The following is a 136,771-nucleotide window of genomic DNA, read 5'->3' as shown; positions in this document are numbered from 1 at the left end:
ATCATCACAGCAAGCTCCAGGGCAGCTGGGCTACATAAAGAAACCCTGCCTTGGTTGGGTAGTGGTGGCACGTGATTTTAATCCCAGAACTTGGGAGACAGAAGCAGGTGGATCTTTGTGAGTTTAAGGCCAGTCTGGTCTACAAAACAAGTTCCAGGACAGCCAGGGCTATATACATGGGGCTGCTTGTTCGTCCTTGCCGCCTGGCTAGCTTAGCCCCAAAATAACCACACAGAAACTGTATTAATTAAATCACTGCTTGGCCCATTAGTTCTAGCTTCTTATTGGCTAATTCTTACATCTTAATTTAACTCATTTCTATTAATCTGTGTATCACCACGTAGCAGTGGCTTACCAGGTAAAATTCCCAGCGTCTGTCTCTGGTGGATCCATGGCGTCTCTCTGACTCTTTTTTTCTTCCTCCCAGAATTCATTTCTGTCTTCTCCGCCTACCTAAGTTCTGCCCTATTAGGCCAAGGCAGTTTCTTTATTCATTAACCAATACAAGCAACACACAGAGGGAACTCCCACATCACCTCCCCCTTTCTGTTTAAATAAAAAGGAAGGTTTTAACTTTAACATAGTAAAATTACATATAACTGGCATCAAGCAAGAATTACAGTTACAATATTTCTATTTACTTTATCTTTTATCATAACTAAGGAAAACTATAACTATCTATCTATTCTTCAACTCCATCAAAGACTCCAGAAGGATATAATATTACTTAAGTAAACAGGAAGTGCATGGTAAGCAACTTCCAAAACTCTAGAATTGACAGAGACGTCTCGCTGCCTGGACAGTCACCCAAAGTTCTTTTATACCATTGGGGCATCCATTTTCAACCTACAGGCCCATAGTATCCAGAAGACTTTTCCGTGAAACAGGAAATTTCAAAGACAGTTCAGTCACTTTTTTCTGTGTCCTGCAGAATGTCTCACAGACTCTTTCATGAAGCAGGAACCCTGAAGGACCATCTCACCTTTAGGCAAGTTCAGCAGTCATCTCTCTGTGGGTACTGCATGTCCAGTGAAGCAGTCCAAGTAAGAAGCTTCTTGCCCAAGTGGCTAAGGAGCCTCTTTGATCCATCTTCCTCTTGAAGTAACTGGTGCTGCCAGGAGCAGATATGTCTCACTGTCATGAAAAGTCTTAAGTTATTAAACATTTTAAATGCCATATTCTGTAGTCTTTGAAAGGTTTGAAGAATGCATATCCATCTGAAATATATCTCTATACATCTAGAAAATCTAAATAACATGAATACAAGCTTAACTATTATAGATGACTATTTATTAACCTATATTTCTTTTTTTAAATAACGTATTTATTTTTACTCTTTTTTTTAAAGTTTATTAAAATATAAAAGTTTCCATTTTCACCCCTCCTCCCAACACCCTCCCACTCCCCCCACTCCCTCTCCTCTTCCCTCTCCATCCCTAAGAGCAGTCCGGGTTTCCTGCCCTGTGGGTAGTTCAAGTTCCTCCCCGCTCCCTCCAGGTCCAGGAAGGTGAGTATCCAAACAGACTGGATCCCCAAAAATCCAGAATATGCAGAGGAAACAAATCCCAGAGTCATTGTCAATGGCTTTTTAGAAAGACTTCGGGTCAGCCACATTCAGGGAATCCAGCCTCCTCCAGAGAATCTGGTTGGATCAAGCGCTCCTTCAGTCTCAGTCAACTGGCCTTGGTGAACTCTCATTAGATCAGTCCCCTTGTATCAGTGGGTGATCGCTCCCCTTGCGGTTCTGATTTCTTTTTTCATGTTCTTCCTCCTTCTGCTCCTCCTTTGGACCTTGGGGGGCTCAGTCCGGTGCTCCAATGTGGGTCTCCATCTGCATCGCCCTCCATCGCCGGATGAAGGTTCCCTCTGGTCTTGCCCTCCCTGCTCACGTTCTTCTTCCTTCTGCTTCTCGCTTGGACCTAGGGAGTTAAGTCCAGTGTTCCAACGTGGGTCCCCGTCTCTATCTCCATCCATTGCCAGATGAAGGATCTCTCTGAGAAGAGCTCCTCCTATTTTTACTCTTATGTGCATTGGTGTACATGTATGTCTTATGAGGGTGTCAGATCTTGGAATTACAGACAGTTGTGAACTGCCATGTGGGTGCTGGGAATTGAACTTGGGACATCTAGGAGAACAGCCAGTTCTCTTAACCACTGAGCCATCTCTCCAGTCCCTAACCTTTATTTCTTAATTATACATTACATTTTTTAAATGCACTATACAAACACAATACCTTAATCAAGATCAGAAATACATATACATATAACAAAATTGACCTTAAATTTGTTTTGTTTTGTCTTGTTTTTCTTTTTTTTAATTTTTATTTTTCCATTCAATTATTTACACTTTCTTCCCTCCTCTCAATCCCCTGCCACTGCCCCACACCCCCTTCTCCCTCTCCTGCCCTGATTGAGAGAGGGCCAGGAATCCTGTCCTGTGAGAAGTCCAAGGCCCTCTCCCCTACATCCAGGCCTAGGGAGTAAATTTGTTTTTTTAATTGATATTTATTCTTTTTTTAAAAGATTTATTTATTTATTTTATGTACACAGTGTTCAGCTTCCATGTGTCCCTGCAGGCCAGAAGAGGGCACCAGATCTCATTACAGATGGTTGTGAGCCACCCTGTGGTTGCTGGGAACTCAGGACCTCCTGAAGAACAGTCAGTGCTCTTAACCTCTGAGCCATCTCTCCAGCCCCTTAATTGATATTTATTGAGCTCTACATTTTTCTCTGCTCCCCTCCCTGCCTCTCCCCTCCACCCTTCAAACCTCCCCCCTTTAGACTTCCCCCAATGCTTCCCCATGCTCCCAATTTACTCAGGAGATCTTGTCTTTTTCTACTTTCTACTTCCCATGTAGATTAGATCTATGTAAGTCTCTCTTAGTGTCCTCATTGTTGTCTAAATTCTCTGGGATTGTGGTTTGTAGGCTGGCTTTCTTTGCTTCGTGTTTAAAAACCACCTATGAGTGAGTGCATGTGATAATTGTCTTTCTGTGTCTGAGTTACCTCACTCAAAATAATGTTTTCTAGCTCCATCCATTTTCCTGCAAAATTCAAGCTGTCATTATTTTTTTTTCTGCTGTGTAGTAATCCATTGTGTAAATGTACCACATTTTTCTAATCTATTCTTCGATCGAGGGGCATTTAGGTTGTTTCCAGGTTCTGGCTATGACAAACAAAGCTGCTATGAACATAGGTGAGCACATGTCCTTGTGGCACGATTGAGCATCCTTTGGATATATACCCAAAAGTGGTATTGCTGGGTCTTGAGGAAGGTTGTTCCCTAATTTTCTGAGAAATCGCCACACTGACATCCAAAGGGGTTGTACCAGCTTGCATTTCCACCAGCAATGCAGAAGTGTTCCCTTTCCCCCACAACCTCTCCAGCATACGTTGTCATCAGTGTTTTTGATCTTAGCCATTCTTACAGGTGTAAGATGAAATCTCAGAGTTGTTTTGATTTGCATTTCTCTGATGACTAAGAATGTTGAACATTTCCTTAAGTGCTTTTCAGCCATTTTAGATTCCTCTGTGGAGAGTTCTCTGTTTATTGACCTTAAATTTGTATCAATAAGCCAAGATCCATACCAATGCAAATCTCTATAGAATATCCCCCTTTAAATGTAAAAGAACATTTATAAACAATATTTGGGAATATGGGCATAGTTTTGTCCATAATGCTTCCTGCTGATTGGGGGCGCTGTTAATCAGGTCTTTATGGTATATCCTGTGTGCTAGGTTCATCTCAGTCAATAGTTGGGCAAAGTAAATTTTTGAGGGTGTTCACAGTGACTTTTCAGGGGGGTGTGGTCTATCAAAACCATATTTGTCTGGAAGTATTCCACAGATTCTCATCTTTTGTGGAAACAAAAGAAAAACCTCTTTTTCAATGCAACATATTCTTAGACTCAAATTTTGGAATCAAGATACATTTAGAACATATATTCTGGTTTAGCTTAGCAGCCCATGAAATGTCTCTCTGTACTTAGCTCCTTCACAGTCAAAAAATTAAAAGAAAACACAATATACATAATCCAGATTCTCTGTGAATTTTCCCATTTTTATGTGTCTTATTTTTCTTTACTCCTTTTAATCTGTGACTATCTGTACTCTGTCTCTTTAAAGACTTTACCCTTAGCTGTGTAGTGGTGGCACATGCCTTTAATCCCAGCACTCGGGAGGCAGAGGCTCCTCTATGAACTCTATGAGTTCGAGGTCAGCCTGGGCTACAAGAGCTAGTTCCAGTACAGGCTTCAAAGCTACAAAGAAACCCTGTCTTGAAAAACAAAACAAAGCAGAAACAAAAAAAGACTTTACCCTTTAAAAAAAAAAGCATTAAGTTTATTTTATGACTCTGTATACTCTTTTTCTTCTTTCTCCCAAGTCTAAGTACATTTTTCCTATACTATGACCCATTTAGAGTTCTTTTATGTCTGAATCTGTCCTATTGTGAATCTGTAATTCTTTACTGTCCAGGAATACTTCTTACAATGCTAAGCGCTTCTTAAAACTTAAGGTGCATCACTGCTAGGTGTAATATGGCAGTGCCTGCTTGCCCCACCCAGCATGGCGGAGCTGCTTGCACCTCTGAGCCATGTGCACTACCCCACTTCTAGGCACTTAGCCGGTGCATGCCACCATCAAGCAAACTTCAGCAGTCTGCTCACAAACCCCACTCAAATGCTCCTTCTCCTAAAGAGCCGGAGGTCACACTGACAGCATTGCCCAGAAAGCCTACATTTCAAAACAGTGTGGTTTTTTTTTCTGCTGCTGCTGAGTCAGGAAAACCTCTCTTAAAGGAGCTGTGACAAGCTGTCAACAAACAGCAAGAAACTGTGTTAAACTCTGTGGTTTTTTTTCTTCTAGGATTCCTTTTTAACCTTTCTCAGGTTTTACGTGGAGTTAGTTTACCACGTTGGAGCGCCAGTTGTTTCAAGGAGCTGCTTGTTCATCCTGGCCACTTGGCTAGCTTAGCCCTGAAATAACCACACAGAAACTTATTAATTAAATCACTGCTTGGTCCATTAGCTCTAACTTCTTATTGGCTAATTCTTACATTTTTAACATACAGAGAAACCCTGTCTTGAAAAACAAACAAACAAACAAACAAAAAAGAAAAAGAAAAAAAAAGACAGGTAGGGGCTAGTGAGATGGTTCAGTGGTAAAGGCACCTCAGCCAACCCTGGTAACCTGATTTTGGTTACGAGGACCCATATAAAGGAAGGAACAAACTGAGGCTGACCTCTGACCTCCATACATGTGCTGTTGGATGCATGCATCCATACACATAAATACATAAAAAATGTGATAAATCTAATGAAACTGTAATAGAAAACAAAAACAAAACACTCACACAGAAGTACAATTTCATGATTAGATGGGCTAGTGGAGCATATACCAAAATCTAGAAAAAGAACTAAATAAGGAGAATTTGGTGGATATTAAGGATATCATTTTAAAAACAAGCTGGGATCAGGCACAGTGGACTCCTGCACCCGGTAAGTGGATCTTTGAGTTCAAGGCCAGCTTGGTCTACAAACTGAGTCCCAGGACAGCCAGGGCTACATAGAGAAACTCTGTGTTGAAAAAACGAAACAAAGACAAAACCCCAGCAAGTTAGGGAACATGTATATATATGTTTTAATTTATTTTTGTTTACATGTATATGTGCGAGTGTATGTAGAACTTCCACAAGTCAGGCAAAAACTGTACCTCTGAGCTACACATATGTGTGTTTCTAAAAGAAATGAAAACATATATACACACACTCAATTACAGAAGCATCATTCACGAAAGCAAAGGAGAAACATCCCAAGTGTCCAGCCACGTGCCAGCAGAATGTGGTCCCTATGTACCGTATGGTATTATTCAGCTTACACAGGAACATCTGTGAGGGAAATGGAGAATGGACAGTGAATATAGGACTGGTAGGACAAGAAGAACCTTAATGTTCCCGAGCACAAGAGAGCTATAGTGGCTGTGGTTGTTTGTGTACTTGTGTGGTTTGGTTTGGTTTTCATTATTCTAAGTTGAGGCTTAAAAGCACTTACTGCTTCTATAGAGGACCTGGTTTTGGTTCCCAGCACCCACATGGTGGTTCACAACATCTGTGACTCCAGTTCCAAGGACCCATTGCCCTCTCCTAACCTCCACAGGAATGCACATTTTGTACATATACACATGCAGATAAAAATGCTCACACACATAAAATAAGCAAACCTAATATATATATATATATATATTGGTTTTTCAAGAGTTTCACTGTGTAGTCCTGGCTGTTCTGAAACTCACTCTGTAGACCAGACTGACCTTGAACTCAGAGATCTACCTGCTTCTGCCTCCCAAGTACTGGGATTAAAGGTATGTGTCACCACCACTTAGTTCTAAAATTTTTAAAATTATTAATAATTTGAGATGAAGAATCTCACTATGTATCTTCAGATGGCGTGGAACATGCTATGTGGACAGACCTGGCTGACCTCATATTCACAGAGGTCCAGTTGCCTCTGCCCCATTGTGCTAGCATTAAAGAAACTTAGCACCAAACCAGCTATCTTATTTTTTATTGGCTCATTTGAACAAAGTAGTGAATTTCATTGTGACATTTTTATTCATGCATGTAACACACTTTAATTCTTTTCCTGCTCTTTATTACCCTATTTTCCCCCTTCCCTCTGGTCCTTAGCCTCTCTCATATCTTGTTCACTAATTCATTTATTTACTTTTAAAAATTAATTTATTCATTTCATGTGCGTCAGTGTTTTGCCTACATGTATGTATGATGATGGAAGTTACAAAATAATCCCACATTAGTTCATATTTACAAATAATAAACATTATTTATTTAGGGGAGAATCACAGATCACTGTCCTAGATCACAGTCCTCTGCACGAATGGGGAACAGAGTCTAGCAGCCGGAAGCAAGAGCTGAAAGCAAGAGAACAAGCGCACACGCTTTACAGCTGCATTTATAGTATAAGAGACCCCACCCAAGTGGGCTGGTATCTTAAAGGCTATTGGCTGATGGAGCTCCCACAGCATATGTGTGTCTGTGTGAGGGTGTTAGACCCTCTGGAACTGGAGTTATAGACAGTTGTGAGCTGCCATGTGGGTGCTGGGAGTTGAACTCAGGCCTTCTGGAAGAACAGTCAGTGTTCTTATCTGCTAAGCCATCTCTCCAACCCTTCCTTGAGGTAATTACAGGGTCTTACTATGTAGCTCTAGCCAGACTAGAGCTTGCTATATAGATCATCTTTCCAATAATTCCAACTCTTGGAATTATTTTAAGATATGCTTTTTTGTGATTTTTATCAGGAAATGTTTGATTAGTATATCTGTTTTACATACATATACATCAGAGCAGCATCTCCTTACTGTTTTTTTTTTTGAGAAGCTTTAAGAATCCCTGCTTTAGGTAGGTACAAAGTGAGTTCCAGTACAGTCAGGGAAACCCTGAGAAACCCTGTCTCAAAAAAAACAAAAACAAAACCATATATATATGTGTGTGTGTGTGTGTGTGTGTGTATGTGTGTATGTAAAAGAAAGAAAAAAGAAAAAAAAGAATTCCTTTAATATGTGGCCTCTGGGACATATGAAAGAACTCTGTCTTATGAGGCTGCTCAAACCTCTAATCTCAGTGCTCAGGAGGCTGAGACAGGAGGATTACTTAGTTCATGACCAGCCTACATCAAACCTCAAACACACACACATGCATATCCATTTGCAAGAAGATAATAACTTTAAATATTTTTTATTAAATTTAATTATGTGTATGTGTGTGCTTGTGTACACTTGAGTGAAGGTGCCCTCAGAGATCAGAGGCATTGGATCCACCTTCAAGAGTTACAAGCAATTATGAGCCACCCAGTGTAGGTGCTGGAAATCCAGTTTGGTTCTCCTGAAAGACTAGCAAGTGCTCTTAACTACCAAGCTATTTCTCCAGCCCCCCCGCCCCGCTCCTAATATTTTCTTTAGTTAAAACAAAGCAGGTTGAACTCACATATCCACCGTGAAAACAAAAAAACAATATCCTGGGACTGGAGAGATGACTTAGTGGTTAAGAGCACCGTCTGCTCTTCCAGAGGTCATGAGTTCAGTTTTCAGCAACCATATGGTGGGTCACAACCATCTGCAATGAGATCTGGCGGGCATGCAGGCAGAATGTTATATATATAATAAATAAATCTCTTTTTTTAAAACAAATATTTATTTATTTATTTATTTATTTATTTATTTATTTATTTATTATGTATACAATATTCTGTCTACATGTGTACCTACAGACCAGAAGAGGGCACCAGACCTCATTACAGATGGTTGTGAGCCACCATGTGGTTGCTGGGAATTGAACTCAGGATTTTTGGAAGAGCAGGCAATGCTCTTAACCACTGAGCCATCTCTCCAGCCCCATAATAAATAAATCTTAAAAAAAAAAAAGATGGAAGAGAGGGGCCAGACGGTGGTGGCACACATCTTTAATCCCAGCACTCAGGAGGCAGATGCAGTGGATCTCTGTGAGTTCGAGGCCAGCCAGGGTTACAGAGCTAGTTCCAGGACAGCTAGGGCTGTTACACACAGAAATCCTGTCTCGAAAAACAAAAAACAACAATAACAAAGATGAAAGAGAGGTAATGCCACATGGAAGAGAGGTAATGCCACATGGCAGATCATAGATGAATACAAATGGGTTAATTTAAGTTATAAGAACTAGTTGAGACAAGCCTAAGCTAAAGACCAAGCTTTCATAATAGTAAGTCTGTCATTGTTTGGGAGCTGGCAGTAGAGAGAAAGACTTGCTACAGTGAGTAGATGCACTTTCCTGATGACCTGGACTCTTGGCTAGCTGAGAGTTGATTGGCCGGCATTACTCTGACCTCACACACAGGTGTCACAAGTGCTATTCGTTATACTGTGCTGCTTTTGTTAATGCTGGTAGCTTTACCACAGCAGAGTTAGCTATCCCAGTCACCAGGGTGTGACTGCACTTTCTTCCTTACCTCATACCTAGCTCCTTGTTTGTAAGGCTGCCTGAGGTGGTCGCCTCGGGTGGGATCTTCTGGTCAGAAGCCATCTTCATGTTTTATCTGTTACAAGTAGCTGCATTAAGCCGAGCAGCGGCACCCCGCACCTTTAATCCCAGCACTCAGGAGGCAGGGACAAGGGGATCTCTGTGAGTTCGAGGCCAGCCTGAACTATAACTCCAGTTCCACGGCAGTCAGGGCTACACAGAGAAATCCTGCCTCAAGAAACAATAAACAAACAAAACCAAAGAGCTGCATGAGCTGCAAGGGTATATGGAAGGACAAGAGTGTCTTACATAGGTTCCTAAGCACTTTGTGGTGGGGAGGGACAGCAGCCCTGCTGTCACTGGCCAGAGCCTTGACCTTGCATGGTCTTCCTCAGTGCTCCTAGTGCTGCCACTTAAGTCCTAACCTTCATTCCAGCTCCAGCTTCTGCCCTCTCTGCTGTCTGTCTGTCTGTCTGTCTGTCTGAGCAACTGCCCTTCACTGTGGCCTTTCCCCTCACTACCTACAGAGAGCTAGTGCCTTTCTCACTAGAACTGGAGAGGCTGAGGCAAAAGGATAACAAGTTCAAGACCAGGCTGAGGCTTCATAGGGAAGTCCTGCCTCAACACAAGGATTTCTTATTTTTCTTTGATCGCTGAGACAGGTTCTTTTTGTTTTGTTTTGTTTTGTTTTTCAAGACAGGGTTTCTCTGTAGCTTTGAAGCCTGTCCTGGAACTTGCTCGGTAGACTCACGGAGATCTGCCTGCCTGTGCCTCCCGAGTGCTGGGATTAAAGGCATGTGCCACCAGCGCTCAGCTGTTGATCAGTGTTTTATCAAAGCACCAGAAAGCAAACTAGAGCAATCCTCTCACCTCCTGATAGCTAAGATTACAGGTGTTGCAGCCACACTCAACTCTGCGGAGTCTTTAACAATAAATTTTGAGTAGATTATATATTTACATATAAATGTATAACTTATATTTATATGATAAGAAACACAGAAGCTATAAAAGAATACCAGCACATTTAACTGTACAAGAATGTTGGGATGGTGTAGCTTGGTGGTGGAAGGCATGCTTAGGATACACTAAATTCTGAGTTTAATCCTTAGTTCAAAACATTGAAACTCTGTATGGTAGGTGGGGATCCTGGTGTATGCTGGAAACTCAGGGGACTGAGGCAGGGGGATTACAGGTTTGAAGCCAACCTAAGTGATTCCGGTGACACTTTGTCAATAAAAAAAGAAAACACATAACAACAAAACTTGTTGCACAGTAAAAAAAATAGACAAAAGTTGAAAGCCAGATGATACTGTTGAGAAAATATTTGTAAATCATTTCATAGAAAAAAAGTTAATGTTGACACAAAATCTATAGCTCTGTAAGAAAAGTATGAACAGCTTAAAATCATGTAATTTTATAGGCACTTCAGATAAGTGGAGTTAAGAGAACTGTGAAACATGTAGCAGGCTTTCTTGGACATGAAGACTTATTGTTAATTATGAATGCTCAGCCTTAGCTTAGACTTGTTTCTAGCTAGCTTTTTCCCTTTAACTTAATCCACCCCTTTCTATTACTATATGCACTACCCCAGGACTGTTTACCTTGTCTATGAGCTGTCCATCCTGCTTTCACACTTCATCCGTGTCTGGTTGGCTGGGCCCCGGCTGGCTCCCCTTTTCTTTCTGCCCAGCAGCCCCGTCTACTCCTCCTCTGCCTAGGTATTGGCCATTCTACTTTTTATTCGACTACTCACTCAGGTGCCTTAGGCAGGCAAGGTGAAACAGCAACATATCTCTACATAGTTAAACAAATGCAGCATCAAAGCAACACATCTTACATAATAAACAGATGCAACACATCTTTACATAGTTAAACAAATATTCTATTCCACAACAAACACGTGAAGAAACCTCATAACATCCACCATACAAGAAATGAAAATTGTGTTTAGTTAATATGTTTTTGCTTTGTTTTGTTTTTTGTTTCTTTGAGGCAGGGTTTCTCTATGTAGCTTTGGTTATCCTGGAACTCACTCTGTAAACCAGGCTGGCCTCAAACTCAGAGATCCACCTGCCTCTGCCTTCTGAGTGCTGGGATTAAAAGTGTGCGCCACCATTGCCCAGCATTATGCTTATTTATTTTTAAGGTTTCTTTTTACATATGTGTATGTCTGTATCTGGGTGTGTATATGATGTGTGTGCAGATGCCTGAGGAAGCCAGGAGAGGGCGCTGAACCTTCTGGTGGTGGAGTTAGAAATTGTGAGCTGCTGCATAGGGAGTGAGAACCCAGCCTGGATCTGGCAGGAGAGCAGCAGACACTCCATACCACTGAGCCAGCTCTCCAGCCCCAACATAATAACAATGCCTAAAAAGTTTCATAGCATATAGGAGATGTTTGCTGGGTGGGAGGAAAACTTGGTAGCACACTCCTGGGTAGTTAAAATCACAAGCATCACAAGCACCTTTGGGCTTAGGATTTGTTTTTCCAGTACCAGGGTTGAATCTGGCCCATTGGTACCAGACAGGCACTCTATTAATGAATTATATCACCAGCCTCTCAAGCTATTTTATGTTTTCAGTTTGCTATATTGGGTTCCATTGGATTTCCCAGGCTGACCTTTGATTCACTCTGCAGTCTAGACAGCCTTCCACTTGTGATTCTCCGCCTCCCACCTGGCCCAGCTCTGTCTATGGTTTGATTTTTTTTAGATTTATTTATTTATTTATTATGTATACAATATTCTGCTTCCATGTATGCCCGCACGCCAGAGGAGGGCGCCAGATCTCATTACAGATGGTTGTGGTGGTTGCTGGAAATCGAACTCAGGACCTCTGGAAGCCAGTGCTCTTAACCGCTGAGCCATCTCTCCAGCCCCTGGTTTGATTTTCTTTTTCTTTCTTTTCTTTTCTCTTTTTGGTTTTCTCAGACAGGGTTTCTCTGTGTAGCCCTGGCTGTCCTGGAACTCACTCTGTAGACCGGGCTGGACTCAAACTTAGAGAGATACACCTGTCTTTGCTGCCAGAGTGCTGGAATTAAAGGTATGTTCATTGTGCCTGGCTTTGACCTAGGATTTTCATATTTAGAAATTCATCCTACATATTTGCATATAGGTAAAATTGGAAGCTGTAGAATATTCTTTGTAGCTTTGTTTAGGTTGGTGAAAGGTTAACAGACTGTCTACAGTGGCTTGATTAAAGCATGTTACAGCCATAGCAGGATACTATACAATCATAAAAATGTGGGCTTTGGACCCTACATATAATGGAACAATCTTCAAATTATGTTAAATGGAAAAACTAAATGCAGAACAGAACAGTATATATAGATTGCTTGCATTAGGACAAAAGGTTAAAACGTATGTCTGGAAGGAGGCACAGGCACGGGGGTTATCAGTTGTTGGAAATGTGGCATCTGGGATGCAAGAAGAGACACTCTCTTTTGACCTGTATGCCCTTCTGAAGTTCTGGAACTCTGAGCACAAATTTATATATTAATTTGTTTTGGAGACAAAGTCTCCCTGTGTGGTCTGGCTGGCATCAGACTCATTCATGGCAATCTTTCTTCCTGAGACTCTTGGGTATTAGGATTACAGCTATGTGCCACTATGCCAGCAAACAATTTCTGAGGTGATGGGGCCTCAAAGCCTTGAACACACTAGTCACACACTACCACTGAGCTATTTCCAGCCCTAAGTTACTTTTATTCTGTCTTATGTTGAGACAGAGTGCCACTATGTAGCCCTGACTCTCCCAGCCTCCCAGTTAGGGATAAGAAGCCTGCACCACCACACCAGTTCCTAAGTAACTTTTGAAAAATAAAAGCGCAAGACTGAATAGCTGGTTTAGCTTGTAAACTGTGTGCTGCGGAGCCTGACAGCCTATGTTTAACCCCTGGTACCAACATGGTGGAAGGAGAAAATCAATTTCCCACAAGTGTCTTCTGACCTACCCTGCCCCCAAACACAATAAATAAATTGTAAGAAGAAATAAAATAAATGACATTTCCTTAATAATCTCTATTTCTATAACTGAAAAAAAAATTTTTTTTTGAGACAGGGTTTCTCTGTGCAGCTCTGGCTGTCCTGGAACTAGCTCTGTAGACCAGGCTGGCCTCGAACTCACAGAGATCCACCTGCCTCTGCCTCCTGACAACTATTTTTTTTCCCTTAAAGGCAGGTTCTTGACTGGGCTGTGGTAGTGTAAGCCTTTAATCCTAGCACTTGGGAGGCAGAGGCAGGAGGATCTCTGTGAGTTCGAGGCCAGCCTGGTCTGTAAGAGCTAGTTCCAGGACAGGCACTAAAGCTACAGAGAAACCCTGTTTCAAAAAAAAAAAAAGACAGGATCTCACTACGCAGCCTTGGACAGCCTGGAACTCAGATGAGATCCTCCTGCCTTTTCCTCTTGAAAAGGTTAAAGATCGGCGCCACCACTCTCCAGTACGTATATATTTATTTATTCTGAGTCTCACTTAGAATACTCTTCACTGAGCACCACTGTTCTGATCTTTCTTTATTCAGAAATTTCCTGGCCTGGTGCTTTGTATTTGGGTAGGGAAAACTACACAGATGAAACAGATACCATTTAAAACAGGTAGGTGCCATGGCATAGACTTGTAATCTCAGAATTCAGTAGACCAGTCTGAACTGTAAGTGAGACCATGTTTGAACGAAGAAATGGGTCCAGTGACATGACTCACCAGGACATGCTGCCAAGTTTGATGACCTGTCAATCGCCGAACATGGTGGAAGGAAAGAAAAGCTTGTAAGTGGTCCTTCGATGACCACATGTCATAATGCAATTTTTAAAACAAACAGGATAGCTGGGCATGGTGACACATGCCTTTAGTCCCAGCACTCAGAAGGCAGAGGCAGGAGAATCTCTGTGAGTTTGAAGCCAGTTTGGTCCACATAAGCGACTTCCAGGACTGCCAGAGCTATTATACAGAGAAACCCTGTCTAAAACCCCATAAGATAATACTTTTATTATTTATTTGTGTCCTAGAAGAGAGCTTCAGATCCCTGGAGCTGTGGTTGTAGGTGGTTTTTCTATCACTATTCTGAGTGCTGGGAGCAGAACTGCTCTGGAGGAGCAGTGAGCACCATTTCTCCAGCCACAAGGTGTGACTTCCATGTGCGTATGTTACCTTTTCCTACAAAATGACTTGACAAAGAAATACCATTAGAGCTGGGCAGTGGTGACACATCTTTTAATAATCTTAGCACTCGGGAGGCAGAGGCAGGAGGATCTCTGTGAGTTTGAGGCCAACCTGGTCTACAGAGCAAATTCCAGGCCAGGCTCCAAAGCTACATGGAGAAACCCTGTCTCAAGAAACCAAAACAGAAAAAAAAAGCAGAAAAATGCCGATTTTAGTCTCCAATGTTGTGAGCACAAGCACAAAATCCAACCTAACCTTCCTGAATGTAGAAAAAAAGTTAAGAGATGAAATCAAAACAAACCAAAAAAGACTCCATTCACCGGGTGGTGGTGCCACAGGCCTTCCATACCAGCAGCACTCAGAAAGTTTGAGGCCAGCTCTGGTCTACAGAGTGAAGGGTCCAAGAATAAGAATATAAAAATGTAGATTCCAGAAATAGGAATGTAGAAATAAAGAAATATAAAGTTGTATAAAGAAATATAAAGCCTAGGAGAATGAGAACACACTGTCAACAGCTTTCTCAGTAGCTTAGGGATTAACTATTAACAGTGGGTTATTTCGCTTTACAACCCATAGCTCTATTTACAAGGCCAAAGCATTTCTCTGCAAACTGAGAGCTAGCCTACGGATATGAGCTGAGAAAACTTTTAGGAAATAGATATATGACCTCTGGGTTATGCATTATCCCTGCTATGTGAAACTGGCAGCATCAAAGGGGAGAGCACAGGGCTTCAGTAAACATCACCTGGAAGGACCAAGGAAGACAATAGATTAAGTACAACACTAGTTTATCTGAAAAACTCTGTTAATGAATATTGTAAAGTAATGCAATCTATATCTGAGTTTTACCTTGAGATTGTAAAAATTCCTTTGTTCCGACCTAATGCTTGGTGCCCCTACTATAAAAAGGTGGGTTCAGAAACCGGCCTTTGCCACAGTCTGACAAAATCCATCTCTGGCTGTGGTCTCAGCTAGCTGCTAAACTTTTTGTGCCTCATGGAGATTTTTTATTTTACTTTTAAATTTTTTTCCTGGATTCTGGTTTCTGGAATAAAATTTGCTTCTGGCTTATTGGAATTAGATGGTCTGTCCCCATCTTTGCATGACCCCCCGGGACCTAACGCAGAGTGAGTTCCAGGACAGCCAAGGCATGTTACATGGAGAAACTCTGTCTCAAAGCAAACAAACAAAGACTCCATCAAAACATTGCTCTTAGCTTAGGTTTGCCCAAATATATCAATAATATGTCAATATATCAAATGCTATCAGCATTCATAAGAGTACAGCATATAACAGCAAGAAATTGGAAACAATCTAAAAGTTGATGAGAGCTGTATTGAGGGGACAAAGTCCCAGAAATTAATTATTGGCTTCTCAAGGTTTGACTCACAAGGATGGAAGGAGTTCATGAATCAGTGTGGGGATAAATAATCCAGCCCCCTTTCACCCCAGACTCTAAACCCAGGAGTCCTGTGAAGAGAAAGAAAATAGTGGAGCAAGCTTTTATTAAAGTGTGATCTCTGTGTCACCTACAGCAGAACACTGAAGGAGCTCTTTAGGACTGGACCTTGGACTGGGCCGTGGTGTGCATGCCTTTATCCCAGCCCACGGAGGCAGAGACAGGTAGAGCTCTGTGACTTCCAGGTCAGCCTGGACTACAGACAGAGTTCCAGGACAGCCAGGGCAAAAAAAAAAAAAAAAAAAAAAAAAAACAACACAGAGAAAACAACAACAACAAAAAACCCCAACAACAACAGACATAAACGTTGGGCTCACTGCCCTCCTGCATATTTTTTTATTTTTGTTCTTTGAGAGTTTTGTTTCTGTTAACTCTTTTTTTAAAAAAAAAAACTATTTTTATGTGTATGGAAGTTTTGCCTGCTTGTATGCCTGTGCACAGTGGAGTCCAGAGGGCCCAGAAATGGTGAGATCCCCTAGGACTGGAATTACAGATGGCTGCCAGCTGCCATGTGGGAAACTGCACCAGGGTTTTCTGGAGCAGCAGTAACTAGTCTGAGCCATCATTTCTGCAGGCCCCAGGCTTTGGCTGGTTTTGAGACAGTATCGTCTTCACGCTCCAGCTCCGCCAGCCGTCACCTTCCAAGTGCAGGGATTATAAACATGTTCCACTAAGCCTAAAATGAGCTTCAGGGCCTGGACCTAGCAGTTCTGCCACCAATCCCCAGAAGCAGGCCAACGTGGGAAGCAAGCATCTCGGGCTCACAGATACCGTGTGTGCTTTTCTTCAGCTCATCATTCAGAGTCTCAGTCCTACCTGTTTGCAGAAAACAGTCTCGACACATTTCCAGGTGAACTCAGTTATTCCGCCAGAGCCTCCTCCCACCCCCCAGCATTGATCTAAATTTAGAATTTAACACCACAGCCGAGGTGGGCTGGGCTGGGCTGTGCAGTGACAGTCCCCTCTCTAAGATGAATCCTACTGGGTTCATCTGACACCATGGCTGTCAGTCCTTTCCACTGTTCACATGTGCCTTCACTCTGCTGTGCTGTCCCCAGAGTCCCCTGGGAAGACAACTTTCCCAGCGATATGCCGAGGCCTAACCTCCCCAGCTTTGTCTGTGACTCTTGTCTCTCCCATATCCTCTGCCCTCTGCATTTGGCTAAACCCGGATCTGAGATTTTACTGTTTCCCTTCTAGTTCAGGCCGAGTACTGGGCTGTGTGTGGGCTCTTCTTACAGTTACTCTTTTCCCACCCTCAAGGATGTCTCCTATTCAGACACTAAAGCAATTGAACTTGAAATAATGGAATTTGGCATCTTTTTGTTCTGTGATTAAAGTAGAGTGGTCTCGGGGACAGAAAACAAGAGCCTCACAGCTGATCTGAGACCCCCACCAAAGTGGCTCCTTTCAGGAGCTCAGCCTAAACAAAGATCAAGCTCATGGCTTCTCCTGAGAGAGGAAGGCAGCCAAGAGCGATTCCTGCACCCAGCACGCACTCCTCTACTAATTCACCTCCCCCAGACAGCTGGGAAATAACACCTCTCACGACAGAACCGGTCCTGGGGCGTCTGCTGGGAGGGGGTGGGGCACTGCAGCAGGAGGATCTCATACTCTGGAGGCCTTGGGAAGCCTCAGGAGTGGGAGGAAGGAAGCCAGAGCCTGCCTGCCTGTCTCTGAGATTAAGGCTCTCTTAGGGATGTAATGAGTATTCCCAGCCCAGAGCCACTAGTCCTCCCCTAAAATGCCTCCTGCACCCTGGCAGCTTGCTAAATAGACAGCTGGCTCCCTGGCCGGTCTCTAGATGCAGGATGGGCGTGGGTACAGCTGCTGTGGCAGTTCAATGTACTTAAAAGGCAGCAGTCAGGGATGGACCAGGTCTAAGTTAATCTCCTATTGTGTTATCTAGATCAAGCCATTTAACAAATATTTATTGAGTGTCTACACGTGTGACGTATTTAGGGCCCTGCCAAGGTCATGTCTGTGAGGCTAATCTGCAGGTGAAGCAGTGCCTACAACATATGCACTGCAGGTGCCACACTCCTGCCCACTGTCCTTTTTCAGCTCAGCCCTATGCTAGAATCAAAGCTGGGGCTGGACCGTTGACCCATGGCCGGGACCAGCCTGCAGTTACCATGTGGCAAACCAACATCAGTCAGCTTTGCCCCTTCCTGGAGTCTTTAAGATTGTCTAATCTTTGTGGGATCTGCTCCAGCTTTGACTGCCAGCCACACCTGGTCTGAACTTACTTTATCTTTGAGGAGGGGCGGCTTTTCACAGCCCTTTGTGTGTGTTTGTGTGTGTGTGTGTGTGTGTGTGTGTACTGGGGTGTCTTCTGTTACTCCTTTTGCTCATACCCAAATCAGAGGCCCCAGACCTCCCTTCAGACATTCAGTTGCAGGGTGAGGTCAGGTCTCACAATTGCCCTCCACCCCAGCGTCAGGATTCCAGTTATCAGTATTGTCCTGGCACCTGCCTTGGTTGCTTCCACCCTCAACCCTTTCCAGGAGCCGGGCGGGTCACCAGGTATTGGGACCAGGTTGTAGGGTGAGACCTTAGGCTGTATGAGGTAAGGACCGGTGCATCAGCTTCAAGGATGAGGGAGGATGCAGTTTAGTGGTGAGGTGTGGGTCTCGGTTGTGGGTGCCAAAGGAGGCAGGTGGCAGACGCCTTGGGCACAGCGGTGATTTGCGAGCCAGGTTCACCACTAGGGCCCACAGACCCAGCTAGACGACCCCGGGCCCTGCAGCGCCCCGCCCCCGCGGTCCGCTAGCGACGTGTCGCCTGCCGCGCCCCGCCCCCGCCGCAGTGCCCGGATGCGGGTGACGTGCGGCCGCCATCTTCCAGTCCCGGGCAGCCAGCGCCAGTCGGAGCCAGCGCGAGCCTCCGCCGCCGCCGCCGCCGCCGCCGCCATCACTGCCTCTGCCAAGTCCTCTGCCCGCTGCCCCCGCCATGTAAGTCGGGCGCCCGCCACTCGCCACCCGCGACGTTCTGCCCCGCGCGGGCCGCCACCCCGAGGAGTGGGCCGGGAAACACGGGGGTCCCGCCCGCGCCTCTCACGCGGTGGACCAGGCTGGTGCCCATGACTGCACCTGGACGGCCGGAACCGGTCCCAGGCGGTCTGGCCCTGGTGATGGTCGCGGAAGGGAGCAGACCCGGCGTCCACCCGCCCCGTCCCAGCCACCATGGCTGTCAGTCATTTCAGGTCGACCCCGAGCATCATCTCTGAGGTCGCTTTCATTTAACATACGGGGAAATTGAGGCACGAGGAGGGTCTCTCAAGGTCACGCAGCTCAACCGCAGCGGGACCGTAGAGTGACTGGGTTTCCTAGGGGGTGGCTTTTCCTCGCGCGAGGGAAGACTGGAGGGGACTATGGATGGACAGGTGGATGGGTGGAGCCCCGGCCGCGGGGCCCGAGGCTTCAGGCCCTGAATCTTAATCCGTTTCTCCTCCTTAGGTCGGCCACCGCTGCCACCGTCCCGCCTGCCGCCCCGGCCGGCGAGGGTGGCCCCCCTGCACCCCCTCCAAATCTTACCAGTAATAGGAGACTGCAGCAGACCCAGGCCCAAGTGGATGAGGTGAGAGTGTGTGTGTGTGTGTGTGTGTGTGTGTGTGTGTGTGTGTGAAAGGTGCAAGATGATGGGGTTAGCAAATAGGTGTGGGAGCCCATTTTGGCTTGAAGGTGATGACAGTTTACGCTTGTGGGTTTTGGGTCAGAGACCCACCGTGTCCCATCTCTGTTACCCTGTCAGCATGCACTTGAAGGGTTATGGGGTGTTAATCAGTTGTGCTAGGCTGGGGTGTGCCAGCTGGGGCAGGTATGCTCTGGTCATAGGCTGATCCATAGATAGAGGATGTTGCTGTGGCATCTGAAGTGTATGGCTGCAGCATGCCCCTGATGTGTGCTCCTTGCATGTTCCCAGGTGTGATAGGCATGTTCTATGTATGTCCTTGGCATGTTAGCCTGGAAACATCGGGTGCATGTTCCATGTGTGGCACAATGGGCACATGTTCAAGAAGTGCCCTCCTTGAGGCGTGCCTTGGCACACCCCCTGCCTCGTGGACCCCTCCCCCAGGTGGTGGATATCATGAGGGTGAATGTGGACAAGGTCCTGGAGCGGGACCAGAAGCTATCGGAGCTGGATGATCGTGCAGATGCCCTCCAGGCAGGGGCCTCCCAGTTTGAAACAAGTGCAGCCAAGCTCAAGCGCAAATACTGGTGGAAAAACCTCAAGGTAAGGGGGCAGGAGATGGGGACCGGTAGGAGGGCCGGTGGGTGGCTGAGGGCGGCACCGGTCGTCTCATTGACCCTCCCTCTCACTCCTAGATGATGATAATCTTGGGAGTGATTTGCGCCATCATCCTCATCATCATCATCGGTGAGTGGGGCAGGAGTGGCCAAGGCCCTTTCCCCGGAGAGGTACAGGTTTTCCCTGTGGATTCTGGGTTTTGAAGGTCATTAGCCTAGTTTTTACTCTTCAGTGAAAACACATTTTGCTGCTATTGGCAGTTCCGATTCATCTAGAGCCAAAAAACTCGGCTGTTGTATAGCCTTACTTTGCCTGGTTCTGGGTAATTTCTGTTAAGATTTTGAAGATAATTCTACTGGGTGGGTCCCTGGTGCTCCACTGAGAACCCTTTGGGTCTAAGAGAGCCCAATCTGGGGATCCTAGAACTGGGGAGTAGAAGACAGTGAGGGTTGAGGGGCTCGGGTGCGACCAGGAAACCAAGTATTCCACTCCTTGATGCCCAGTGGATTAAAGGTTCTGTGACCCTTTGTCCTATTATGGAGTTTACAAACTCTTAATACCCACTTGTCAAGTTCCCTTTGTTATATTGGTGAAGAAACTGAGGCTCAGAGAGGGGAAGGGTTGCCAGCCAGCTGGGGGAGTGGGGAGGTTTGGAACAGGGCCAGGCCTGACACACTGCTTTCTTTCTCTTTCTACCCCTCTCCCTCGTCCTCCTCTCGCCCTCTCTCCACAGTTTACTTCAGCACTTAAATCCCTGAGGAGTCTGCCCTGCCTAAGAAGGGCCTCTCTCCCACCCCCAGCCGTTCCTCCACCTCTCAGCCATATCTTTCAGCCCCCCTCCCTTGGATCCGTGTGTGTGTGTCCGTGTGTGTGCCCCCTGTAAATAGCCAGCTGTTATTTATACATATATAATATTATATATATTTGGTCTGTTTGTAGTTTTATTACTAGAAGATTTTTTCCGGTTGTCCTTAACACCCCTTCCTGAGGTTCCCCTCACCTCTCTCTCTCATCCTCTGTCCCTTTCCTCTTTTCCTGATAGCCCCAAGTCCCCTCATTTGCATCTGCTATGCAATAGCCCCGCTCCTCCTTCCCTTGGATTTAACTGGCCCTTCCCTAGCTTCCCTGTATAATTCCTGACCCTCCCAAAACAAAAAGCAAACTCCACAGAAACAAACAAACAAAAACTCCCACCTGTCCAGGCTTCCCTAGGTTGCATCTTTGTATCCCTTGGAAGGCTCTGAGACTGGTCCCGCTTGGTCCTAAGAATTCCAAGGTTTTCTGGGAGCTTCCAACATATTAATTAGCATATCATTTACATACCAACATTTTTTTGTGTTTCCTTCCTTTTTGTTCCATCACTCTTCTCTGTGTTTTTTTTTTCCTTTCTGAAGAGTTTGTCTCCATTGGTCCTCTTATCACACTTCATTTGCACGACATTACCTGCAGGTGGTGGGGAGCCTAGGCTTTTGGGGAACCAGGCTGCTCTGGGCCCCAGAATTGCCCCTCCCAGCCCCTCTAGTCTAGTTTACCTCCCTTACCCCATTTCCCAAACCTCTTGTACCCTTCTCTTCCCCCCCCCCCCCCCAGCTGGTGTGTGTCTTGGAGTTCAGTGTGTTATGATGGACCAATAATTCTGCCACTTGGGGTCTCTCCCTACATTCCTGCTCCCCAGTTTTCATGTGGGGCACTCAACTGACATTCCCAGGGGGTCTCCCTCCCTCCCATCTGCCTGATCTGCCTCCTCCTCCCACCAGGAGAATTGGGGGCTGACCACAATCTGATTCCTTGAGGAGGGGTGGCTCCGGTGTGTGTGTCATCACTGCCTTGGGGAGGAGTAGGACAAACTAGAATCCCCCCAATTCCTGCCTGAAATCTCTGGCCTCTTCCTTGCTAGAGGTTGGACTGAAAACTTTCCTCCCCAATCTGAGGGGGGGTGTTGCCCCCCCATCACTGCCCAGCTCCTTTGACTGCCCCCCTGTATTCAGGGTGGGGGTACTAGTCACTGCCAATATGTGTATGGGACTTGCTGGATGGTGGGGATCCTCACCTTTCTTCAGGGCTGTTAAGCCCAGAGAGAGAGGGGGAGAGAGAGAAAGAGAGAGAGTGCAAGCTATTCCCTTTTTGGATGAAATGATAGAAGGATCTAGTCTTTTAAAATGGCACAGTTTTAGGGGTCTGAGGATACAGCCCCTTAACCTACCACGGCGGGGGGGGGGCGGTTGTCCCCAAACTCTTCCCCCACACACACCAGGTTTTCTATGTGGAGGGGAACCAAGGAGATCTAAACTGTGGTGTGAAAGGGTAGGAGAGATGCTGGGGGTGGGGGTGCTTGTGTTCTAGACCCCCAGTATTATCCCAGTGTCCCCTGCCTTCCTTCTTCCCCTACCCCATGCCCCCAATTCTGTGGCGCATCCAGATTGTGAAAATGTACAATAAACGTGTAATGAGTAACCAGGTGGTGTCTACAGTCTTTTTCTTAACCAGGATTAAGAGTATTGGATCTTCAGGTATAATGGAATGGGGTGGAAAAGATTCATTGGGAGGAGCTGGCCTGTTGCTGGAGGCCATGACCCCATTTGGACCCTTGCAAAGTGTGATTCCCGAAGTGGCCATGTGGGGCACTAGGACATGAGAATCACCAAGGAACCTGGTGTGTCTAAGCCAGGTGAACTCTACAGCCTGAGGTTCCCAGCTCCCCACTCCCTGGCCTGGAGTATACTGCTACCATTGAATTCCTGGCTATCCTCTCCTGGGCTGCTCTGTGGGGGCATTTCGTCCCCTTTCCAGCTCAGCGCCAGACATCCAGATGAATGCTTGACAGATCAGCTTGATGAGACAAAGCCAACTGTGGTATAAAGCTGGCTATAGATAGCATATTACCCTTGCACTTTGTTCTGTGATTGTCACTTTAGCCCCTTTCTTGAACTCTTCAAAGCTCTGTAAGTATCCCTGCCCCCATATACACACTTCAGGAGCATCACTGAGATGTAGCTGTGTAGGAAAGAGGCAGTGTTTCCCTCTGTGTTCAGGGCATAAGGGACTAGTCACTGCCAGTGTGTGTGGTACTTGCTGGATGTTGGTGATCCTTACCTGTCCAGGGCAGTTGAACCTAGAGAGAAGTAAGTATAAGAACCACTAGAGGGCCAGGTGTGGTGTGCCTTTAATCAAGCATGCGGCCAGCCTAGTCTACATAGCAAGATCCTGCCTAAATAAAAATAACTTTTTGGGGGAGCGGGGAGACAGGGTGTCACTAAGTAGCTCTCACTGCCCTGGAACTCATTATGTAGAGCAGGCGGCCTCGAGATCCAAGTGCCTCTCTGTCTCTTTCGTGCTGGGATTAAAGGTGTGTGCCACCTCACCTTGCCAAGAAATAAGAACTATTAGAGGCATTATTAAAAATAGATTTTTCAGGCCCTTACATTGGAGATTATTTCAGAGGGTCTAAGGTGCCCAGGTGTCTTGTATTTAGCAATACTTTATCCTAACTTCCTTTATGGAGAGTTTAAATATATTAGACTTTTTGCATTTTAATCCCTGAAATTACTTATAGGTTTAAGCTTTCCATAGGCTAGCGACATACCTTCACGGTGTCAGAGCTTTTCATCAACATGTTAACATGGGAATTTTGATTGATTATGTAACCCCTGCATCTCGTCTCTTGTGAGGTTATGAGGAGTGAGCCGGCCTTGGCAAGAAGTGTCTGGCACAGAAAACAGATAGGAGGCGTTTGTCATTTTCACCATCATCGTTATGCACTTAAAGACTTAAGCTTTGGTGGATAATCAGAGACACAAAACTCGGGCACCAAGAGTCAGGGTCTCTTTACTAAGTATCCCCACTACGCCATAGCCTATCACATCTACGCCTGCGTAAAAGTCGCTCGGTACGCCTGCGCAGACTCCACAGTCTTGGGTAAGTGTCGTCAAGGAAAATCCCCAGCTCCTCGGTAAACAAGTGGCCGCGTGAGCCGGCCTGCACGTGTTCCCTACATCTCCGAGACCTCAGCCTATGAGAAAGTTTTTAGGGCAGGGCTGGCATCTGCGTCACTGATTTAGGTAGGGCGGGGTTGTTTCCACAACCAATAAAAGTCTTAGAAGTGGGTGAGGGGTGTTGCTTCCGGTCAGATGTCCAATCAACGCGCTGGGTCGCCCCCCTCCCTCACGTGGCCTTGTCACTACCGGTTGTCAAGTTATCCAATGGCAAGGTGACTGCGCCCTGAAGTGCCAATGGTGGCTTTGCAAGGGCTTGTCGGCTGCACGCGGAGCGGGGCATGGGTTGGTGCCTCTAAGCCAATAAGCTTGGGAGGCGTGACAGAATGGGCAGAGGGAGGGCCTTGAGGAGCCTGTGGAGTAGCTACCCAACGTCCCCAGTAGTGAAGAAATTTGGATTATGTATGTGTGCTGTCGAAACTGTAAGTAGCCCCCTACTCCGGGGCGGTCGAAGTGGGTTTTTTTGGTTTGTTTTTGTTCTTCCTGTGGAGATGTGCTCGGCCAAAAGGGGTGTCGATGGCGTGGTGTGTGTGTGGGATAGTGCAAAGGCGTGTTCGCTGCAGTAGGCGTGTTTGATGATGGTTGTGGGCTGCAAACTCAGCTCCAGGGGACCGTCAGTGGGCGGTACCAGTGTCTCACCTCTCCAGGGTCCCCGGACCCCACTGCCTAGCATGGAAAGCTCAGAAACCCTCAACCTCCCGAGGGAGCTGAGGCGCCTGCCATAGGAAGCCTGAGAGCTGTTTAAGGTTGGGTAGGCTCCGCTTGGAAGAGTAGGGAGTCGGAGCCTGGAGAAAGGCCCTGGCAGGGCAAGTGGGAACGTGGGGTGGTGACCCGAGAAAGGTTGCTGTGCCGATTTGTGTGACTCGGAGACTGTCGCATCACGACTCCGGGTTACTGTTTCATGCGGAAAGGACAGCGTCGGGGTCTCAGAGACCTGCTTGCAAACAGAAATGGGCTAGCAGTTTGTTGGTTTTTGAAAGAAGATAGGGTACAGAGTTTCTGTATCACCGGCTTGCCCACTCCTCTCGAACTGTTGGAGGTGAGGAGGCAACAAAAAAGCTACTCTGGTGTCTAGGCAGTCAGGCCTGGGGGAGGTGGGAGAGGGAGGAAGTGAGGTTCCTAGGAAAGCTCTGTAGCTGGAGACTTCTCGAATGATCTCTGCTTTTGAGCATTGAAAAAAATGAACCGCGGTGGTGTGTGTGGAGTACAAACAATGCCGTGAGATCAGGCTGAGAGGGAAGAGGGAACTGGATGCAGCTTGTGTTCTAGGCACCAAACTTAGAAGTAGGGGACTATTTGAGAGGTCCTGGCTTGACAGTGCTGGAATGCAGAGTAGAGGCTCGCTAACTTCACAGGGGCCCTGAGGGTGGGAAGTCAGAAGGCCAAGCCATCATCAGAGCCTGAACCTCAGGCTCCATTATTAGGAAACTGAGAACATTTTATGAAGCAGAAAATTAGGCAAGTGTAGTACCTCCTAAGTCTGAGCTGTCCCTCTGAAATGAGGGTGATATCTACGGCCAGTTGTTCTGGGGCTTAAAAAAGAACAGTATATGTACTTAGTCTAACGTTTGGGTCATTTAAAACAAAAGTATAAGATAACAAAACGATAGTAATAGGGATTTATGTGAATGTTGTGGCTCGGAATAACTCATCTTCTGTTTTTCTGCAAGTTTTGATGACTCCTCTTTTCCCTCTTCCTGACTTTTCTGGGCTGCAGGCAGCAGCCCAAATTCCATCATTCCTCCCCTGTATTCCTCTCCCAAGATCTGGGCTCCAGACAGAGGCTACTCGCTCTGTCCCAGTTTGACTTCCTCATCCTAAATCCAGCTCTCCCGACCCCCTCCCACCTATGCTGTGTTGTAATAGTAGCTAGAAATTCCGCCTCTGAAAGGGGCCCCTCTGGAAAGGAGCAAAGGTGCGTGTTCCCTCGCTGAACCTGGGCCTCCGATTTACCCGCGGTGACTGTTTGGTACCTGGCCAGCAGCTGTGTACAGTTTGGTGACAGGGAAAAGCCAAGGCCAGGAACTGTAAGAGCCAGCTGGGAGCCCACCAACACAAGTCTCGACTAGAGAGTCAGGCATGTGGTCAGGGAAGGGGGACCCCTTCCTTCTTCCTAACCGTCTCTCCAGGAATCCCTGGCTTTTGTATGGGACGGCTGTCGTTGGGTTGGGGGAGGCGCCAAGTCTGAGTGCATGTCCTGGGCCACCAGCCAAGAGAACACGATGTTCCCTAGTGCGCTGGCCGCCGCCCTCTGGGGCTGGCTCCCTCCCAAACCGCTGCCTCTCCAGTCTCCCTGGCCCACATTCCCCCGGTTGCCTTGCCCCGCCTCCTTCCTCCGCTTTGACGTCAGCACTGTCTCCCGCCCCCTCTTCTCCATTGACGGCAGCAGAGCCTGGTTACTGTGGGGACGGTGAGACCTGACAACCTAGGCCTTGGAATCAGGTGGGGGCTGTTGGAGTGCTGAACCCTTTTGTCTGTGTAAATGGCAGATACGGAGGTGGGCGAGCAGTGGCTGTTTGGGTCCGAGGAGTCACACCTGAATCCTTGAGAGCTGTAGAGGGAGGCAGAGTCTGAAAACAAAAAAAGAGAGAACAGGGTTACACACAGTACCTCGAGGGGGCAGGAAAGCAGGATCATTTTCAGGAAGAGGAAGCTGAGGAGTCAGGCACACTTGTCTTTTGTTTTCCGTTTTCCTGCGTCTGTCTTTCTGGGTTGTTTTATAACACTTCTGTGTCCCAGCTTTTCTACAGATCCCTGCCCCTCCGCCTCCTCTAAGGGAAACACTATTGTTAAGGAAAGCTTTAGCCACGTGACAGCGAGGGGCGTGCACTTACAGCTGATTATGTCAGAAGACTGCTTGGAGGCCTCTTCACCTGCCACCTACGTTTCCAGGGAACCCTGAGAGGAACTACTCAGCCCAGGTCTGGGTAGAGGGGACGTGTCACTGCTGCTGGCCGGGACCCAGGCTGGCTCGTTACTCCTCTTCCAGCCAAGCCCCTGCTCTCTTTAGGAGTCAGCGCACCGCTTTTCTTTTTTAAATTGTATTTTGCTGCCTCCTCTCCTCGCGAGGCTCCCTCTCTCTTACCTATCCTTGATGGAAAGAAAGTCGTCATGTTTACCGACAGTCTCCTGGGTGTCGAGTCCTGACACTAGACTGACTTCCGTTACTGCTGAGCGTACAGTAAGTGACATGGATGGGCTTGCTGCTCGAACCTTAGCTTGCTTTTTCTAAACAGCAGGGATATAAAGTCCTTGCCACCCCACCTTTTTCTGTTTAGGGCCTCAGCTGCCTTCTCTGCTGCCCCCTTTGCAGTTCTGGTTTCCTGGCCCCCACTTTTGGGGCAGCCCTGAATGTGGGTGGCTGCATCCTCTGCAGAGAGGCAGTGCTAGTCACCAAGTAGGCTGCCTGGAGACCTTTTCTCTGATTGGCCATCGAGGCACCTGCTTTTGTTTCCTTTCACAGTAGCCATTGGCTCTCGCTGCCCTCTCTATTATCTGTATCCTCCCATCACCCACTCACCCCTTAATGACACGTGGACCCACAATTGCCCTTCTCCCAGGATCTGAAGTGTCAGATCAAGGGATTAGATTCTTTGAGACAAGGTTGGGGAGAAGCCAGGAAATACCAGTCTATGTTTTTCTCTCTCCCACTCCCCATGGGTAGCGGATATTTTATTCAACTGGCTCCAGGACAGGTGTCTTGTTCTGCAAGGCTGGTCTGTTCCAGAAGTAGGTTTCTCTTGAACACCCACTGGGACCCAGACATTTTCCCTGAAAAGGAGTAGCTTCCCTCCCTTCACTTCCCCTTCGTTATTTACTGTGCGAGGCATCCTGAGCCCATTGGCTGACTGAGCGCTGTCTGAGGCCCTTCAGCCCAGCACCAGCACCCAAGTCCACGTGCAAGGATGTGTGTGACACAGCCCTGACCTCAGTGGGAGCCAGTAGCCAATCAAGTGCCAGGGAGAGATCCTTAGCCAACTGGGGGCGGGGCCTGCGGCTCTTCGGGCAGAAGGCCAATGAGGGGCAGGGCCTGGCATTATGCAACCCGCCTCCCAGCCTCTCGGAGCTTCTCGCTTGCAAGCTGAAACCGCAGGCGGCTGGAGGGCGCTCGAACGGCCAGGTAGGGATCTCTGCTGCAGTCCTAGGGCTAGTCTTTGTCCCGGAGCTTCGTTAGCTACCCCTTCTTCCAATGTGATGGGTCATTTTCAGCTCTGACGCTTGGACAACAAATCAGTAATCCGCCTTTCTTGTCCCTATCCACCCCTTCCCCGCCCCTGGGGCCCTAGGTGTTCAACCCTTCCCGGGTTGCCTGCGTTTCTTTCTCGCTCACCTTAGCCTCCTGCTCTGCGTCTCTATCGCAGTCATCCTAAGCCCAACAACAAACCTTTAACGAACGTGGCCCCTTACCCTTTCTTGTCACTCGGGGGGGGGGGGAGTCCTCGGATTTACTCTGGCACAAAGACCCCTTTAGGTTTTTGCTCTCTGCCTTCCTCCCTCCAATTCCTGGCCCCATGCCGGTCGTGATGTCAGCCGCTTCATGCTGGAACATCCTGTTCCCAGTGCTATTGCTAGTTCTTGCTGTTGGCCACAGCCTCCCCTTTTCTCCTGGTGCCTGGAAAATACTTGGGATGGGGGTGTGGTTAGGGAGTAGAGGAAAGAGCTATATGTTGGTTGTTATGTGTCCCCTACCTAAGACGGCGGTAGCATTAACTAGAAAAGTAGGGAACTGGAGAAGATGCCTGGGTTCTTGCCTATGCCAAGTGGTAACTCCAGTCCTCATGTTCGGAAGTGGGCAGGGGCCCAAGAAAGAAAAGCAGTGTCTTGATCAGAGTGATGGATCAAGGCAAGAGCTAGAATGGGGGCGTTTCCACAGAGTAGAGGCCGTGTATTTCTCCCTGGGGAGGCTAGGACCTGCTCCTGGAGTCCCTATAGCTCATCTTTTCACAGGGCTCCTGGGGTCCTTGGGCCCTGGAAATTTGTTAAGATGGGTGACCCCGGGTCTTTGCAAGCCAGTATGAGGGTGGTTTGGCCAGTGTGGGAGTGGGTCAGTTTTCCACTTCCACAGCAAAAGGGGGTGGGGGAAGGGGCGCTCCTGCCCTCCTGTGGTCCCTCCAGCAACCGCTGAGCTCAGCGGCTGACGTCGGTTTCCCAGGCGACCGTGGCTGTGGCGGAAGCGCGTGGTGGGGCCAGGCACATCGACGCGCATGTGCAGCGGGGGTGGCACCGCCCCCGGATAAAATTAGCCCGGAAGCCTAAATATAGGAGGCCATCAGCTCACCCCCTGCTCTGAGAGGCCTCAGAGTCCCAGACCAAGTGGGGACCTGATGAGAATTTGGGGATAGGAAACCTGCAAGCTTTGCCCCACAGTCATTGTTCTAGTTAATTGTTCAGGTTCTACCCACTCTACACTGGCAGAGGGCGGAAGAGAAGGCCTAAGAGAGCTACCTTCCTACCTGTGGTATCCTAAGGGGAACGGGAAACAGAATTTAGCTTTCTTTCTAGTGCAAGCTCCAGGCCTGAGTCCCATCAGTGAGGGGCAGAGGAAGGACTGCCTGTAGCCAGCTGGTGCTCAGCTTTGCTAAACCTTCCTTTTTGGTTTCTTTTTCTAGGTGCTGTGATTAAATTAGTAAGCCCTCAGAGACAAGCATCCTACCTCCCTTATCCAGGCCTCAAAAGCCTCATTGTGCACCCGTGGTGGCCTCTTCACCTTCCCTGTCTCGTCCTCCGCTGCATGGCCCAGACATGAGTGGTCCCCTAGAAGGGGCTGATGGGGGAGGAGACCCCGGGCCCGGAGAACCTTTTTGTCCTGGAGGAGTTCCATCGCCTGGGGCCTCCCAGCACCGGCCTTGTCCAGGGCCCAGCCTGGCGGATGACACTGATGCAAACAGCAATGGCTCAAGTGGCAATGAATCCAATGGACACGAGTCCAGGGGTGCGTCTCAGCGGAGTTCTCATAGCTCCTCTTCCGGCAATGGCAAGGACTCAGCCCTGCTGGAGACCACTGAGAGCAGCAAGAGGTGTGTGCGTGTGTGCGCGCGCGCGCGAGTCTAGCAATGCTACTTCAGAGTCTAGCAGTGCTAGCACGGTGCTGTTGATCACATGGCCCTCACCGTGGACTGTTGCTTCTTTTCTAGTACAAACTCCCAGAGCCCATCCCCACCAAGCAGTTCCATTGCCTATAGCCTCCTGAGTGCGAGCTCGGAGCAGGACAACCCGTCTACCAGTGGCTGCAGGTGTGTGGTGTGAGTGCTGTGGGAGATGCCAGGGGATCGGGGCTGGACTCTGGGGCTAATGTCTTTACCCCTTCGTTCCTTGTGGGCCTTGTAGCAGTGAACAGTCTGCTCGAGCCAGGACCCAGAAGGAACTCATGACCGCACTTCGGGAGCTCAAACTTCGACTGCCACCAGAACGTCGGGGCAAGGGCCGCTCTGGGACCCTGGCCACATTGCAGTATGCCTTGGCATGTGTCAAGCAGGTTCAGGGTGAGTGGAGCTTCCTGACAGGGTGTGGCCGGGGCATGGACTATTGTAAGTTCCATTCTCCTTACTGAAGATGGATGAATACCCTTGTCCTACAGCTAACCAGGAGTATTATCAGCAGTGGAGCCTGGAGGAGGGTGAGCCTTGTGCCATGGACATGTCTACTTATACCCTGGAGGAACTGGAGCATATCACATCTGAATACACTCTTCGAAACCAAGTCAGTTGCAGCTTGGGTCCTCTGTTCTCACACACCCTCATCCCCATTCCTACGGCTTCTAAATCTCCTCTTCACCTTGGTCTCCTAGGATACCTTCTCTGTGGCCGTGTCCTTCCTGACAGGCCGGATTGTCTATATTTCGGAGCAGGCAGCTGTCCTGCTGCGTTGCAAGCGGGATGTGTTTCGGGGTGCCCGCTTCTCGGAGCTCCTAGCTCCCCAGGATGTGGGTGTCTTCTATGGCTCTACTACCCCATCTCGACTGCCCACTTGGGGCACCGGGACCTCTACAGGTAAAGTGCCCTTATGCTGTTCAGAGGACGGAACAGCTCCTGAAGCTGTTGCTAGGAGCAGCCTGAACCTAGGCTTTCATTTCCTGGGCTCTCCTCAGCCCAGGAAAGGGATGGCACTGTGCTTAGGTCATTCTCATCTGCTCTAGGTTCAGGCCTCAAAGACTTCACCCAGGAAAAGTCTGTCTTCTGCCGAATCAGGTAGGTAGGGGGATTAGGAGCAGGCCTTCTCTGCTATTCATCTCTGTTAACTCTGTGATGAACAAGGGAGTGGGTGCCTTTCCACCGAAAACCTCTAACCTTCATCTTTCCCTCGCCAGAGGCGGTCCTGACCGGGATCCAGGACCTCGGTACCAGCCGTTCCGCCTCACCCCATATGTGACCAAGATTCGGGTCTCAGATGGAGCCCCTGCACAGCCATGCTGCCTACTCATTGCGGAGCGCATCCACTCTGGCTATGAAGGTGGTTAGGCTAGGACCCTGGCCCCGGGAAGATGGGAGGATGGTTTTCCCTCCAGGATGGGGTGAAGTTAAGATGAGAGTCTGGGAGGTACGAGTGGGGTCCTTAGGCTTTAGGAAGTGTTGTCAGGAAGAGAGGTCAGGCCGTGCTGAGGTAGGGTAGGATGAAATCACTGAGCTGTGACAGGTGAACAACGTCAGTGATTCTCAGTGTCATCTCTGGTGTGAATCACCAGATGACTCAGGCTCTCTGTGGGCCATCGAGCCAGGTCTGAGCTGAGAGGAGGAATGCCGGGCAGCCAGACCCTCGGCAGAGAGGAGGGCTGAGCAGCTAGCCCTCTGTGAATGAAACCTCCATGTTTTATGCTGCAGCTCCCCGGATTCCTCCCGACAAGAGAGTTTTCACCACACGACACACACCCAGCTGCCTCTTCCAGGATGTAGATGAAAGGTAAGGTAAAGACATGGAGGAAGGTGGGTAACCAGGGCCAACCCACGGTCTGACAGCTCCTCTCATTGCAGAGCTGCACCACTGCTGGGCTACCTGCCCCAGGATCTCCTGGGGGCTCCAGTGCTCCTCTTTCTGCATCCTGAGGACCGACCCCTCATGCTGGCCATTCATAAGAAGAGTGAGTTCTTCTCGTCTTGCTCTCCTGCCCTGCTTGTCCCCAGGGTTTCTTAACTGCCCTTGCAGTGGTGTAACTCAGTGCGTTGGTCTCTGGCGTGTCTACATGTGCCTCTCTCTCCACCTTACTTTATTCCCTCTCCCACCCACTAACACCACTTTTTTTTTCCCGCTCCCACAGTTCTACAGCTGGCAGGCCAGCCCTTTGACCACTCTCCTATTCGCTTCTGTGCTCGGAATGGGGAATATGTCACCATGGACACCAGCTGGGCCGGCTTTGTACACCCCTGGAGTCGCAAGGTGGCTTTCGTGTTGGGCCGCCATAAAGTACGCACGTAAGTGTGCTATATCTCTGAGCTAGCACTGGGGATGGGACAGGATCAAGGAAAGGACTGTATTCACCCTTACCATCCTGCAGGGCACCCCTGAATGAGGACGTCTTCACTCCCCCAGCCCCCACCCCGGCTCTGTCCCTGGACTCTGATATACAGGAGCTCTCGGAGCAGATCCATCGACTGCTGTTGCAGGTGAGAGTTGAGGAAGGCCTCAAGAGTGAAGTGGTCAGGGGGCAGGATGTAGACATCTAACCAACTATCTTTCTCCTTGCTGCAGCCTGTGCACAGCTCCAGCCCCACAGGACTCTGTGGAGTTGGCCCTCTGATGTCCCCCGGTCCTCTCCATAGCCCTGGCTCCTCCAGTGATAGCAATGGGGGTGATGCTGAGGGGCCTGGGCCTCCTGCTCCAGTGAGTAGCCTTCTCCCATGTCACCTTTCTCATGGTCCGCTCTCTTGGGACATTGCCTGTTCCTCATGCTACCATTGCCTAGGCTCCCGGGTGGTCTTACTGATACTTGGGCCCCTGGCACTGTCACCCCAATGCTGCCCAGTGCTCTGCTGTCCCATAGGTGACGTTCCAGCAGATCTGTAAGGATGTGCATCTGGTGAAGCACCAGGGACAACAGCTCTTCATTGAGTCCCGGGCCAAGCCTCCTCCTCGGCCCCGCCTCCTTGGTAAGTTGGTAACATCGTAGAGCAGCAGGGATGAGGATTAAAGCCTCAGGTTCCCCTTACCTTCATTCCTAACCCATTTGCCTTTTCTTCTCCTTGTCCCTGCTACAGGTACACTGAAGGCCAAAGTCCTTCCCTGCCAGTCCCCAAACCCTGAACTGGAGGTGGCCCCTGTTCCCGACCAAGCCCCACTAGCCTTGGCCCCTGAGGAGCCGGAGAGGAAGGAAGCCTCCAGCTGTTCCTACCAGCAGATCAATTGCCTGGACAGCATCCTCAGGTAAGACTGCCAATCACCTTCTCTCTCAGGCTTTCTTTCCTGCCCTAGGCCCTGCTCTTAGACTCTTTGCTTTGTCCACCCCAGGTATTTGGAGAGCTGCAACATTCCCAGCACAACAAAGCGTAAATGTGCCTCCTCCTCTTCCTGCACTGCCTCCTCTGCCTCTGATGACGACAAGCAGAGGGCCGGTCCAGTTCCTGTGGGGGCCAAGAAAGGTAAAGACACAGTGCATGCCTGGCTCCCATTGCCCTTGCAGTCCTGGTAATCCTGGGCCTTTACACCTCTGCCTTGGAGGCTCCTACCTGCTCTTCCCAGCCCTATCCTGCCTCCTGATCTCTAGGTTCCTCCCTCTAGCCAATCCTTCCCTACTCTTCCCTGGGATTCCCTCTCCGGACCTTCCAAGGGATAGGGTGGGTAACCAGTGCCATCTCTCCGCACAGATCCGACGTCAGCAGTGCTGTCTGGGGAGGGGGCCACTCCTCGAAAGGAGCCAGTGGTGGGAGGCACCCTGAGCCCGCTCGCCCTGGCCAATAAGGCAGAGAGCGTGGTGTCTGTCACCAGTCAGTGTAGCTTCAGCTCCACCATCGTCCATGTGGGAGACAAGAAGCCCCCGGAGTCGGGTATGGGCATGGAGTGAGAGGTAGTGACTGGGCCCCACTTGATCCCTCTCTTTCCTCCCTGCCTTTCTCTCCCTTCCCCCAGTGGAGAGAAGGAGGCCACTTTAGCTCCTCCTTAACCTCTGATGCTTGCTCCCCACCCCTACCCCATTCTTCTTCCTGTGTTCTTACTGTCAGTTGAACCATAAAAGCAGGATATAAGGGGAGGGGGACCAACACTGAGATGCTGACCATAGAGGATCTAAAGCAAGGAATATGAAGACTCTTTGGGATCTTTGAGTAGACCTTTAACGTGTGAAAAGCAAGATATGGGCTTCCCTAGGCAGAGGTGTCATCCCAGGGGTTCCTGCAGGGTCTTGGCCCTGGCTGGGGACTGAGCATCCTCTTTTCTCCTGGGATAGTTTTGCTCTTGGCAGGGAGGTTGTAGTGTGGACGTGCTGACCTCTGAGATGTTTCTCACCACTTTTTTCCCATCTCTCCTTCCTTAGACATCACTGTGATGGAGGACCTGCCTGTCCTAGCCCCTGGCCCAACCCCTAGCCCAGCCCCCAGCCCCACAGTAGCTCCTGACCCAGCCCCAGATGCTTATCGCCCAGTGGGTCTGACCAAGGCCGTGCTGTCCCTGCACACACAAAAGGAAGAGCAAGCCTTCCTCAGCCGCTTCAGAGACCTTGGCAGGCTTCGTGGACTTGACAACTCTTCTGTGGCGCCCTCCACCCCTGGCGAGCGAGGTAGCCACCTTGGCCTTCCTTGAGATGCTTTTTACACAGCCCGCCTAGGGCCAGGTGCTTAGGGTGGTCATGTGGTGGTGAGAGAGATGTTTCTGCCCTGGGACCCAGGCTGATGGAGTCTGCACCCTCAGGACACTGTTTAGATGCCTAGAATAGCTTCTTCCTGCTAGGCTAGGCTTCCTAAGGAGGGAAGCTTGGGGGGCTGGCATTGAGATGAGCAGGTGAAAGTGCTCAGTTCCAGGTAAGCTCCTCGAGTCCTAGCCTGGGAACGGGCAGAGACTGGGCCACTCTCTGATGGAGTTGGACTTCCAGATGGAAAGTAGCCCGTCTAGGTACCTGCAGGAGACCTTTGCAGGCAGCTGCAGGACATAGAACTGAGGCCCGGCCTATTCTGCCCACCACATCGCGCCATTGTGAGTTAGGCAGAGCACAGCTTCAGCTGGCAGGACAAGTGTCCAGGCTGTCCCAGCCTGAGGGGTTTTGGCAGAAGTGCTGAAGTCACCTGCCTATTCATCCATGGACCCCACTCTGCTTTCTCTTACCCGCCAGTGTGCCTCTGTTTTGCACACCCCCAGCTTGACCCTCATGTAACCTTGTCCTTCCCTGGCTGCTTTCACAGTAAACCCCCGTCCCCTGGCTCCTGTTCCTCATCCCTGAAACTTCCCTACTTCCGAGCTTCTGGTTTGTTTTTTTGCGTGCAGGCTGAGCAGCTCTTTCGGCCCTTTGCCTGTCTTCTTCTCAGTGTGTTAGGGCAGTGGAGGGGCAGGCTCCTTGCTAACCCTGGTCTTTCCCCACAGGCTGCCACCATGGCCCCATGCCCCCTGGTCGCCGACACCACTGCAGATCTAAAGCAAAACGTTCTCGTCACCACCAGACACCCCAGCCTGAAACTCCTTGCTATGTCTCCCATCCTTCCCCTGTGCCCTCTTCTGGACCCTGGCCACCTCCACCAACCACTACCCCCTTCCCAGCAGTGGTCCAGCCCTACCCACTCCCAATGTTCTCCCCTCGAGGGGGTCCCCAACCTCTTCCCCCTGCCCCCACATCTGTGCCCCCTGCTACTTTCCCTTCTCCCTTGGTGACTCCAATGGTGGCCTTGGTGCTCCCTAACTATCTATTCCCTGCCCCACCTAGCTATCCATATGGGATATCCCAGGTCCCTGCTGAGGGGCTACCTACTCCTTCCCACTCGCCTTCTCCATCCCTGCCCCCACTGGCCCCTAGCCCCCCACACCGTCCAGACTCCCCACTGTTCAACTCAAGATGCAGTTCCCCACTTCAGCTCAATCTGCTGCAGCTTGAGGAGTCCCCCCGCACTGAGGGGGGTGCTGCTGCAGGGGGCCCTGGAAGCAGTGCTGGGCCCCTCCCTCCCAGTGAGGAGGCTGCTGAGCCAGAGGCCAGACTGGTGAGCAACAAGTCCCTCTTCCCCCTCTTCCAGTGCCCTCAGCCCTTGGCCCTCTTCTGCCTGGGTCAGTTCTCAGCTTCCTGGAATTGCTGTGGGTGGGAGGTCCAAGCGGAGTTTGTGAGTGGAGCAGAAATCAGCTGCCTCCTCTGGGAAGGGACGGTTCTGTCCATCAGTGCACATTCTGAGAGTGTATCTGCCTCTTGGAAAGGGTCTGCATTATGTTCCCTGCGAGTCCTCAGCTCTCTCCTCTCAGCTTGGCCCTGTGTCATGGAGCAAGGAGCAAAGATCTGTTGGGTTGGGTGTGTCTCCTCTGGTTCCCCTCAGCAGTAAAAGCAGTTGAGAAGCCACAGCGTTGACTCCTTGCTGCCTTCCTGTCCTCCACTCCCCTCTGTCTCTAGGTAACTGAGTCCTCCAATCAGGATGCACTTTCGGGCTCCAGCGACCTGCTGGAGCTACTACTACAAGAAGATTCCCGCTCTGGCACAGGCTCTGCAGCCTCGGGCTCCCTGGGCTCTGGCTTAGGCTCTGGGTCTGGTTCAGGATCCCACGAAGGGGGGAGCACCTCAGCCAGCATTACTCGTGAGTGCTCATCCTCCAGGACTTCCCAGAGTAGGACAGAGATGGGGAGGTGGGAAGCTAAGCCCCAGTTTGACCTTATTTGTTAAAACCAGTGGGCTGGGCACAATGGGCCTTAGAGGGTGGCCCGGTGAAGCCTCTCAGGGTGGTTGTGTTAGCCAGACCGGCTCCATTGACCTTCCCCACCCCTCCACAGGCAGCAGTCAGAGCAGCCACACAAGCAAGTACTTCGGCAGTATTGACTCTTCAGAGGCTGAGGCCGGTGCTGCTCAGGTCAGGACTGAGCCTGGGGACCAGGTCATCAAGTATGTGCTCCAGGATCCCATCTGGCTGCTCATGGCCAATGCTGACCAGCACGTCATGATGACTTACCAGGTGCCCTCCAGGTGAGCTTTAGTGGCCTCATCATCGTCTTCCCTTTCAGAGCAGCGGAGAGACTAGCCTCCCTGCACAACCCAGATATCTGAGGTTCTTTCTGGGGCGGGTCTGACCTGGAGGTGCCCGTCGTGGCATAAGCCCTTGTCCTTTGGGGCCCATCAGTAGTTGAGAGTAGCTTTCCTGGTATTGAAATCTTACTTGCCTTCAGGGAAGGCACAGAAGACAGTGGGTTAAGGAATTGTGGTTGAAAATGACTGGCAATGTCGTGGGTCTTGACTTTGGATCCTAGCCTCTACCATCCTCACACAGGGACACGGCCTCTGTGCTGAAGCAAGACCGGGAGAGGCTCCGGGCCATGCAGAAGCAACAGCCACGGTTCTCAGAGGATCAGCGGCGGGAACTGGGTGCTGTGCACTCCTGGGTCCGGAAGGGCCAGCTGCCTCGAGCCCTTGATGTCATGGTGAGAGAAGTCTGGGAAGCCAGGAAGAGACTAGGGTGGAAGAAACTGAGCTCAGGTTCAAGGGATAGAGGAATAAAGTCTGATCCCAGTGTCTTTGGATCATTAATTCTGAAGGATGCTAATCCCCTAAATCTATTGTTGGATTATGTAATGTTAAACCACATTACCTCATGAGTTTTTCCAGAACTTCTCTGGCCCCTAGTATACCATCCCATAGTAGTGGGGAGCACTTTTTTAAAAAATTTCAGATTTCTGTATATGAATGTTTTTGTCTGCATATATGTGTGCCTGGTCCTGTGTCCATGGAGGTCAGAAGAGGGAGCTCTGGAACTGGAGTTAAGGATGGTTTGGTCACCATGTGGGTACTGATACCTGAAGCTGGGCTCTCCAGCCCCTTCACTGGAGGATTTTCCAACCTTGTTAGCCTTTAGCTACACGTGTGGACTGGTTTCTTGGGAGATTATTTTGGGACTCAGGGTTAGGTTAAGGTTGGGATGCTGGGCTTGCCAAATCCCACTGAGGAGCCTGCTTAACTCATGTCCTGCTTTCCCTCTAAGGCTTGTGTGGACTGCGGTAGCAGCGTTCAGGATCCTGGCCATTCTGATGACCCACTCTTCTCAGAACTGGATGGATTGGGGCTGGAGCCCATGGAGGAGGGTGGAGGCGAGGGTGGGGGTGGTGGTGGTGATGGTGGTGGTGGTGGTGAGGAGGAGGCCCAGACCCAAACTGGGGCTAAGGGCTCAAGCTCTCAGGACTCTGCCATGGAGGAAGAAGAACAAGGTGGGAACTCATCCAGTCCAGCTTTACCTGCAGAAGAAAACGGCACCAGCTAGACTCATTTTGGGGGTCACAGCAGTCTATGAGAGGCTTCCTTTTCAACCATGTTGGGGTTCTTAGAACTCAAGATATGGCTGGACCAACCAATAGGAAACTGCCCCAGCTTCTCCCCACACAGGGGGCAGGACCCCCACTACCAGTCCAGGACCCAGGGGCTGCCTCTGGCCTCTTAGCAGAGAGCGGAAGTTTTCAGCCCAGTTTGGAGGATCGTCCGTCCCCACCCTGCTGAAGAGACCTTCCCTCATCCAGTTCAGGTGGCTGACAAGCTGCTGAATGGGCCTCTTCAAATCTCAGCTGAGCCTGAGTCCCAGTCAGAGGGTCGGGGCCGCACTTATTTATTGGGGGAGACAGCTCACTCTCCTACCTCATCTCAAGATGGGAGGAGGGGAGCCTGGGGTCCGTGTAGGACCCAGGGGTTTTGAACCCCTAGCTGCTCCAGGGTAGGGGAGGTTGGTGGACCATGGAGTCCCTGGTGCTGCCCCTCAGGTGGGACCCAGGTGTTCTCAGCTCTACCCTCTACCAATGGCATTTGTGTTTTTGATATTGTGTCTGTTTTTTTTTTTTTTTTAAATACAAAATGAAAAACCAAAAACCCAAGACTTTGTGGAATGAAGTCGGGAGTTTGGGTGAGGGGAGGATTGTCCCTACCACCAGCAAGGTTGCAATAGGTGGGTTAATGAACCCTATTCCTTTTCCTCCACATTCCTGGCAGCAAAAGGCTTTGCTCACATAATAGAACTACACTCTACCATTACCTTAGTTAGCATGGTTATCCTGAGATGCAGAGAAACAAGAAGAATGTGGTTAAGGTCTCAGGCAAGCTCCAGTCATAGGTACTGTGGCAGAAGCACGTGGAAGCGCTGGGAAACCCGTGGTAGTTTAGCTGACTTCTTTAGCCTCACGTCAACACACCAGCGAAAATAGTTCTTGCAGCTGGTCAGTTTGGTTCGCTAAGACACCAGAGCTTTCACTCCAGCAAGGAAGGAGCCTGAGTGGGTTGAAACAACAGAGGTCCAGTTCAGATATTTGGACTTCACGTTTCCCTGCCCACCTCGCGTCAGTAACAGCTGATCCTAGAAGCGCCAAACATACCCGTTGGCGCCGTGGCTTAGCTGGTTAAAGCGCCTGTCTAGTAAACAGGAGATCCTGGGTTCGAATCCCAGCGGTGCCTGACTTGCATGGGACATGGTATATTATTGCCGAATTATTGACATCTGCCGCGAAGGAGTTTTCTTCTCCACCTAGACCCTTCTTAGGGCCAGCTTTCTGAGATTCCGTAGCCGCCAACCTCGCGGGAACTGGTTTTACCGGGTTTCACTGCGGCTCCAAGCGGACTGCGTCTGCCATTCAAGCCAGGGCGCACGCGCACAGCTGCTTTTACAAAACTGCCCAGCCCGCCGTGGGTGGGATGGGGTGGAGTCTAAGCCTTGATAGGCAGCTATAGCTCCTGCCAGGCCGTGGCCGCACGCGGCTGTGATGGCCGAGTGGTTAAGGCGTTGGACTCGAAATCCAATGGGGTTTCCCCGCGCAGGTTCGAATCCTGCTCACAGCGTTGTCAGTTTTGGTATTAGGTGTTGCTGCTTTGGTTAGCGGAAAACAGTTCGTTTTCTAGTTCTTACTTTGTAGACGCACTCACTGGGATTCGGCCACCTGGGATCAGCTCGCTAGCGCCCCCGTGCGAAGTTGAAACTACCGTGGACTCAATTCCAAACCACAAAGAATAACAGCTCCACTCAAAATCTACTCAACCTTTTCCTCTACTTTTCGGCTGTGCCACCCGAAACCACGAATCTCCCATTCGCCTCGCCTTCAAATCTGTTTTTCATTTTTGAGATTGTAATTTAATTTCATTTCTCGTTTCCCTTTCCTTCCCTCCCTTCAAAACCTCCTGTATACTCTTCCCTGCTCTCCTTCAGATTCATGACCTTATTTTTCTAATTGTTATTGCATGCATATAGATATATGTATATACACATATATTCCCAAATATAGCCTGTTCGGTTCGTCTAATGCTATCTGTATATGTTTTCAGGGCTGTCGGCTTTGCATTGGACAACCAGTTCGTACACACTTTCCTGGGGTGGGGCCTCCTTTCCTCTCCCAACTTTTCTCGGTTGTCTACAGCTTTGTGTAGAGCCGAGGCTCTGTTTTCTGACTCACTGGGAAGACAATTTCCCATGGGCAGCTGCAGCTGCATGCCCTTACCGCCACCCCGCCTCCTCTCCCTGACGACTACAGAAGAACGCTTCCACTGAACTATGGCCAACCTCCACTGCTAGATTTTCCATCCCTCTGACCCTCGTTGCTCTGTTTTCCATGCCATCAAAATTTCCCTTTCGAATGTATTGCTCTCATCAGCTTCCAGCGTGGTGATTCTGTCCCGAAGAACAAAAATATCTGCTGTGTGTCCTTGAAAAGTTCTTGTATTGGCAACTTAATCCCTAGATATCTAATTTGATGGAAGGTAGGGTCTTCAGGACATTATTCACACTAGAGGATGTCATATGAGCTGAGCCCCCGCGACGACTACAGCTTTCTAAGACGCAACTCCAATAAGTTTCCTTGTTCTGTCACATCGTATGATTCCCTCCGTCAACAAGCAAGCCCTCACTAGACATGCTGGCTCCTTGTTCTTGGGCTTCCCAGCTTCCAGACTACTGAGCTAGACAGACCTCTATCCTTTCCTGACTGCCTAGACTACAGTGGTCTAAGTCAACTGGGGAAAAGGCCAAAAACCAGTAAGACACTGTCTGGACCCTATGCTGTTCTCCAGTTACCATTTCCTTCCTTGTTCCTCTGTGTAACAATAAGTGATCTCACCGTTTCTACCTTCCAGTGCTCCTTTGAACCCCCTCCGACCATGTATATACCCTTCTCACCATCATAGCCGCCCTGTGTTAAGGTTACAGATAGCCATTACATTGCTAAATGGACAGGAGCAGGCCCTTAGAGCCTCTTCACTACCTTCCAGCTTCCGACACCCTTCTGATGTCCCTTCTGTTCCATTAGCAGCTCGTTCACAGACTCCCTTTCTGGATCTTAAGTGTTAGGGGAGTCACAAGGCTCAGTCTTCCAGCGGCCTCTCGCCTCTGTGCTTTCTGCTGAGGCATCTCTGGTATCTCATCATCATCATCATTATCATCATCATCATCATCAATACCCTGGCAATGCTTCAGCATGCATGGGCTGCCCATTTACGGTAGTTCTCCAGTATTCTGAGCAGTCCTAGATGCTTGTATTGTTGTCATACCCAAGGCTCCACAGCCTTCCTTTATGCTGTCTAACCACTGTCTTTTGGATCCTCCTCTTCACTTTATCCCATGCGCTCCTCCAAGGAGTGCTGTCTTCAGTTCAAAGGAGGGAACTATTTCAGACGTCAAGAGGCAGATAGGGACAGCGAGGGCTGCATTCCAGGCCCTAGGAAAGGTTTGGTCAGCAGGAGACACAACGACAACAAAATTACAAGGACATGAGACACTTGTCTCTAGCTGCCTTCTTTACAGCTCTGAAACCTGGACAATGAAACGCTCCTCAGAACAGCAGCGGAATGTGTTCGAGATGGCGTGTCCCAGGAGGAGTCTAGGCGTCACACAAAGAGACGGGCTGAGCAATGGTGACATTGAGAAGCATCTCCATCTACAGAAGGAAGTAAACTGCAGGGTACAGGATACGGCAAGGGCGCCGGAGACACTTTGGCCATGTTACGAGACTCTCTGGTCTAGTACCTTTAAAAGCCAGATAATACTCCAGGTGGCCTCTTGTTTCCATCTCCAGGGCTGACTGTTCCCCATCTACACTCGACTGTCTAGCAGGGATACACTGTTCCCTAAAGCTGCTTCACCTGTGCTCTTCTCAATTTGGTCGATAAGATTTCTATTTCTCTAGTTGATTACACTTAAGACCCTTGGGATCCCCTTGGGTCTTTTTTTTTTTCTAACATTCCATATTGATCAATCAGCTGTTTCTTTTTCTAATATGCAAGGCTTAGCTAAGGGTCCCTGAATTCACTATTACATCCTCATCCAGACTTGTCTCTTCCCTGCCATCTATTACCTAAATTACCTCCTAGTGTCCAGTCTCTGGCATTCTGAGGAGGCACTTTCTGAGGCAACTCCCATTACCATTCCACTAACTACCATTCTTGTGACAATGGTTCTCTTCCCGGATACTCTTTTGGTGGAAGGTGGGGGAAGAGAGGGTTGAAACAAAGTAGCTCAGGATGGCCTCAGATTCAATACACTTACTATGTAGCCCAGGTTGGTCTTGAAATTCAGCAATTCTTCTACCTCAGCTTCCAAAGTGTTGGGATTACACGTATGAGCTACTATACCTGCCCTTCCCTTCCCCTCCCCAACAAAGGGGAGGGAGTGGAGGTTGGCACACATCTGTAATTTTCCACTCTCAGAAGGATCTCTCCAGTTTGAGACAGGCTTGGGCTACATAGTGAGAGTCTGTTTCAGAGTGCAGCAAAATACTAAGCAGCTAACCAAATGCATACAGGCTACAGATCAGTAGAGTAGATTTGCCTTGTATGAAAAAGGGCTGGGAAAAAAAGATAAAAAAAATTAAAAAAAAAAAAAAGAAAAAGGGCTGGGGAACTGGGGGGGCTGGAGGGATAGCTCAGTGGTTAAGACCACTGGTTATCCTTTCAGAAGGACCCTGGTTCAATTCCCAGTACCCACATGGCAGCTCACAACTGTCTGTAATTCCATTTCTAGGGGACACAACCCCTATGGTAAAACACCAGTGTGCATAAAATAAAAATAAGTGAATTTAAAAAAATGCATAAACTTTAAAAAAGAAAAAGGGCTGGGGGTCTGATGCTCAAATCCAGAAAAAAAAATAAATCATGACTCCGATTCCACCAATCTTCCAACCTCTCGAGCCTTCCAATGGGCAGTGTCAATATAAACTCATGGTTTCACTGTATGGAGAAACAGAAGCGAATTATCACATAGACAATTTTCTAGCTCTTTCTCTTATGAGGATTTCTCAGCTCTGTTCTTCTTGATGGAAAGAAACAGTCAAGAGGTATAGACATCTTGAGCAAAGTTTATTTAGCAAAGGTAAGCACAGTGAACATTCCAGAGAAAGATGGGAGGGGCTGCTGAGGCAGAGTGCAGCCCCATGGATTCCATGCTGTGGATTTGAAAGAAAACACGAATATTTAGGAGGTGAGTGGCATTTTCATAGAGGAAGGTCATCCTTTCCGCCTTCAAATAATGATGAACCAATTCTTCCATGAGTCTCACTAAAAGGTGTGTGTGTGTGTGTGTGTGTGTGTGTGTGTGTGTGTGTGTCAAATCCACAAGGCATGATATTCTAAGAACCTCAGCCCTTTTAGGATGCAGACCCTTCTTAACTGTATCTGTGTGGCAGAAGGCGCTGCTGCCTCCGTTTCAGATGTAGTAGGAACCCTACTGCAGTTTCAGGGATGTCTAACCGCAGAGGGGCCTCTGATTATCAGCAGATGCTGGGGTCAAGAAGCAGCTGCAGTTTCCTGGATGACTTCCTGTCGCGTTTCTTACTTCCCAACTGTCATTTCCCTCCAGTGAGCCTAGAAGCAAAGACACACTAGTAGGCACCAGCAAGAAAACAGACAGAAACCTAGATCTCAGCCTATAGATGCCATTCTCTGCTCACATGAGCCAAGGCTCTTCCTGGGGTATTCACAGTGGGCTTGAGGAGCTGCCAGACACTGTAGAACACTTTGCTACGCCAGACGGGGAGAAAGCATTCAAAGCACCAGCCGAAAGGTAAGAAGACAGCAGGTGAGGCATTGTACTCAACTGAACTACCAATGGCTCAGTCGAGGATACAGGACAGGGGACGGAGCTCACGTGAAAGGGAGCCGATCCCAAGCACCTCGTAAAACTGGGTAAAGGTGCATGTTTTTAAATCCCACTGCTTGGGAGGTGGAGGCAAGAGAATAACAAGTTCAATGTCATTAGAGGCCACGTGAGACCCTGCCTCAAACAAATAAATGAATAAAATTGATTATTGTTAAATTATTATTTTGTTTGTTCTTTTTGAGTCTTGGGTCTTGCTGTCCTGGAATTTACTGTGTAGAACAGGCTGGCCTTGAATTCACAGAAATCTGCCTGCCTCTGCCTCCTGAGTGCTGGGATTAAGTTGTGTGCCACCACAATCAACTCTGAACAAATGATTGTAATGGAGTATATAGTTCAATATTTCAATGGACAAAATAAGAGTCAAAAGTTTCTAACCAACATAAATAGATGGGATTACAGAACAAAACCTTTTTTCTTTCTCTTTCTTTTTCTTCTGAAAGTATGGTCTCCTGTAGCCCAGGCTGGTCTCAGACTCCTCATGTAGTTGGGGAAGACTTTGAATTTCTGATTCTCCTGCCTCAAGCGCTAGGAAAGGAGTACGGGGCCGTCTTGTCCTGGTACTCCATTTTTCCAGGATGAGACTGCAGAATCCCAGTTCTCACCCTCTCCTCCCTTTCTCCGCTTTTCCTCCAGGGTACTTACTGCCTGCCAATAGTAACGCCCACGGACTGTCGTGTCCCTTCTCCCCTCCCCGCCCTCCCCCCGCCCCCCCACCCCGCAAGAACAGAAGCGGGTAAGGACAGAGCTGACTATGTTCGGAGCTGTCTGTGAGGGGCCCCGAACAGAGCAGGTAGGATAAACGTGCAGGGCCTGAAGAAATGGCAGGCGGGGTTCACATTTTATAGCTGGGGTCTTTAAAGTTTATGATATTCTTTCCTGTTGAGACCCTTCCTCGAAATAGACAACAAAAAAGAAAAGAAAGGAAGAAAAGGGCTCTTTCCTATTTTATCTGAGTCTGTGATTCCCGTTTGGTTTTGAATCACAGAACAAGACGCCAGGAATCTGGACCACAGGGGTTTGCTTTAGGAGCCTAGAACTCTCTCTCCCCTGTGTTCCTGCTTTGGCTTGGAGGCCGAGTTTTCCTCCTTTCAGCCCTGAAGCCCTAGGGAGACAGCGGTCTAGGAACTCCGCTACTCAGGACCCAGGACATCCTAACAAGCACACTTTCCCTCAGAAGGACGAAAGGGCAAGGACAAGAGTCTGGGAACCCAGGCCTGGGGAGACGTCGCAGTGGGGGAGGGGAAGTTAAGCACAGCACCAGCTGTACCAGTCTTTCTTCCGGCCTCTGCATCCTTCCAGGCCCATCATGTGGCCCTGCACTGCCCTCCTCTGAACCTCAGCCTGGTTCACCATACGGAGGGTGCAGTGAGACATAGATACCTGTACATGTGACAGGACACAGCCATGACACGCCTGGACACAGGCTCTTTCTGAAACAGAGGCTTATGATCTTCATAGAGACCCCCCCCGCCCCCACACACAACAAAGGTACACTAGGGACATCTTCACAGGCCACATCACAGGCCTCACCTGCACCAGAGCAGTCAAATTACTCATTCAATTAGTCTCACTGGAAGGTAACCTTAGGTTGTTGTTGTTGTGTGTCATGTGCCCCCCCCCTCCCCCCATAGGGTATCTCTGTAGCTTTGGAGCCTGTTCTGGCTCTTGTAGACCAGGCTGGTCTTGAACTCACAGAGAACCGCCTGCCTCTTCCCAAGTGCTGGGATTAAAGGCGTGTATATCCCTAGATTCTATTTTTGGGTTCCTCAATTTCGTTAGCATCATGGTGAAGCAACTTATGCATTTGAAGTTCTCAAACAGGCCTTCAGCAGGCTGAGAAAGCCTATTTTCTTAAACCCATAGGTTTATTTTTCTACTCTTCGAAATGAGCGTTTCACACGCTTCTCATCAAATGGCCTGTAGCACTTCTGATGCCCATGGGAATAACAGGAATTTGGGGTAGGGTCGGAGATGGGTGGGTTGATGCCAGCGTGGGGAGGGGGTGGAGAATGGGCCTCAGTAGCAGGGAAGACCCCTTTCCTATCGAGAGGTGGGAAGATGCAGGGTACGGCTTAGGAAAGTGGGGCTACACTTTCTTAAAAGAACATTTGCTCAAGCTAGGATGTCAGCTCCAAAGTGGTCTTGTTGCCAAAGCTGGTCTTGAATTCTCCATTGCACTTAATCCCCAAGACCCTCCAAGGCTTCCGAAATCCTGTGAAATGGGCTCTGTTATCTTAATCCCACTTTATATCCTCCACTCCCCAGTTCTCTGTTCTAGGTTCTTTCTTTAGATCTCCAACAAATCTCTTTTCAACAGGAGGGCTGGAACTCGTGGGTGACCACACTGAGGTATTATCACCGCCGTGAGGCTGCCTCTGGCCACTTTAACTAAACTAGAATGTCACTGTCACGTCGCTGTACTTTCCCTTACAACCACGGGAAGTTATCCTAGTCTATTTTCTGCCTTCTTGGTTGTTTCCTGTCCCCACACGGCCAATAATGCACGTTTCGGGAAAGCTCAGGGCTAATGTAACCTCAAATCCTTACAATAGTGGGCACACAGCAGGCAGACACAGATCTACGATTGAGCCGGCAAATGTACCTCTTGGGCTCGCAGTGATGACAAGATTGTTTACTTTTCTCCTAGGGCCACGGCCCCAGCTTGGAACTGAGAAGGGAGTGTTGTCACTGACACAATCCAAGATGAGACCCATCAGGCTGAAAGAGACAGGAGAGGAAGGCTTAAACCGGAATTCAGACTGTGAGAACCTGAGAAGGCCGGGAGGAGGGGCGCGGAGGGCGGCGGCGCGCTCGGGAGGGGAGCGGAAAAGGAGTGCGGGGCGTCAGGGCCCCCGGGTTGCTCACAAGTGGCTTTGGCAGGTGGCGGTGCCGGGTCCCGCCCTCCCCGGGCGCGGCGCGTGCGGGATCAAAGCTGCCGGCCAGGGGCGGGCCCGGGAGCTGCGGGGAACCGGGGGTGAGAGCGTGGGAGCGCAGGGTCCCTGCAGGCGACAGGGACCAGGAAAGAGGACTAGACAGCCCAGAGAGGTGCAGAGAGGGAGCAGCAGAGGGACGCGAGACTCAGAAGCCGAAAAGACCACCCTAGACCCGGAGAACCCCAGCAGAAGTCGCCTAGAGATCTAAAAAAAAGAAAAAAAAAATCAGAGCGAGATGGAGTCGCTGAGACCCGAAAGACCAGAAGGCTGACATGCCCAGGTCCTTGGACCTGGGGAAAAGGCGGTTCAGAGCAGAAAATGCGAGGGAGAGAGAGGAGAGGGAAAGAAAGATCAGGAAGACTTGGCCCTCCCCTGCCGAGGGCGGAGAGGACCCCTGGGCAGGGATCCCAGCTGTGTGTCCTTTCTCTGGGTTGCGGATGGTAGGACGTGGGTGTGTGTGTTTCGGGCAGCCTGAACCTCCCTGGCTTGAGGTGGGGGAGGTATGAGGATCTGCGGAGTCAGGGACCAGTTCCGGAGCTTCCAGGGCGGCCGCGGAAACAGTTCACTTTTGGTTGAAATGTTTAAGAAAAAGAGTCGCTTGCTTGAATTGGCGCCTCATCAATTTCATTTTCTCCTGGTTCGAAAGGAAAAAAAAAAAAAAACTTGCTTATGCATTGGCCGGGAATCGAACCCGGGCCTCCCGCGTGGCAGGCGAGAATTCTACCACTGAACCACCAATGCAGACAGATGAACTGGTCATAATGAATGTATCTGAACTGATCCGAGGCGGAGCTAGCCATGCTCAAACCTCTGCGTGTGGAAAGGGTTTGTAAAGAATAGTTAAGGTGGGTGGAGCGCCGGGCCATTCTTTCTTTCCCTTGGATCCGGCCACCGGGCCATAAAGTCATTCCATATGGCCAGGGGCGGCCCCACACCCGGGTGCAAACTGCCCCGGCCCTCGAGCCTCACGTGCAGGTGAGAAAAACTCAACCCCAATCCTGGTTCCCAAGGAGGGGGGCGGCGGGGCCTGCTGTGGCCACACATCTGTGCTCCCATTTGGCTGAAGTAGGGAAGGTGGGATGTACTGGGGGCCCTAATCCCAAATGGGAGCCCCCTTCTCAAGTCTGGGCCCCTCCCGTTCTGCGTTTGGCAAGGCAGCCTCTGCCAGAAAAATCGCTCAGGTTGGGGAGGGCCTCTGGAAGGAGGCTCCACTTACACTCCACTACTACCTTCTGGCCCGGTTTGTAGCCCCTGTCTTTATGGTGTCCTTTCCCCATGTGTTCTTGTCATGCTAAATTTCGGTTTTACCTCCCCAGGCACTTCGTCCTGGAGTCTCTAAGGGTTGACACATCCTTCCGTCGAGGGCCATGCTATTGGTTTGAGGTGGGTGCGGATCCCTTTTTGTAACCTTTTGCAAATCTCACATTTTCCTGCTCCCCTACAGTCACTAGACGCCTCCAGAGGCAAGTAACTCCGGTGCGCTTGTGGTGAGGTTTTCCCCGTTAGCCATACTCCTAAATTTAGTTTTAAACCAAATACTTGTAAATGGAAAGATTTCTTCACTCCTACTTATACTTTAAAAAGACTTTATACTTGCTTTTTCTAGAAGTTTCCTTTGCCCCCCTCTCCGTCCCCCACCTTAGTCCAGCCATCCTCAAGGAAATCTGTTTTCGGGGCACACGCTTCAGTTATAGCCGCTTGATGGCAGATTCTGCGTTCACTAGGTCTGCAGGGGTAAGCAGCGGAGTGACTGTGGGAACTGAGCAGAAGAGAGGTACATGGTGAGCGTTCCCACAGCTAGCCAATAGAATCCCGCAGACCTGCTCCTAGCCTCTAGGGGTTGCTCCTTCTGCCCAAAGCTGAAGAGCACTAACATTTATTTCAATGTTGGTGAGGCTATAGTGAACCTCCAAGAAATCTGCTCTTCTAGGAGATCTCCAAATTTCATGTCTAAGCGAGTTGTGTCCCAATTCACTTAAACTCCCCCTAATATTCCCCTCCCTTCAGTTGAGTCCCGCCTTCTTATACAGCCTTAAACCAGCTTGTGGCCCCTTCCTTCCCTTGCTCCCACACTTGGGGCCAGTTCCTCTCCTTCCCCTCCCCCTCTAGTCCCCGCCTTTCCGGGAGCCTCGTGCCGGGGTCTTGGCCCTAGGCATCCAGGAGCAGAAGGGGGCGGGTCTGGGTCCTATCCCTCCTACCCTGCTGAGGCAGGATATAAAGATCTAGGGACCACGCGTTGCGTCCACCGCAGGGTCCGGAGGCGCAATGGTCACTCGGGATCGAGCTGAGAATAGGGACGGCCCCAAGGTGAGAGGTGGGAAGGGAGGGAGCAAGGACCCCCTGTTTTGGCCAGAGGACTTAAAGGTCCTAACACTGTGGGTTAGGGGTGAGGATGGAGACGCAGGACTGGAAGGACAGAGATGCTCGTGAGACCCAAAGAACCTGTATGAAGAGGACAGGGTCAGAGCCGAATTTGCGTGGGTGGCGGAAGTCGAGGTCTAGCGGTTTATGTTATTGTGGGCTGCGGCTTGTGGCCTGGAGAGCTCTGGAGAGTGCCAGAATTTGGGCACCGTGGTCTAGTCTAGCGCTCGGGGCTGGGGGGGGGGGGGCTGAGTCAGGTGGATTACCGCAAGTTCGAGGCCGTGGAGTGAGCCCTACAAACACATAGCAAGCAAAGGAAACAAAACAACATATAAGTTAGAAGACAGAGCCCGTGGAGCAGGGCGGGGGACAAAAAGAGGAGAGGATGTGGACGCTGTCCGTCAGTAAGCGGCTGTGAACCGCATCTGATTTACAGAGAAGACTTTTGGGTTCCAGAGGTGCGAGGCCGGGTGAGAGATTTTAGGAGAACCAGTGGCGACTTCTAGGCGACTGCCTCGAGGAGGTGTGGTCGTGCTCTATGTCTCCCTTCCACTCTGGGCCACTTACTCTGATTCGTACCGTGAGGGTGGGGCAAAGAACATCCCCAAAGTTCTTCGCTAATACTCTGAGACCACGCAAGATAGAGATGTAGAGAGAAGAGAGAGTCACAGACGGAGACAAGAGGAGGAAGCAGAACTCAGAAGGAGCAGGGAGCGGGGAGAAGAGGGGGCGAGCCACTGAAATTCACCAACCCTGGGTCGCTGGGAAAGAGGCAGTGAGAGTGGACGAATGGATCAGCCCTAGGCAGTCAGGGGTTGGGGGTGGGGGAAAGAGACGCCGGGGGCTTTCCCAGTGGCAGGATCGGACGCTCGCGTAGCGGCGCTGAGTCTCGGTCCGGTCGGTCCGCTCTCCTTTTCCCGCTGGTCACAGATGCTGAAGCCGTTGGTGGAGAAGCGGCGCCGGGACCGCATCAACCGCAGCCTGGAAGAGCTGCGGCTTCTACTGCTGGAGAGGACCAGGGACCAGGTCAGTTCCACCGCCGATCCCAGGCCCTTTAGTGTGTCCCAGGGCTTTCCACTGGGGTGGGGACATAAGCTGGAGTGGTGACCCTGGTTCTAAGGCGTCCTGACCCAAGCCTGGCCTTTGAAATCCCATCCCACACCCCATCTCGCTCTCAGAATTCGATCTTCGCCACCTTGCGGGTCTGTAAGTTTCCTGTCTGGCTCTGTAAACTGAGCTTCCAGCGTGCCTCAGTTTCCCCCATTGGGTTTCTAAATGTCCTCATCTACCTCCTGCCCCCGGAGCAGCCAGCTTCAGTTCTGCGGTGGTTTTCACCATCCGAGTTGCTGTTTCCTACACACTCCTCACAAGTTGGGAAATGGTTCCACTCCCTCAGGTTGGACAGTCTCGTCTCAGGGTGGGACAGGGACCTTTGTTGGTCACCTCCACATTCGGTTGCGAGTCATGGGGGCACCCGCAGCTCCCGTATCCGCCCCTCCCTTCTTCCCCCAGCCACTTTCCCCCTCTCTCCCCACCCCTTTCTGTCTCTGCGCCCCGCCTCCCTCCGTCTGTAGAACCTCCGGAACCCGAAGCTGGAGAAAGCGGAGATTCTGGAGTTCGCCGTGGGCTACTTGAGGGAGCGAAGCCGGGTGGAGCCCCCGGGTACAGCGCGGGAGTTGGGGCAGCGGAGGGCGGGAGGGTGGGTGCGAGCCGGGAAGGCTCGGGCTGGGGAAGGGGCGGGCTCCGCGGTGGATGGGGGCTTGGGGGAGCGGCCGGCTGTGCTCCGAGGCGAGGTTAATGACACCTGCGCGTGTCTGTCTCTGTGTCTCTCTCGTTCCCCTCCTCTACACGTCCATCTGGTCTCCCGTCTCTGTCTGTGCGCCCGTCTGACCTCGGGATCTCTGCGCCCCGCCCCTTCCCTCTCCCCCATTGGGCCCCTGCCCTGCCCGCCTGTCCTCCCGCCGGCTGCACCAGGGGCTCCCCGGTCCCCAGGCCAGGACGCCGAGGCGCTCGCCAGCTGCTACTTGTCCGGTTTCCGCGAGTGCCTGCTTCGCTTGGCGGCCTTTGCGCACGACGCCAGCCCGGCCGCCCGCTCCCAGCTTTTCTCCGCGCTGCACGGCTACCGGCGCCCCAAACCACCCAGGCCAGAGGCCGTAGATCCAGGGCTCCCAGCGCCGCGCCCACCGCTGGACCCTGCTGCACCCACCCTTGGCCCCGCGCTGCACCAGCGCCCCCAAGTGCACCAGGGAGCCCCTAGTCCCCGCTGCGCTTGGTCCCCATCCCACTGCTCCCCTCACGCCGGGGATTCCGGCGCGCCGGCGCCCCTCACCGGACTGCTGCCGCCGCCGCCGCCGCCTTACAGACAAGACGGGGCGCCCAAGGCCCCGCCACTCCCACCGCCCGCCTTTTGGAGACCTTGGCCCTGAGCTTTGGGGGGGCTGGGGCGGGGGTTGGAGGTGGGGTAGAGACTCCAGCCAGAGGGCAGGAGAGGGATCCGGGCGAGGAGGGCAGCGGGGCGCGCGGGCTCAGCGCGCGGGTGAGATGTGGTTTATATTAGAGTATCTATATAAATATATATTTTCCTGTCCCTTTTCCCTGCCCCGCTACCCTGTGTGTAGGATTGTACCCTCTCTCCCCCGGCCCAGTCCCTTCCCGAGTCCCTAGTGCATGGAATAAAATGGTTATTAAATCCCGGTGTGTCCCCTAGCCAGGGGCCTGCCTCTATATCGGCGTCACGCCCTACCCTTCTCCCACCTTTAGGCCTGCTCTCCACGGCCCAAGCCGTTGGGGGGCAGACAGGTAAGTAAGGAGTTGAGCGACAGACAGAGGTTGAGACTGGACTTGAAAATAAAGTGGGTGTTTTGTTTTTTAATGAAAGCCAAGAGAAGATAAATAAAACCATAAAACCGACTCTGGTGGGATTCGAACCCACAACCTTTGAATTGCTTTTTCGTCACTAGAAGTCCAATGCGCTATCCATTGCGCCACAGAGCCACCTGGCGGGCGGCGCCTTCTTCCAGCATACGGAGACTAGCATAGAGAACAAGGCTAGCGCGGGAGAATGTGCACAAAGATTGGGCGGAGCGTCAGAATAGCTGGAGAAGGGCTCAGAGGCCGGCGGGAGGAGATGTAGCCCACGCGTGAGCTAGGCGGGCATGAGGGTGGACGCCGGTGCAAGGAGCAGGGAGGGACAGTCACGGGATGTGAGCTCGCCAGCAGGGCACAGTTCAGGTTGCTCCTTGCGCTACCGAGCGCAGACTTCCGCGGTTCCCAGGCTTGATCCCACTAAATAAACGTGCTTTGTCGTAAGTCTCTGTGTCTCGTGGTTCGTTTGTTTAGCCTCTTTACTAAGTCGTTCAGGGTCCCTGTGGCTCCTCATTCCGGTTTTGAAATACACAGCAAAAGAATTTCGGGTCACTTCCCGGTTGTGAGGCGTGCACAGCTGTCCTACTCTCTTAGGAAGACGACGGGGAAACGCACTTTTCGTGCGGGTAGCGTGGCCGAGCGGTCTAAGGCGCTGGATTTAGGCTCCAGTCTCTTCGGAGGCGTGGGTTCGAATCCCACCGCTGCCACATTAGAGTTTTTCTTCGGAGGTGTTCTGGCTACAGTTGTAGACGCTTATTCCTTTTCGAATAATCAGTTTTATACAACCATTGGTTGGCTAGTGTTTCTTCATTAGCTTTCTTTGTTTGGCTTGCCAACAGAGCGCCAGACCCATTCCCTATTCATACGGATGTTTAAGCAACCTTTATCTCCACTGTAATCATGTCAATATATATTATGTTGTATTGTATTTTGTATTGTATATTCAAATCCGGCGCAGATCCCAGTGTATGTAAATTATTTTCTATAAGTTCTACGTGACGGTCCGTAATACAGAGTGAAACTACTCAATATATGAAACAGATAAATTTCAAAGTTATTTAAAAGGAAAAAAAGCTTTGAAAAAAATTTTCGAAGTTATTAAAAGAAAATGTAAGGTTCCACCGAGATTTGAACTCGGATCGCTGGATTCAGAGTCCAGAGTGCTAACCATTACACCATGGAACCCCTTTACCCTGTCTGCTATCGGAAATTACATACATTATTCTACATTCTATTTTTCGTATCATTCCATCTTTAGCATTTATCGAAACAAAACAAAGCAATGGCATGAAAAAGTCAACTACTAGATGTCGTTATCGAGTACATGAGATATGAATGCTTCTTCTAAACCTGAAGATTACAAAAGAAGTCCAAAACTTAAGTCAAAATTGCTGATTTTAAAATACCAACTTCAAGTTAAAATAAAAATTTCAAATATTGTATTAATTGAAATAAACTATTAAAAGCAATTTCATCAACTCCTTTTTACTCTTCTTGTGGCTTTTAGGAAAATTAATCTCATATTCGTGGTTTACACAGACACTGCTCTTCCCTTTTATTATCACTGGTCGGCATTCTGTTCCCAATTCACTTATCTACATCTCCTGGTAAAAGAAGTCAAGCATTTTGTTACCACATCGATCTCGTAAAAGAACGACCTGTCAGCAGCGCTTTGTAGGTAGAGTTTTCCAAAAAGAGCTGAGCGCCCGAACAGGGACTTGAACCCTGGACCCTCAGATTAAAAGTCTGATGCTCTACCGACTGAGCTATCCGGGCCCTTATGCTCATTTTGCACTCTTCTCTAAAAGAGTATTTTCAGGCACCTCCGCAGTCCACATTTACCTAAACGACAAGGATGTACTTTCGCGTCTAGAACCCTGACATGACAACGCCTACCTGCTAATGCCTGCGCCTTTCTTACAGGTCTGTCTTAGACGGTCGCAGGGGCGGGAGCCGCGCATGCTGGAATCCCGAGGCTCCTAGACCGGCCGCGCGGGGCCGCTGCGGGCTACGGGTTGCCCTGGTCCAGCCTATCTTTCGTCCCTCGCCCTTGTGACCTAGATCCCGGCTCCTAGGGCACGTGGGTTGCCTCCCACGGTCTAGCAGGCAGGCTGAGGGAGGGCTGGAGCGTGAAGAATGTCACACGGGGGCCTCCAGATGCTGCCCGGCAGGCCTCCATTCACTAGGCAGGCCCTGTTCCACGGGCGCCATAGAGATCGGGAATATCAAAACCTGGGGACAGAGAGGGGACTAGGCTTGAGGAAAAAACGGGTGTTTGGGTGGCAAGATGGAGACCTTGACCACCTGCCGCGTGCTGAGAGGACTGTTTACTTGCTGAGAGCGTGCTGTTTACTTCGTTGTTACTGAGGGAGGTCACGTGTGACTTATGGGTTGGTGCAGTTTTCCGACGTACGGTGTGATTCACATGGTTGATTCACATGTAGGAATTCTGGTGCTCTCGTGCCCGTTTCTGGTTTGGAAACAGGAGGAAAAGGGTCTGCGTGGAAACAGGGGAGAGGGTGAACATGGGCCTCAGGAGGTTAGTCAAGCCTCTGATCAGGCAGAGGGTAGTGTCCCAGTCACACACGCGTCACCTCCTCCCTGTCTTCCTCTCGGCATTTGGTTCCTCCGCCCTTCTTCCCTCCCTCCTCGATGGACCTAGTCTCCTGATATCCATCTGGATGAGCCAGCCAGAGGGACCGGCTCTATCAGAGACAAGCAAACAACTGTGGGCGGGGAGAGCACTCCTGAGCTACCAGTGGAGCTCCCGTGAGAAGGAGAGAGAGCGAGCGAGCCCAGGAACATCTCAGAGCTGGGCCCCTCTCCAGGCTCACCCTCCCCCAACCCCTATCCTTCTTCTGCCCAGGAGACGACTCTGCTCTGCCTGTAGCTCACCTTCTCTGGGCCAGCTACTGTTTTTGGTTATTGAGTCCCACCATGGCAGTTTACCGCCTGTGTGTAACCACTGGTTCCTACCTGAAGGCTGGCACACTGGACAACATCTATGCTACTTTGGTGGGCACCTGTGGTGAGAGCCCCAAGCAGAGGCTGGATCGTGTGGGCAGGGACTTTGCCTCTGGATCGGTGAGTACACAGGAGAGATTGGGGACCTCTAAGGAACAGACCTCTAAGGTTCAGACCTCACGGAGAACCTGATAGAGCTGAGGGTTACTCTTGTTAGATTCCTCAAGTCTTGCTGAACTCAGGATGATGACCATAACTTTATCACCATTTTATTTCATTTTGAACGATGAGACAAGGCTGTGGAGAAGGAGCACTTACAAGCGGCTCTGGGGACTTTCTCTGGCTTCCGGCTCCTCCTCCTATTTATTGTTGTTGTTGTTAGTGGCTTTTCCAGACAGGATTTCTCTGTGCAACCTCGACTGTCCTGACGCTCACTCTGTAGACCAACCAGGCTGGCCTCGAACTCAGAGAAGTGCCTGCTTCTGCCCCTTGAGCGCTGGGCTTAAAGGCGCGCATCACCACTGCTTGGCCCGGCTCCTCCCTTTAGTGACCCTAGAATTTTGCCAAAGCTTCCTCACTTTGACCATGGATTTCCTGTTCTCTGGAAGGGGTTTGCTTCCCTTTTTCCGCCGCTAGGAGAGTTTGCCCTACATAAAAGTGCACTATTGGCCAAGGAGGCTAGGAATGCTAGCAAAACTCCGCACAGGCACTAAGTGTAGTGCCTATTTCTATATGAAGACAGGCTCTTTTTTTCATTCACACAAAGGAACCACATGGATCAGCAAGCGCTCAGGCTTATCTGCCAGAATAAATGGAGGTTCTAATGCACCTTTCCCAGTGCAAAGATGCCGCGGCAGTTCCTTCTCTCACTGTCTTGCTTGTGCCTCCATCACTCCAGGTTCAGAAGTACAAGGTGCGCTGCGCAGCAGAACTGGGTGAGATCTTGCTATTGCGCTTACACAAGGAGCGCTTTGCTTTCTTCCGCAAGGACCCCTGGTACTGCAGTCGCATCAGCGTCACTGCCCCAGACGGCACGGTGACTCACTTTCCCAGCTATCAGTGGATTGAGGGCTACTGTACCGTGGAGCTGCGGCCAGGAACAGGTGGGCCAGGGCCAGGGACTGCACAGTACTGCAGCAGCTTCTTTTGGGATTAGGAATCGAGTCTCTCAGAACTCAGGGTGTAGGGAAATAGGACTGGGGTTAGGAATGCTGGGATCTAAAAGTAGATAACTTTTGATAAAGAGCATTGTTAAGCCCCGACATACAAGCGCTTTCTGAGTAGTGTTTTTTCCTCCGGAGGCACACACAGGTAGGCACACACAGACAGCCACACACAGATGGGCACACACAGGCGGGCACACACAGACAGCCACACACAGACAGGCACACATAGACAGGCACACACAGGCAGTCACACAGGCAGGTACACACAGACAGACATACACAGACAGACATACACAGACAGACACACACCGACAGGCACACACAGATAGGCACACATAGACAGGCACACACAGGCAGGTACACACAGGCAGGTACACACAGACAGACATACACAGACAGACATACACAGACAGACACACACCAACAGGCACACACAGACAGGTATACACAAACAGGCGCATACAAACAGGTACACAAAGGCAGGCACACACAAGCAGGTACACACAAGCAGGCATACACAGACAGGCACACCAGATGCAGGCAGATACTCTCACACCAGGCAACTGACAATCCATGGCATCCTGCTGCATTTCTCTAGAATATGTTTCTCTAGAGCTCAGAAAGTAATTAACTTACAAGCTAGATTTCAACAAGTAGAAAAGTCATGGGTATTTCGAGAATTTAGCTGCAAAGACCCTGTGCCCTACTTCCTTCTAGCTTTTCTGGTAGGGAGGAAGTGTCTGGGAAGTGAGTTAGGCACTCTTGTTAAATTTTGAATTTCAAGGATACTGGTGTGAACTTTTTCTGCTTCCAGAACTGTCTGTTCCACAGAGGCAACACTAGGGTTGCACTGTGTGTGTGTGTGTGTGTGTGTGTGTGTGTTGATATGTCTCAGAGGTGAGAGATGGGTACTCTGTGTTAAGGTGAGGCAAGTGAACACTATCCACAGCAGACAAAGCACTTTTCATGACTTTACTATCAATCCCCACTCACCATCAGAGGACATGGTGGCTTTATTAAAATGTATTTATTCAACAATTATCAAGTATATGCTATGAACATGATGCCAGACACCAAGTCAGACCCTGGAAGGGCAAACAATGAGTGTGATGTGACTGTTCTCCTCAAGGAGAATATTATCTAGACAGGAGACAGACATGAGCAGTTAGGAATATGGCAATGGCTTCAAACCCATGGAGAATGGACAAAGAGTGTGTGGACATTCCCCAGGTAATGCACATGGAGATAGCATAGATCAAGACTTAGAGAGTTCAGACACATTGTCAGTAGGAAGCAGTTTGAAAAGAGATTGATATGAAGACTGGTTTTCATTCCCTACAGCAAGAACCATCTGTCAGGATTCCCTCCCCCTCCTTCTGGATCACAGGAAACGGGAACTCCAGGCCCGCCAAGAATGCTATCGGTGAGAACGGCCTACTTTGACTTTTAGTCACATCTTTATTCTGACTTCAGCTTTACTAATATTATTCCTAACTCTGACTTCAGTTAAAACCGTGGGAACTCAATTCTGATCAGCATCGTCTCTCAAACTTAATTCCACTCTAACACTGAACTTGAATCTGGACCCAGACTACCAATATCAACAGTCACCTTGGACTGGGAACGTAGCTGTGTCTCAAGAGTTGAGAGCTTGCCTAGCATTCTTTAGGTCTCAAGTTTGATCTCTCACATACTCGTATAAACCCCAAATTTGCCGGGCGGTGGTGGCACATGCCTTTAATCCCAGCACTAGGGAGGCATAGGTAGGTGGATCTCTGTGAGTTCAAGTCCAGCCTGGTCTACAGAGAGAGGTCCACAATAGGTAAGGCACAGAGAGACCCTGTCTTGAAAAAAGCAAAAACCAAATTCAAAATCCCAAAACACAAACCAAAAAAACTTCCCACTAACAACAACAACAAAACAACCCCCAAATCCAACACTTATCCAAGACCATCAAATTGCCAGTCTCATCCTCTGAGTGGCCCTGATGGAACCCAGGTCTCCATATTGGAAACAGTACTAAATTTACCAATCTTAGTGCCCCCTCATACTCAGGTAGCCCAGGCTGGCCTATCTCAGCCTTCTGATTGTCGGGATTCCTGGTGTGTGCCATCACACTCTGTTTATCTTAATAATAACAGAAGCCCATCTCTGGGGCTTAGGGGTGTGGTTCAGTCGTACAACATGTGCTTAGCATGCACAAGATTCCGAGTTTCGCTTCCTATCTGAGGTTCAGTATCTTCACAGAAAAAATCCAATTCTTTGTCACATAGCCAGAAAACAGAAGCTGCAGTGGTCACCTGAAGTCATACTTTTAGAAGCTAAGGATTCTGTTTATCCCAAGATGACCCTAACTCTTCTGCCTCCTCCCCTGGGCAGCTGGAAGATCTATGCCCCTGGTTTCCCTCGCATGCTGGATGTCAGCAGCTTTGAGGAAATAGAGTCAGATAAGAAATTTGCCTTGACCAAGACAGTGCCTTGTGCGGACCAGGATGACAAGTGAGAACCAATGCTTGGAAAGGGGGTGGAGGGGCGGGATGCAGATGGTTGCTGAGATGGGACCTGGCGGCATGGAAGGGGGTATTGGAGCCCATGAGGAGGACAGTTTATTCACCTCTCAGGGGCGGGGGGCGGGGCAGTGATGGTCCTGAAGTGTTTGTGGAGGCGAAAGCCCTTCCTTCTGACTGGGAGAAGAAAGGGCGGGTTGAGGCGATGAGTGGAGAACTAGACCACCCGGGGACGAGGCTGAGAAAAGGAATCGAGGGGGCCAGGCTCCAGGCCCACTGACTGGTTTCTGTCCTCTCTCCCTGCCTCTCCGCAGCTCTGGGAACCAGTACCTGCCAGGCTTTCCCATGAAAGTTGACATCCCATCCCTGCTGCACATGGATCCCAACATTCGCTACTCAGCCACCAAGACGGCCTCGCTGATCTTCAATGCCATCCCTGCGTGAGCGCGTTGCCTCCCCTGCCGTTCTGTCCTCTGTTCCTTCTTCCCTACTCCTGCCCTGGTCCCTCACAGGACAGGCCCCAGCCGTTCTCTCTGCACCCATTTCCCCTCCCACAGATCTTTACAGTCCTCTTTCCTTCCTCCTAGATTCCCTTTGCCTTGTCCTTCGGTCTCCTGCCCTATGCCTGTCCTTCAGGGCACTTGCTCTGGACAGAGCATGGGTCTCAGGGACCATAGGAAGTAGGATAGAGAGGCTCTGTCCTTACGTCTTGAGGAGGTGAAGCCAGACCATGTCAGGTTCAACTCCAAAGCCCATATTTTCTGGATGTTTAAGTTTAATTTTTTTGTTTTTGTTTTTTGTTTTGTTTTATTTTTTGAGACAGGGTCTCTCTAAATAGCCTGACTGTCCTGGAACTCACTGTGTAGTCCAGGCTGGCCTTGAGCCCACAAAGGAGTGCTGAGATTAAAGGCCTGTACCATCATGTCCTGCCAAATACAACTTTAATTTTTACAGTCTCTGGACAATTGTCTGAAGGGTAAAATGACCCACTTACTCGGACATCATAAGTCTAAAATTTATGATTTTTTTTTAAAAAATGTGTGTGTGTGTGTCTATGTGAGTGCTTGCCATAAGTGTGCAGGTGCCCACAGAGGCCAGAAAATGGCATCAGATCAGTTCCAGGTGGTTGTCAGCTGCTCAGTGTGTGTGCTATTGAACCCAGGCTCTTTGAGAGAAGCTAGTGCTCATAATCACTGAGCCATTGTAAGTTTTAAGGAAAGGCAAGTGAGATAATACCAAGCTCAATAGAGAGAGGGTCCCTTCAAGGAGATGCCTTTTGGTAGAAGGAATCCACGGGACCACTAAGGAGGCGTGCATACGGTTAATGAGCTGTCGGGGCGTTCATGATCAGTTTGAGTCAATGGCTAGGATGTTCAGTGTGTAGGACCAGAGGGAGGAGCCCTACAGCCCCTGGGTACAAGCAGAAGATGGAGGCTAGGGAGGCTTAGGGTGTGGCTCTTAGAAGGGCTGGATTGAAACAAGCCTGGCAGGGAAGAGCTGAGAGGACAGCAGGTGACGGCTGAGTCCAGGGCGGGGACAGTGAGCCAAGGGTTCTTTGAGGAAACTCATCTGGAGTTGCACGTGGAGGCCCAAAGGAGGACAAGACAAGAACCGGGTCTTCACTTCCGGCGCACGTGTGTCTAGAACGTTCCTGCATATGTGTGTCTAGAATGATTCCTTCCAAAGAGGACAAGTGGAAGAGGGTGGAGGGAGGCAGGAAAGATTGTCTGTGATGGACGGCTTGTCCATCAGCCACAGGGAGCTCAGACTCCAGGACCAGGATGTACTGCCAAACTCAGTCAGGACAATGCGGCATTGGGGGACGGAGAGATGAGAAGGTTGTGAAGGTCTAAGCAGGAATGGGGTCACCAGCTGGGGGCTCTGAGCAAGGTCAGAGGGAAGGCGGGCTGTTCTCAGGCAGCCTTGCAGGAGTTTAGGGGGAGTCAAATGAAAGGCATGATCAAGGTACGCTGTGAAGGGCATTTGTGGCAGGCCCTTGAGAGAGAAAGTGTCTTTTTGCTTATTTGCCTCCTCAGCCTCTGCCTTCATGACTGAGTGCTTCCAGGTTTTCTCTGTAGCTCAGGGAGGCCTTGAGAGTGTGATCTTCCTGCCTTAGTCAGATGAGTAGCCGGGACTGTATGTAGGTTTGCGCTACTCGGCTCAACTCTGCCTAGGTTGTTTGGTTGTGCCTGGAAAGTACTCAGCAAATGTTTGGGCAGTAAGTGTGCCAGCACTTAAAGTGAGCATAGATGACCTTGACATTGGGTCTGTAAGGTCATGAATCTGCTCCCACCCACTGCCTTCCTCAGCTGTCCACACTTTTGTGCAGCTGTCTTAGTGACCCCTTGCTACAGACCTTCCCGTTCTGAGCTCCATTCCCTTTCCCTTAGTTTAGCTCATTTGGTGGGTGCCCATGAGGAGATGGGCACGGCAGGGTGCACAGAGCCGAGTCCTTTTCCTAAGGAACTCACAGTAGGATGGGAAGTAACAGATGCACAGGGAATTGAGAGGTTTCATGGCATGTGGGGCTTTGTCTTATAGGCAGAAAGGAATTATGGAAGGTCTAAGAGATCTTAGAAATTTGAACAAAGCAGGTCAAAACACCAGTGAGGGTGGGCCACTTCTGGCCACAAATGCCCTCCTTCCTTTCAGGGATGGCTGAGTTTGAAGCAGGACCCTGAAGTCTGCAGGGTTTCACTTGAGTGCTAGACTTTTCTCCCATGTGGATTGTTAGGCACTTAAATTGGGAAATGGCCCTATTTCTCTCTCCAGGCTGGGCACAGTGACTTCTACTGCCCCCCCACCCCGCCCAGTTCAGCTCTAACCTTCTTCTGTCCCTCAGATCCTTGGGTATGAAGATTCGCGGTCTGCTAGACCGGAAGGGCTCCTGGAAGAAGCTGGATGACATCCGGAACATCTTCTGGTGCCACAAGACCTTCACTTCAGGTGTGCAGGGCCAGGCAGCGGGTGCCGGTCTTTTACTGTATGCCAAGATCATGCCAGCTGCTGGATTCCAACGGGCTGGGCTCTGGCTTCATCACTGGCATCCTTCTCAGGAGTCCAGGAACCTCCTTAGGCAAGGATAGGAGAGAGGGTATAGAGAAACTCTGCTCACCCAGAAGAGACTCATGGTCATTTAAGTCCTGATTTTGGTCAGAGCCATGTGACTCCCTTCCCTTCTCCTACTACCACGTGTTCTAGAATTTGGGGTCAGAGAGTATTTGGTTCTCATGCCAGCTCTGCCACTCAAGTGGGCAAGCCACATCGCCATACTGGCTCTCAGGGTCCAGTATTCAAGTGAAAATGTAGATCTGTCCACCTCGTACTGTTCCTGGGGGGAAAACTGAAGCCATAATGAGGAGCAAAGGGCTGGGCAGGACCAGAGTTTGGAAAGTAGTTTCCAGACCTACTGGTTCCCTCTCTTGCCACCCCCCCCCCCAGAGTACGTCACAGAGCACTGGTGTGAGGACAGCTTCTTTGGGTACCAGTACCTGAATGGTGTCAACCCTGTCATGCTCCATTGCCTCTCCAGCTTGCCCAGCAAGCTGCCTGTCACCAATGACATGGTGGCATCTCTGCTGGGACCAGGCACCTGCCTACAAACAGAGCTAGAGGTGGGTGAGGGCCTTGGCAGTGGACCTAACAGGAGGGAGGCAGGTGGGTTGCCATTGTGGACTAGGGCTGTATGTGGAGGGTAGATGGTCCCGGTCTGTGGGCCCCATCCACAGGGCAGACCTGTCTACTTTTCAAGAACAGATATGGAGGAGGGGCCAGGTGGGATTTGGGATGGTTTGAGGCCTGTTTTAGGGTCTCAGAGATCTCAAGTGTTGAAGCCAAAGATAGCTGCTTTAGGACAGGCCAGCCACAAGACTGACAGGTGTAGCAGGAACGATTATAAAGAACGAGGAACTCTGAGGACCGGAGCAGATGACAGCCTAGTCTCTGTGACTGCCAAGCCCTCAGACATTCTCCGAGGCTGGGGCCATGGTTGGTAAACTCATTGAGTATTGTTTTTCCTGTTGTTGGATACACTGAGGTCAGGTCTCAGGAGGGGATTCCTTCCGAGCTGAGACAGTAGGATGGACAAGGTATTGGGGGAGGAGCAGAGGAAGTCGGCTTGTCCAAGCCCAGAGGCCGAATGAGGGATTCCACAATGACAGACTCATCAAGACCTCATTCCGGGCATTCTGGGAAGGGTGCGGTACTGAGCGTCGGCCTTTAGTGCAGGTAGCAAGAACTGCTGAATCTCAAGCTGGGGACCTCAGCTCCTCCTGTTGCACAGAGCAGAGAGGGAAGAGAGACACGCGCCGAGGTGGGGGAGGTCGGGCAGAGGGCTTGTTAAGTCTCTGTGTGCCTTCTGCAGAGGGGGCATATTTTCCTAGCGGACTACTGGATCTTGGCGGAGGCCCCTGTCCATTGCCTAAACGGTCGCCAACAGTACGTAGCAGCTCCGCTCTGCCTGTTGTGGCTTAACCCACAGGGGGTTCTGCTGCCGTTGGCCATCCAGGTGAGCCTGGGGGCGAGACTTTGGGGGTGGAGCCTCAGGTTAATAGGCTTGAGCCACACCTCTTACTCCTCTCGCCCGCAGCTCAGTCAGACACCAGGACCGGAGAGCCCCATCTTTTTACCCACTGACTGCGAGTTGGACTGGCTGCTGGCCAAGACGTGGGTGCGCAACTCTGAGTTCTTGGTGCACGAGAACAACACGCACTTTCTGTGCACGCATTTGCTATGCGAGGCCTTCTCCATGGCCACACTGCGTCAACTGCCGCTCTGTCACCCAATCTACAAGGTCCGCGGGAGACAGGGTCCGTACTAAAGGGGGCGGGGCATCCAGGTCTACCCTGACCTTCGGTTCACGTGACCTCGTTCCTTTCGCAGCTCCTGCTTCCCCACACTCGCTACACGCTGCAGGTGAACACCATCGCGAGGGCCACGCTGCTCAATCCAGAAGGCCTCGTGGACAAGGTAGTCTCCCCACCACGACCATAAGGCCCCGCCCCTAAGCATGCTTTGCCCCGCCCACAAGTTTTGCTCTGGTTCGCAAGACCCCTTATGCAATTCTCTCCTGCCTCTTCCCATAAGCTACTCCTCTTTGCAAGTCTTCTGTTTGCCCCGCCCCTAAGCCTTGACCCAGCTGGCCACTCCCAGCCGTGGGATGCACACCCTCAAAAGTAGGTTCAATGGGCTAGTCGACCTTAGCTCAGCCCTGCTCCCGCCTGATCCTGAGATCTCACCTCTCCTGCGTTGTCACTCTTGTGGTTATCAGTACCTCAAGGTCCCCTCCCACGCACACTGTAGATCCTCAGTCCGAGAAGCCTACATTAAGCAGGCCCGTACGAGTATTTGATCTGTGGTCCTTGACTGCAGGATAAATCGCAGACGCCCGTCCCTGAGCTGAGCCATTAGTCCCAGCAGATCTCCGGGCACTGTGGGTGGGGTGTGAGCCAGTTTGGGAAGTCCAGCTGTGTGTTGTGTCCCCAGGTCACTTCCATCGGTAGGCGCGGCCTCATCTACCTCATGAGCACAGGGCTGGCCCACTTCACCTACACGGATTTTTGCCTTCCGGATAGCCTACGGGCTCGCGGGGTCCTGAACATCCCCAACTACCACTACCGGGACGATGGCCTGAAGATCTGGGCGGCTATTGAGAGGTGTGGGGACCCTCAGGTCCTTCCAGCCATCAAGGTCTCGGGACCCAGGGGGCAGTGTGGACTCCTGTGTTCATGTCAGTTGGTTCTCTTGAGGCCCTAGTCTCTAGGTGTTCTCAGACTCCACCCAGCATAAGAAATTTTCAAGAGTAGGAACTGGCAGACAGGTCCCCTGTGCCATAGCAGGTGACTGTGAGCCGCGATGGAGGGAGGGAAGGGGCACCTTGTCCAGAGGGATCAGAGGGTCAGGGCTTGTGGAGGCAGGCAGGGCTTCTTCTCCGGAGTGGTGAACAGGGAGGGAACAGAATGATGGTCCCCTTCATTGCCTCCCAGGGAAGATACCCAAAACCTCATTGATTTTGGGGGGCAGGGGACTTATGGGGAGCCTAGGCAATGGTTCCTGCTGGATCTGGGGGTCCACTGAACTCACTTCTCTTTGGGGACTCTTAATAGTTGACTCTGGCCACCTGTTTCTGCCCTCCCTGAATGTCAGTGGGCCTCACCAGCTGGTTTCGGCCCAGGATCCCTCTCACTCCAGAGGCACCAGCAGTTTTGTCTTGCAGGTTTGTCTCCGAGATCGTGAGCTACTATTATCCCGATGATGCGTCGGTGCAGCAGGACTCTGAGCTGCAGGCCTGGGTGGGTGAGATTTTTGCTCAGGCGTTCCTCGGCCGGGAGAATTCAGGTACCCTTCTTTATCTTCATCCACACCACTCACAAGCTCTTGCTGATCCAGTTCTCATCCTCACCTACTTCTCCTGCATCAACCAGTTCTTATTACTGAAATCCACACTAATAAATTGCACTTAATGTGGTACTGGGGGTTGAACCCAGGGTATCACTCATGCTAAGCAGAGCACTTCCTGTCTTCTGATGTGGCTCCTCTCAACTTCTGTTCCTTTTTTTTTCTTTTAGTTCTTCTTCTATTTTTCTTTTATTGAAAATATTTTTAAATTATTTTGTTTATTGATTCTTTCTTTGTGGATCTGACGTCATGCATTCTGATCCCACTGTCCCCTTGCATCCTCCCTCTGCCCAAGCAACCTCCCCCCAAAACATCAACTTCTGTTCCTTAAATGCAGTGCCAAGCAGGAGTTGCACACCACCCTTCCTTCCTTAGTATTCTCTCAGTCTCAGGGAAGATGAGAACCCTTGCTCCCCGTGGACCTAACTCTTGGCTAGCCTGGCTCTGAGACTCCTGTCTATGCATCTCTAATGGCAGGAACCTTTCTTCTGTTACTCCTCCATGGTGAATTTCCAGGTTCAAAAACCAACACTGCCTTTTCCAAAGATCTCTCTCTCTCTCTCTCTCTCGTTGTTTTGAGACAGGGTCTCACTATATAGTCCTTACTGATCTGGAACCAGGCTGGCCTTAAACTCAGAGATCTGCCTGCCTCTACCTCCTGAGTGCTGGGATTAAAGGCCTGTGCCACCATGGCCAGCTGTTTTTATTTTTTATCCCTTTTTATATGTTTGTTTGTTTTGTGTGTATAGGGCGTACAACAACGCTTGTGTAGGTAACTTGGCTCCTCCCCCTACTGCATGGATCCCAGGGACTGCATTCGGGGATCAATCCCTGATGACCCTTACCCACTGAGCCTTCTGTCTGTATTGTATTCAAGTGGCTCAAATGCCCATCCGCCAGTTTCCTTTACCTTGGCCAGAGTCTTCTCAGTAGGGACGTGGCTTTTAGACGACTGATCGTTTCGGAGGGTAGTTTCAAGTCATCTCCAAACAGACAGCTGTTGCGGTCTTTTGTACTTTTTCATCTTTTTAGACAAAGTTTTTCAAACATATAGGACAGCAGAGTACACCCTAGTGAGCCTTTACCTACCTACCAGATCCTACAATCTTTTGCCACATTTGATTAATCTGTTGCTCTGACTTCTGGAGTTTGTTTCTTTAAGACAGCGTCTTACTATGTAGTCCTAACCAGCCTGGAACTCTGCATGTACATCAGGACAGCCCAGGCTTACAATTTACAGAGCTCTGCCTGCCTCTGTGCCCTACGGAGTACTGGAGTTAAAGGCATGTGCCACCACACTTAGCCCACAGTCCCATTCTGATAACTTTCTGTAGCTCTGGGGCTCAAACCCAGGTTCCTACATGGCAAACAAATGAGCTATACACACTTAGCCCTACACTTAACAGAAGTGTCAGCATTCATCAATGCCACCCTCACAGTTAGTCTACATCTCCCCTTTTGTCCTATTTTTCTCCACTGATCCAGTTGGAATAGGAGCCAACCAATTACCACCTTTTATTTAAAGATTCTTTTAACTTACAGCAGCAGTTTTTGACATTCTTTTGTTGTTTATTTGCTTTGATTTTTTTTTTATTTTTTGACAAGGTCTCACTATAGTTCTTACCAACCTGAAGCTCTGAATGCAGATCAGGCTGGCCTCAAACGCTAGGAGATGTGTCTGCCTTTCCCACCCTTGTGCCAGTGCATGCCTGGCACCCTGCTTTTTATAGTTCTACAACATGGCGCTATGGAAAAGCCCAGGCTCGTGTGTCACCTTTGAACGTATCTAATTGCTCTCTCCTGTGTGACCCATATGGTTCATGTCTTGTGTGGTTTCTGTAAATGGGAAGGAATGTATAAAGGTTGCACACTTTTGGCAAGAATATTTCATGCAGGTGATGCTGTCCTGGCGCTTTGCATCACATTGCGAAGCAGCTGATGTCAGCTTGTCTCGACAGTAACAAGACCAGGAGTGATTTCTAGGTTAAGGTGACGACAGCCAGATTTCTCTTGGGTATTTTAAAGGGTGATCTTTCCCTGTGTTTTGCAAACTTACTGTTAATCAGGATCCTGGCGGATTAACCCTGGCATATTTGTTTCCTATAGACTCAAGTTGAGATTTAATTATTTTTGGGTCAGCCCCCCTCTGTAGTAAACTTGTCTATGAGTTTATACACTACAGCGCTTTTCAGAGTGGAAAAAACTCTTCCAGTACAAACTTGCCCTGGATTTTTTTTTCGAGACAGGCTTTCTCTGTGTAGCCCTGGCTGTCCTGGAACTTGTTCACTTGTTCTATAGACCAGGCTGCCTTGAACTCACAAAGATCCGCCTGCCTCTGCCTCCAGAGTGCTGGAATTAAAGGCATCTGCCACCACTGCCTAGTTTACTCTAGGTTTTTTGTTTTTGTTTTTGTTTTTTCTCGAGACAAGGTTTCTCTGTAGTTTTGGAGCCTGTCCTGGAACTAGCTCTGTAGACCAGGCTGCCCATGAATTCACAGAAATCCTCCTGCCTCTGCCTCCTGAGTTCTGAGATTAAAGGTGTGCTCCCCCTGCCACTCGGCAAAACTTCTGCTCTTAAATGGAGCTTTGAGGGGAGATAGAGATGGCCAACAAACATGTCAGATGACTACTTATGTTAGGGAGGAAACCAGAATCTACTAGGGAGAATATTTCATACAGAGAGTCAAAGAATGACTGACGGAGGAGCTAGAACTTGGGGAGATCTCAAGGGGTCGAGGATATTAATTGAGATGAGAATACTCAGGCAGTGGTATAGTAAGTGTCAGGCCCTGGGGTCTGGCTGTACCAGTGTGCTTGAGGAATATCACAAAGGCTAGGTAGCCAGAGTAGAGTAAGTAAAGGGAAGAAAGAAGGAGCAGAGAAAGCGAGCAATGGAGGGACTCTTTAGAAGGTTCTAGTGAAAGGTGACATCATGTGATTTATGATGTGTGTGTGCGTGCGTGCGTGCGTGTGTGTGTGTGTGTGTGTGTGTGTGTGTACACGCGGTGGGGGTCAAATTCAGGGCCTTGTGTATGTTCTACACCCCTCCAACTCCTGATTTAGCCCCACAAAGGAAAAAGGTGGAAGTGACAGGAGAGATGGTGGCAGGAAAGCGTGGTGGTGAGGGAAGATGGGCTTTTGGAAGTCTTTGCTGATATGTGCAATGTGAGGTAAGAGGAGCTGTGAGCACCAGCTGGATAAAGACTACAGTTGTCTTGCCAGACATGGTGGTACCTGTCTTTAACCCCCGCACTAGGGAGGCAGAGACAGGCGGCTCTCCTCCATGAGTTTGAGGCCAGCCTGGTCTACAGAGTGAGTTCCAGGACTCCTAGAGCTACATAGAGACCTTATATTAAAACAAACAAACAAACAAACTGGGGAATGGTAGCTTGGGCCTTTAATCCCAGCATTTAGAAGGCAGAGGCAGGAGGATCTCTAATTTGAGGCCAGCCTGATCTACAAATCAAGTTTCAGGACAGCCTGGGCTGTTACATAAAAAACCCTGTCTTGAAAAATAAAACAAACAAAAAAGTACAGTACACACACACACACACACACACACGTACCAAAATCCATGCTCTTTTCTCTGGGATGTTTGCTTTCTCCTTAAGACCCACATTGGTATTTAGCCAATACTGGTTCGACTTTATTAAACTTGACTGTGATTGCACTCATCAGAGCAAGTGAGTAAAGCCACGGACTTGGATGAGGTTTGTGTGGTGCAAAGAAAGGAAGATGGAGGACTGAGCTCAGCCTGACAATGTTCTCCTCTGCTGCTCACTTATTTACTGACCTATTTACTTTGAGATGTCATCTCAGATTGACCTTAAACTCAATAAGTAGCCAAGGATAGCCTTGAAATGGTCTTCCTGCTTCCACTCTGGAATGCTGGGGTTACAGTCATATGCTACCAATACTGGGTTTACGTTGTGCCGGGGATCAAACCTTTGAAAAAGAAAGAAAGAAAGAAAGAAAGAAAGAAAGAAAGAAAGAAAGGAAGAAAGAAAGAAAGAAAGAAAGAAAGGAAGAAAGACATTCTACCACGGAAGCCATGCCCCAACCCTTCTGCATTATCTTTTGAAATGATGTTTTAATTGTTCTATTTATTTTTTATGTTCATCACATTTACTCATTTTGTATGTGCGTGTGTGTGATGCACACATGTGAGGAAAGGCGTGTGCACCATGACACATATGTGAGGTCAGAGGACTACTTGCCGAGCTGGTTCTTTCCTTTCACCGTGTGTTCTTCGCAGTCACACTCAGGTGGTCAGACTTGGTCAGCAAGTCCCTTCACTCATTTTTCTGTTTTTTGTTCTTTTGCTTGTTTGTTTTTTTCTGAGATGAAATTTCACAGCAGTGTCCCATCAGCCTTGAACCCCAAGGTTCAAGCAGTCCTGCCTCAACTTCCCAAAATTCTGGGACTAAACTGGGCGGTGGTGGCTCACACCTTTAATCTCAGCAGAGGCAGGTGGATCTCTGTGAGTTCAAGGCCAGCCTGGTCTACAAGAGCTAGTTCCAGGACAGGCTCCAAAAGCTACAGAGAAACCCTGTCTTGAAAAACAAATAAAAACTAAAATAAGAGTCTGGGACTGTAGATGCAGGTTTCTGCACTTGGCCTCTGTCAACTTTCTGTACTTAAGTCCTGCCTATACCTCAGCCGGGTGGGGAGGGGGACTCCTTCTCTTCCCCAGACGATGAGGCCTCAGCTCTGATTTCTGTCCTGTGTATCTCCCCTAGGTTCCAAACTGTTCCTTTATTCTTCCTTTCTGCTCTCCTCACGGTGCACTTTCCAGTAACATCCTCTGTGGCCAATCATCTCTTCTGCTAAGCCAGGCAGAGGATGCTCGGCTGGTGGTGTCTTGCGTGGATATTGGTCCCATGAGTGGAAGTAAATCATTAACTGCTAGTGTGGCCTAGAGATGGAAGTGCCTCCCAGGGCAGAGAGAGGCAGCTTGATGCTGGCTGTGTCCCGAGCCAGGTTTTCATCATTTCCAGTCTAGCGACCAGATCCTATCTGGATCCGCTCCAAAGACCAGAGCCTTTGGTGGTGGCCATCTGTGCTAATCTTAGTCTTAGGATAGTTGTAGCCTATGTCTAGCCTTTAATCTTTCACCCTTCCCTAGTGGTCAACCCCTGCCCCAAGAAACCCCCAGGAATCCAGCACCTCCCATCCACATCCACACCCTCTTCCTTTCCTCTCCACACCCAGGCTTCCCAAGCCGGCTGTGCACTCCAGGAGAGCTCGTGAAGTATCTCACCGCAATCATCTTTAACTGCTCCGCCCAGCACGCTGCAGTCAATAGTGGGCAGGTAAGGCTTGGGAAAGCAGGCCTAGGGGCACTGGGCCACCCAAGGTGTTAAGTTCCAAAGCTGGATTAGGCTTGGCAATGGACTTGAGGTCAGAGTTCTGGTTGAGCGAATGGGTGGGTCAGGGTTAGAGTGGGATTACGATTGCCACTGAGGTCGGAGTAGTGGCTGGGTGGGGTGAAGGGCTGGTGTTGAGTGATGGCTGGGTGGATCTGCTTCCAGAGTTACAATGGCGACTCTGGGAAGCTTGTATTGGGAACAGAACTGACCTTGGCAAGAACTGGCCAAGTCGAGCATCAAGTTGCTTCAAGACACGCCAGCCCAAGGCTTTTGTCTAGGATTGCCTCCTCTCTGGGTTCCTCCTTTCAGGGTGACTCACTCTACCCCATCTTGGAACACTGGGTGGAGGATGACAAGGGGTGAGCTGGGCTTGTGGGACTTCTGGGATTTCCCATAGTCCCCTCACTTCTCAACTTTGAGAATTGGATGGCCGAGGTGGGATCAGGAATGATAGGAGCTTATGCTCATCCAACTGGGGCGTCGGGGATCTCTCCATAGCATGACTTTGGCGCCTGGATGCCCAATGCCCCGTCGTCTATGAGGCAGCCCCCACCTCAGGCCAAGGGGAACACAACAATGAAGACTTACCTAGACACCCTCCCGGAAGTGAACGTCACCTGCAGCAACCTTCTCCTCTTCTGGTTGGTCAGCCAGGAGCCCAAGGACCAGGTGTGTGCATGGAGGAGTGGGGCAGAGGTTGGGGGCTGAGACTAGGCAGTGAAGCACTCTGGAGTAGGAGGGTCAGAAGCCATTTATGTCCGCTGCTCATATGCCTCTAGAGTCTTTTCGTTTTCACAGGAAATGATACTTGATCTCTAAGGACACACTTAGAAGCAAATGCCACTTTAGTGACTGGGTTCTGACTTCTATGTAATTTACAAGTCATCCATCCACCCATCCATCCACCCATCCATCTACCCACCCACCCATCCATCCATCCATCCATCCATCCATCCATCCATCCATCCATCCACCCATCCATCCATCCACCTACCCACCCATCCATCCACCCATCCACACACCCACCCATCCATCCATCCATCCATCCACCCATCTATCCATCCTGCCATCTGTCTAATCATGCATTTATCCACCAACCACTCATTAATTCACCTAAGCATTAAATGTGGGGTTCCTCCTACATATCAGCATAGTGCTTGATACTAGGTATATGAAGTTGAATGAGACCCCACTTCACCCTCTTGATGCTTTCATGTGACATACAGGTGAATGAAGAGGGACATCAGACATCAGAGTGTTGTTGGAAGTGCTCGTATATTAACCGTTCAAGATCACTTCCTGAGTATACTCTTGGTATACAAGGCATCGGTGGGAAGCAATGCCTATTGTTATTCCCAAGGCAAGAACAGGGCCTTGGGAAACCTACATGGGAGAACCCAAGAAAGCTTCATGGAATAGGTGACATGCAAGCTGAAACCTGTGGAACGAGTAGGAGCTTGGCAGAGGAGGGGCAACGTTGGTTTCTAGGCAAAGGGAGGGACACCCAGGAGTGGAAGGGAGAGTCTAGGATGTTCTTATGATCGCGGAGGTTCAGGGAAGTGACCTGGCAGGGCAGGGTGAAGAGTAAGGCAGGACTTTGCATAGTATTTGTTCAGAGGACAATGAGGCCACTCAAGGCTTTTACACTAGAAGTGACTCGACTTAATTTGTTCTAGCAAGGGTGTTTCTGTGGCTGTGTCAGTGGCTGAGAGGGACAGGTTTGGAGAGAGGAGGTGAGGCCGCTAAGGAGTTTAGGCTAAAGTGAGCAGCAATTGAGTCATCGGTTACCATCATGGCTGTTCACACATTGCGTGTTCATCGTGCAGCTCAGCCCCCATGATCTTGCCTCCAAGCCAGGGTCACACGGCACCTCTGAATGCCCTCGTTTCTCATGGTTGGTTTGGTTTGGTGCTAGAAACATGGCAGTTTGTTTTTTTTTAAAAAATCTCTTTAACAACTTTTTCTTTCGTTATATTTTTACTAAACAGTAACATGTTTTGGTTTTATTTCTTGTTTCTCAGGATAGGGTTCCTCTGTGTAGCTTTGGAATCTGTCCTGGCACTCTCCCTGTAGATCCACCGACCTCTGCCTCCGGAGCGCCTGGGTAGCAGTTTATAGTCTTAACCACTGAACCCATTCTGTCTTTTTTTTTTTTTTTTTAAAGTCAATAATAGACCTGGGTGGTGGTGCTTGCCTTTAGTCCCAGCACTCAGGAGGCAGAGACAGGTGGATCTCTGTGAGTTCAAGGCCAGCCTGGTCTACAGAGCTAGTTCCAGGACAGGCTTCAAAGCTTCAGAGAAACCCTGTTTTGGAAAACTGAAAGAGAGAGAGAGAGAGAGAGAGAGAGAGAGAGAGAGAGAGGGAGAGAGAGAAAACCAATAATTCCAGAGGCTAAATCAGGAAGATTGCTACAAGCTTGAAGCCAGTCTGGGCTATCTAGTGACTTCCAGGCCAACCTTGAGCTACAAGGCAGTCCCTGAGAAAAGACTAGTGCTATAAAGACATGATAAACAATTGTTAACATTTTGGTTGCCAGCCTAGCTTTCATCAGTTGCACCCTCTCTTCAGCCGGAGACTTCTAATCAAGCCAAGAAAGGAAAGAACATAAATACACAGTGGGAATAGGAAAGGGAAACTTTACAGAGGAAGTTTTAAAATTGCAAGATTATACTGCTTACAGTTTCATGGACACGAAACTGGAAATCTGAACAAAAGAAATGACTTTCTAAGAAAACATAACAGATTTCCGAAGACGTGCAAACCAGACGTAAGGGTAGGTGTGGTGTGCAGGCCAGTGATCCCAGAAGAGTCACCCACTGAAGTCTGGGGTCAAAGGCAGCGAAATACAACTACGCCCGGTTCCTTTGTCTTTCAAACTGGAAGCCACAGGAAAAGGCGGAATCCTTCTCAGTCCTGGGAGTCTGATTCTCCAGCTAGCAGAGGCCTTGATCTTAAGGGAGGTGGACCTCATTAGAGGGCTCCAGTCCCTGGGTCACACTCAATGTCTCCGTGACCTCTCTAATTTGGCCACACTAAGCCTCAATTTCCTTATCTCTAAAGTGGGGGCTGATAAAAGAAGCTGTCTTCAGGGTTGTTGTATGGTTGTGATGGCTCACTTAAAATACTTAGATGTCAGCTGTAATTAAGAAAATAAAATTATAAACTCCTCTACTTAGCTCCAACAATCTTAAAAATGTATCAGCCAATAAAGGCAGAGGACTGTGGAGTAAACAGTAATGCGTTGTGCCAAGGCCTATTTTACTCTAAGGATGAAAGGTTGGTTCACCTTATGAAGTGTAGTGATATCGTTTGCTCCATCAATATTAAGGCGTAGTGTATAATTAGCCCAACACAGGTGAAAAGGCTTGATTAACGCAAACAGCCATTACTAATAAAAGCTTGTTTCAAATGAAGCCCCCATGAAGGAATTTTGATTAAAGCATATCTTTTTGTTTGATTGTTTTGTTTTTTGAGGCAAAGTTTCTCTGTGTAACAGTCCTGGCTGTCCTGAAACTTGCTTTGTAGACCAGACTGGCCTCAGCTCACAGAGATCCACTTGCCTCTGCCTCCTGAGTGCTGGGATTAAAGTCGCGTGCCACCACGGCCTGGTGCTAAAAATTTATCTTAAAAATGAAAACGAAAACCCAACACTGTATTTATGATGAAAATAGATGTCTTTTTAAAATCAGGGACAAGAGTCCGGTGGTGGTGCATGCCTTTAATCCCAGCCCTTGGGAGGCAGTGGCAGATGGATCTATAAATTTGAAGCCAGCCTGGTCTAGACTGAGTTCCAGGACAGCCAGGGCTACACAGAGAAACCCTGTCTCGGTGGGAAAAGAAAAAGAAAAGAAAAATTAGGGGCAAGGAAACAATGTCCACTATTATTTCTGCTGTTTAGCGGTAGTCTGAAGGCCTCCACCAAAGCAGTCAAATGGGAACAAGACATGTTAAGGTGTCAGTAGCCCTGTGCTGCCTGAAGGTTAGGAAGCTGGACCCATGCCTTTTGACCTACGCTATGATGGTGATTGTGGAAGGACAGTCCTATACAAGGATAGTCACGTTGCAAAGTGTGGCAATGTCGTGGTGATAGCGAGTCTATCTATGGCAAAGGTTTCATGATGTCAGATGACAGTAAAGACCTCAGAACCAGGAGGCTGGGTGTCCTCAGGGCTTGGATTTAGTAAATCTATGTGGTGCCAGCTATACTCTTGGACCTGTTTTCTGGAATACATTTGTTAACCGCTGTTGAATGGTGAATATGACTGAGGTCTTCGAGTTTAAAGAGTGGATCAGGCAGCTTGGCAGGAGGCAGAGGCAGGCGGAGCTCTGTGAGTTCGAGGCCAGCCTGGCCTACAAGAGCTAGTTTCAGGACAGGCTCCAAAGATACAGAGAAACCCTGTTTCAAAAAAACAAAAACAAAACAAAGAAAACAAACAAACAAACCCAATGGATCAGGGAAGGAGGTGGAGAGGAGCTGGACTTTTTTTCATTCTTCCTCTTTGAGATTCAGGAATCGACTTTCAAAATCAGAGTGCCATGAAGAGGGGTGCCAGCAGGGGGAGCACTCCAACTGGGTTGGCTAGGGTCCAAGTCGCAGTCTGCTCTGTACTTCTCGGGCTAGTGGGGAAGGGGTTCTTACTTTTGTTGTTGTTTTGTTTGTTTGTTCCTTGGATTTTTTTCAATATTTATTTATTTATTTACTTATTTATTATGTATACAGTATTTTGTCTGCTTGTATGCCTGCAGGCCAGAAGAGGGCACCAGACATCATTACAGATGGTTGTGAGCCACCATGTGGTTGCTGGGAATTGAACTCAGGACCTTGGGAAGAGCAGGCAATGCTCTTAACCGCTGAGCCATCTCTCCAGCCCCCTTTTTCTTGGATTTTTTTTTGGAGACAGGGTTTCTCCATAGTCCTGGAACTAGCTCTTGTAGACGAGGCTGGCCTCGAACTCACAGGGATCCGCCTGCCTCTGCCTCCCGAGTGCTGGGACTAAAGGCGTGTGCCACCACCGCCTGGCTTTTGAGTTATTTTTCTACTGCTGTGGCAAAGTACCATGACCAACACAAGTTATACAAGAAAACATTTAGCTGGGGTCTCGTGGTTCCAGAGGGTTAGAGTCCACGCTCGTCATGGTGGGGAGCATGGCAGCAGGCAGGCAGGGTGCTGGAGCAATAGCTGAGAGTCAGCTTATATCTAATCCACAAGTTCAAGATGTTTTGGGCTTGGTTTGTTTTGTTTGTTTGAGACAGGGTCTCACTGTGTAGCTCTGGCTGTCCTGAACTCACTATGTAGACTCACAGAGAGCTGTCTGCCTCTTGTCCTAGTGCTGAGATTAAAGACGTGGTGCCACCACATTTGGCAATTTAAAGTGTTTTAAAACTAGGAATGGTGTGGGCTTTTGAAACCTCAAAACCCACCCCAGTTGACACACCTCCTCCACACCTCCAAATCCTTCCCAAATCGTTCCATCAACTGGGGAGCAAACACTGATATATATATGAGCCTATGGGAGACATCCTCATTCGGAATACCATAGGGGGCTGTTCTGAATCAAGCTGCAGTGAAGTGGTGGTGAGTTGGGGTCGTGATTTGAAGGGCTTGTGTTCTCCGTGACGGTAGCTGATTTGTGTCTCTAGACAACACCTTGACTTTATCTGTTGACATGTGAACCTTCATTACTGTCTATCTTATCTTGAACATCTTCCTAACATCTCGACCTATTTTCCCCCCAGAGGCCTCTGGGCACCTACCCAGATGAACACTTCACAGAGGAGGCCCCACGGCAAAGCATTGCAGCCTTCCAGAACTGCCTGGCACAGATCTCAAGGGACATCAGGGAACGCAACGAAAGCCTGGCACTGCCTTATGCCTACTTGGACCCTCCTCTCATCGAGAACAGTGTCTCTATTTAAGCCCCACTTCACACCCTCCCAGAAGAAAGGAAGCTCCAACTAAGGGGAAGGCCGACTTCCTAGGGCCTTCCAGTCCCTTCCATCCTCCTTATTCTCCTCTGCCTATGGGACCAAGCTGGCCCTGACGTTATATAAACAGGCCCTGAGCTCTGAGAGATCAGCACAGCAGTGTTCAGGGTGAAAGCCGCTGACTTGACTCAAATGCACAATACACTCCTTGAAAAGGAGTTCTTTTCCTTGCCCTTCTTATGTGGGGATCTTCCTTCCACACTGGGATGCCCAGTTTGAGTTTCTGATCTCTGCTTCCACATCCCCCTCAAACCCAGTCTTTCACTTGGGGTAACTCTTTCCTTACCCCCTTCTCCCAAGCTCAGGACCACTAAATTCAGCTTCCTTCTCTGAAAGAGCCCTGAAACTGGAATGGAAGGTGTGTGCCTGGGTCTGCCACGGACTTCCCTTTGCCCCTAGCACTTCTAAGGGGAAGGAAAGAATCAGCCCTGCTCAGTTGGATGTCTAGTTGAGTTTCTGAGAACAGGAATTCTAGCCTGGCTTATGTGTCGCTCTTTCTCCAGCTCTCCTCCTGCCCACTGGCACACTATTGTTCCTCTCCTTCTTTGAGCCCAGTGACTTCAATAAAAGCTAACATGTTCGGTTCCCATTTCCTCCGTTATGATGATGATGATGTTGTACAGCGGCGGGGTGTAGAAGTGCTGGGGCAAAGAGCAAGAGCGAATCTGTGGGCCATATTTTCTGGAGACCCTATTGGTGAGTTAGTTATATTCTTGCCTTTCCCTCCTGGAGTGAGTCATCAAGAAGGGAAGGAATGCTGACACAGGGGACTGAAAGGAAGGAAGTAGGCATTTTGCAAAGTCCCAGAATCCAGGTTCTGGGTGTGGTACTATTATTAGTGGGGCTACTGAAATCCAGTTCTGCTCCTGGAAAACTCATTCCTTGCCCTCTTGCACATGGGTGGGGTTACATGCAGAACTGTGGGCTGAGGTCCAGGCAGAAGTGATATTTTCCTATCTGGAATTCACAGAGACGGTCCAGTATTCCCTGCTTCTGCATTTAGAGGCAACAGCGTGCACCTGTATGTCTGAGGGACTTGAACAGAGACTCTGATGCCTGAGTTGGCTGTCGGTGGAGCTGATGAAATTTGTGGGACTGTTTGTTATTGTAGCATAACAATATGAGCAATAGTTCATAACTGAACTGGATGAATCTGGACAGAATGGTTTTCTCCTTTCCAGTGACACAGTCAAGCAGTGACTGCACACACCTTTAATCCCACAGAGGCTGACGGATCTCTGTGAGTTTGAATTCAGTCTGGTCAACAAAGTGAGTTCCAGGACAGCCAGGACTACACAGAGAAACCCTGTCTTGAAAAACAAAACAAACAAACAAATAAAATATAAAGATTTGCTGTTCACACCGATCAGCTGTTCACATCCTCCCCCTGCTGCTGCAGGTCTCTGTTTCCTGTTCTGTCTGACTCAGGCCCAGTCTACCTTACCATTTGTACCCCTCGCCCCCTCAACAGAGTCTTATCATGTAGCCCCTGCTGGCTCAAACCTTCAATTATCATGCATCTGCTCCCCAAGTTCTGGCGTGGGGTCCCCTTTCCCTTCGGGGGATCTGAGCCCCTGTAATTTGGGGTCACAGGCATGCACCGTTCATTACCCCTGTCTCCTCTGCCACCTGAGTCAGATCCTGTGCCTGACCAAACCCGGTCATGGTTTCTGTCTGACTGGAGCTGCAGTGCAGCATCCATCTTTGAACGGTGACAGAAGGGACCGTTTCTCTATTCCTGAGGTTCTGGCGACAGCGGAATCAACTTTAGAATCAGAATAATTGGTGATAGCTCTGTCTCCTCTACCAGTGCCTTTTGTGGCCAAGGACTTGGCAGACTGTACAGGGTCACTTGGTTCCACACCAGACCACTATCAACTTCAGTCAGTGAAGATCCTCCAACTGTGCTGAAGTTTTCAAATCAGAACTGTCTCACAGAGCCAGGAAAACCACCTGCCTCCTCTCCCCATTCTCTAGCCCGGGAACTGCCTCTCTAGTCAAACAAACTCCTGTCCCATTGGAATAAGTGTGCGTGTGCGTGTGCGTGCGTGCGTGCGTGCGTGCGTGTGTGTGTGTGTGTGTGTGTGTTGATGGACATGAACTGTGCCAAAGACTGGACTGTCTCTTCCTGATTCTGGAAGAGTGGAATCCTCACGCCATGGCACGTGCGGAGGTGTTTGGGGATAGCTTGTCTTAAAGAGCTCGGTGATTTAGCTAAAACCACCAGGTTTTGGTTTGCTTTAGCACCAAGAAACTCTGGGGTTGCCCTCCTGTGACCAGCTGGGCTGTGATAGGAGGACAATGGAGACAGCATTAGCCAGGGCCTTGGTCAGGTCACTGCAGAGGTAGTTGTATCCCCAAAGAACACTCCTGTGTGGCTCGAAGTCTTTATTCGAAGGCATATCCACCCAGAAAAATGCTTCTGAGCAGGAGAGGGAGGGACTAGGGTGAATCACTGGAATCAAGTTTCTCAGAAAGCCAGCTTTGGAGGAGATTTATTGGGAAGACACACCTGAAGGCACGGAGGATTTTGGCCCTGACTCTGGGCACGTCCGAATACGAGAAGCAGGGAAGAGATTTAGCCTCATTTTGCAGCTCTGTCTACTGGGATTCTCCCAGCATGTGGGCTGGACTCTTCCATGCTTTCCCATAAGTGGAGAAGACTGATGATCACAGTAAGGTATATGCCAGTCTCTTCTCTGCCAGCCTTGAACAAGTTTCCCCACCCCAGAGGACCAAATCTGTCCGAGAAGCCCTGGAAAGTCCCTTCCTGAATTGCCTTTTTAGGATCTGCTTGACTCATGATACCTTTGCTCTCCAGGGAAGTAGCTGTGAATTCCCCAGGCTGACTCCTGTTTCCAGGTGATGGAGAGACAGACAAAAAACAGAGGTATCCTTTCAGATGGCGGCAAATGCAGTCAGAGACACAGTCAGATGGCATGCACTGGTGTGAGCGAAGGGTAGGCAAAAAACCAAACCAAACCAAAACAACCAAAAAAAAAAAAACCTCAAACAAACAAACAAAAAAACAAACAAAAAAACGAACAAGCAAACAAAAAAACACCCCAGAAAGCAAAACACTCTCCAAACAGTTTTGGGGGGAGGTGTTAAAATTAACGGCACATCTTCCAGGACAGAAAGGAAGCTAAGGTGGCTAGAAAGAGATATTGGGTCATACATGTCCCCCATCTATGCTTAGTTATTGACTAAGAAGGAGAATTGCTATGCTTTTAAAGAGATAAGTTTGATTTGATTTCATTCTCTGCATCCCAGAGGAGTGGGGTCCCAGGTGTTACCAGCCTTTCAGGCTTGGGGTGGGGCAAGGTCGGGGGGTGCCCCAACGGTGAGGACCTGGCTCCTAGTGTAGGTGGGTGTCGGGAGCCTCCCTGGCCAATGTGCATCTATTTCAGGGCCTCCCATGTGTGCCGGTCCCACCCTGGTCCAGGAGAACTAGTTCTTCACTGAGCACCTACCCACAGTTATGCATCCAAGTTTGGGTCACAATTGGGGAGTGCCCATCCATATCCGTATGTCCAACCCCATCCAAGTCCCCAGTTCCAGCCCTGGCCCCACTCACATTTTCACTGAACCTATCTCTTTTTTTCCCCTGAGGAACATAAATCCCACCTGAGGCTTAAAGCTGGATTAAACCCAGAGCGGTCACCCCAGCTTCTGGGGAACATGGGTTGGATTAGAGGGGATATATATATATATATATATATATATATATATATATATATATATATATATGAGAATTATTGCTACTGAGTCATTATTGGGGAGACAGCTTTTCAGGGGGTGGAAATAGTTCTGTCTATACATGGTCACCCCATCCTCTTCTATACCTCAATCATATTCCATCTGTCACCCAAGTCCTCTCCTATCCAGGCCTCTAGGATACCTATGAACCCCTACCTCCTCACTCCCACACATTCATCTTACTGCTAGATTAGAAGGTTACAGTTGGACCTCTTACCCTCAGTGCCCTAGGATCTGGCATCCCCAAGGGGCCTGGGATGATGTTTTCCACGTCTCAATCTATCCCTTCCGGCATCTTCATTAGCAGCCCCCTGGAGGCATAGTCTCCAGGGTAGGGGAGTGGCTAGAAAGTAGTAGGCTAGGAACATTTGCATGGATTGCTCTTGAGATGCAAATTTGTATATTCAAGTTCTCAGGATCTGCAGAGTCATAAGGGTGGCCAAGCAGGGCCCAGGATGGCGGGCCTGACCTGCCTGACAGCTCCATCCTCAGCTTAGGATGGCATTGTGCCTAGGGGAACGAGACAGCCTGCCAGTCACCCAGAGATTGGGCCATGACCTTCATCCTCAGCATTCCATCTTCTTCATCCTTCTTCTTAACCCATTCCCCACACCCATCGTTCTTCCTGAATGTAGTTTAACCTAGTTTTCCTCTCTGAATCTCACCTACCCCTACCCCTGACCATCGTCTTCTTATTACTAACTCACCCAAGCATTGTGTCTCAGGGTCAGTGATTAAGAGCATGGGCTGTTTTCCCAGACCACCCTTGTCAGAGGGCTCATACCTGCCTGTTTCTGATGCATCCAACACCCTTGAGCTCCACAGGGGTTCCTCTCATGATTAAAAATAAGATGATCTATTTGCTTTGTTTTTGTTTTTCAAGATAGGATTTCTCTGTGTAACAGTCCTGGCTATACTGGAACTTACTTTGTAGACCAGGTTGGCCTCCATCTCTCAGAGATTCACCTGATTCTGCCTCCCAAGTGCTGGGATTAAAGGCATATGCCACCAAGCCAAGCTAAAAATGAAATAGATCTTAAAAAAAAAAAAGATTTAGCCAGCTGGTGGTGGCAGACGTCTTTAGTTCCAGCACTCGGGAGGCAGAGGCAGAGGCAGAGGCAGAGGCAGAGGCAGAGGCAGAGGCAGAGGCAGAGGCAGAGGCAGGCATTATCTGTGAGTTCCAGGACAGCCAAGGCTACACAGAGAAACCCTGTCTTGAAAAACGAACAAATACAAAACTCATGTTTCAAGAGTCTCCTTGATTTCTGCCAGGTACCATGGCAGGAGATGGGGAGAAACCCAGACTAAATAAATTACAAATTGCATAATCAAGTAGGGTAAATGGATAGAAAGCAGAGATGTTGACTATAATGCTGAGAACCATTTATAGTTAAATTTAGCCTTGTTTACAAAAGCCCCAGGGTGGTTTTTTTTGTTTTGTTTTGTTTTTTGTTTTTTTGTTTTGTTTTGTTTTTTTTGCTTTGTTTTATTTTTGTTTGTGTTTTTGTTTTCAGTGCTGGGGATCAAATCCAGGGCTTAAACCTAGTAAACAAGCCCCATACCACTCCTAGCCTCCAACTCCTGTACTTCATCATGTCTTCCCTCCCCTGATTTATTTTTCCCCTTCAACACATATTGCCACTTAATGTTATTCAGTTTCTTTGGATGTTATGTAATGTTATCTATTTCCCTCATTAGAATGTTAGTTCCATGAGTGCACGGTTTGTTTTGGTTACACCATGTTCTCCAAGCTGGATACAGAGCTGGGCACGCAACAGGGGCTGATGAATGAAGAAAATGCACATGGTATCATCCTGAAGGCAAAGAAGAGATGCTGCCAGGCTTGATGAGGCATGGTGGGGAGCACCAGGTGACATCAGCAGATTTGAGTCATGAAAAAGTCATTTCAATCCCTAGCCCCAGCCGCATTCCTATTTCTAAACTAAGCCGAAATGCAGTCACCTCCAACCCGGAACGACTGGTACCCTTCTCTGTCTCAGAGTCCGAGTTCCCTTGTTGCTAACTTGGCATGGTCACCGTGTAACCTTCTCTTGATGGTGACAGGAGGGTGCCACCAGGGAGGAAACCAGAGCTGGTACTTCCTGGTTGGCAGGTGCTGCCCTGGGAGGTGGAAGGGAAGAGGGCAGTCCCAGAAGACAGGGGCATGACTCTCTCCTCACTCTCTCTGGGTCCCGAACACTCGAACACTCCGGGTGGGAACAGAAGTCTTCATTGTTCTCGGTTCAGACCCTGGGCTTTTATCTCCAGGCCCCGCCCATCCCAGTCCTTCCCTACTTGAGCTATTATGATCCCATTCCAGATTTATTATCTTCAGATCATTTAATATGCAAAATTATAGTGAATAAATAAGCTTGCAGCTCCTTGTCTTCTTCTTGATACTCAGTAAGTTCCAGGTCGATTTCCTGCCTTGTGTCTGTGGGGTTTGGAGGAGTGCGCTCTACTCTGTGGAGGGAAGGAAGTGAGAGAAAGACAGAGGTAAGAAACGGCTAGGTCCTCGACCAACTCAATCCTATCAGATCCTAACCCTCATTCCAGATCTTTCTTGTCCCATTCTTTTTCTTTAAGTTATTTATTTGGTGTATGTATGTGTGTACATATGAGAATATGAGCCACAGTACATGTTTGGGGGTCAAAGGTCAACATCCATAAGTCAGTTCTTTCTTTTGACCATGTGGGTCTGGGGACTCAAACTCAGGTCAGGTCATTAAACATGCATATTTACCAACTGAACAATCTCTGACTCTCTTCTCCTTCCATTTTTTTTTTTTTTTGAGATTGCATCTCACTATCTACTATCTAGTCCTAATTGGCCTGGAATTTGCTAAGTAGACCAGGCTGGCTTTGAACTCACAGAGATCTACTTGTCTGTGCCTCTAGCCATCATGATCAGCATTTTCTTTCAGGCTTTCTTTCTTTTTCTTTTTCTTTTTCAAAAAGATTTTCCTGGTAAGGGTATGTTCTTTATGAAATGGAAGAACAGCATAGATTTAGTAAAATATGCCAAGCGCCCTGTAGATCAGCCAGACCATCAGAGAGAACATTCTAGCTGCCTACAAGCCTTCCCCATTCCGGAAGCACTCGCTGGCCTGAGCTGTGTAAGAGTTTGCCTGTTCGAGAATTTTGGATCAATGTAGTTAAAAGAGCATCTTATGTCTGAATGTATGACATCTTTCCCATTATATCATCTAGGGCCATCACCTACAAAATGTCTTAATTTGGGGCCTCTCGTGTGGCTCAGCAGGTAAGAGCGCTCACTGGAGCTCTTCCAGAGGGCCGGGGTTTGATTCCAAGCACCCACATGGTGGCTCACAACCTTCTATATAACTCCACTTCCAGGGGATCCAGTGTCACCTTTTGGCCTCTGCAGGTACCAGGTACCCAAGAGCTGCACAGACATCCATACATCTAAAACAACAACAACAGAAAAAATTCTTTAATTCAATTTTTTTTTTTTTTTTTTTTTTGTGCGATGGTCTCCCTGTGTAGCTCGGACTTTGGTGGCACTGTGTCAGCCTCCAAGCAGCTGGAATTAGAGGTGTGACCATCTCTAGCTTACATTTTCCTTTTGGAGTTTGGGGGGTTGAACTCAGGGTCTCCCACATTCTCTTCAAGTTCTCTACCGCTGAATTGCACCTCCAGCTTTTTAGTTTAATTCTCCTGCCTCAACTTTTCACTCGGCCTTCAATTTGTGTATGCAGTATCAATTCTTCCTAAGTAAATATCGACTGGGAAAGAAGCAATAGGTCCTACTTCCAGATCCAAATCTCTTTACCCATAGCCTTCTAGGGACTCTCTGATCTCTTGTGGTGTTTAGTTCCTGCCTTCAGTAATCTTCCTGACCTATCCTGGGTTCTAATGCAAACGCAGAAGCCCATCCCGGGGAGGACACTGGACAGCTCGTCTGTATCACTCATGCCTTCCAAAGCAGGTCACTTCTGACTTTGGCCAAGCTCAGCAGGGGTGCCTGGTGCTACAATCGAGGGGGCGAACCGGACAAAGGAGCTTATTAGTTTGATAAAGATCTGAAGTCCCTGCCCCGCCCACTCCCCCAACTTCCCTGGGGCCCTGGCTCAGCCTGGACAGCTCCCACACCCTGAAGGCTGCTTCAGCCTCAGCATCTTCCGTACGCCCTCTCAGAGGCAGACCGAGCGCCCTGCCTATGGTCCCTCCCCATCAGTTCCTATAGGGCTCAAGCTCAGACGCCTGCTCACCAGCCTTTGGCCCGGCCCCGCCCCACCTGCTCGGCTCACATCCCGCCCGCCAAGGGCAGCAGCTGCTCCCGGCTCCAGAGGCATCCTCCGGGCAGTGGTTCCCGCTGACTGTTCCATCTCGGAGTTTGATCCAGTCAACTCTTTCTCTGCCTGGCTTCCCTTACCTACGTTGTTTCCAACCGTGAGGCCCTAGCCATCGTGTCCGGGATTGAACTCTCTCTTGCCTCCTGAAGAGCGGCCATGGCCACCTACAAAGTCAAGGTGGCCACGGGCACTGATTTCTTTTCGGGGACGCTGGACTCCATTTCACTGACCATCGTGGGAACGCAAGGAGAGAGCCATAAGCAGCTGTTGAACCACTTTGGGAGAGACTTTGCCACTGGGGCGGTAAGTGTGCGAGTCACCCAGGACAGATGGAAGCTCAGGAAGGATGGAGGCATCGGGAAAGGAGCCAGAGCTGGGTCAGGCGAGTGGAGAAGCCTCCGTGGACTCCCAAGTCTCCCTACCCTCTTTCCCCCCCACAACCATCTCTCCTCTGCTCCCTCTTTTCTCATCCCTCCCAAACGACCCATCCATCTCCCTCCTGTTTCCTTGTTCTTTCTCTCTCTCTCTCTCTCTCTCTCTCTCTCTCTCTCTCTCTCTCTCTTTCTCTCCAACCCCCTGGGCTCCCTAGCTTCTCTCTGAGCTCATCCATCTCAGCCCTCTTCCTTAAGGTCCCTTCCATTCTTACCCCCTCTATCACCTCTCTTCTCCATTCTCAATCTTTCTCAGCCAAGTTGCATCACAACTGGCTTCCATTTGCATTGGATTCTGTGACTTCAAATGGCATCCGACCAGCCTGGCCAGTGGGGACCTGCTTTGCCCTGATGGAAGCCACTCTTGGTGATTTTGATAGCCACCTGCTCCTGTGTGACCTGAATAGGCTCCTATAGGCTCCTTCATCTGTGTGGTCACTTCTTAAGAAGTAGGAGCATGGCCTGAGGGACCCCTCTTTCCACTCTAAGACTGAAGGATGCCAGGAAGGCCTGGCCTTTGACTCCTTTGTTATCAACTCCCGGAGACTCTAAATGGCTCCTGCAGCCTCAAGTGGCTGGGGAAGAGGGTAGAAGACAGGACTTTAGGAGCTGGGAAGGAGGGATAAGCCTGGGGTCTTTCCTGCCTTGGGTAGATGGGCCCAACAGAGGGCAACCAAGTTAGAAGGCTCCCAGCTGTGCCCACTCACCATCTTTGTTCTATGCACTCTCCAGTTCAGGCGGTGACTGTCACTAACATGAGTAGGACCTGGGTAGAGGGTAAGCCTCATGGGAGGTCTGAGGAACTGATGAAGTCAGTCACCCCTGTGTTCTGTGCAGGTGGATGAGTACACGGTGCAGTGCCAGCAGGACCTGGGAGAGCTTATCATCATCCGTCTGCACAAGGAGCCCCATTCCTTCTTACCCAAGGACCCCTGGTACTGCAACTATGTGCAGATCTGTGCCCCCAACTGCCGTGTCTACCACTTCCCAGCTTACCAGTGGATGGATGGCTATGAGACCCTGGCACTCCGGGAGGCCACAGGTGAGCCAGCACCAGCCACCGTATCTCACGCAGTGAGTTTCCTCCCTCTAGCCCAGCTTTGCTAGATTGGCCATTCTGGGATCCTATCAAGTCGATAAGGCATCTCCTGCCATGGTCATCCTCAGTCACTGTTGCTGCTTTGGGCCCAGCTTGGGGCTGCACACTGGAGGAACCCAAGTGTGTGAGGTCCAGGGACCACTGTGAGCATCATGCAGCAGCATGTGAGCAGGAAGTGAACATCCCCAGATCACTCTTCCCCTTCATCCTTCACTCTCCCTTGGCTCCTACTGGATGCCAGGCATGCTACAAAGACCTCTGAAGCAGGGTTCGGTTTTTATAAAAGGATGCTCCATTGTTCCAGCTGAATTTGTGTTCTACTTAGAAGTCTTATTAGTTTTCTTAGCTCTCTAGGTCACCAAGGCATTGTATATGGTCTGACTGTTTGTTTGTTTGAGAAAGGGTCTCTCTCTGTAGTCTTGACTGTCCTGGAGTTCACTGTGTAGATCAATGATCCCACAGAGATCCTCCTACTCTGCCTCCTGAGTGCTGGGATTAAAGGCATATGCTACCATGCCAAGCTTTGTGTTTGATATTGATTTTTTTCTTTTTGTTTATTTTGTGTGACAGGGGAGGTCAAAGGACAATTTGTGGGAACTGGTTCTCTCTTTCTACCATGTGAATCCTGCTGATATTAGACCATATATATTACAATTTATATAACGTATATATTGTATGTATTGTATATATGACGCTCCATTGTTCCAGCTGGATTTGTGTTCTACTCAGTAATCCTATTAGTTTTTTATCCATGTTATGTTATTATTATAATATTAATATATGTTCTCTATATAATATATATAGTATGTATTTATATGCTAATGGGCCATTATGTTGCTCCAGAGGACTCTGCTATCCCTATGGGATACCTTAGTTTCTTAACAGGATTCATTGCTATTCCCAAAGGCCTCCTTTATCCATCAAGGGTCCTCCCTGCTCCCATAGGAGACCTTGTTCTTCATTCAGGCTTCCTGGCTGCTACTAGATGGAGGGAATGACAGACCTGGTAGCAGAGCAAAGCTGCCTTGCTTTTTTTGGCGGGGAGGGGAAGGATGTGAGGTTGCTACTAAGGGAGAAAGCTAGGACCCGAATACCTGGGCTTCCCACATCCACTTCTGCCATGAGCCTTCACCTAGCCTCCTAAGTGAGCTTCCTAAGCGTGGCTGTGGCATGGCAGCAAGGGGGCACATCTCTTATACGCCAGACGCTACCCCTTGCAGGGCTTCTGTCTAAGGAGGAAGGGGCATAACTGAGGATGGTGGTGTCTAGCATCTCATCCTCTGGGCAGAAGACTACTCATTCATTTCCCTGTGCTAGAATATTCTCCTTGGAGGAGGGAATGGGGCCTAAGCCAAGGGGAAAGGAGAGGCTGAGGCTGGAGAGGTAGGGCTAGGGGAGGGTGCGGATGTTATCATGAGAGTCACCGGGGACGCAGAGTACCTTCCCATGGTGATAGGTCTGTGTGGCATGGAAGGGGATGGGCAGGGGACAGGCAGGTGACACTAGCTGGCTGGGCAAGAATGGGGTTGGGTGGGGTGGCTGCCACGCAACACCAGGGCAGGGAGACTTGAGTCATCTGCTGGGCCCTCGAAGGAGTTAGGCTTCCGCCCTGGGGATGGAGCCAAGCTGGGGATCTGGGTTGCATAACTTCAGGGGGCACCATTCCCAGAGTGCACCAGGAGGAGCGGAGGCATAAGGAAATCAGAGGAGGATGGATGGCAGGGTGAGGGCCCTGAGAGAAACGATGATGCTGTCCTGACGGGCACATACCAGCCTGGGGCAGTCAGCCAGGAGGCTGGAGAGAGTTGGATCTGGAGTTTCATTGTCATCTCAGTCATTTTTGTTTCCTGGACATCTAGGCCTGCTTCTGTGATCTTTTCAGGTGTGGTACTTTTGTCTGTAAAACGAATGAACAACAGAACCTACTTCACAGTAGATGTGAAGATCCACTGACGTAACACCTCAAAGGAGCTGCAAAAGGCTTAACTGGCGAGGTTGTTACTAGGTGAGGGATGTGGGCCAGAAGTAGCCTGCCTTGGACCAAATCACAGCTTAGCTGCTTTTCATGCTAATACTGTTTTCCCCTTGTAAATGAGCATGATAGGACAGCATCTAGTTAAAGATGTTAGGGTCAGAAGCAGTTTGAAATCTAGATTTTCTTTAGAAGCTATATACATGTGTATGTTCATATGTGTGCATATGTACATATATACTATAAAACCACATATTTTGTTTTATGTAAATATAAAATATTTATTTTTGTTTTATGTGTATGGATTTTTTTGCATGCAATGCATACAAAAAATTTAGATCCCAACCAATGAGTTTATTATGAAGCAGACTGGATTTCTACAGACTTTTGTGTTCTGGATTTGTGGGTTATTTCTCTATCCCATTACATTGTTCCCGTGTCGCTTACACTACATGCATGCCTAGCGCCTAAGGCCAGGAGAGGGCCAGCATCCTATGGGTACCGGAAACCAAATCTGGGTCCTCTGCAAGAACAGCGAGTGCTCTTAGCTAGTGAGCCATCTCTCCAGTCCCAGATGCCTAGATTTGTCTTTATCTTTGTATCTACAGGTTGGGTATTTCTTATCTGAAATGGTTGGCTCAAAAGCATTTTGGATTTTTAAAAAATATTTGCATACACATGAGCTATCTCGGTGATGAGACTCAATTAGGTTAGATCTGATTAGACATCAGATTTCTTTGTTTCATTTATAATTTTGATACTTAGGCTGAAGGAATTTATACAACACTTTAGTGTGCCTGCATTTTCTTATTATGACATGAGGTCAGGGTATGGAATTTCCCACTTATGACTTTCTATTGGCATTCAAGAAACTTAAAATTTGGAAACATTTTGGATTTTTAGACTAGAAATCTCTCTCTGTCTCTCTCTGTCTCTGTCTCTGTCTCTCACATATGAGGTATGTGAAACTTCTATCACTAGGGTATTTCTAATCACACATACTAATATTTCTAATCAAAACTATAGTCATGTCTGGTGAGTCAAATAGACGATACAACCAGACATAAAGGTGCACGCCTGCAATCCCAGCACTTGGCAGACTGAGGCAAGAGGAACACGACTTCCAGACTAGCCTGAAATACATATAGAAATCCTGTACAAACAAACCCTATATGTAGCTTCAGGTAAACTTAGATCCCAGCCAATGAGTTTATCGTGAAGCAGACTGGATTTCTAGAGACTTTCGCATTCTGGATTTCTGGAAAGGGAGTTATTCATCTATCTCATTAGATTGTTCTTGTGTAGCTTAAATTATTAATATAAACATAGTGTGTTAGAAAGTAGTGCCTTGCATGTGAATTCTCCAGAGCTTTTGGTCACCATGACTTCAGCGGGGCTAGAAGGAGAACTTCATAGAGAGCGCGAAGGTCAGAGCAGAAGTATGGGGGAGATTTTAGCAGGGAGACGGAGCATCTCTCTTCTACAGGGGCCTCCCCTATGCTTAGCTCCCCTTCTGAGCGCTGACCCGGGGATGGGTGCCTTCTCTTTGAAGACAGCAGGGGTGGGCAGGGGATAGGGACAGCCTTGAAGCTCCTCTCTGGTCTCCCTACAGGAAAGACAACAGCAGACGACACACTCCCCATCCTTTTGGAACACAGACAAGAAGAGATCAGAGCCAAGAAGGACTTCTACCAGTGAGTGGGAGGGCACCATGGGAGGTCCAGAGCTTGGTGGTGGGTATGGACAGCTATGCCCTGACTGGAGTAATTCTTGGGTGTCAGGGCCCACGAACCTGGTTTCTCTTTGCAGCTGGAGGGTCTTTGTTCCTGGCCTTCCCAACTATGTGGACATTCCTAGTTATCACCCTCCTGCCCGGCGGTGCCGCAACCCCAACCGGCCTGAGTAAGGATCAGAAGCTGGCCTAGCCCCCCTCCCACAAGACCAGTGTCTGCCCCTCCCTGCCTTCCTTCCACAAGAACAGTACCTGCCCCTCCTTGCTTCCTTTCCACAAGACTGGTACTTGCCCCTCCTACTCCCCTTCCACAAAACTGGTACCTACCCCTCCCTGTTCCCTTTCCACAAGACCAGTACCTGCCCCTCCCTGCCCCCTGGACAGCAGGCTCCACACTCCAGCTTCTCTCTCTCCACACAGGTGGAATGGTTATATTCCAGGATTCCCAATTCTCATCAACATTAAGGCCACTAGGTTCTTAAACTCAAATCTTCGTTTCTCCTTCGTCAAGACAGCTTCCTTCTTCTACCGCCTAGGGCCCATGTGAGTGTGTGTGAGTGAGGGCACCTGCAGAGACACTCCTCTCTCCCACCCCTGCCCCATCTCCCCACTTCAGAATGGCCTCAGGTCAGAAAGACTGGGGGAGGTGGGAGGCGGCAGGGTGGGTGGGAAACAGTGGAAAACCTGACACTTGACACTCACAGACCAGAACAAAAAGACCCTGAAACACAGTCACCCAGAGACTGCAGTGAGTAGGTGGCCTTGTCATTTCCCTGTGTACCTAGCTCCCCTTTAACATGCTGCTCCTCGGATCTCCCTTCTAGGGCGCTGGCCTTCAAACTGCGTGGCCTGGTGGATCGCAAACGTTCCTGGAAGAGACTAAAGGACATTAAGAATATCTTTCCTGCTACCAAGACTGTTGTCTCTGGTATGGAGAGGGTGACCCCAAGAGAACATGAGGCAGTCAGGTGCTTTCTGGGGCAAGAGGAAGCCTCATCTCATGGGGTCAGTGGGTTCAGATGGGAGCAACTGTTGTAACATGAAGGACTTGCTTGTTGGGGTATCTGTCCCACCCAGTACCCCACAACCGGCAAGTTCCAAAGAAAATCACATGGAGTCTACATTAGGTTATAAACTGATTGGCCCATTAGCTCAGTCTTCTTATTAACTAATTCTTACATCTTACGGTAACTCATAATTCTTGTGTGTATTAGCCATGTGGCTCAGTACCTTTTTCCAGCAGTCAGCTCACATGTTGCTTCTTTGGTGATCTGGACAGGAATGGCAGAGGGAGCTTCCTGCTTCCCAGAATATTCCTGTTCTCATCACCCTGCCTCTACATCCTGTCTGGTTGACCCACCTATACTTCCTGCCTGGCCAATCAGTGTTTCATTAAAATACATGATTGACAGAATACAGATAATTCTCCCACACCAAGCAACGGAAGGGTCATTTGAAAATCAGGTGGCGCACCCTGTTTGAGACTTCTTGAAGATCATCATCCTGTGTCCCTTTGGTCATTCAACGCAAAGCTAGGAACTTCCTGTCCCTTCCAGAGTCATCTTGATGTCCACTTTTTTTTTTATTACATTTCCCCATCTCTGAGAGGGTGCCGGACTTCACCGTGACATTCCTGTGTTATTTCCCCAGAGTATGTGGCTGAGCACTGGATGGAGGACAGCTTCTTTGGATACCAGTACCTCAATGGCCTCAACCCAGGCCTGATCCGAAGATGTACGCAGCTCCCAGACAAATTCCCAGTTACAGATGAGATGGTGGCCCCATTCCTGGGTGAGGGAACCTGCCTACAAGCAGAGCTAGAGGTGAGTCCCTCTCTGGCTTACCAAGGGCATGGTCCCTGGCTTTTTCTTGGGCATCTCTATGCCTTTCCATAGACAAGGTCTATTTGAGTCTCACCCATGCCAGCACCCCCCCCCCCCGCTTCCCTATCCCCATCCAACCACTGAGCCTTGGGGGCGGTACTCTGGGTTGAAGGTACTCTATCTTAGTGACTAACTGCTTGTCCATTGTGATTTCCCTTCCAGAAGGGGAACATTTACCTGGCAGACTACCGCATCTTGGAGGGCATCCCCACTGTGGAGCTCAATGGTCATAAGCAGCATCACTGTGCCCCGCTCTGCTTGCTGCACTTTGGCCCTGATGGCAACATGATGCCCATTGCCATTCAGGTACGAAGGGAAGGTGAGGGTGGGGTTGCTATGTGTGTGTGTGTGTGGCCAGCGCTGATTCCACGTGCCTAAACGTCCCTCTGTATGTTTATGTTTGTGTAAGCCTGTGTACTTGTGTATATGTGGGCAAGTAAGTGTCCGTGTCAGTGTGTATGCCTGTGTAAAGTCCTGTGTACAACCCTGTGTGTGCATCTGAGATGACCCACACATGGTCATGTGGAGCCTGGGATGAGAACCATCTCCTTGCAGGTGCACACCTGGCTGCTGCCATTATGTGCCTATATATGAATCTGGAGCCTTGTGGTGCTCTCCTTTGTGGGCCCTAGGTGTAAAATGTGCATGCTGTGCACACGTAGATGCCCATATGCCAACGGGCCAGGCGATTGGTTGGAGCTTATCTTGTTGATGTCATTCCCTCACCCTCCTGCAGACCCACCTCTGCTGAAGCCCTGAGGGACTGACACTCAGCAGCTTCCTAGGCTTGTGGTCTGGCAGGAGAAGCAGCCGAGGCATCCCTTCCTCACAGATCCTCACAAGGGTCATTTACAAATAAGAAAAAGGTTCTTCTCTGGAGGCATCAGCCAAGCCCTGATGGTCTGGCTCCTAGGTGGGACAATGCAGGCTATAGTTCAGTGATGGCGTCCCCCCTCTCCCAGGCCCAGGAACTTGTCCAGTGCTTGCCCTGGTGGCTATGGAGGTTGTGATAGGAAAGGTTATCAGAAGAGGGAGTTTCTCAACCAGCCCCCCCACCCCACGTGGCTGACTTCCCTCCTCTTTCCTTTTCTCCTTTTCTTCTTCCTCCTTCTCTTCTTTCTCTCCGTCGCCTCCCTACCCCTCCTTTTCTTCTCCTCCTTCAGCAAGAAGTTTACTAACTAGTCCTGGCTGGCCTATAGCTGGCTGTGCAGACTTGGCTGACTTGGACCTCACAGAGATCCATTTGCCTCCACCTCCAGCGTGCTGGAATTCGGGGCTTGTACCATCACTATTCGATGCCTGGAGTTGCTGCTGCTGCTGCTGCTTCTCCTTCTTCCTTTGGTGTTTTGGGATAGGGTTTCACCTCAGCTGTCCTGGAACTTTGGCCTCAAACTCAGAGATCCACCTGCCTTCTTAAAGAAAGTGGGAGCTGCTGGGCAGAGGCAGGTTCAGGGAGATGGGTCAGGCACAGGGCGCAATAAGAGCCAATGTAGGGAAAGAAGAAGGACCCCAGGATGCTCAAAAGGCAGAGGGACTGTACAAAAGAGTACAGGACTCTTTTGCCTCCTCCAGTGGAGGTTTCTACCTTTATTAACCCACCTCTTTCCCCACCCCTAGCTCAGTCAGACTCCTGGGCCTGACTGTCCCATCTTTCTGCCCAATGACTCTGAGTGGGACTGGCTATTGGCTAAGACGTGGGTACGCTATGCTGAGTTCTACTGCCATGAGGCCATTGCCCACTTGCTGGAGAGCCACCTCATTGGGGAAGCTTTCTGTCTGGCCCTGCTGAGGAACCTACCCATGTGCCATCCCCTGTACAAGGTATAGGTTTGGGGGAAGGGCACTTTGAAAGCTTCTGGGTCAATTCTGTGGGTGGGGAGGGTGTTCAGTGAGCCCTGCGAGGCACCTGGGGGGATCCCCAGAGAAGGCCTGTAGTGGGAACTCCCCAAAGTATGTGGGGGTCTGATGTAGCAGGAGTTGGGGTGCTGAGGTCCTTGGGAGCAATCTCAACTCTCCTCATTGTCTCCTTGCCTTCTTGCCCAGCTCCTCATTCCTCACACCAGATACAACGTCCAGATCAACAGCATTGGGCGGGCCCTCCTTCTCAACAAGGGGGGCCTCTCTGCCAGGGTAAGACTCTTGCCCCGACTCCAGCATGACACTTGTTTTCTTCTGGCCTTTGCAGTTAGTCTTCAAGCGGAGCTGCCACTTGTTTAAGTTTGGGGTGGGACAAGGGGCAGCGTTTGAGAGGATGTTACATGGGGTACGGAGGCAGGCTCGGAGAAATGCTCACGTAATTCTTTCTTCCTCAAGGCCATGTCCCTGGGCCTAGAGGGTTTTGCGCAGGTGATGGTTCGGGCTCTGTCTGAGCTCACCTACAAAAGCCTCTGCATCCCCAATGACTTTGTGGAGCGTGGGGTCCAGGACCTGCCTGGGTATTATTTTCGTGATGACAGTTTGGCGGTGTGGTACGCCATGGAGAGGTGAGGTGGGGTCAGCAGCAGGTGGTACTCAGGTAGACAGACACTTGGAATGTTGGAGGGGTGTGGGAACCTTTAAGGACCTGGGCTTGGGTTTTCCTGGGTCTTGGGGTTGTTCATCCATCTACTGCCTGTGCCTGACGGACTGGATCACTCTTGCTTTGGCCTCCAGTCTAGACTCAGAGGTGCTTGAGGGCTCCCCTCCCGCTAGGCTCTTTCTGGGAAAGAAAGAGTAACTTTGTATACACTTTACAAAAAAGTGTTAAGTCGTTTCTGGTCTTGTCCATAACCCCCAAGGGCCTTGCCTACTACAGGCCTGGTGTGGCACTGCCGCCAGCCAAAGCCAGCATGACCTGAGGATGTGGGAGAAACTCTTAATGAGGCTCCATCTCCCGTGCAGGTACGTGACAGAGATCATCACTTACTATTACCCGAATGACGCAGCTGTGGAGGGTGACCTGGAACTGCAGTGCTGGGTGCAGGAGATATTCAAGGAGTGCCTCTTGGAGCGTGAGAGCTCAGGTACCGGCATGGGAGCCCAGAGGGACCTGGGACTCAGGGGACATCTCCAGGCCTGTCTCTTCCTGGTTTGTGCCTGTCTCCCTGTGGGCCGAAGAAGGTCCAAGCACTCTTCTGTCTAGGATCGGCACAGGGCCTTGCACTGAGCCTTAGAGCAGCAGCTGGGGTTCAGGGGACAAAGCACCTGTGCCTTGTCTGAGCTCAGGGGCTACACCTTGTCTCTGCTGAGACCCGGCAGTGTCCTAGGCCTTCTTCCTGGACATAAGCTTTTGTGGACTTGGAAATAAGTTGTGACATTCAGTGACAAAGGACAGTATATGGTGGTTGAGGAGCTACGGTGAGGGTGGGGGATGGCAGGCTCGAGGAGAAGAGTGGAAAACATCATGAGGTCATAATACTTAGGGACACGCTATGCAAATGCTTTGATGCACTGCTGCTGGCTACTGAGGCAGCAAAGGGGACCAAGACAGGTACTGGTGTCACCTCCGAGTTGCTCATGGACTGGCCTGGAGGGGTTGCACCGGCGAATAGGCATTTCCATCATGGCAGAACGAGAGCAGTTTAGAGGAGCCTGAGGCAAGAATGAAGGATCTGGACGAGGCCAAGGAGGCAGTTCACCCAGTGGGGAGTAGTGGGTGTATAGTGGGAGTGAGGAGGCCACAAGTCATGGTCTGGCTGAGACTGGGCATCTTGGGTGACGTTTAGCAAGAGCTGTGTGGGATGAGGCCAGCATGTGTCCTTTCCTGAGGGAGGGGCACATGAAGATGTGCTGCTGAGTGTCAGCTGCATGGAGAAAAAGCTAGAGGGGGCATGGGGAATACGTCCTCCTGCTGCTGGGGTTGAGGGTGGAGGGCAGCAGACTTCTGGTAGTGGATACCAAGCCATGTATCCTGGTTGAGAAGTCTGGGACTATCTGGAGTCACTGAGAGTTCTGCAAAAAAGCTAAGACTTATGTGTTAGGATATCGGCCCATGCAGATTTGCCGGACAGTTTAGGATGATGTTTTGGTATCCAGGAGGGAGGTGACCGGGGACTTAAGATAAGGGTTGTGAGGCTGCAACCCAGAGCTAACTAAGGACTGGAGAAGACAGAGCGTAGTCCTGGGATGGATTGGGAAGAAGGTTTTTGGCTACAGGAGGGCAGAGCAGGTTGAAAGAAGGAACCCCGGATAGCCAGTCACTCTATTGACTATCGATAGGGTCATCTGGGAGTAGAGGCGCCCTCTGCTGGGCACCAGCCTGGTCCGGGACTAACATGACACGGTCTGTTTCATCATCCTTCAGGCTTTCCCACCTGCTTACGAACTATACCTGAGCTGATCGAGTATGTCACAATGGTCATGTACACCTGCTCTGCCAGGCACGCAGCTGTCAACACGGGCCAGGTACCTGTGCTCACCCCAGCCCTCCTAAACAGTGGTTTCCAAACACAAGCCACACTCAGTCTATCCCGGGTCCAACCCCAGCTGGTCTCAACAGACTCCCTTTTTAACCTCAGTGCCAGTCGTAGCCCTGGCCCAGTTTCTCTGCCCCACCAGCCTGCAAGCCCATCAGTGATACCAGCTCCACCGATCCAACCCAGGGTCTTCTGGGGCAGGAGTCCAAGTCAACCACGGGAGGGGGTGCCCAGGCGTGGTTGGCGGGAACCGGGTATTTTCTCACCCAGAACACCTCTTCTACTCCACTCCAGCTAGAGTTCACGTCTTGGATGCCCAACTTCCCGTCGTCCATGCGGAACCCCCCGATGCAGACCAAGGGGCTGACTACTCTGCAGACCTACATGGACACTTTGCCGGATGTGAAGACCACGTGCATCGTGCTCTTAGTGCTCTGGACTCTCTGCCGCGAGCCTGACGACAGGGTGCGGGGCTCTTAAGCTTGGGCGGGGGGCGTGGCAAGGATGCTTGAGGGGTGGTGTCAGGGACAGGAAGCAGGAAGTGGGAGGCCACAGAAAGGAACGGGTAAGATGGCCTGGCTTGGTCTCAGCGCCTGGTTCTTTGTCCTGCAGCGACCGCTTGGCCACTTCCCAGACATCCATTTTGTGGAGGAGGCCCCTCGGAGGAGTATTGAGTCTTTCCGTCAGAACCTCGCCCAGATCTCTCACAACATCCGCCAACGCAATAAGTGCCTCACCCTCCCGTACTACTACCTGGACCCGGTGCTGATTGAGAACAGCATTTCCATCTAGTTCCGCTCTACCTTTCCACACACTAACTCCTATTTTCCAATAAAATCACTTCAAACACTGTCCTCGTGCTAAGAGTGTCTGGTGGTTTCCCGGGCAGCAGGCCGTGGTCTGGGGTGATCACATACACGGTCATGCTGTTTTTTGCCATCCAGGTAGGCATAGGGCAACACCAGGTTCCACTTCCAGGTTCCAATCCGAAATAGCCCTAGAGATTCAGGCCAGGCTGTTTCCGCCGCGGAGCGTCCTCGTCTAACTGCTTGCCTAGGTAGGTGCCCAGGCACTGCTGAGGGTGCAGAGGAAAGAAAAAACACTGGGACCTGGATCCCACCTTTCAACTCACAGTTCTGGTCCCTCCGAAGTGCCCATCTACAGAGACTTAGTTACCCAATCCCTACGCAGGGGAGCCAGACCCCAAGATGAGCCCAACTTGAAACATAAGCCAAAATGGATAAAAGATCATCAGTCAACAAGAAACCTCAACTACTCCAAACTCAGATACAAGACTCAGCACCACCTACTGGGAATCCATATCACTCTAAGTCACACCAGCAAGCTCCTGTAAGTCACTCCAAGGAACCCATCCTGCCAAGGGCATTCTTCAAGTAACCTGCTGTCCCCAAGATCTCTTCTCTATCGTCGCAAGACTCCCTCCCATCCCCACCTTGGACTTTGCTTCCTTTCATGGCTGATGTGTGACACATCCGGTAGGACACAAGAGCATGGGTCACGGCATTGAGCTCAGGAAGTGATACTGCCAAGTCGGCCTGACTTTTGGTGGTGGGTCGGGGTAGCGGCATGGTGGGTAGGAAAACTGGACATCCAGGGACTGAAGACAAGCTGACAGCCCAAATTTAGTCAGTACAGATCCACTTGTGTCCAGAGTCAGGACCCCCCAAAACCATCAAGAGACCTGATCCAACGCAAAAGCAAAGAGTATTATTATTATTATTATTATTATTATTATTCCAGCATGCTGGAGCTGACCATCCTTCACAAAGGCAGGATGGCAATCACCCCGAAAGGGAGGTGGGGGCTTCTTTTAAGCCTCAATGAGGGGAGTGGCTAAGGAAGTTAGGTCACTTTGGCTGCGATTGGCCTAAGCAAGTGGAAATTGTATTAGTATGCTTTAATTTGGCCAGGGCTGGTCGGGCTTGTCAGGGCTACAGTTTTCCATTTTTGGGGAGGCCTGGGACAGGCCCTATCCTTGAGCTGCTCTTGCAGGTGTTGGGGACTGATTGTCCATTATCCGTGGCTTTTTCCTCAGAAACTGCTGTTCTGTCTCAGGAAACTGAAATTGAGACCTGATCTCCAAGAGAAGACTGAGCAGCCAGTTATGACACTGGCTTGGTCCTTTCACACTGGAGCCTGTGCTCAGTCCCCTCCTGGGATGCTGTTTGCCACTCTAGGTGTGATACTGATTCATGTGGCCACCGAACAAGGGACTATGACCAAGTAAGATCAGATGAGGCCAGCGCAGCTGGGGTCACGGAAGGCAGTTGGGAGGAGAGAACCCAGCTGAGGCCTGGGAGGCTGTCCTGGGAAACAGAATCTGCAGCGGTGTATAACAGTTTCCTCCAAGACTCAAACATTCCACATTAGAAATTCCACGTTAGGCTAGAAAGTAAACAACTCAAAATGGCTTCAGGAAGTCCCTGAAACTGACCAGATCCTTCAGGCTCTTCCTATCCCCAAGAGTAAACAAGCAATAAAGAGGCCAGTTAGTCACTCTCAGAGAAGCCAAACTGGGAAGAGGCCTTTCAGGTAAGTCCGGCGACGTGGAAACAGCAGAGACCAGAGGAGCTGCCTGCAGTCTGTGCAGTGTGTTTCAGGATCCCAATTTTTATGAGCTCTTACCCATGCTGCAGTGGGCTTTGGTGACAAAGTGTCTTTGAGTCACTTCTGCTCCTGTAAGTAATCCCAGTAAAACTCATTGGTTTACCAAGTTGGACTTTGACTTTGGTGGTTTCTGTTCTTTGGTCTGTCGTGGGCCTCCTTCTGTGTGATTAGGTATGTGGTGAGAGCATGTGTGCGTATGTCTGTGTGTCTGTGTGTTGCATCTCCCAGGAAATTTTGTCACACAGCAGGGGGCTGTCTAGAGATGGATGTCTCGCTTAAGTTCATGACTCAGAAAAGCCTAATAGAAGAGCCTCCCGGGGGCTGTAGAGATGGCTCAGCAGTTAAGCCCCACAGTGGCTGATAATTATCCAGAACTCCAGTACCAGGGGATTTGATGCCACCTTCTGACCTCCACAGGCACGAGGCACACATGAAGTGTACAGACATATGTGAGCAAAACATACATATAAAATAAAATGAATTAAAAAAAAAACCAAACTGGCCAGGCCTGGAGCTCCGAGTCCCCGCTCACTGTTGCTGGGGACCAGACAGCACCACTTAGCAAGTCTGGGATTCTGGAGGTCACGCTGCTAAACAGTCAGAAGGCATTGCTGCTGCCCGGAGAAGAGGGGTGGAGGTAGCTGCCCCAAGAGGAGGAAAGGGAACCTGGAGAGAAAACACGATTATTTGGAGTGTGACCTGGAGACTGTGCTCCTCACTGGGGGTGCAAACTCAGGCCCTGTTGGCCTGCAGGTGTGTTTGGATTGGCTGGCAAGGTTTATTTTATTTTATTTTTTAGTCAAATGACTTATCAACATTGACGGGGAGAAAGGGTGGAAAGAGGAAGATAAATCCAGCGGGGTAAGACACTATCAACTCATAGATCGATGTGACAAAAACAAGCTAAACAAAGCATCTGGAGGGGCTGGAGAGAGAGCTCAGCAGTGACATTGCTCGCCCTGCTGAGGAATGTGGACTGCAGTCTGGATCCAGTACCAATGTAACAAGCTGGGCATCCCGCAAATGCTTGTAACTCCAGATCCGAGGGGGTCTGATGTCCTCCTCTGGCCTCTGTGTGTACACAGGTGTGTGCACCAAGGGTTCTGTAGCTGGGAAATAAAAGTGAGACTGTGAGATCCTGAGAATCCAGGGGCGGGTTTAAACAGTTCAACAGGTGTGGCAGAGAGTGAGCTGTTGAGAGCCCTTAGGCCACAGGGGCCGATCTATGGGGGCTCAGATATGCAGCAAACAGTTTGGTGGTGGTAGTGGGAGAAATCCTGGACCTCTAGTTCAGACAGCTGGAGGGACAGGCAGAGGCCACTTGTCTTCTGGCGACTGGCTCTACGTCCTCCCATCCCAGCGACATGGCCTGTAAAGGCAAGAGAGCCCTCAGCTTGTCTCAGAACTTCCCTGGGGGCCGATGTGGAAGGTGAAGCAGAAATAAGGGGGAAGTAGCCCCCAAGAACAGGAGCCAGATGTCAGGAGATGCCTAAGTCTTCTTCAGCTCTGGGCATGGGGACAGGGCTCCTCCCTACAGTGAAGATGGGTGGCACATGGGTAGCTGCTACATGGTACTGTGTTCAGAGCAGATGTGTGACCATCTCATGCACCAGCAACTCTGAGTGATGCACCCGGGTCTTGGAGAGGAACCAGTGTTCTGCTGGTCACTAGGCAGGAAGATGGGGCTATCTGGGCTAGGTATCTGAGTGAACGGGGATGATGGGACAGGAAAGCATCAGACAGAAACCGAAGAAGTCTAACTCGGTGCTACTGCCACAAGGCTAAGCACATGATCTAGCTCTGGAACCTTGGGAAAGTTAATTAGCCTCAGTATTCTCTGGCTTCCAACTTCCAGAACTCTCCTCCACCTGAGCTGTAACACTCAGTATTCCCTGGCTCCCACTTCCAGAACACTCCTCCTAACTGAGCTGTAACAGTATTCCCTGGCTCCTGACAGACAGAACACTCTTCTCCCTGAGCTGTAACACTCAGTATTCTCTGGCTCCCGACTGCCAGAATCCCTTTCCATCTGAGTGGTTGTGGGAACTGCAGCCCTGAGTTACATATCCCTGCCCCCATTTGAGGTGCTTATCTGCAAAGAAAACATAATAAATTCCCTCTGCTCCTGGAATTTTGAGTGCATGGTGACCGTTCCTTGATCCCTGTTGGGGTCAGGTTACAGTCCCTTCGCAGCCCCCTCCTCATTTGGTGCCATGGTATAAAAGCTAGCCCCAGCAGAACAATAAAAAAGCTATTCCACCTCAACCTCATGCTCTGTGAATTCATTCTACCTGGACACCTCCGCCGAGATTCTTGGTTCCAGCCCGCGCTGGCGCGGTCAGTGATGTCACTGAACAGTTTGTGCCACAGGAAGTGTGTGTGACACCTGTCACCATGAAGAAGTGGAATCGTGAGACTGTGTTTGGGCCATACCTTTGAAAACCTGTAATATGCAATGCCTGGACAAGCAATGAGGGAGGACATTTTAATGAGGCATGCTCTAGACTCCCTTAGTCTGCTTTTTCCACCAAAAAGTAACTCCAGCAAGAAACCTTGGGGGACACAGAATGAGCCTTTTTCAGACAGAAATGAGGTTCTCTTCAGGTGTGGGAAGGGACTTGGTAGTGGTTCTAGACAAATCTTGGGATACTAGAATGTTCTGATTCTGATTGTCCAGTTCTCCATCCCACAGCTGGCAGCCAAGGACCCCATGGCTCTGCCACAGCTTTCTCCCTGCCATTGCAGACCTGCCATTGGGACATGGGGAAGGCAGAGGTGCACTGAATCTTATCCATGCCTCTCCAGGGACGGATACACACACACACACACACACACACCTCAGCAGTTAGTGTACAAACAATAGCAGAACCCAGGCCAGTAAAAGGATATGAGACTTCTGGTCCACCTCTTAGGAGATGGAAGTGTAGTCAGGGTCACTCTCCTTGATTTCTGCAGACAGACATGGAACAGCTGCAGGGAAAACTCACCTAGCCAGGGGCAGAGATGGAGAAAAGGGTCTGAGTCTGGCTGGGTAGGGCATGCTTCAGGACCTGGAGCTTGAACTGGTGTATGCCAGGATATTTGGGGTGCTGTTCTTGGCCAGACCTCAGGTTCTGTTGACTTTGTAGGGCAACTGTAAGAGGGTTTGTTTATTTCTGGAGAACTGAGCAGGCTGAGCATGGGCTGAGGACTCTAGGGACCTGCAGCATTCCAAACAGTTCACCGATATTCCAGCCACCTTTAGTTAGCTCGTGGGCTACAGTAGGCACAGAGTACAGGGTCGCTGCCCCGTCAGATGACTTTTGGAAGAACAGAATGAGAGGTGCTGTATCCACTCCTTACCTTCTCCGACTCCCCTCTGTCCCCCGAGTCCTTGTGAGGTGAGGATTCCCGGGACTGATGTTATAGACACTTGTGAGCAGCCATGTGGGTGCTGAGAGTTCAACCCCACTCCTCTGGAAGGGCAGTCAGTGTTCTTAACCACTGAACATCTCTTGTCCAAACCCCCAAATCACTTCCCACCCCTGTCTGTATCTCCCTTTCTGCTCCCCATCATACCCTCAATTATGTGGTCAGACAGACCCACGGTAATTCTGGCCTGCTTTGCCTCTCAGCCAGGGCCCAGGTCCTGCCCCCCTCATCTGTCCCCTTTCCCCATCATCAAGTCCCCTCTTCCTCAAACCACTAGCAGCAGCCTAATAGGAGAGCTGAGGTTACAGCTGGAACCAGAGATAGTTTGGGGTCTTGTCCCTTGGAGATAGGGGCCCTATGTGCACGTACACATGACAGCCCCTCATGGTTCTTCCTGGTGATGGGTCACCTCTAAGTCCTCCTCCTGGGGGCAGTAGATGACAGAGTGGACGGTGGGCTGTGGTAAGTAGGCCCAGGGGCTCTTGCATTCTCCTCGCACAGATTGAGTCTTTTCCGCAGTTGTTCAGCAGCTGAAGGATGGGGCTCTCCTACAGTTCCCATGAGGCTTACTGACACCTTTGTCCTGGGTACCCAAGCCCTGGCAGGAGCTGGTGGCCATACCCACCTGGTACTTGGCCATGGCTGGTGGTTCAGGTGTGTAGGTGAGTGTCTCAGGAGCCCAGGCAGGGTTGGGTCTGGATGGAACTCACATTGTGGGTGCCTTGAGAGTATTTGGGGTGACAAGGCAGGTGGTTCTGGAGAAACCTGTGCACTTAATTAACTTCGACTCTGTGCCCTGCGGAGGTGTATCTATTCAAAGGTGCTGTGCCAGCCCCGTTCCCAAACCCTCCCCTCGCTCCAGGGCATGAGGGATTGTGGGTGGGATCTGAAGAGACGTCTATTATCTATAGTGCAACCCCAAGCCCTCAGCTAACCTTAACTCTTTCTGGCTGCCACCTTGACATTCTGGGCTTGGCCTCTCTGGGCCTAAGGAGGACTGGCTTTCTTTTCTGCTTCAGGGATACTCTGTGATCCCTGTCCAGCTGGCTCAGATTGGCTCCCCTGCCACCCAAATTGGGGCCTTCTCTTTGTCGCCATCTTATGAACCCCCAGCCTGGTAGGCGGAGTCTCTGTAAACCACTTGGAGTAGCAGACACTGAGTCACTCCCTGCCAGTTATTGTCCCTGTCCCAAGCCTCAGGCATTTTCAAGTGTGGGGTCATGGGTAGAAAATGGTGTGTGGATAGGGTAGGGTGGTGTAGAGGGACGCAAAGACAGGAAGGAAGCTGACAGAAGAATACCGAAGAGACAGGGTTCTAGATCACAATCTAGGTGGCACATGGATCCCTCCCTCCAACTGATTAAAGAATAATTTTCAAAGAAATAAACGCAAGTTGAAGAGTTGGCTCAGTTGGCAAGGTGCTTGCTATATAAGTATAGGGCCTGAGTTTCTATTCCCAGACCCACATCCAAAGCCTGATACAGTGTGTGCTTGTGAGTGGAGACAGGAGGGTCCCAGGGATTTCGGGGGCCATTCAGCACCACCATCTGTGAGTTCCAGCTTCAGCCTGAATCTGTCTGAAAAATATGGTAGCAACAGAGGAAGATGAAAAGTTTCAGGTATGGGGCTGGAGAGGTGGCTCAGAGGTTGAGAGCACTGACTGCTCTTCCAGAGGTCCTGAGTTCAATTCCCAGCAACCACATGGTGGTTCACAACCATCTGTAATGAGATCTGGTGCCCTCTTCTGGCCTGCAGGTGTACATGCAGACAGAACACTGTATACATAATAAATAAATAAACCTTAAAAAAAAAAAAGAAAAGTTTCAGGGATGGAGTTGGGGTGGGGTGGGGGGACTCAAACAAATCGTTGGGGGAATAAGAAATTCATCAGAAAGCCCAGCATGGCATCAGAAAGCCCAGCATGGCATCAGAAAGCCCAGCATGGCATCAGAAAGCCCACCTTTAATTCCAGCACTCGGGAGGCAGAGGCAGGAGGATTTCTGAGTTCGAGGCCAGCCTCGATAGAGCTAGTTCCAGGACAGCCAGGGCTACACCGAGAAACCCTGTCTAGAAAAGCAGAAAACAAACAATCAAATTATTGAGTTTACAAACACAACTAATCATCACTGCCTTGCTGGACACTAGACAACTATGTTGTCTGTTTTACTGAATAGAACCCATTTGACTTTCTAAAGGACCTGTCTTACATGAGCTTCAGAGTCTGAAGTCTTTATTGATAATAAGCAGCAAAGATAAACAATGCCATATTTCCCTAGAAAACAGATGTCCTAAGGACAAGCAGGGGCTGGAGAGATGACTCAGCAGATAAGAGCACTGGCTGCTCTTCTCTAGGTCAGGGGTTTGATCCCCAGTACCACCTACATGGTTGTTCACAACTATCTGTAACTCCAGTTCCAGGGGATCTGATACCTTCCTCTGGCCTCCACCAGCACTAGACACACAAGGGGTACAGGCAAACACACACACACACACATACACACACACACACACACACACAAACACGACAAGCAGTTGTCCTCTTAATTTGTCAGTTTGGGGGTTTGGGGAAGGTTCTTCAGTGGTCTTAAGGACAGGATAGAGAGAGGGAAATTATGGGGGAATGGACAGGGAAAGGAACCTGCCACTCTGGAGTCTGGCTGAAGCTTCTCATTGTTTGATAAACAAGATTCCTACATTTGCTGTGAAGGTTGCTGACATAGACTTAATATTCCTTTCTTAATTTTTTAAAGATTTATTTATTATATATACAATGTTCCCCCTGCATGTACACCTCCGTGCCAGAAGAGGACACCAGATCTCATTACGAATGGTTATGAGCCACCATGTGGTTGCTGGGAATTGAACTCAGGACCTCTGGAAGAGCAGTCAGTGTGCTTAACCTCTGAGCCATCTCTCCAGTTCCCTTTCTTAAATTTTTAAAAAGATTTTTTTTTTTTTAATTAAGGATATGACTCCATAGAGGTCAAAAGAGGGAGTCAGATCCTCTGAAACCAGAGTCATGAGCTACCCATCCTGGAAGTGAACTTGTAACAGGGAGTACTCTTAACCCCTAAACTCCTGCCTGTCACTGAAGTGCTAATCAACCAACCAGCCTCGCAGAATCTTTAGCACAGCCGTGGCACAGCCCCGCCCCCGCCCTCGCCCCCGCCCCTTCCCCGCCCCTTCCCCGGGAACTTGCCTTTGCTCTCTTGCTCACTTTAACAGATTCTCTTCGTCTCTCAAAGTGTCAGTAAATTCCTTTTACTGGTCGTGCCGCCAGGCTTCCTCCACACACTGTTTTACATGACACTTTGTTGCCCCTCATGAGGGAAATATCCCTTTTTCCTCCCTCAGCCATTTCTTGTTCTCCTGTCAGCTGCTGTGCCATCCAGAGGCAGCTGGTGTTCTCAGGCAACACGCTGATCCGAACTGCAGGCCTAGCGCGTTGACACGCTTCAGCGCTTCAGCGTATAAACTGAGGGCTTCCTTTCAGCATCTTGCAGAAAGTGTCACATCCTGCTCACAGCTGAAGGTCGGTGGCCAAGGCAACTGTTCGGTGGAGCCTGAGATAAAAAGAGGACAGGCAGCCTGCCATAGTCTGTCAGGGTGACAAGCTACTGTAGCGATTCTCTCTGGCTCGATACCTCACCCAGAAGCGTCCATATACTGTGAGAACTCCCCCCCCTCCACGCCCCCACTCTCCTCTCTCCTGGAGCAGGGCAGAGCAGAGGAGGTGTGGCCACATGGTGCCCACCAGCCTGACCCTTTTTCCTCAGTGTTGCACCCACTGCCTCCTGGGGAGGCAAGGAACGTATGATTGGCTTCTGCACCCAACCACCCCCCTTGGCAGACTTCCTGATTCGAGAAACTTGTGGATGAGTCTTCCTTTTCTGTTCACTATTACTAGAGAGCTGAAGTCCTGGAAGTCTCAAAAAGTTGGGCCTGGTCTCCTGTCCCCAATTAAACAGAAAAGAAATATTTTTTAAAAACGGGGAGAGAGATCTATTGGGCCAGGGAAGAGCTAAACTGCAAAAGCGCTTGCTCGGTGTGGGGAATGTGAAAGAAACAGACTGGATTTTCTGTGAACAGTTAAGAAGAGAGTCGCGCCACAATGAAAGAAAACAGTAAAAACGCCACCATGAAAATCCTCCCGAGACAGCATTTTCCTGAAGCCAAAATATGTGTTCAAGACTGCACGCTGCGCTCGAAAGCTGCGTTCCCCTTGATCAATCACTGTGTTAAGTTAGCCAGCCATGTAGGAATAGGAGGCAGGCCATACCCTGGCATTCAGTGTGGGTACAAAAATTCCCGTTGCCTTAGAGATAAGAGGCTGGTGAGACCCCGCTGGGAGCGCTTGCTCACTTGTGCCCTTGCTGAAATACTTTGGAGTGTATGGTCGTGTGTGTGTGTGTGTGTGTGTGTGTGTGTGTGTGTGTATGAGAGAGAGAGAGAGAGAGAGATCCCTGACCCATTTCCCACACTTAGCATGTCCTAGTTTGTTCTGTAGTACTGCTTAAAAGCCCCAGAAAGAGTTGGGTGTGGTGGTGCATGCGCATGCCTTTAAGTCCAGCCCTCTGGGGGCAGACACTGGTCTACACAGTAAGTGTCGGACAGCCAGGGCTACATAGAGAGACCCTGTCTTATACAATGAAGTAAATGATCTCAGGGAGGGGGTGATTTACATCTCCACTGTGGCACGTTGGGAAGAGAATGAATGAATGGGGCGAGCGCTGCTCCAAGTCCATCTTTGGCGTTCTGACGAGGTTCAGGTTTAAACGGAGGGCAAGGAGCAACATACCTGCGCAGTCCTGGTCCAGTGGTCCTTCTCACCTTCATTGTCTCAGCTCCGTCTTTCTTGCAAGGTGGTCTGATAAAGCTGTCAGACTGTGTGCAGTCTCTTCCTGGTAGACAAGTTCCTCTTCTGGCTGCACCAAGTTTCCAGCCCTTTCCTTCTCCCAGTGTGAGATTCCTGGGGAATCAGAAATTTCTTTGGTACCATTATTTCAATTGTCTGACAGTCAAAAGGAGGGCACCAGTCTCTTTAGAATAGCTTTATTCCCGTGGGCTCACTAATTTGAAAAGTTAACTCATCATTTCCTTGGGCAAATGTTAGCTGTAACAACCTTCTTTTCTCCCATGGCCAAGAGCCCAAGGAGTATCTGTGTTGTGTTGTGTGTGTTTATAAGCGATTTAGTGTGACTGAACTCAGGTCCAGAAATTTATACCATGGAGAAATCAATGTCTAAGAAAAAAATGAGAAAAGAAAGACTTTTTTGAATGACCAAAGAATGGAGACATGGAAACTTTTCTTCCAGACAGACTCTGGAGAGATAGATGGCTCCGTGGTTAAGAGCACATAGTATTCCTTCAGAGGACCTGAGTTCAGTTCCCAGCACACAGGAGGCTCACCACTGCCGATAGCTGCAGTTCCAGAGGACCTGGCACCCCTCTGGTCTGCTAAGCAAGCACAGCTGTGGCATATACGTGTAAATAAGAGAAAAAAATAAATCTAAAGAACAAACCGGACTCTGAACTGCAGAGAAATTGTCTCATGGCCATGGAGTGAGGAATGATGTGAGAGAAAAGCCTAATAAAGTTGAGGAATATTCTCGTACTTCCTGGAGCTAGGTGCTGATCTCCCGGGAACTTGGGTACCATCTCATTTTGCTCCTTCCTGCGGTTTCTTGTTTCCTGTCTTGGCAGCTGATCGATGGGATGCTTTGTCAGCCTTGACCTGGGAAGAGAGGGATAAGACAGAGCTAGGTCAAGCTTCGCCCGAATTCACCTTGGGCAAACATTTCTCAAATGATCATTGTGTGTATACTCAGCATTGACTGGAATCTGAGTGTAGGTTAAGACAACAAAGAAGACACACACAGTATGAAGGCAGGGATGCTAACCTGTCTCACCTGTTCCAGTCACCCCCTGAGCAGATGTAAATAAAGAGCCCAATAAAGTTTCACTACCAGCAGCTGAAGTGGCTACGGGCCCCTGAAAGACAGTTTAGTCAACAATTACCATGACGTCCTCATTTGCTTCCTGTTGCTGTGAACAATGAAACACTAAAAAGCAGCTCAGGAAGGAAAGTGGTTGTCATCTCACACTTCCACATTACAGTCCCTCACTGAGGGAAGCCAGGACAGGAGCTCAGGCAGGAACTCAGAGGCCAGGACCGACGAAGAGACCAGGGAGAAAGCTTATTCTCCAGGCCCAAATCAGCTTGCCCTTCAAAAGATTCATTTGTATGTGTTTCTTCCCTGCATGTATGTTTGTGCACCACATGTGTGACTCGTGCCTGCTGAGGTCAGAATAGGATGTTGAATCCCCTGGGCCTAGAGTTACAGAAAGGCGTGAGCCACCACCTGGGTGCTAGGACTCAGACCCCAGGCATTTTCAAATGCAAAAAGTACTTCTAACCTCTTAGCCAACTCTCTAGCCTCTCAACTGCATTTCTTGTACCATCCAGGACCATCTGCCTAGGGATGATGCCACCGGGAGTGGACTGGGCCCTCCCACATCAGTTCCTAAGCAAGAAAATGCACACAGACTTGCCTACAGGCCAGTTTGATGGGAGCATCTTCTCAGTTGCCAGTCCCCTTCTCTGATGCCCCAAGCTCGAGTCTACCTAGCACACATGGCAAAGGTCTTCTCCACAGCAAGCTAGTGGGAGCCTACTAATGTATTGCAAAGCTATGTGTCCTCCAAAATGAGTTGTTTTTGAAGACAGTTGGGACAAAGCCAGCCTTTTCTGTTTTGTTTTGTTTTTTAAAATTCCTCCACTGCTATTATAACAGGGCCCACAGCCTCACAGGGCCTGCACTGAAGGCATCGGTGGCTTCTTCAAGCTTGTGTGGACGCTGCCTGCCTGGATTCCTACAGCCAAGATGCACTGGATTCTTTCCTTCTCATAGATGATAATTTACCCCAAAAGACATATGCTGAGGGGCTAGAGTGATGGCACTTGCTCTCTTCTATAGAACCTATGTCTGGTGGCTACAAGCCAACACTGTAACTCCAGCTCCTGAGGACCTGATGCCCTCTTCTGGTTTCTTTGGGCACTGCACTTAGGTGTACAAACAACATACTCATATACACATGATTAAAATATATAATTTTATTATAAGTTAAAGGTAGTGGTGGCACACACCTTTAATCCCAGCACTCGGAGGCAGAGAGACGGTGGATCGCTGTGAGTTCCAGGATAGCCAGGGCAACACAGAGAAACTGTGTCTTGAAATGCACACACACACGCACACACACACACACACACACACACACACACACACACACACACACTTAAAAGACAAACATCAAAACAATCTCTTTATTTATAATTGGAGCACAGTAGCGCCCCAGCTCACAAGTTCATCCATGTGCCCAGGTTAGGTTTGAGGGTATGGGAGGTTGTGGCCACGCCCACCTGCAGCCTCTTTCTGACAGCTGCTACAGAGGAAAGGCAAGCCCCTCGTAAGAGCCTGTCCATGAGTCAGGAAAGAGCCAGGGTTCCAGATTCCAGAGAATGGCAAGTACTTTCAGTCTCACTTCTCCAAGGAAACTTACAGAACTCAGGTTGCCGGACTCCCTGGGATATCCGAGGGCTGTTGGTGGCAGTGGTGATACATCCCCTTCCCCCCTTCTCATTTCGTGAGTACACCTCAACCGGATGTGTCCCTCCTCCTCGCTTCCTGTGCTCAGTGTTGTGCATCCCTACCTGGAAATCCCCCCACCCCATTGCCTCAGGAATCACAGACAGCCTGGCTGCGTAAAACCCCTCCCTTCCTCCTGAGGCCTGTAAGAAGGGACCCTCACTCTGCCCCATGGGACAGGAATCACAGACGGCCAGGCTGCATAAAACCCCTCCCTTCCTCCTGAGGCCTGTAAGAAGGGACCCTCACTCTGCCCCATGGGACAGTGTTTTCATCAAAGTCCCCATCTTGCTGTTGATGGCATGGGGCTTGAACTCTCCTCAGAGCCCCCACCTTGTGACTGTCTGTCCAAGCCATTAAGAATTCTCCTAACAAATATCTTACCCAAAGGGACAATCTCAGTGTTCTCTTTGAACCTCAGCCCTGAGACTATTCGTCTTTACCAGCTATCCATCCAATTATTTATTTATCATCATCATCATCATCATCATCATCATCATCATCATCATCATCATCATCAAACAGTGGTTGAATGTTTCTGGGCCTATGACATCTAAAATCGAATAAGCTCTAGTTTCCACCTTTAAGAAACTCACTAGAAGGATTGAAAATTATTGCCGTACTGACCACCATGCCTCCCAAGCTTATGGTGACAGAGGTAAAGTTGGAATTCACGCAACATGCCTGCAAAGCAGCCTCGGATCCAAAATAGCAGGGGGGTGCCTCAGCTTGAAACTGCTACTCTTGGAAGCAACCTGGATTTCTTCCTCTCATAGTCCATTGGCCAGACTCAGTCACACGGCCCCAACCTAACCCAAGGCTGGGAAATTTTGGGATGATCTCACAGTTCTTAGTGTGCGCAACCTCATCTTGGGTTTCTGGCACTCAAGGTTGGCAAAACATCCCCCTTTAAGAACTTGGAATCCTGAGGCAAATACAGGAAAGGAAGAAGTCAACAGGAGCTTCCCTCTTCCCACTGCAAGGCCAAGGAGAGTGTGCTTCGACTTTTGTGCCCCCAGCTGCTTGCTGAATTTCTATCCTTACCTGAAACTGCAGGGTTTAACTGCTTCACACTCAAAGCCACTTAGTTTCCTCCCCGCTCCACCTCCCCTCCCCACAGCTTGGCTTAAGTAATCAGGAATTGTTCATTTATTTTTAAAGGTTTGATTTTTACTTTTTATAAGCACGTGTAGGGATGTGTGTCTGCACACTGGTATGTTCGTGTGAGTCCAAGTGCCCGTGGAAGCCAGAGATCGAATATGCTTGGTGCTAGGGTTGCAGGCAGATGTGAGCCACTTGATGTGGATGCTGGGAACCAAACTCTGGAGAAGCAGCACACCCTCTTAACCACGGAGCCATCTCTCCTGCCCCCAGGACTTGCTTATCGACAGAAACTAAAATGGTATGAAAGAGGCATAACTCTAAATAACTCTTGGCAAAGGGTTATCAATGGAGAAGGAATAATTTAAGGCTGTCTGGTAGAGCACACGACCCTTTCTGAAGCTGGGTCTACTGGATGCAATGACTGGGTTTATGTAAATAGTGTACACATATAAATATTATAATACATTTATATATATACATATGTATATGCATGTATATATAATTTATGTATGTGTACAGGAGTACTATGCCTGTCAAGGCCAGAAGAGGGCATCAGCTCCTCTGGAGCTGGAGTTACAGGTGGTTCCCCCTGACATGGGTGCTGGGAACTGAACCAAGTGAACCTGGGTTTTCTGGAAGAGCAGCAAGTGCTCTTAACCCCTAGACCACCCAGCCCAAGTGTAAATGTTACATTTTGAGTACTGTTTCATAAAATTGTATGAAACCGAAGACCCAAAACTTTGATGCCTGTAACATAAGAGATGAAAGTCAGGTGACTTCAAAGTGACTCATTTGTTACTTTATAATGTTCAGAGTCTGAGCCAGAAAAAAAAAACAACAAAAAAGGCAAACAAACAAACAACCAGAACCAGAGAGTGTGCATGAAATATTGGGAATCCAGAATGAAGATGGAATTTCGAGGGCAAAGCATTAGAGGTCTGTTCATATTCCTAATTCTCTGGAAACGGGACCTGCTTTCCAGTTCATTTTGGGGGAGGCTTGGAGAAGTGGTGGGCTAGAAATGGCCCTGGTAGTCTTCCCTCCTCTTTTAAGAACAAAAACCCCAAACCTAATTTTTATGTATATGGACATTATGCCTGCATGCCTGGTGGCCAGAAAAGGGTGTTTGATTCCATGGAATTGTAATTACACACAGTTATGAGCCATCCTGGTCCTCTGGAAGAGCAGTCAGTGCTCTTAACCACAGAGCCTTGTGTTCAGCCCATCCTTCTCTTTGCGCCTGACCTCCAATAACCCCTTCTCAGTGTTCTATTCAAGGTGAGCCTGTAGGTGACAATCTACCTCTTGGTAACCCCTTCTCAGTGTTCTATTCATTTTTAAGGCCAGCCTGTAGGTGACAATGGATCTCTTGATAGGTTTTGTTTGGGCTGCTTCCTGTTTTGTTGAGAAGCCTGTCCGAGGTGTTGACTGTGAGGTCTCACTGACTGTGGGCAGTAGGACAGGATTCTATGCTTGTGTGACAGTTCATAGCTAATGGGACGCAAGCAAAGCAAACTCACAAAGCCCTTTATCAGAGCTGAACCTCGGTGTCTCCAAACATTTCAGTATCCCTGTCCTGTGAGGTCCTGTCTTCTGAGGAGTTTAGACTTGTCTGCCTTGGTTTTATTAGTTGTGTAGATGTGTTCACAGGTGAGTTAGATGGGGCCTGGCTGTGGGGACCCGTACATTTTGAAAGACACTTTTCTCTGGGTGACACTCCGCTTGGAGTGATATGGTCAAGGGGTCTGTAGGTGGCATGGAACCCTCTTCTCCAGGATTTTAGATAGAGACGCTGTTCTCAATGAGAGGAGGGTCCAGGTAGGTATAGGGCAGTGCCAGGCCTCGGTTCCGCTCCGCAATACCCTTAGAGATCTGGATCAGCTGTCTCTGGAAGGCAGCCATACTTCGCCGTGGGGCATCCTCTGTGAAGTGTTCATCTGGATAGTGGCCAAGAGGCCTCTGGGGACCAATCACAGGGTCGAGCCGTTGAGGTCCCCACCTTCTGAGCAGCTGAAACCCACCTGAGCTGCCTATAGCCACAGCTTGTCCCCGACCCAGTCACCTTGCACGCTCTTTGGTTGAGCCTCTCCCTATCCCTTTCCTAAACATTTTCCCCAATGACAGTGATCTGTAAGTTCTTTGACCATTTAATCTGAATATTTAAAGGAACATTAGTGCCATGTTACTGTCGCTGCTGAGAGTGTAGTGACTCTCAGATTTTGTCATCTGGTTTGGACACTTGACCCTTACTGTGAGATGGCCAAGGGTCACCTGTCGTCTTCCCTTCTAGTGAGGTGCAAGTGTGGTGGGGGCTCAATGTTTACCCCGGGAGGGTAAACAACACATACTCCCTATCCAGCCTGACCTGCCCTGCCCCCTACCTCCACACTTACTCCGTCTCCGGGATCCTTGCTTAGCATCCAGAGGGCAATGATGACGTCACATGTGGCATTGACTGGCGGGAGAGTGGCTATGAAACTCTCAGGCCGAGCCTGGCCTTTGGAAGTAGGTGGCGGTAGCTGCATGGTAGGTGGCAGGTTGGGCATCCAAACACAGGAGTCAAACTGAAGGCAGAGAGGACAAAATGAGAACAAGACTCTGGCCCTTCCATGGCCATGCCTTTCGCCCGGACCTTCCCTTACCTGGCCTGCACTGACAGCTGTGTGCTTGGCTGAACAGGTGAATATCACCATCGTGACATACTGGACCAGGGCTTCTTGGGTATCCAACAAGGAGGGCATACCTGTGGGAAAGCTGGGCTGGGGTGGGGGCTGCTGGGGATCTTAGGACCTCACAGAGAGGCCAGAGGGTGGGGCTGGGCCCAAGGGTTGAGGTCCCAGTACCTGAGCTTTCTCGGCTGAGGAAGCCCTCAGAGAAGATCTCCCGCACCCAGGCCTGCAGCTCTTCGTCCTCTCGCACAGACACATCACTGGGATAGTAGATGCTGACTATCTCAGAGACAAAGCTGCAAGGTGCAGCTGGATTCAGTCACTGGCTCCAAACTCGACCCACGCCGAGAAGCTTCCTTGTCCAGTGTCATGCATGCCAGCCCTTCTCACGGTAAACCTCTCCAGGGGATCCCATCTCCCGCCTAGTCTACCTGCCTCCCCTGCCCCTGTGGCTTCCTGGGGATGGTTCCCTCACCTCTTTACCGCCCCCCAGATCTGCATCCCATCATCCCGGTAATAGTAGCCCGGGATGTCCTCCACGTCTCGGGCTCGGATATCTTCAGGGAAGCATAGGACAGAATAGTTCAACTGCTCCATGTTTCTTTTTATCAGCTCGGAGAATCCTCCAATGCCGAGGCCTGTGGACTAAGGGAAAGAACTCCTGCGTATCAGAACCTTGCTTCAAAAGCAGGGGCAAGCAGAGACACTCCCACCCCAGAACTCCAGATTCTTCCAACTGAAGAATTTCCTCCCGCCAAAGGCGTTGCTTACCCTGTCCACCACCTGCCCAGGGGCAATGAGCAGCTTGCGGGCAAGCGTGTTGATGTGTAGTGTGTACCGAATGTGGGGAATCAGCAGCTGCAAGGGGCAGGAGACGGCAAAGTTGGGGAAGCCCAGACCTACCCCCACAAATGCACCCACCCTGTGAGTAGCACAGAAAGACCAAGCAAGGCCAGGAGCTGTCGTTTGTGACGGTACTCCCCGCCCAGATATGGGCGCAAGGTCCCACAGCATCTTGTCCTCTGTCCTCAGACAGGCCTTTTTGTCCCTCTGAACATCAGATCTTTTTGTCCAATGAGGACCTTGGAAACTTCCTGGGATTTCCTATCCCTGGGGCAGGGCTGGGGCCTGGCAATGTGGAGTTGTCCCCCTTCGCCTATGTCTGGGAACCAGGTGCTGGGAGCTGCAGTCCGACTGAAGAGCATAGAGCAGGGCCTGTGGAGCCTTCACAGGATACATTTGTTTCTTTCATCAAGTTAAGACATCTCCGAGAAGGTCAGGGCTTCCTGGTCCGTGGCTGCTTACACTTTCTGATTTCAGCTTAGATATCCTCCTAGGCCCCGGCTGTAGACCCTACTCTGTGTTTTTCAGTCAGAGTGGGAGTCCTGCATCCAAGCCTGGAAGGGTAAGACCACCTGAGGAAAAACCACGAGGAAGAGACACTGCAGGGTACAGGAGAAAGCCCAGGGCTCCACAGACTTGGTTGCAGGCTGGGCTATGGATGGAGCCACCTTGTTTTGTAATAGGATCTCTCCATGTAGTAGTCTTGGCTGTCCTGACATTCTGCTATATCGACCAGGCAGGTCCCAAACTCATAGAGATCCTCCTGCCTCAGCTCTCTAAGTGCTAGGATTAAAGGCATGCGCATCACGCCTGGTGTGGGCCGACTTGTTGAGCCACTGACCTTGAAGAGAGGGTGGCAGTGGGGCAGCTGCCGCAGCGTGGCCAGGGCAAAGACTTCAGGCAGCAGGTGCGCATGCAGCAGATGCGTGAGGGCCTCGTGGACAGAAAACTCGGCGTTGCGCACCCAAGTCTTGGCCAGTAGCCAGTCCCACTTGTCATCGCTGGGCAGGAAGATGGGGTTGTCAGGTCCGGGGGTCTGTTTGAGCTGGTGGGTAGGGCCAGCGGGGAGGAAGGCAGTGTTAGTGTCTGTCAATCACTCAGTGGGACCCTCCCCACCCCCCATTTCCTGCCTTCTTACAGACCTGGATGGCGAGCGGGAGCAGAGGCCCAGACCCTGAGCGCTGGTATAGCAGGGTCATTGGGGCTGCAGAGAACTGAGGCTTTCCGTTGACGACATTGGTTTGGACTCCAGAAAGGATGCCATGATCCACCAAGAACAGGGAGCCCTTCTGCAGGAGAAAGGGGAGCCATGACTGTACCCGGCTTTCTAAAGGAGGGGGCAGGCAGAAAGAAGAGGAGCCACGATTGCCAGGGGAGTGTATTCTGAGGGAGGCTGTTCTTGTCAGGTAACACATAGTTGTCCCCTCTGTCTCTAATAGGGGGATGAGAGCGAAGGAACTCGTGTAGGTTGGCAGAGCTTGCAGTCTATGCCCACCTCCAGTTCAGCCTGCAGACTGGTCCCAGGGCCCAGCACTGGGGCCACCATTTCATCAGTGACTGGAAAGTTCTTTGGGAGGCTGTGACAGCGGCGGATCAGGACCGGGTTGAGGCCATTTAGGAACTGGGAGGCAAAGAAGGCGTCTTCCTGCCAGTGCGCGAACACATACTCTGCAGGAGGGTGGGGGACATGGGGACTAGTCACCACAGCTCACACGGGTTTTCTCCTTCCTTGAATGATGAAATCCCTCTTGTCCATCCTGGGGACCTCTTCCTTCCTTGCAGTGGCCTCCTGATCCCTTGGCTTCGGTTACTGCCTGTTCACTAAAGATCAAATCTTAGTCTCAGCCCGTCATCATGTCACCTCCCCGATCCCATCCCGGGTGACTCACTAGGTTCAAATGCACCCCAAGTGTGGGTTCTTCCTCCAGCTCAGCCTCCACCCACTTCCTGGCATCCCAAGGAATGGCATGGTATATCTATTTGACTGTCCATAGCAGAGCCCAGAAACTCCGTAGGAAGCAACCTTCTTTTCTTCCTGCTAAGTCCTATGAACTCTCCATCCTTGGTGTCTCTTGGTCCTTCTGTCCACTTCACTGCTACGCAGCCACATCCGTGTGTGATGATGAAGCCACCACCCCCTGCTGACCTCAGCTGGAGCCCCATGGCCAATCTCTGTGCTTGTCCTCAGGCTGCCAACCCACCCAGGGGTGCACATCCAGTCACGCTGTTCCCCAGCTCCCGCCAGTCGCTAGCCTCGCGTTGTGCCTAGGAGAGCATCCAGCCCGCCGCAGTCCACAGAAGCATGGGCACAACTTCTTCTCCCTGACTTTCCTTCCCTTGCTCAGTCCACACGGGACTCAGCCACTTCTTCCTCTTATGGGTGTCCTATTCTTCCATCTTCAGGGCCTTCATCTCTCTGTCCTCCGGCCCTGGAGCACTCTCCGCCCTACGCCTCACCCTCAGAGTTAATACCCACCTAACCCCCATGAGAGCTTTCTAGGGCACCCTGAAAGCTAGGGTGGGTTCCTCCTTTACCCATTTCTGAAGCCAATAAGTAAATCTTCCAAGGAACACTAATGATGTGGTTTAAGTCTTATTAGTAACTGCAGCCTGACTTCGCCGTGAGTCCTGTGTCCATAGACACAGTTATCTGGACAGCTGTTGGATTAAGTCAGGTCCCCTCTGCCTACCACTTCTTTTGTCTCTGGGGGAATGTTAAGGTCTAGTAGGAAGGACAAGGAGATTGTCTAAAGTCACGAGGTGAAGTGGTCGTTCATTATGAGCCTCCTGGTAGTGATGGGAATTGGTGTCCCAGAAAGAGGTCCAGATCCTGGCCCAGGGCCTCACCTGCCGCAGGAGTCTTGTGGAAGTTAAACATCCTTCTCATCTCCCTCAGACTCCTCCAGAGTCCTGTGCGGTCCACGAACCCTTTGATTTTCATCTCTGTAAACCTGATGGGACATGTGAAGTGTGAGAAGGCACAGGGCTCCGGGAGACCCTCCCCTGTCTGCCTGATGTGGTCAGTGCCCGCAAGGCTATGCCTTGAGCAGGGCTGAGTGAACTGTATCTATTCTGAGGAAGGGAACTGAATAGAAGAGAGGATATAGAGGTGGGGACAATGAACACTGTGGCATCCTCACGCAGAATGAACTTTAAAGTAGAATCTGGCACTCTTGACCGCGGAGTACTTGATGTTGAGGTCCAAGTCTTTCACAGTCGCGTGGTCGAGGCAGCGAGGCCAGCCTTCAGCGTAAGTCTTCCAGCTGGAGTAGGTGACAGGCAGTTGATCAGCCAAAGGCATTGTGGGGAGCCCTTGGATGGAAACAGAAGAGTCCTGTCCCGGGGTGGGGGGCACAGCTAGCCTCATTCTGCTGACAGGGACCTTCCTAAGACCCTTCCCCCATGTTCACTGGGCTTTAGGTAAGCCACATGTCCCCACAGGAGACTTCTGAGCCAATTAGAGTCCCCTTTAAGGAATTTGAGGTTGGAGTTGAGCCAAATGGATGGAGAGATGTCTTAAGTATCTGGATTATAGGATGTGAATGCTGGGAGCTGGGAATCAGGAAAGCAGGGGAAGGAGGGAGAGAGACAAGGATGGAGGGAGAGCTGAGGAGAGAGGAGGAGAAAGCATCCGGAAATGGGAGGGAATCACCTCAGTTCATGGCCTGATAGGTGGCTATTTTCCCTGTTCATACTTCAGCAAGTACCCCGAGTTCTGCTGACTTGTAATCTGCTTGTAATCTGTTTGAAGTACCCGAAGCCTAACGGAGATGCAGCTTGGGAAGGGATGAGGTCCTGAGCTGGGTTAGCCCCAAGGAGTCAGTTGCTTTGGCAGACATCCCATATAGAGGCTCTCCAGCTCAGCTTCCACAGCTTGGGGAGCTATTGGTTTACTCCGCTCTGGCCTAAGGTCTTTAAGGCATGCAAACCACAACCAGAGACCTTTCGGTGGAATAATAACATTCTGTCCCAACAAGCTGAACAAGCTTTTGGGATTGTTCAGAAAATAGCTTGTGGGAATTGAAGCCAATGTAGGGAGGCCCTTTCTCTACATATAGAAGTTTTCACAGGGCTGGGGACACCCTTCAGCAGCAGAGCGCTTGCCTAGCATGCACAAAGCCCTAGGTTCAATCCCCAATAAAAAAAATAAAAATAGATATTATTAAAAAATTGCTGTTTCCTGTCAATCTAGCAACCTGGGGTCAATCTCTAGGTCCCACATGGCAGGAGAGAGCCAATCTCTGCAAGTCACCTTTTGATCTCCATATAAATATCGTATATTGTGCACACATAGACATACACTTGTAAGAAAAATGTAATTACAATTCGGCAGGGGGGTTTGAGACAGGGTTTCTCTGTGTAGCCTTGGATGTCACGGAACTCACTCTACAGACCAGGCTGGCCTCGAACTCAGTGATCTGCCTGCCTCTGCCTCCCAAGTGCTGGGATTAAAGGCATGTACCACCACTACCAGGCATAATCTTTTAAAAAATAAATAAAAATAAAAAGATTAAAAGGGCTGGGAATATAAATCATGAATGTGTACTTACTTAGAACACAAAGCATGTGGGCTTAATCCACTATCAAAACCAAACAGTTTAATAATGAAAAAGCTTTTAGATTGAGCTTCTGACATCAAAGGACAGTTTGCAGTTAAAATATACTGCCACCAGATGGTGGCCAAACTCTGTCTCAAACAATCCTGTACTTGATTCATCTGGGGTCTCAGTAGGTATGAGGTCGGCTGAGAGCCTGCCTTCTCTAGCTGGCACCCAGGCGAGGTAATGCTGGGGGTTGAAACTTCACTTTATTTATAATATTAAGGATTCAGACAGAGAGACCAGACTCAGGAATAATACCAACCGCACACTTTTACTCAGAGTTTAGAGTTTTTGTGCCGAGTGGCTTTTTGTTTTGTTTTTGTTTTCGGGAAGGGTGGCAGGGTCTCATATACACCAAGCCTTGTGTTCACAATACAGCTAGGGGTGACCTTGAACTTCTGATGCTCCTGCTCCATCTTACAAATGTCACCATATCTGCTTTCTGTGGTGTTGGTGATCAAATTCGAGGTTTCTTGTTTAGGCAAGCGCTCTACCAACTGAGCTGTACCCCCAGCCCTAGTTTTTCTTTTTATAATAAATGCTTTGCTGAAGGACAAACCGAATACAGAATTACACTCCCAGGTTTTATTAGCTGTGTTCTTAACTGATTCTCATTTGTTTTCCTAACAACCCAAATAAAAAGAAAATAAAGATCAAAGAGATTAAATGATTTCCCTAACTCTGCATCATCAAGGATGAAGTAGATTTCAATATCTGCCCTCCTCCGCCTGGGTGTCGCTGTGAGATTTACTGTCATGGCTTTCATGACAAACGTAGACTCACCAGGACACAAATGAGCCCGTGCTTGCTTGGTCTCCAGAGACCTGGGGCAAAAGCAAGCAGCCCAGGACTTGGAAAGTAGCCAAGATTAGGAGCACCAAGCTCTTTTGAGAATGTCCACCCGAGTACAGTTGCGAACTTTCCTTCTTAGGAGCCCCTCATTCCTTTGCAATTCCCACCTTCTCGGAGCACAGCATTTAGGAAGCTCTTCTCCCCTCTAACTCTTAGCACTGAGCAGACAATAGAGAAAGCACCCCCATCTGGGCGGTGTCTCATTTCTAGGGACGTGTTCCGAGTTCCCCAGGAGATGCCTGGAGTTCCGCCTGTGTTTATGAGAGAATGCAAGCACCCAACATACTAGAGAAAGAGAGAAACAAAACAACAGCCTCAAAGGAAGGTGGACAAGGAGTAAGCCACAGGGCACGGCTAATAGAGTGGTAGTTTTCAAGGTTGAGTGGGTGCCAGAGTCACCCGAAAGGCTTGGTAAGAGTTTCCCGGCTCAACCACAAGTTTAGAGTCAGAGGGTCTGCAAGTCGCAGGTACCCACTGTTGCTAACGCTGCTGGGCCTGGGGTGTAGGCTCAATGTTATTAGTCCTTGTTCTGGCGACTTCCCATCCCCTAAGTGAGTCCTCCTGTAAGAATGGCTAGCTCCCTCCTCACCTGTACATCTCCTTCCTGGCCTTCAGCTCCTCTTGACGCTGGTGCTGGAGCGCAGGGTGGTGGTCTTCCTGGGAGACCTTGGCTGTGGGTGGGGACGTGGATTGAAATGATACTCACCTGACCTCTGGCTCCAAACGTTCCCGCTTCTATTATCGCCCACCCACTGGTCCCCTCACCCCGGGTGCGTTTCTCAGCAGCAGGCTGCTGCCACCTGGGTAGTTCCCCTCCCCCTTCCCCCCTCTGCCCCTTCCTGGTGTTCACACCAGTTCGCCTCTCCAGTCCCAACCTTAGCCTCCTCCATACTGCTTTGCCCCTGCAGCAGCCCCAGTCAGTTCTTTGGCCTCCTCACCTGCTCCCTCTCGCAGCACCAGGTCCCCCTCGCCTTCCAGCCACTGATAGCACGGGAAGCGGAGTGCAGCCCCGGGAAGCCACTCTAGCTGGAACCAGCGGCAGAACCAGGCGTCAGGTCGGAGGGACCCAAGCGGGAGAGGCAGCTTCGGGGGTGCCTTGTGTACGCGCAGCATCAGCACAGCGCCGACATCCTGGGGGAGCGTCACCTCGAAGTCCTCTTCCTAGGAAGGGCTGTTTAGTGTGCCGAGGGTGGTCCCTCCGGCCCCCTCCTTCACCATCGCCACTGCCCGCTCCCCCAAACACTCACAGCTCCGGCAGTGAACTCCTTGCCCAGATGGTCCAAAGGCACTAAAGGGCTCTCTCCCTGGGTTCCCACGATGCTGACAGACACCTTGTCCCAGGTGCCAGCCCCAAAGGCCTCTCCGGTGGATACTCTCACCCTGAATTTAGTCATACTCCTAACCAGTCAGACTCTCCACTGCAAGGTGAACGACTACCAGGCTGGGTGACTCTACCTCAGGCATGCCCCGCCCACCATGCCAGGTTAAGGGGAAACGTGTTTGCTGCCGCTGAATTCCTTTTTGGTTTCATTGCCAACCAGCAACAGCACCACCAGAATTAGGGCAGGGAGGAGCTGCGTTGAGAGGCTGAAATCTGGAGTGACAATGAGTGTCACTTGGTACAGGGGAGTGACTCGGGTCCCCAGGGCAAGCTCGAGATGGAAGTGGGTTGTGGAGTACAGCTATTGAATTTATTTATGAGCCGGCTTAGGTTTGAATGTATGTGCGGGACCCACTCCCCCTGTCCCTATAACTCTTCTTCGGCTACATGCATTCCTTCTTTTGAGAGCCATCACTGTGCCAGGACTGTTGGATGCTGCCGACACAGATTCAGGCAAGACTCAAGCATCCTTTGCCTGGATGCTTATTAAAGTCAAGTACAAGGGGGAGAAACACTCAAATGCAGCACGCATTAGAAATTTAGACGATAATGAACGCTGGGGAAACCCATCAGACATTGCTGATAAGAGAGCCTGGCACATTGGGATGGAGAGAAAAGGCCTCAGAGACCCAGAGGAGGTGACAGGTGAACCGAGGGTACGCGTGTGTGGGCAGCACTAATTGGAGTCAGCGGGTTATTGTTAAAAAGTAAGAGAATGTGAAGTTGGGAGGCGGCATGGGGGAATTCAGGGAGAGTTGGAGAGGGGAGATAGGGGTGGATATGAGCAAAATATGTTGTATGCGTATGTGAAAATCTCAACAACAAATTAAAAATATTGTGTCTTTTTAAAACGGGTGTTTTAAAAACCATCTAGGGAGGATGGTTTCCCGCTGGGGAAATTGGCTGTGCCCCGAGGTCACTGGAGAAGAGTAAGGCAGAGGTTTAATGAGTGAGAAGTGTCAAAAAGAAGCTGTAGACAGAGGGGTTTTGTTTTGTTTTGTTTTGTTTTGTTTGTTTGTTTGTTTTTAGGGAACTAACAGATTTGGGGGTTCTGATCTGGAAACAATGTTTAGGTGCCCATTAAGCATCCAGGGATAGTGATCACTGAAGGGTGTGTACCTGGAAGTCACCGGCACAGGGATGTCTGAGCCACGGGCTAACAAAGGATAGAGTTGGAAAAGGGCAGGGATGTGGGCTCTTAGGTGCCCTAAGGTTCAGAAGTTTTTCAAAAAGAGGTGGAAACAACAGAGATTATTCAGTGTGTGTTGCATCAACTTTTTCATTATTCTAACAAGTGAGGTACTTTATGTTGGCTCGTGGTTTTGGGAGATCCTAGTCCCTACTGCTTTGGGGCCATCTTGATAGGTGTACATGCTAGAAGAAAAATGCTCACCTCATGACCAGGGAGTCAAAACAGTCAAGGAAGTGTCTAGAATTTGCTAAGATCCTTCAAGGGTACTCCCTTAACAACCGAAACCCATCTAGGCCCCTCCTTTCAAGGCCCCATCACCCTCCAGGAGCACTCAGATTTGCAACTCTCCAGTGTCTGGGGAATTTAAGACTCAGACTGTTAAAATGAAGAGGTGAGCTCCAAGAAGGGAATGGACAATCAGGTCGCTTGTTGCTAGGAGACTGGGCAAGAGGAAAGTGGAGAAATAATTGTTGAATTTTCCAGAAGACCTCAGAGCTTGTGATATTACCTTATAAGAATGAATGGGTGGATAAATCCTTGTTTGGGGTATAGAGTGTTAGACAGGGTCTCCTATGCCTTAGACTAACCATGAACTCCTGACCTTTCGGCTTCCTCCTCCAAAGTGCTGAGATCACTGGTACGCTTGGCATAAATCAATCTATTTCTGTGAAACCACACCTAGAACGTGACCTGGCCCAGAACAGTGTTGTAGTGTGGTGGGTAGAAGCCAGACTGATATGATTACAGAATAATTAGGAATAACACCACACACACATGCATGTATGCACACACATATGCATGCACACATGTACAAACATATGCACACACACTCATGTTGTGTGACATGAGTTCTGGGGAGATACGAACAAATGTCTACTCACTGCAGATGAGGAACTCACAACAGATCAAAGCAGCAATACCACCATATCTGATTTTATGAACCAAATTGGGGTAACTTAAAGGAGTATGGGTGAGGGGTTACATACAGGATCTCAGATTTAAAGGCAGCTGCAGTACCCAAGCCCACCCCAGTGTGGGTGACAGTTCATGAGAATTGGAACCCTGGGCTCCCGCTGCATGACTCGCAGGCACCTCAACATACTAGAGTCTCCTTCCTCGCAGTCCTTTCTGTTTTTATATCCTTGGGAGGAGCCTGGGGAGTCTTCGAGCTTCGGTTTTCAGAATCTGTGAAGTTTGTTTATATCTGAAGGGACAAAACCAGCTCTATTTTGTGCTAGGCATCCAAACACCCCACCAACCCCTAGAGGTCCGGCTCAAGCGTCATTCCTGATCCTGTTGATGCTGATGCTGGTTCCCTCTGCTCCTGCTAAAGTTAACCCCCACAGACCCTTTAAACTGACTTGAGTCCTCATGGATGGAGAATTATACAAAACTCTGTACCAGACTACCCGTGTGGCCCCATTGAACACCTGGTGGCCTGGCCTATATCTCTGCTTTCGTGACCTGAACCATGTCTATAGAGCAACAGGCCAGAAGGAGGCCAGGAAGTATGGTTTTTACGTATGCTCAGGTCACATCTGAATTAGTGCGGAGGCCTGGAATCCTCTTTCTGCAAAAGTTGGGACTGTGTCACCTATAATGATGGGGAATAGAAATAGTGTGTAAGTAGATCAGACTTAGACACTTTTAAATATGTAAGACCAATCTGGTACAGCCCACCTCTTCCTCAGCCTGACAAGCCCTGCAGGACAGGTGACTTAGACCAGATAAAATTTACTTTCACTGATCAGGGAAGATGGGACACATAGTGGTCATCAGGCCTATGCTGGAGTGTAATATACCATAGATACGGGGGACATGTCCCATCCACCCTTGTAATTTGGCTTAAGATAGAGCCAATAAAACCAGCAATAATAGGTCCTAATAAAGCACTGCACCCAAATCCTACTCCCCCACCCACAAAGAGACCAGTGCCCCAACAACTGACTGTAACCACACTTCCACCTAAAACACCAGCCCCAGATGCTTTAGCTGTTACCAAGCCTTCGGCACCAGATCAGCTTCCCTTCCGGGAGCTTCTGACTAAGACTTACATGGTTCTAAACTCCTCAGGACCGACCCTAACCAACTCTTGTTGGCTCTGTTATGATGCAGCTCCCCCTTATCATGAGGGAATTGCTGTCCAGGGTCTTATGCAAGAAGTGGCTAAGTCTGATGAATGTCGCTGGCAGTCACCACTCTCTCTAACCCTGGAACAAGTGACAGGACAGGGGCTTTGCATAGGTAAAGTTCCCACTGCCAAGGCTTTTCTTTGCAATTCGCCTTATCCCTCACAACCACTGCAGAGTACTTAATGCCCCACAAGGACACCTGGTGGGCATGCTCCTCGGGGTTAACTCCTTGCGCACATACTACAGTCCTAAAGAACTCCAACAGATACTGTGTCCTCATCAGACTGGTACCCGGCTCCTTTACCATGACTACCAAGGTTTCCTGGATAGAATGGAACAGGATGCTGGTCTGACTAGAATAAAAAGGAAGCCCGTACGCACCTTCACACTCAGTATCCTCCTAGGGATGAACGTCTAAAACCCATAGCTGATCAGGACTGTTGGTGCCTACAGAGCACCTTCCAGCATTACGACAGCCTGTCAGTACAGTAGGAGCTCCCAGCCAAGTCCCGACTATATTTCTCTGTGTCCAGCAACCAAAGCATGCAATGCCTTTGTTAACACCCTAAAACAAGAAACCTCAGAGAGCTGAGAGCCCCCTGATTTAGTGTACCGATAAGCACACCTGCCGGACAGGAAAGCCAACACAGTAAGAACGTTTGCTGGCATCATTCAGGAAACTGTGGAGAACATCCACACATAAACCTTCCTCCCAGAGCCCCCTCTTCTGCCCTAGGAAGTCCAAGCCCCTGCGCCTGAACACAGTCTTCATCCCAGGGGAGACTGGAGTCCTTCAGTTGCTCTGATCAGAGGACCATCTGTCCCTGTCGAGGCTGCTCTCTGTTCTTTCCTGAACTAGCATCTTCAGCAATGGGGTCTTGTTTTCATCTTCTGGCATGTAGTCAGCAACAGTGCCCAAATCATTTTTACTTTATTTAATATTTTGTGGGACCTCAGGGTTCTTACTGGCCAACAACTCATAGGGAGGTAGCCCACTCCAGGTATTGAGATAAACCTTAGCACTTTGAGGGGTGTTTGTACCATCTCTCCAGGATACCTTTTGAAAAAGTTTAAGTTTTTAAAACTGCTTGTCTTTTTCTAAGACATCCAGAGAATAGCATTAAAACACTCAGTTTGCTGGGTAGAGGTGGCACCTGCCTTTAATCCCAACAGAGACAGGAGGATCTCTCTCTTGAGGCCAGCCTGGTCTACAAAGTGAGTTCCAGAACAGGCTCCAAAACTATAGAGAAACCCTGTCTCGAAAAAACTGAAAACACTCATTTAATGAAACATTTCCGCAGATGTCGGTAGGTTCAAAACTGTTCCTTCCAAGCCAAGTGTCAGTGATCTCAGATGTCACAACCGAGGGGATGCTAAAGGTGAGCAGTGAGCAATGCTGGGTAGACTGGCGTGGATGCGGGGCATCACCTCAGCTAGCTCTCCATACTCTACAGCTGTTTCTCCCTGAACCAGCAAGCTTCCTCATCTTCGTATATTTCCATGGGGCTACTCCGCATCTCTCCACTCCTGACAGATTTACTAGGGATGGTTTGAACAGCTGACCAAACCTACGGTCAAGGGGGAACAGGGCCAGTTTGTGCCTCCCATTTGAGTTGATCCTCTGGGCTTACAAACTGAAGGCTGCTGTCCCTGTCATTGCTTCAGGAACAAGCTCAGTGGATGGCAAACTCGGTAGCTGCGGCCACTCCCATGCCTCTTTCTCAACTACACCTCTCTGCTGTGATAGCCCCAGGCTAGGTGAACAATCTCCACCACCAGCCTATTTCCTGCAGGAGGAAAATGAACACAGCTTACTCAGGGGTCATGGCTGCCCACTCCCTGGGGGCACGGTTGCCCAACCCTGGGAATGTGGCTGCCTATGCCCTGGACAAGCTTAGACTTTTCATGTTTATGGCCTTCTCTGCTCTGTTCCTCACAGGCTTCGAAGCCTTCTGGACACTCACTAGCATAGCATTTGGATTTCGGTCAGCTTTTTTTCCTTAATTTCATGTTGACACGTCTTGTCATAAGTTGCCTCTGGGTGACCCTGGACTGACCCCTTTCTCTCTTGTTTTTCTTTCATCTCCTCTAAATTGTATCACCATCACTATACAGACCCGACTTACATATTTGTATAAGTCTCTTGGATCCACCAATGGCTCTCCTACCTTATAGAGATCATGTGACACCAAAAGGCTCAACAAGCCGTCAAAGCTCCATAGAGGTCTCGAGGACCTTACAGAATGGACGTTTTTCTTCAAACAATTTGTTTGTAAAATTTTATTTGTGTGTAAATGTTTGTCTGTGTGACTGTGTGCACAGGAGTGAGGGAGTCCCGGGAGGCTGGAAGAGAGCCCTGGACACCCTAGAGCTGGAGAGGTGTTGTGACCTGTCTGACATGGGTGCTGGGAACCAAACTGGAGGCAGCTGCAAAGGCACCCAGTATTCTTGTTAGGTCAATTCAGGCGGTCGTTACACCCAGAAAGGAGCTTGAGATGTACTACAGGATTTCTGGAGGGTAGGTAAGAACCAATGTTCCCCGGGGAGGGGGGGGGGGGACTTGTAAAACAGGTTTCCATCCCCTAAAAGAATTCCCTTCCCCTACTTCTAGCAGAAGGAACATTTGGCTCTCATTGACTTTGACATATACCTGTGGGGTCTGTCAACATATCAAAGTCTGTGCTAGCCTCCCGACCCCCTCAGTCTTTCCTCTTGGGTACCCGTGGATTTTCAAAGCCCCCATAAGAGCTCCCCTCCTCTCTCCTCGGAACCCCTACCCCCAGCTGCCCTGCTGTGCTCAGTCTCCTGCTACCCCTACTGTTCTCTCCCTTGTCCCCAGGTCTGGCCATGCCTAGTCTGCTTCTTTCTCTCTGCTCTGGACTCGCCAGATGCCTCTGTGTGGTTTCTCTTTTTCACAATACCCGCCCCCCAGTGGAGTGGCTGTTTAGACAGCTTTTTTTACTGCACCCTTCCCACACAGTTCTGGACCGCTGAGCCATCTCACAGCCCTTGCCTTTTCTAACTCTCCAGGAACAGTCTATCAGGCCTGGCAACCTGGAAACCAGACATTGCTTCCTGCATGCCCACTTCCCTCAGTGATACCCGTCCTTCCTCCGCTGTCCTCTAGTCCCTGATATTAAGGACCCAGCTAGCGATGACCAGGTGTCCTAATGACCCAGTCCATCAGAGACCGATTTCCCTCAGACTGCCTCAAGTTATGCAGCCTGTGTCTCAAGTAAGGACAGGTAATTTCTGTTTCCACAACACTCAGACTGAGTCCATGTCCTCCCATGCCCTACAGCTGCACAGGACAGGCTGAGAGAGCTTCCTTCATTTCTTGTTTAAAAGTCCTTTCCAACAAAGCGATTCAAAGATAGGACATTCCATCTTGTACCTGGGCATCCTGTACCAGGGCACCTTGTACCTGGGCATCCTGTACCAGGGCATCTTGTACCTGGGCATCCTGTACCAGGGCATCTTGTACCTGGGCATCCTGTACCAGGGCATTATTAAGGTCCCATCTGCTGAGCCATGGATTTTCCTTCCCTCTGTGTTACAGGTCAGGCATGAGAGGGTTATCTTTTAGCGCTTTTATCTCACTTCCTTTTTCCTCCATATCCAACTTCTCACTTGGGTTCCAAACTCTCAGCTTCTAGCAGGAGCTTCCCAGCAAAGACCTAACTTGGACTCTTTTCCTTTCAGTCCCCCAGCACCTCCACCTCATCCACTTCTCGATCCAATTTCTCCTCCAAATCAAAGGCTAATGTGGAAGATGCTAGGCACGTCTCCCTTCCCGCTGAAATTTCCCCTTTACACAAAGCCCCTCTGGGCAGACATCTATCCTCATCCCTTACAGCTCTTCTCCCAGGACTTTAACCATTCTTAGGTCATCTCTGCACTAATCCTGTTCATCAAGCAGGCATTCTAGTCCACACTGAATGAGAAGGAGAGCATGACCACGCCTAGGTATGGTTGAGGAGAAGGTTTTATTGTGATATGAGGAATAGTTCAGCCCAATGCATCTGGAAGGGTCGAGACTGAACTATGGGGTGTTGCGGGGAGCAAAAGGGGAGGAAGAGGGGAGATAGGACAAGCAGACCAAGAGAGGAACAGAGGACCAAGAGGCCAAGAGAGTGTGTGGTCAAATAACAGGATTATATAGGAATTAGAAACTGGGAAAAGGAAACCCAGTCCCTGGGCTGGAGAGGTTTGGGGTAGGGGACGGGGCAAAGTGAGAAGCACTGGGAGGAGCCACAGGAAATGAGTGAGACTTGTTCTGGGTTTCTTTGGGATCTGACACACACCACATAGAACACTACCATCCAGGGATCCCCCCCGCCACATTACAAACTGCTTTAAATATCTTCATTTTAGTTGTATTTCTAATGCAAGGCCCATGCAACACCACCATAGCAAAAGGGCACACTGCACACATGACATGGGGAAGACAGCTGAACCAGTGCCCTCTGTGGATGCTCCAGCCTCAGACTGTTCAGCCTTAGTGGCATACCTTGCTCCTCAAACCTGGACTGTGCAATCATTTTTCTCACTCATCTTTGGTTCTGTTGTGTCCCCATTTAGATGCCAGCTGTGCTGTGTGAGTCATTTCTTGCAGAGATGTGACACACATATCTATTCACCCTAGATAGGGAACTGATTACAGACTGAAGTAATGATATCAGCAAGTGAAATAATTACACACACACACACACACACACACACACACACACACACAAACACACACACACATATATATGGAGAGGAGCTACTTATAGGAACACGGTGATTCAAAATCTTCCTAAAAGCCCACCCTAGAATGGATAATGATTCATAAGAGCTGGAACTCTGTGTACAACTTACAGGTTAGAGAGCCTCCTCTCCTCAGCTGTCCTCATTGCTAGTATAACTCTGGAGAGGGAGTGGCTTTGTACTTCTGATAAGTTTCAGGAACTTCCTGAGACTTGTGAAGTTGTTTACTCCCGAGTTTTTTTCTAGCCTCCCTTACTTAGACTTTCCTGAGGATTTGTTTCTTTTGGTTTGGTTTTATGAGACAGGGTCTCTCTACAAAGCCCTTACTATTCTGGAGAAAACTCACTATGAAGACCGGGGTGTCCTCAAAATCGCAGAGATTTGCCTTTGCCTTGCTGGAGCTGGGGGATAAAGGTGTATGCCTAAACCACACGTGGAAAAATTTTCTGAGTTTTAATGAGCTTCCTTCTAGGAAGCTCCAAGTTTTAACTTGGAGGAAGTTGCTACACACACACACACACACACACACACACACACACACACACACACACACCTTTGTCTCTACCCTCCTGTAACACTAAAGCATCAGGTTTAAAACATAAACCAGGGACTGGAGAGGTGGCTCAGCAGTTAAGAGCACTTGCTGTTCTTTCAAAGAACCACAGTTGGTTCTCAGCCCCACACTGGGCAGTATACACTCACCACTTGTAACTTTACTTGCTGCTCAGCTGGACTCCTTCTCTACCACCAACCTCTCATGCTCCTCTCTCCTCTCTACTGTGCTAGAGCCCTTGCCTTGCTTGCTCTTCTTGTCTATAAACACACCTCTCAAGAGCAAAAGGAAGAACGAGAAGGTAAGTGCTGTGTGCATGGAAACACCCATGTCCACCTATATGCTTGTCATCAGTTCAGAAATAACTTTGCTCAGGATTTTGAAAACAGTGGTCTGCTTCAAAAGGTTGCTTCAAACGAGTCTCGGGTCATCTGAGTTCCTCGTTCTTATCAGATGACCTGGCATCCTTTTTGGAGCTATGAGGATTGTGTCTTTACCCAAAGCTTCCGTGTGACCTGCTATGGCTGTGTTTATTCAGGGCAGTGCTCTCAGTGGGTTCCTTCTTATGGAAACTTGTTTAGAAGATGTTTAGAAGATGTCTTCCATGATTTCATTCATCATTTCCCTCCCATCTTTATCCTTTCGTGTAGTGCCCCCTCTGTAAGCACCGAAGACAGATGTTTTGTGTAATGTCCCTCTGTGAGCACCAAAGACAGATGTTTTGTATAATGTCCCTCTGTGACCACCAATGACAGGCATTTCTTCTGAACTGACTCTCCGTTTTCCACTTATTTTCTCTCCCACTTCCATCATGTTGGATCTTGCTACTCTCTAGTATGTTGTCTTAATCACCTCTTCTAATTCTCTATCAACTTTAATTTCTTCTATCATATTTTCAATTTCAGGAGTTACATTTTGTTCTGTGTATATTCTGAAATGATATCCTGTTCATGTTTCAGTTTGTCATTTTTTTTATAAGATGTTTAACATTTTTTGTTTATTTCAGGGATTTGTGGTATATGCTAGTTTTGGTTACCTAATTAAACTCCCTCAAAATAGTTTAAAACAGAGAAGAACTGAATAATTTTCTCATGGGTTTGCAATGTGGGTAGGGCTCTGTGAAGTGTCAGCTGGCCTTCCCACCCAGGGACAGGCTGCCACAGGTGTATCTGAGGTGACTTCCCTCCTGTGTGTAGAACAGCTCTGGGGGCTGGTAGGGCCTTTCTCTTCTGGCAAACTTGTTTCCAAAGCATTTTATTTGCCAAAGTCAGTTGCAGCCCAGCCTAACATCAAAACAGGAGAGAACTGGACTTGCCTTCTTGATGAGAAGAAAGGAAAGGACCCTTTTGCTGTATTTACTGGGTCTTAGGGACGGCCGGAAGTCCATGCTTACGAGAAGTCTTCTAGTTTGGTCCTGTTACGTTTCTTGATCTGCAGTTCCCGACTAGCTCTACCAATGACCTCATCCTGTCACCTTTCATTGTTTTCTATGTACAGCTCCATACCTGTCACCCTCTTCTGGCTCCCAGGTACTAGGCATGCATGTGTGCACAGATACATATGCAGGTAAACGCCTGTACATGTTAATTTTAAAAAAAGATAGAAACATTTAAAAAAGCTATACCCAGGTCTTTTCCCTGTCTAGAAGCCCCAGCTATTTGTTTGATTGTTTGTATTTGTTTTTGTTTTGTTTTGTTTTGTTTTTTGAGACAGATTTGTGCTCAGTCATGGTTCAGATGCTTCAACTCCCCCCGCCCCCATCATGCGGCTCTGTTCTTCCCAGCCTACAGCAATGCACCACAGCAGGAGTGCATGCGGGGTTTCCTGTTTATCTGATGATGGCCAGAGAGACGGTAAGGGGCTGGGTCTCAGGATACCCTCAAAGGCTTTTCCCCAGCGGCTCAATTTCTCTCTATGTGTTCTTAGCTCATCAGAGTTCTGCTACCTCTAAAGGCATGAAGCTGGGGACCAAGTCTTCAAGACGTGGACCTTGGAGGAACATTTCAGACCTAAAACATAGCATCCGCTTATTTTAATGTAAGCTTGACACGGAGTGGTCCTAAAGCATCTTTATGCTATTTGGAATAAGAGAGGGGCATTGGTGCAGGAAGGAGAAGAGACAGGTTCAAAAGCAGACACCTGAGAAAAACGTCAGGGACAAGACTCAGCCCACATAGGCACCAGTGAGAAGTAGGACCCAATCCAAGCAACAGAAAGCTTTGTCCTCAGCTGATTTCTGCAGCACAGCTGGCCACTGGAACTCAAGCTTCGGAGGGAAGGCATTTGATGGACAGTTCATAGAATGTGCACTTCTCTCTCTGCCCCCCTCAAGCATTGGAGGGACGGCACATGATGGACGGTTCATCAGATGGGCAGTTCTCTCACACAACCAAACTTGGCTGAGGTCAGGAAGATGGACACTAGCTGCTGAATCTCGCTTGTCTAAGCTGAGCCAGGCTTTCCCATTCTCTGCCTCTCCAACCTTGTGGTTGAAGCCAAGCTGCCCCAGAAAGGCCCACAGAACTGGTGTTTTTCTGTCTTTTCTCTCTGCCTCCTCCAGGGTTGACTTCTCCCTCAGGCTTCATGGCTCTATGTAGGTTGCCTGACAGTCCCTGAACTAACAGTGTGGCCAGGAGGCTGAGCCACACTGAGGCCCCAGAAGGGCATCTCTGCACTCGGGGAGTCACCCCCACTCAGTTGTCTGACTGCAAAGGGGAATGGGTGGTTCGATGTAAAATCTGAAAGGTGGCTATTATCGCCCGATTAAGATCTGGACTGCTTGTTCCCTGACAGCCAATATTTAGGAGATCAGAGCTGGTAAAGCAGATTTATGCAAGGGGAAAAGGTCGCCAGAGTTTTAGGCTGTTTAAATCTCTCTCTCTCTCTCTCTCTCTCTCTCTCTCTCTTTAATATTGGTTTTTCAAGACAAGGTTTCTTTGTACAGCCCTGACTGTCCTTGAACTAGCTCTGTAGACCAGGCTGGCCTCGAACTCAGAGTCCTCTCCAAGGACTGATAGTCTGGGCAAAGAGATGATGGGGTGCTCCTACCTAGTGATGACCTCCACCAGTCTGATGGGGGTAAAGCCATCTCTGAGAGGGGTCTGGGTATAATGGGTGCTGGGATCCAAACAACAAAATCTCCAAGAGGACATGGCCCTTGCTCTTCAGGGTCCTTTGAACTAATGGGAAAAACCCAGGTCCCCAAACTGAATGTTTGTGGCAGGCAAGCACACAAGACAGTTTAGTGCCCTGGGACTCCCATTGGGTTTGGGGCAGGAAGATGGACACTAGCTGCTGAATCTCGCTTGTCTAAGCTGAGCCAGGCTGTCCCATTCCCTGCTTCTTCAACCTTGTGATTAAAACAAGGCTGCCCCGTTTTTATAATAAGGCACTTGGCAGTGTGGTCTCTCCATGGCCAGGTACATGCTCTCCTCCCAGCAACCCATAGGCTCACATGTTTGAACACAGTCTCCAGTTGGTGGAACTATCTGAGAAGGATTAGCAGGTGCATCATGGAGGCTGGGCTTTGAGGTTTCAAAAGACTAGGACAATTCCCAGGGTTCTCTCTGACTTCTACTTATAGATCAAGATGTGAGCTCTCATCTGTTCCTGCTGCCCTGCGTCTCTCCACCATCATGGACTAACCTATGAAACCTGAAATCCAGCTAATGCTTTAGGTGTAAGTCACCTTGGTCTGATGGGCATGGTGGTGCACACCTTTAATTCCGATACTCAGAAGGCAGAGGTAGACGGATCTCTAGGTTCCAGGACAGTTTGGTCTACAGAATGAGTCACAGGACGGCTAGGGCTACACAGAGAAACCTGGTCCACAAAAACAAACAAAAAAGTTAGCTTGGTTGTGGCATTTTGACATAGCAATAGAAAAGTAAGTAAGATAGAAGTTGGTACCTGAAATGGGTTATTGCTGGGACAGGTCTGACAGTGACTTTTTTTTGAGGGGAGGAATATGGAAGATCTTGGGACTTTGGACTAGAAAAGTGGTTGGACACTGTAAGGGAATTTAATGGACTATCTAAGCAGAGTTTTGGAAGACAGTGGTGCTAAGAGCTTTGCAGATTGTGGAGACTCAGGTCAAGAGACTTCAGAGGGGAACAATATTAGCAATTGGGCTATAATGTGGGATTCCCCTCTGTACCCTGTGAATACCATTGGTTAATAAAAGACTGCTTTTTTACCTATAGCAGAGTAGAGCAGAGATAGACGAAGAAAACTAAACTGAATGCTGAGAGAAAGAAGGACAGAGTCAAAAAGAAGCCATGTAGCCCCCACCTGAAATAGACAGAACTTTACCCGGTAAGCCATGGTGATACACAGATTAATAGAGATGGGTTAGTTTAGGATATGAGTTAGCCAGAAATATGCTTAAGCTATTGGTCAAACAGTACTGCAAATAATACAGTTTCTGTGTGATTGTTTCGGTTCTTGGCAGCCGGGACGAACAAGCAGCTTCCTTACAACAGGGCTAGAGACTGTTCATGTGATATTTTGGCAAAGGGTGTGACTGCCTTCTGCCCTTGGCCTGAGGCAAAATCTTTCTCATCATAACTAGACAAACAGGACAATCAATTGACTGGAGCCAACCCACATGATGGAGTTTAGTGGGCCAGGGTAGCTCTGTGGTAGAGCCTGCCTAGCATGCAGGAAGCCTGGGTTCAACTGGGAGCAAGGGGGAGGATGAGAAGGAAGATGGGGGCAGGAGAGGAGACGAGAGCAATGGCAGAGGCACCGCCAACCTTCTCTCGCTTGCCTCAGATAGTGTCCAGTCTCTTCCTGCTTGGGAAGGAAGTGGGCGGGAAGAGTGCCATCTCTTTAATATACCTGGCAGGGATTATAGTCTTATGGCTGTGCATCCAGTTCCTCACATATAGCTGGTTAGCACCATCATAGAGGCTGAGGGGTAGAAAACTCTACGGGAAGTAAAAGGCAATGGATGACGAGCCCCAGAAAAATGAGAACTATCGTCTCATTAGGAACTTGTTTTGTTTTTGAGACAGGGTCTCATGTAGCCGAGGTTGGCCTTGAACTTGCCATATAGTTAAGGTCGGCCATGAACTCCTGATTCTCTTTCTTCCACCTCTTTAGTGCTGGGATTATCTATGTGTCCATCATGCCTGGCTCGTTGGAACTTGAACACTGTGAAGCAAATGTCAAGGTTTTAAAACAAAACAGCAAAAGGAAGAACCTCTCTAATGTGTCGAAAATGGATCTGTTCTATTTCTCATCATTTAGAAACATATGCCTGGTTATAAGCTGTAAAATTGGGAAGACCTGAAGATACTTACACAGAACTTCGCTTTGGTAACGAAGAAAGAAAGAAAGAGAAGAAAGAAAGGGAAGGGGGTGGACGGAGGGAAGGAAGAGTGGAGGGAGGGAAGGAGGGAGGAAGGGAAGGAGGGACGGAGGGAAGGAAGAGTGGAGGGAGGGAAGGAGGGAGGAAGGGAAGGAGGGATGGAGGGAGGAAGGAAGGGAGGGGGGAGGGAGGGAGGGTAACAGGAGACCCCAGATCCGTAACAGAGGGATGCAGAACCAGAGTGTTGTCCTCTAGAGACAGGGGCAGTTGGGTTAATTAGGACTCATCCTTCATAAGTAACAAGAGCTCACTAGAGAGAATCTGAGCAAAATGGAGGCTCTACTAGAAGAGTGTAAGGCCGAGGAGGGCAACAGGGCCTCAGGGACAGTCAAGAGGTCTGACCTGGAATTCACCACTCTCATCTGTCCTCTGTGCGCTCTTACTTTGTTGTCTCCCTTCCACCCTCACTGTTCCTCTTCCCATTCCTTTCCATCAGCAGAAAATGGCTACCAGTGAATCCTGTGTTTTCATGTTTTGTGCATTGGATCTATGTTCGTGAGGGTAGAAAGACAGGTTTTGGAATGTCTTCATTCCAGTTCCAAGGTCCCTAGCAAAGGGTTCTCCCTGACCCTGTTTGAGGCAGGGCCCCACCCCTGATTCGGTGGGAGGAGAGCATAGAATTCGCGCACAGACTGTTCCCACTGTAGCCAGGCTGAAGATGCCGTGAGTGGTGGGGGTGGTGCGGGCCTCTCAGAAGTGGTGGGGAGACTGTTTCTGAACGCTAGAAACTCTGCAGCGTAAAATGCTCTACACGATTCAGTGTGGCTCCTTGCAGGAATGAATGGGTTTTAAACCAGACAGAGTCAGGCTAGGGGTGTAGCTGGGCTGCAGGAGGACACTTGCTACCACAAGTGGGTGAGAGCAGCTCCTAAACTTAACCACACTCTCCAACACCCTGCATTTGTGGTTCTCACCCTTCCTACTGCTGTGAGCCTTTAATACAATTCCTCATGTTGTGGTGACCCCAATGATAACATTATTTCCACTGCTGCTTCAAAACTGTAATTTTGCTATTTTTATAAGTCATAAAGTAAATATCTGTGTTTTCTGATGGTCTTAGTCATCCCCTGTGAAAGGGTCATTCACCCCCAAAGGAATTGGGACTCACAGGTTAAGAACCACTGCCCTACATCTTCCTCCCACCCTTGTGCTGTTCTGGATGCCTCTGGCTGAGTCACCCCCTACTCCCTGGCCCCTATTGTTGCTGAGCTATGTGAGAGAAAATAAGAACCAAATGTCTGGGGGCCTCTGCAAATGTCAGCGCGCCTAGCTCTGAATATGTAGCTTGTTCCGCCAAGTCTGATGATTTCCTTATGCACGTCTTTACTGGCTAGCTTTATGCCAACCCAATGAAGCGAGAGTCAGCAGAGAAAAGGGAGCTTCGATTAAGAAAACACCTCCACCCACTGAGATGGTGGAACTGATCTAATGGGAG

The 136,771-nt window shown here is 49.6% G+C and overlaps 6 protein-coding genes and 7 non-coding genes across 20 annotated transcripts; 8 read left to right on the top strand and 5 right to left on the bottom strand.

The window, feature by feature from the left end:
* The first annotated feature begins 18,420 nt into the window (after positions 1–18,420).
* On the top strand, positions 18,421–20,794 carry Vamp2 (vesicle associated membrane protein 2). Its single transcript, XM_048448343.3, has 5 exons — positions 18,421–18,574; positions 19,079–19,199; positions 19,698–19,856; positions 19,949–20,000; positions 20,605–20,794. Coding segments are annotated over exons 1-5 (351 nt in total). The 5' UTR covers positions 18,421–18,572; the 3' UTR covers positions 20,622–20,794.
* A 3,339-nt stretch (positions 20,795–24,133) lies between these two features.
* Per1 (period circadian regulator 1) lies at positions 24,134–38,813 on the top strand. Of its 6 annotated transcripts, none has more exons than XM_048448346.3 (24): positions 24,136–24,285; positions 26,603–27,044; positions 29,473–29,880; positions 29,998–30,096; positions 30,191–30,345; positions 30,441–30,562; positions 30,651–30,852; positions 30,999–31,050; positions 31,170–31,312; positions 31,681–31,759; positions 31,831–31,937; positions 32,115–32,268; positions 32,352–32,460; positions 32,546–32,677; positions 32,838–32,943; positions 33,052–33,217; positions 33,302–33,432; positions 33,658–33,837; positions 34,323–34,565; positions 35,363–35,970; positions 36,369–36,549; positions 36,743–36,932; positions 37,234–37,384; positions 37,942–38,813. In XM_048448346.3, the coding sequence occupies exons 3-24, from the start codon at positions 29,606–29,608 to the stop codon at positions 38,215–38,217; spliced, it is 3,861 nt and encodes a 1,286-aa protein (XP_048304303.3). In that variant the 5' UTR covers positions 24,136–24,285; positions 26,603–27,044; positions 29,473–29,605; the 3' UTR covers positions 38,218–38,813. The 6 variants fall into 6 exon arrangements, with proteins under 6 accessions (XP_048304301.3, XP_085551265.2, XP_048304303.3 ...); XM_048448347.3 differs by lacking the exon at positions 24,136–24,285 and adding an exon at positions 24,981–26,305; XM_048448344.3 differs by lacking the exon at positions 26,603–27,044 and having other exon boundaries at positions 24,134–24,285.
* Positions 38,814–39,318: 505 nt separating this feature from the next.
* Positions 39,319–39,392, top strand: Trnat-agu (transfer RNA threonine (anticodon AGU)). The gene has a single exon. It is a non-coding gene; the product is annotated as a tRNA-Thr (tRNA).
* Positions 39,393–39,691: 299 nt separating this feature from the next.
* On the top strand, positions 39,692–39,773 carry Trnas-cga (transfer RNA serine (anticodon CGA)). The gene has a single exon. It is a non-coding gene; the product is annotated as a tRNA-Ser (tRNA).
* A 7,903-nt stretch (positions 39,774–47,676) lies between these two features.
* Trnag-gcc (transfer RNA glycine (anticodon GCC)) lies at positions 47,677–47,747 on the bottom strand. Its single transcript has one exon. It is a non-coding gene; the product is annotated as a tRNA-Gly (tRNA).
* A 242-nt stretch (positions 47,748–47,989) lies between these two features.
* On the top strand, positions 47,990–52,676 carry Hes7 (hes family bHLH transcription factor 7). 2 transcript variants are annotated; one of them, XM_048448350.3, is made up of 4 exons: positions 47,990–48,389; positions 50,298–50,393; positions 50,942–51,029; positions 51,342–52,676. In XM_048448350.3, exons 1-4 carry the CDS (start codon positions 48,282–48,284, stop codon positions 51,791–51,793), a joined length of 744 nt encoding a protein of 247 aa, XP_048304307.1. In that variant the 5' UTR covers positions 47,990–48,281; the 3' UTR covers positions 51,794–52,676. The 2 variants fall into 2 exon arrangements, with proteins under 2 accessions (XP_048304307.1, XP_085551267.1); XM_085695141.1 differs by having other exon boundaries at positions 48,323–48,389; positions 50,942–52,676.
* Trnar-ucu (transfer RNA arginine (anticodon UCU)) lies at positions 52,275–52,361 on the bottom strand. The gene is given in 2 exon segments: positions 52,275–52,310; positions 52,325–52,361. It is a non-coding gene; the product is annotated as a tRNA-Arg (tRNA).
* A 181-nt stretch (positions 52,677–52,857) lies between the features above and the next one.
* Positions 52,858–52,939, top strand: Trnal-uag (transfer RNA leucine (anticodon UAG)). Its single transcript has one exon. It is a non-coding gene; the product is annotated as a tRNA-Leu (tRNA).
* Positions 52,940–53,345: 406 nt separating this feature from the next.
* On the bottom strand, positions 53,346–53,417 carry Trnaq-cug (transfer RNA glutamine (anticodon CUG)). Its single transcript has one exon. It is a non-coding gene; the product is annotated as a tRNA-Gln (tRNA).
* Positions 53,418–53,935: 518 nt separating this feature from the next.
* On the bottom strand, positions 53,936–54,008 carry Trnak-uuu (transfer RNA lysine (anticodon UUU)). The gene has a single exon. It is a non-coding gene; the product is annotated as a tRNA-Lys (tRNA).
* An 18-nt stretch (positions 54,009–54,026) lies between these two features.
* Positions 54,027–77,207, top strand: Aloxe3 (arachidonate epidermal lipoxygenase 3). 2 transcript variants are annotated; one of them, XM_048448351.3, is made up of 16 exons: positions 54,027–54,155; positions 55,099–55,316; positions 56,095–56,299; positions 57,704–57,785; positions 58,742–58,861; positions 59,184–59,309; positions 61,712–61,815; positions 62,311–62,483; positions 63,233–63,376; positions 63,458–63,661; positions 63,751–63,837; positions 64,354–64,523; positions 65,084–65,205; positions 70,476–70,576; positions 71,132–71,302; positions 76,370–77,207. In XM_048448351.3, the coding sequence occupies exons 2-16, from the start codon at positions 55,170–55,172 to the stop codon at positions 76,547–76,549; spliced, it is 2,136 nt and encodes a 711-aa protein (XP_048304308.3). In that variant the 5' UTR covers positions 54,027–54,155; positions 55,099–55,169; the 3' UTR covers positions 76,550–77,207. The 2 variants fall into 2 exon arrangements, with proteins under 2 accessions (XP_048304308.3, XP_085551266.2); XM_085695140.2 differs by lacking the exon at positions 54,027–54,155 and adding an exon at positions 54,746–55,001.
* A 7,389-nt stretch (positions 77,208–84,596) lies between these two features.
* Alox12b (arachidonate 12-lipoxygenase, 12R type) lies at positions 84,597–97,056 on the top strand. The gene is made up of 15 exons (XM_048448028.3): positions 84,597–84,996; positions 85,962–86,166; positions 89,808–89,889; positions 90,005–90,097; positions 90,348–90,470; positions 90,752–90,855; positions 91,578–91,750; positions 91,973–92,116; positions 93,428–93,631; positions 93,854–93,940; positions 94,124–94,293; positions 94,691–94,812; positions 96,093–96,193; positions 96,499–96,669; positions 96,817–97,056. Exons 1-15 carry the CDS (start codon positions 84,850–84,852, stop codon positions 96,994–96,996), a joined length of 2,106 nt encoding a protein of 701 aa, XP_048303985.3. The 5' UTR covers positions 84,597–84,849; the 3' UTR covers positions 96,997–97,056.
* Positions 97,057–111,770: 14,714 nt separating this feature from the next.
* Positions 111,771–121,433, bottom strand: Alox15b (arachidonate 15-lipoxygenase type B). Its single transcript, XM_087910479.1, has 14 exons — positions 121,206–121,433; positions 120,897–121,119; positions 120,548–120,629; positions 117,646–117,768; positions 117,353–117,456; positions 116,001–116,173; positions 115,648–115,794; positions 115,347–115,550; positions 114,434–114,520; positions 114,138–114,307; positions 113,837–113,958; positions 113,636–113,736; positions 113,387–113,557; positions 111,771–112,952 (listed from the first exon to the last, which is right to left on the bottom strand). The coding sequence occupies exons 1-14, from the start codon at positions 121,350–121,352 to the stop codon at positions 112,773–112,775; spliced, it is 2,034 nt and encodes a 677-aa protein (XP_087766605.1). The 5' UTR covers positions 121,353–121,433; the 3' UTR covers positions 111,771–112,772.
* Between the last annotated feature and the right edge of the window lie 15,338 nt (positions 121,434–136,771).

This window comes from Myodes glareolus, chromosome 9 (genome assembly GCF_982192425.1).
Source record: "Myodes glareolus chromosome 9, mMyoGla1.1, whole genome shotgun sequence".
In the NCBI taxonomy this organism is placed as follows: Eukaryota; Metazoa; Chordata; class Mammalia; order Rodentia; family Cricetidae; genus Myodes; species Myodes glareolus.
Note: the sequence above shows the minus strand (reverse complement) of the source record. Positions and strands in the feature narration are given on the sequence as shown.

What these genes read in the sequence shown, in the direction of transcription:
- Alox12b (XM_048448028.3), top strand. Translation starts at nt 84,850, where the DNA reads ATGGCCACCTACAAAGTCAAGGTGGCCACGGGCACTGATTTCTTTTCG. An exon ending in GAGACTTTGCCACTGGGGCG is followed by an intron (nt 84,997 to 85,961) that starts GTAAGTGTGCGA and finishes TGTTCTGTGCAG; the next exon opens with GTGGATGAGTACACGGTGCA. An exon ending in GCCGCGAGCCTGACGACAGG is followed by an intron (nt 96,670 to 96,816) that starts GTGCGGGGCTCT and finishes TTTGTCCTGCAG; the next exon opens with CGACCGCTTGGCCACTTCCC.
- Per1 (XM_048448344.3), top strand. Translation starts at nt 29,606, where the DNA reads ATGAGTGGTCCCCTAGAAGGGGCTGATGGGGGAGGAGACCCCGGGCCC. An exon ending in ACCACTGAGAGCAGCAAGAG is followed by an intron (nt 29,881 to 29,997) that starts GTGTGTGCGTGT and finishes CTTCTTTTCTAG; the next exon opens with TACAAACTCCCAGAGCCCAT. An exon ending in AATACACTCTTCGAAACCAA is followed by an intron (nt 30,563 to 30,650) that starts GTCAGTTGCAGC and finishes TTGGTCTCCTAG; the next exon opens with GATACCTTCTCTGTGGCCGT.
- Hes7 (XM_085695141.1), top strand. Translation starts at nt 50,298, where the DNA reads ATGCTGAAGCCGTTGGTGGAGAAGCGGCGCCGGGACCGCATCAACCGC. An exon ending in TGGAGAGGACCAGGGACCAG is followed by an intron (nt 50,394 to 50,941) that starts GTCAGTTCCACC and finishes CTCCGTCTGTAG; the next exon opens with AACCTCCGGAACCCGAAGCT.
- Aloxe3 (XM_085695140.2), top strand. Translation starts at nt 54,758, where the DNA reads ATGGGCCTCAGGAGGTTAGTCAAGCCTCTGATCAGGCAGAGGGTAGTG. An exon ending in GCCCGCCAAGAATGCTATCG is followed by an intron (nt 57,786 to 58,741) that starts GTGAGAACGGCC and finishes TCCCCTGGGCAG; the next exon opens with CTGGAAGATCTATGCCCCTG. An exon ending in CCACAAGACCTTCACTTCAG is followed by an intron (nt 61,816 to 62,310) that starts GTGTGCAGGGCC and finishes CCCCCCCCCCAG; the next exon opens with AGTACGTCACAGAGCACTGG.
- Alox15b (XM_087910479.1), bottom strand. Translation starts at nt 121,352, where the DNA reads ATGACTAAATTCAGGGTGAGAGTATCCACCGGAGAGGCCTTTGGGGCT. An exon ending in GGTGCTGCGAGAGGGAGCAG is followed by an intron (nt 120,630 to 120,896) that starts GTGAGGAGGCCA and finishes CCCCACCCACAG; the next exon opens with CCAAGGTCTCCCAGGAAGAC. An exon ending in CAGCTGTCAGTGCAGGCCAG is followed by an intron (nt 113,558 to 113,635) that starts GTAAGGGAAGGT and finishes CTCTGCCTTCAG; the next exon opens with TTTGACTCCTGTGTTTGGAT.
- Vamp2 (XM_048448343.3), top strand. An exon ending in CCCAGGCCCAAGTGGATGAG is followed by an intron (nt 19,200 to 19,697) that starts GTGAGAGTGTGT and finishes CCCCTCCCCCAG; the next exon opens with GTGGTGGATATCATGAGGGT. An exon ending in ACTGGTGGAAAAACCTCAAG is followed by an intron (nt 19,857 to 19,948) that starts GTAAGGGGGCAG and finishes TCTCACTCCTAG; the next exon opens with ATGATGATAATCTTGGGAGT.